This window comes from Bufo gargarizans, chromosome 2 (assembly GCF_014858855.1).
Source record: "Bufo gargarizans isolate SCDJY-AF-19 chromosome 2, ASM1485885v1, whole genome shotgun sequence".
NCBI lineage: Eukaryota > Metazoa > Chordata > Amphibia > Anura > Bufonidae > Bufo > Bufo gargarizans.
In genome coordinates, this window is record NC_058081.1 from 206,045,712 (window position 1) to 206,189,890 (window position 144,179).

Genomic DNA, 144,179 nt, shown 5'->3' on the forward strand with positions numbered 1-144,179 from the left:
AATAAAAATGTATAGTTTTATTAAAACAAAATTCCAAGTTAATTTTATTAATTAAGAGAATGCTTTTCAAAGGAAATAAATAGTGAAAATTAAATTACCGCATCCATAACAACCTGCACTACACAATTGTTTGGTCATTAAGGCTCTAAAACAGGCTAGTCACTAAGGGGTTAATTATCTGTTTATACATATGCCTTAAAGGAGTGTGCCAATTTCTAAAGTTATCCCCCATGAATACGATAGGGATATCAATATGATCAGTGCGTCTCATTCCTCCAAATGAGTTGAGCGCCAGATTGCATATATGAGTGAAGCGCCAGGTTGCATATATGAGTGGAGAGCCAGGTTGCATATATGAGTGGAGCACCAGGTTGCATATATGAGTGGAGAGCCAGGTTGCATATATGAGTGGAGCGCCAGGTTGCATATATGAGTGGAGCGCCAGGTTGCATATATGAGTGGAGCGCCAGGTTGCATATATGAGTGGAGAGCCAGGTTGCATATATGAGTGGAGCACCAGGTTGTATATATGAGTGGAGCACTAGGTTGTATATATGAGTGGAGCGCCAGGTTGCATATATGAGTGGAGCGCCAGGTTGCATATATGAGTGGAGCGCAGTTTCTAATAAAGTACAGTGTCTAATAAAGTACAGTGTCCAATAAAGTGCAGTGTCCAATAAAGTGCAGTGTCTAATAAAGTGCAGTGTCCAATAAAGTGCAGTTTCCAATAAAGTGTAATGTCTAATAAAGTAGTGTCTAATAAAGTACAGTGTCCAATGAAGTGCAGTGTCCAATAAAGTGTAATGTCTAATAAAGTAGTGTCTAATAAAGTACAGTGTCCAATGAAGTGCAGTGTCCAATAAAGTGTAATGTCTAATAAAGTAGTGTCTAATAAAGTACAGTGTCCAATAAAGTACAGTGTCCAATAAAGTGCAGTGTCCAATAAAGTGCAGTGTCCAATAAAGTGTAATGTCTAATAAAGTAGTGTCTAATAAAGTACAGTGTCCAATAAAGTGCAGTGTCCAATAAAGTGTAGTGTCTAATAAAGTACAGTGTCTAATAAAGTACAGTGTCTAATAAAGTGCAGTGTCCAATAAAGTGTAATGTCTAATAAAGTAGTGTCTGATAAAGTAGTGTCCAATAAAGTACAGTGTCCAATAAAGTGCAGTGTCCAATAAAGTGCAGTGTCCAATAAAGTGTAATGTCTAATAAAGTAGTGTCTAATAAAGTACAGTGTCCAATAAAGTGCAGTGTCCAATAAAGTGCAGTGTCCAATAAAGTGTAATGTCTAATAAAGTAGTGTCTAATAAAGTACAGTGTCCAATAAAGTGCAGTGTCCAATAAAGTACAGTGTCCAATAAAGTGTAATGTCTAATAAAGTACAGTGTCTAATAAAGTGCAGAGTCCAATAAAGTGCCGTGTCTAGTATTAAAATTCCAATACTTATCGCTGATGAGAGGACACCTCTCATATAGGGAGAGGAAAATAAGCATGCCCAAACGCTGAGCTTTGTTGCAGGAGACCATGCCCCTTCTTCAGCATGTGTTTCACAGTATATGTCTGGACGTTCTCCAGCCATATTTTCTCAGTTTTTGGATTAATGTAATTATATTTGAAAAGTTAAATGAAAGTTATCCGGGTCTTTTTAGATATCTTAAAACTGCTGCCTCATGCATTTTTATGGTATAAGTTGATATTATCACAGTTTAAGGGAAGATACACCTTTTTAGAGAATACTTGCCAAATTCTCTAGAGTTTTTCTTATCAGATTCTTTTTGCAGGTATCAATCAGGCTAAGCAATGTATGTGTCACCTACTTCATTGCCCGTAATAAATGCCTACGTTCATGCACATTAAGCTGTGAACTGACATCAGCAAAGCTTTCCGAATTCCTTCCAAGCCAAATGCAAACGTGCCCTTTAACAGAAAGTCTGAAGACTTTGGACAGTTTGGATCTTCACAGCCGCACTGTAACCTTAAAACATGACATACGCTGGTAGGAAATATTGCAGCATATTCCACATAAACAGGGGTTTACAGAAAATACTTGAACCAACACAGGGGTAAAGACATGCAATCATTACTCATTGTCACACAGAGGCATCAGGGGCATGCAGGATTTTGGAGGATGGGGGAGTTCATTGCCTTAAATATATGAATACACATGGACATCTACACAGGTGCTATAAAGTGTCAGTCACCTCATAAATAATGCTGCCATGTATATAAACCCATACTGTCCCATAATGACGCACATATATACAATATAAGTACATTCACATGCACATAAGTGTGCACACAGTGATACATTTACATATACTGTATATATTTACTGTTACATGTGCACACATATTCACAAACACATGTTATATGCACGCCATGCATACACACCTCTCTGCTGTATTTCCTTCTAGGAGACAGTGGGGACATTTATCAATAATGGCATAATTTAACCCAAATTTACCCCCTATTTCTCTCGATTTGACCCCAATAGCACAACATTTTTTTTTTTAAAACAGAAATGTGCCATTTTAGCCAACCCTGCCAGACCACACTTGCAACATTTCCTGTGGTAAATTGTGACTTTTTTGTTATTGTTTTGTTTTAGTTGAATGCCAATTTACTGACAAAACCCTGTTGTTTAGCTAATTTATATTAGATAAAAATAAATTACTCCTGTTTTAATACTTACCTATCACTTGTTACCACGACGAGTTGTTTTTTTCTTCACAAATGCGACTTTTTGATAAAAAGACGCACCTTTCTGCCATAAATGTGACTTTTCACACACACACACCACCACATAAGCTGGCTTAATTGCCCACAACAATTGGAGCCATTTCTGCCGATAAGAGGATGATAAATGAGGCGTAATAAATGCCAATTTGATAGCCCCGTCTACTTTGACATTACTAACTCATTTCTAGCACGGTGCATACTTTATGGTGAAAATTCTGGAGAAAACATTTGATATACTTGGTGCAAATCAAAATACCATACTTATTGGAACATTTTATGCCATAATTCTGGCACAACATGTTTAGTAATTTTCCCCCGTATGAAGAGCAATTACATGTTCTCTACTTGCGTAGTTTTCATTTTGTTATTCAGTTAGAAGTGATGGTGTGTTTTTGAATAGATCCGTGCTGCCTCCTCCTTTCTAACCTGACTGTAGACTGTATATAATGCTCTAGTGCAATGTTCCCCTTTCACCAACATATGGCAGACAGTGTAAAATACTACTGCCAGAGTAGAGGAAAGCCCTGCGGAGAGGAGAGCATAGGAAGCATTTAACAGGAGTAAGGGCACAAAGGTTTAGTTTTAAACCTGTATTCCCCTAGTGTACGCCCTGAACTGAATGCAACATATTTATATATGCATACGCAACCCTCATTAAAGCTTATATAATATCTGCATGCAGAGTTGGTGAGAGAAATATAGTCTCCCTGTGGTTGAACTAGCAGCTCGCCACTATTGCTTGCACTAGCCTAGAAGTAGGAGATCCCTGTTTCTGGGAAGACTTTGCATGCATTTCTGTTGCATAGTTTGTGCTACCTCATAGCATTATATTAACCTTGATATTTTTATACATGGTTTTGTTGCTTTTATTTATATTTTTCATTTAGTAACATAGTACATAAGGCCGAAAAAAGACATTTGCCCATCCTGTTCGGCTTGTCATCCTACAAGTTGATCCAGAGGAAGGCAAAAAAAAAAAAAAAACTGTGAGGTAGAAGCCATTTTCCCCACTTTAGGGGAATAAAAAATTCCTTCCCGACTTCAATCAGGCAATCAGAATAACTCCCTGGATCAATGACCCCTCTCTAGTAGCTATAGCCTGTAATATTATTGCACTCCAGAAATACATCCAGGCCCCTCTTGAAGTCCTTTATTGTACTCACCATCACCACCTCCTCAGGCAGAGAGTTCCATAGTCTCACTGCTCTTACCGTAAAGAATCCTCTTCTATGTTTGAGTACAAACCTTCTTTCCTCCAGACGCAGAGGATGTCCCCTCGTCACAGTCACAGTCCTGGGGATAAATAGATGATGGGATAGATCTCTGTACTGACCCCTGATATATTTATACATAGTAATTAGATCTCCCCTCAGTTGTCTTTTTTCTAAAGTGAATAACCCTAATTTTGATAATCTTTCAGGGTACTGTAGTTGCCCCATTCCAGTTATTACTTTAGTTGCCCTCCTCTGGACCCTCTCCAGCTCTGCTATGTCTGCCTTGTTCACAGGAGCCCAGAACTGTACACAGTACTCCATGTGTGGTCTGACTAGCGATTTGTAAAGTGGTAGGACTATGTTCTTATCACGGGCATCTATGCCCCTTCTGATGCAACCCATTATCTTATTGGCCTTGGCAGCAGCTGCCTGACACTGGTTTTTGCAGCTTAGTTTGCTGTTTATTAAAATTCCTAGATCCTTTTCCATGTCAGTGTTTTACCATTTAGTATGTACGGGTGACTTTCATTATTCCTTCCCATGTGCATAACTTTACATTTATCAGTGTTAAACCTCATCTGCCACTTATCTGCCCAAGCCTCCAATCTACCCAGATCCCTCTTTAACAGTATACTATCCTCTTCAGTGTAAATTACTTTACACAGTTTAGTGTCATCTGCGAAAATTGATATTTTACTATGCAAGCCTTCTACAAGATCATTAATAAATATATTGAAGAGAATAGGGCCCAATACTGACCCCTGAGGTACTCCACTAGTGACAGTGACCCAATCTGAGTGTGTACCGTTAATAACCACCCTCTGTTTTCTATCACTCAGCCAGTTACTTACCCACATACAGACATTTTCTCCCAGGCCGAGCATTCTCATTTTATATACTAACCTTTTATGAGGTACAGTGTCAAATGCTTTGGAGAAGTCCAGATATATGACATCCATTGATTCACCGCTGTCAAGTCTAGAACTAGTTTAGTTTACATTTTTTTCATTTAATTTTTAAACACAGTTTTGTTGGTTGATAACTTTTCTGTCCATCAGTTTTTTTACACAGTAGATTGTAGTCTTATCATATAATCGTAATTCTTATTATAACTTAATGACTTGAGAGTACATATGAGCAAATTTCTAGAAATTCACTTCAGGTCTGGTTCTAACGGGTCAGTCCAAAGGTATTTGTCTCGGGTACAGATAGAGTAAAAGAAAAAAAGAAAAGAAAATATGCTTATTTGCACCTGTTAATTGTAGAAAATTAGCAAAAGGTTTTGGAAAGGAAAAGGTACAAATACACAATATTTGCGGCAAAATATACATTGCCAGTGAGGCTTGAAAATATGCTTATTTGTACACCTAGGCACTGACTGTAGAAACTTTGCAACAGGCTTTTGGAAAGAAAAAGAAGCAATGGCACAATGTCTGTAAAAAAATATACACTGATGGTGGAAAATATGATTACACTTACGTATTTAATGTAGAAAATTTGGGAAAAAAGATGCAATTAGGAAATGTCTGTGGCAAAATATATCCTGGCGGTGGCACTGGAAAATATTTTTATTTCTACATTTATTAATTGTAGAAACTTTGCAATAGGTCTCTGCTTGGCACCTTATATAGTACCTAATATACCAGTCAATATCCTTCTTCCTGATTGATTGTTAGGTTGAGTGCAAGACATTATGGACAAGCCTTTGGGCCAGGGTCCCACCCAGTGTCATGTGATGCTCCATCTTCATCTCGCCCTGCCCTGTTTCTGAATATGATATGGAAAATTTGTAGCACAGTTTTGCTTGATTTGTCTAACTGAATCGACAAAAGTGTGCCTTCATTTGGAAGAAAAAATGTGGGGGAATTTGTAACTAATCCAATTTGTTTAGAATCAATTCGCTCATTTCTACTTGAGAGAGCAGAAGAAACTGTGCTTAGTCGTTTACAAGACAAACCTTTCTGTCCAAAGAATACAAAGAATCCAGCATTAGTACTATATAAATATAGTGCCTTGATTGTATATCAGATTACTGCTATCCCTCTGTGTCCAATTTCATACAGATCCAGATATATAAAGATTTATGCAGATGATTACATATTTGTCCTATTACGTTTGAATCCAACAGCAAAGTCATATAATGTTCCTTTTCTTTTTAAAAAAAACAATTGCTTTTAGAAGATAATATATCCATAGTATAGTGTAGTATAAAGGTACTATATAGTCGTAGACTAGAAGTACAGACCAGCAAGTACTCAAAATGCCATTGTGTAGGGCCTGTGAACACTGCAAAACTGTGAGATGCTTTTATAGTGGCACTTCTTTTCAGCATTTGCACATACTGGATATTTGTATTGTATGAACTGTACTCTGTCAGCATTGGTTATTTAGATATTATTGCTCATGTCACTGCAAAATGCAGCATACTGTACTGTAAATGTTCACAAAAAAAGACAATACCATTTAGAGACAAACAAAACTAAGTATCACTAAGGGCTGATTCACACAACCTGTGAAACACTGCCCATGTGTTGGCCACATCTTCTAGACAGACCACAGCTCCCCTGACCCAAACTGACTGTATCATAGAGATTTATGTTGCAGTCAGTTCCCATCAGATCGTGGGTCAATTGTACAGTCCTCACATCATCATGTGAGTACAATACATTATACCCACGATCACAGAGAAACTGATATCTCTACAATGCAGTCAGTTCGGGTCAGGAGACCAGTGGTTGGTCCATGAGATGTGGCCAACACATGGGCCTTGTTTCCCAGGTTTCACAGGTTGTGTGAATCAGCTCTAAGTCTAAGGCTGCCCATACACAATGCAGCCACGGCAGCAGGATCCACATGTGGTTCAACCCAAATTGCTGGGCTTCACCAGTAATTGTTGGCCAGCACCTGTACATGCTTTTTGTTTCAAATGGCATGTGCAGTCATGGCCTGGCAAGTGCAGGTGCAGCCCAAAAATTAGCTGTGTGCCACATGCAGATTTCTCTACAGCACCGAATCGTGTATGGCCAGCCTTGCTGTACCTATGCTGCAAGTGATACAGAGACACAGATGACACATGATTATAGACTGTCACGGAAGGTGTACAGAAAACTAGAAGACACAAAATGAAGATCCGACTGACTGGATCCAAAACTAAGGAACAAAAGGGAGAGCCCTGCAACAGACCTGGCTCTCTCCCTAACTGCTCAGCCTATGCGAAAATCTCAATGGTAGATGATCGCATATCCTCGTACCTCGACTGTATAACACCTGAACACCCTATAATAGTGAGGGGACACGACCACCGGCTCCCTACACTTGATACGGAGGCAGTCAGGGTCACCTGGGATCGAGCAAATAGGAAAACACAAAACTTATCTGTAGAAGACTCAGTAGTAGCATCAGCATGCACACACTCCAGGAAGTAATATAAACCGCAAAGTGATGCAGTATGGGAAGGGATTTAAAGGGATGCAATCAGTGCAACTACATGACAGCTGAGAGAGGCTAACGAGATGAGAAAATGAAAGCAAAACAAAAGGAACCTCAAGGAGGAGGTTCTGAAGGACGTCTGTCAGAGCTTCTCAGATGTCTGGTGGTGACATAGACGCTATGGGGATAATTAATAATTTCCTCAACATTAGTTTTCTGACATTAAAAAAGTCACAAACACCATGTTTGCAACGTTTTAATGCTACTTGAGACAAATTTTGTTGCAATCGCCATCTCTCTGCTGCCCTTGCCACTTTCCTGAAAAGAAGGCATAGTCAGGGTAGGGTCAGTGAGCCCAGAATATTTATCTTCTTTTGCACCAGTTTTCCGCCTCATCATAAATTAGACATAGTCTATGGATGCACACAGGGATATAGTGATGGACAAACATTGGCCGGGATGATTCGCGAACGAGCGTTAGCGGCGGGCCCCATTCACTTTAATGGCAGGCGAACCTGAAAAACCTCCAGGTCATATTTGCAGCCAGCAAACACTTACTAGAAGTACAAAAATAGTCCCAACAACATGGACAGTGATATACCACAGGGGGATCATTAGCAAAAATTCCCACAAAAAAAATGTATTTTAATCAGAGGTCATTTTTTATGCATCTTAAAGGGAAACTCTAAAAAAATGTCCCCTTTTTTTTCTACTATGGAACTGAATGGTGAACGGACGCCACTGTACAGCATCAGTCTGAGGCATCTGTTAACACATACATTTTTAGTATTCATTACATGGATGGCAAAAATAGGATGTGAACCCAGCCCTAGTGTCAGAATAGGCACCAGTACACAGCCAGGGACCCCCCCCCCCTCTATTTTAGTTGTACTTTTTTTTCTGTATGAAAAGGCTGTGGTGCTTCGTAAGCGCCAAAATCTCTTCCTAGGCAATATGACATCGTTCACATGGTCTATGTGCAGCTCTGTCCCATCTGAGTGATTGGCTCTGAGCTGTAATACCAAGCACAGTGCTATCAAATGGACAGCGCTGTGCTTGATAATGAGCAAAGAGGCTACGGCGCTCACTTTAACATCGCGGTCTCCTTAAACAGATGATTGGTGGGGGTGTCAGGAGTCGGACCCCCACCATCTCATAACTCTCAGAGTACAGATTTCATAGATGTTACCTGCAGTTCTATGTAACACCCCACATAACACAGTGAACTATTGTGTTATGTGGGGTGCTACATAGGACTTCATGGAACATCGACTAACTTATCTGTACACAGAAAGTTATCACTGTTATCTGGGCTGTAACATAGGACTGCAGGTGACAAATTAAAATTTTAGTTGCCAAATTAAAATACATACGATTATGATAAGAAAAGACTTGGAGGAGAAGATGAGACGCAGGTCACAGCAGTGAGCCAGCTCTACATATAGGAGAATACAGCACCACATACCTCTTACATCCAGTGACATCTCCTGTCATGTAGATCTTTTCTTTCCTCTTCTCCTCCGTTAGACGCAGACCGCCATGACTAATTCTTTCAGCCCTATCTCGTCTCTACAGAGTTTATTACACAGACATATTAGAGTTCTCATAATTGGGGTCATTTATCAAACTGGTGTAAAGTAGAACTGGCTTAGGTGCCCATAGCAACCAATCAGATTCCACCTTTCATATATAGCACCTGTAACGGATCTCCTGGCACCCCGACTGGGTACCTTCGTTGATGGATGCTCCTAGTTCTTCCTGAGGGCTCCAAGCACTCCGCTCGACACCATAACCACCACAGGAATAGGGAACAGGAACAGCTCTTACAAGAGCTAGGGATTATAGCCAGGGGAGTATACAGCGTATATCAATCCCCACATACATGAGACAAGGCTCTATGTTGAAGGTAAAACAGGAACTCTTTAATGGATTATTTTTCAGCCTTTTACGCAGGTCTCCTAGCAAGGAACACTCCCCCTAGGGACCTTGTAGAAGACTGTGACAGTTTTTTTATATTAGCCAATCACATGCATTTACAGTATTGAAACCTTCCCAGCAATTGTACACAAAACCCTCTTCCCTCTGTCTGTAACGCAATCAACAAAATACAATGGGCATTGTTTTTGATGCTATCAATAAAATACAATTACCAAAACACAATAGGCTCTGCCTGTGATACAATTACCAAACATAATGGGCTAACTTAATCAGTCACAGGCAGAAAACACACATTTTTCCCAAAACACAGAAAACACCTCAAAACCCCACATATCCCCATAATGTATACATCCATGGATAGCTCTGGTCTGGGTGAACAACATATCCAAAAATCACCCAGATACAAGCAGGGGTTCCCGAATTCCATGGAAGTCACATTTGGCCAACTGCAAGCATGGCTTTCCTGCCCAAAATGGTTCCCCAGATTTAGGCTGTCTTCTTCTTCAAAGTTAGTACATGGGCCATAATCCTGAGGCAAGAGGCTGGCAAACAGGCCCCTCCAAAACCCAGTGGCGAGGTTATTTCGCCACAGCACCCCTCAATCAGTATTTGGCAGAAACTGGTATATATCACCCCTCAATCAGTATTTGGCGGAAACAGGTATATAGCACCCCTCAATCAGGATTTTGCCGGATAAGGTATATGGCACCCCTCAATCAGGATTTGGCGGAAGCAGGTATATCACAGCCCTCAATCAGTATTTGGTGGGAGAAGGTATATAGCAATAGCACCCCTCAATCAGTATTTAGTAGAAGAAAGTATATGGCACCCCTCAATCAATATTTGGCGGAAACAGGCATTAAGCACCCCTCAATCAGTATTTGGTGGAAACAGGTATATGGCACCCCTCAATCAGTATTTTGCGGAAGCAGGTGTATCGCAGCCCTCTATCAGCATTTGGTCGAAGAAGGAGTATAGCAATAGCACCCCTCAATCAGTATTTTGTGGAAGAAGGTATATAGCACTCCTCAATCAGCATTTTGATGGAAACTGGTATATAGCACCCATCAATCAGTATTTGACAGAAACAGGTATATAACACCCCTCAATCAGTATTTGGTGGAAACAGGTATATGGCACCCCTCAGTCAGTATTTTGTGGAAGCAGGTGTATCGCAGCCCTCAATCAGTATTTGGTGGAAGCAGGTATATAGCAATACCACCCCTCAATCAGTATTTTGTGGAAGAAGGTATATAGCACCCCTCAATCAGTATTTGGCGGAAACAGGTATATAGCACCCCTCAATCAGTATTTTGTGGAAACAGGTATATGGCAACCCTCAATCATTATTTGTCAGAAACAGGTATATGGCACCCCTCAATCAGTATTTGGTGGAAGCAGGTGTATCGCAGCCCTCAAACAGTATTTGGTGGAAGAAAGTATATAGCAATAGCACCCCTCAATCAGTATTTTGTGGAAGAAGTATCGCAGCAGAACCGCACACAACGGCTGCACAATACAAATACACCATAAAACAATTTCTATGTTAGAAAGTATAAGTATATCACACCCTCTATATCAGACCTATCAATAGCACACCTATACCAGTCCTTTTGTGGTTCTATTAGCTAGCGTTTGGTTTCCCTAACTGTCCCTTCTTCAAAATGCAACCTCTCCCTACACTGGCAAAACACATAATGTAAAATGGCTGCCAGATCAGGTTCTGTTATAGGGTTGGGGGTGTGTCCATCTGCTGACACACCTTGACGGATGTGTCAAAGTTCGTCACTATGCAAAAAAAATTGCGCTTGTGAATATTGCCATATGTTCACCCGTTCGGCGAATTGCGAACGAGCGAAGTTCACCGCGAAATGACCGCAGGACGAACCGCAAGGCCATCTCTTCACAGGGATATCATAAACCAGTGTAAAACGCAGGTCTATGATAAATCTCCCCCGATGCGTAAGTATGAACTTCTTAATCTGGGACTTTGTCTCGATCAGCCAGCCATCTGAGCTGATATTGTAAAAAAAGTACAGAAATGCTAATTATTAGTACTTGTCGTACTTGTCGTTAGTCAAAATTTAAATCATTAACGAGCAAGCATTACAAATAAATTAAAATCGCATTTAAGTCCTTAAGTCAGATGGATTTATAGGAAAATCTCAGCTTCTGCCTCATTAAAGTAAGATATATACTGAATCATAAGATGATTTATGGAGTATAGTGTTCCAGTTAGAGAATTGAAATGGAAAGAAGGAATTCAATCTCTTGCCTTGTATGACAAAATCAGTTTCTTAAGCCTTTGCTTTAGTCTCTGCATGGTTTCATCCACACAGAAGAGGCCACACAGGCACTACAAAAGAGAGATCACATACGATTAGTCACATATATGGTGATTCCTGATCTTCTATCTAGCACCAGTCTGTGGGCAAGTCAAATATTTAGCAGAGTTTCAAGTGAAGACGTTAAATGCTCACATAAGTGGGGGAGCAGAAAAACGGTCAGTCAAACAGCCTTGTGGATTTTGATGTATTAATAAAAATCTTAAGTTGGGCAGAGAAATCATCTCATTTGTATTATGTAGTAGACAGCCAAGGTCAGTTGTATTTAAATCAACTTTTAAATGCAATGGTCAGTATAATTTTTGTACAAGGGACACCCTTAAAGGACTTTTCCTTCTAAAACATGTATGCTATACCCATTGGATATCTAGTCCATATGACAGAAATATATATATAGTTTGTTTAAGGAAAAATAGACTCTGACATATATTTCTCCTAGCAAAAACGTAGCCTAATCTTGTCTTGACAAAGTCAATCAGACAATGAATAAGACAGCCAATATAATATATGACATTCTGAAAGTAGCTGTTCCCTAATATACAGTTACATAATATTACCTGGCCATATAGCAGAGAAACCAGTAGAATGCATAGTTTCTAGTCAAAAAAGATACATTGTTTAAAAAGTCTGCAGAATGGAAACAAAGATGGAATCACAGCTGATATACAGCATGTAAGTATGTACAGGGTGAATTGCATAAGGCATAGTGAGAAAATAGAATAGCAAACATTATAGAGATGTCATTTCGACATCTGTCTGAAAGAAGTCATAGAGGAAATGCAATGAAAATTGTTTAGCATGGAGAACAACATAGGCTCCAAAGATCCTAGGCTGAGGCTATGCTGAGACTCTTTTAACCACTACTGATTGATTTTTTACTATTAATTGACAGCTACAAAATATTATGGAACTCATTAGCCCAGAGTTACTAATCCTGTTTAATTGGTAGACAGAATAAACTTAGGGGCATAACTATTAAGTTTTAGACGCCAGTCTTAATAAACCCCTAAGCTGGCGGTGGTTCTGCCAAAGTTATGTGGAGGCACCAGTCTCTTCATAACTGCCTCTTCCTTGCTGTTTACCTTTAGACCATTTTCTACGCCTAAGGCCTAGTTCACACGAACCTATGGCTTTTATAGTTTTTTGCGGATACGTTGTTCCGTTTTTGAGTTCCGTTGTGTTTCCGTTTCCTTTTCGTTTTTCCGTTCCATTTTTCCGTAGGCCTTGTACAGTATACAGTAATTACATAGAAAAAATTGGGCTGGGCATAACATTTTCAATAGATGGTTCAGCAAAAACAGAACGGATACGGAAGACATACGGATCCATTTCCGTATATGTTTAGTTTTTTTTGCGGACCCATTGACTTGAATGAAGCCACGGAACGTGATTTGCTGGCAATAATAGGACATGTTCTATCTTTCAACGGAACGGAAAAACAAAAATACGGAAACGGAAAGCTTACAGAACACATTCAGTTTTTAATGCGGAACCATTGAAATAAATGGTTCCGTATACGGAACACAATAAAAACAGCCCGTACACTCGGAAAAAAAAAACGTTTGTGTGAACTAGGCCTAAAACAGATGTATAAAATGGTAAATAGCAGCCCTTCCCCACCCACACTAAGCATTGTGCTGCAATCTACGCCTGAAATCCACCTAATTTAGGCGTATTTCAGATTAATAAATGACCCCCTTAGTCTTTAAAATGTGCCAAAATTATCATAATGGTTGATGCAGGATGAAAAATCTAGTCCATCTTTAGACTCTCTAGTCAAGCTCATACCACCTTTTTGTTGGCTTAGTTTATTTTAAAAATGTTTGCTGCATGCTCTGAAATTATGTCAATAAGCCCTACAAATTTGTGTCAATGCACCAGAAAGTTGTCCCAACAACCAGTGCACCAAAAACCTTTCTCAATGTGCGAAAACAGGGTCCCAATGTGGCAAAGTTCTGTCCACCAAAAACTTTAGACCAATTCTATGTTGGTCTAATCTGCGGCACTTATATGCACCAGAATTGTGGGTTTCAGCTTTGTAAATATATCTTAAAGTTAGACAAAATCTGACCATGCCCACATTTTCATTTATAACCAGGAAATTCCGAGGAGGTCATAAAAAATAAAATTATTTTTAGCGCATCTGAATAACAAATATGTCTAAAATGAGATGGGCCAAACTTTTGATGCGAACAACACCACAAAAATCTCACTCTTAGCATAGAAAATATGGGCCAATGTATTCCTTTGGCATTAAGTTGTAGCTTTAAGAAGTGTCACATTCTATTGGTACAAAATCAGTCCAGTCCTTAGAGCAATAATACAGTCAGGTGCTCAACAATGAAAGGTAATGCAGGGGAATACACAGATCTCAAAGGGCCCCATAGCAAAACTTAGAATGATAGCCTAGCACCTAGTTTCCAATGTACATGTGTCAATCACTCCCAGGCAATGAAGAACACGCACAATGCTCCAGATTTCTGGCATATTTATGCCATTTTTGGCCTCACCCACTTTATCTGACTTCTATGGTGGAAAAAGTAGAACAGGTGCTTAAAATATAGGGAACTCATTCTAATCACCATATTTCTCATATTTACACAAGAAAACTGGCAAAATACACTGAAAAAATCTTCAGCTTCTCTTCAATCACAAAACTAGCTAGCTGCCTTCAGCCACCACTAGGGGGAGCTCAGTAAATAGTTATTAATATAACTACCATGAAAGCTGTAATAATCTCTTTGAATTGAGCTCCTTCTAGTGACAGCTGTGTGAAAATAGAGTGTTTTCACATGGGGAAGAGAAGAGTAAGATCTTTGTGGGTCCCCCTCCCCCGTGCCCCATAGCAGTGCCATGGTCTGCCTCTATGGCAAGTATACCCCTGTTAGTAAGTGTCAACAATCATATGCAAGTCAGTATGTACATGTTTGGCTCAGCTTCATAAAGATAAAGCTGTAAACTGTGGCTACAACTTAGCCACAGTGATTACAGGAAGTTGGAGGTAGTCTGAGACACACTTCCTGTTTCACCATTGGTTCAGTTTGCTGCTCTCTCCCTCCCCTCTGCATCCATAGATCTTGTATTCTGTAGGAATACAAGTCAGAGTGCCTGAACAACTTATATATTTTACAGAAAGGACAGAAGGATTATAAATTACAATGACATGGATTACCAGGTAGCTGTTGCACTTATACTGAGGCAAATAGGCTTTTCATAAGCGGGTATGGAGGGTTACATTAAATAAAATGCTTTATTCTGATGTGTTGAAAGTTAGCTATGGAGGATGTCACATTACAATCGTTTTCAGTTATCAATCTGATATAATACTGTATTTATACAATCAAAACCATACCCAACCACCAAAAGTAGGTGAGTGGTATTTGGTATTCATAAATATATCAGAAGTAATAAATACAGAATGGAAATAGAAGTAATGCATAAAGTAAGCAAACTGAATTATTATACTGATGAGAAAGCTGAAAGGAAAGCTTGTTTGGCTGGCGGCCCATGAGTGCTGCTGATCTGCTGTCCCGGGCAGGCACCGGCATGGCACCACTCTCCCTGTGTGTATTGGGACTAATGCTTAGTGAATTTTATTTTCAGCATTGCTACTGTTAATCCTTTCCTTTTGGTTTCTGTCCAGCTACTAAGGTACTTATCAGCCTCCCTATTTATTGGTTCTGTGGATCCACCCACTTACTTGAGCTTTAAGGTTTTCTAGTCTTTAGTAACCAGCAAATTTGTGATCTGTCCAACTATTCCTGTACTGTACCTTGCCTGTCTACTGATTCTGATCCTTGCTGCCTAGTACCCTGACCTTGGAACTGCTACCTGGACTATGCAGGTACTCAGCCTGGCCTGACCTTGAAATTGCTATCTGGAATATACACATACTCAGACTGCCTTGACCTTGGACTGTGTTCAGACTATGCCTTTTTCCTGAATCCTTGATTCTTCGCATAGGTATCTCTGATCCCTGTGGGTCAGCTGTCAACTGCACCAGTACTACTCAGGAGGTAGCAGCTTGTTTGGTTAACTACAGTAAAGTCCATATCCCTGTATAGGGTTTAAAGGGTGAATACTAGGGAATGGCCAGGATAAAGCTGGTCACTGAAATAACTTGAAACTGACAAAAGTAATAAATAAAAAATTACTGAACATTAGCATGAAAAATCAGACATTGCTTTTGAATTGTGGTTCAACAGGATAATAAAAAACAAACAAAAACGAATGAAACTGGACTGGACATAAATTATGGTACTCCTAGAAAAGATTGAAAATAATATGACCATAGGGATATGTTAAACTAAGGTGTTAGCAATTTTTTTTTCCAGATTGTCTCTGCAGGGTTTTCAATGGAAGGATTTCTCTAATTACTCTAACTAAAAACCTTCACTATTATTTATTCATTTTTTGTAATTACTAAATATATTATAATTTTGCTAATATCCTATGACATGTACTATATGTTGTATCTGTCTATCATTACAATGTACATGGGAAGAATACTAACCAGAGAAAATCCTCCTGTTAATAATAGTGGGCTCTGTAGCTCACTGATTAGAACGTCAGTCTCTTATACAGAATTTCCTGGGTTTGAGACCTGGCACTAACAATTTAAATATAGTGACAGAATAACATTTAAATATACAGGGGTATCCTCAAGCAATGTCAGAATGCTAGCAGTGTTTGGGGATACCTTTATATTTGGACAAGCCATATATATGGTGTCAAAATGGGAGTACCAGAGCATGGACTTTTAAAATCCCAACCGCACAGGGCAGTGGCCTGTGTCTGTGTTAAAGACGGTGGCCCACTGCCTAGTAGAAGGCAGTCAGCCCACCAGCCAATTTGTCCCTGAATGATATTAAGAACACGGAAATGTGCATCCACAAAAAAAATAAAAGACTGGTCAACCGGGACTGCAGGGGGATAACTTGCGAGTTGACGGTGTACCGAGGAATAATAACTGTTAGTTCTTTACTCACAGTTTTGACGGTTTTGGTGCAAAATGTAAAATGATGAGAGTGGTTGTAGTATGGAGATGGAAGACTGAGGCAGGGTTCAAATCCAACTAAGAACTTTACTGTAAGCAGGGTCCTGACAGCAATTTACATCCAGATATAAACAGTCTCTCATGTATATGGAAGTTGAATGCTGTAAATCCCTTATAACAGCCTTATATGTGTTCCTGTATCAGGCTATGGTAGGAGGTTGTGTACTCACTGGTATTTAGTTCTTTGCCTTGTTCTAATCTCAGTAAATGGTGGTTTATGTCCTTATCTTCTACACACAAGTTATGCAACAGATGGCCTGTGGGGATGGGGGTCTATAAAGAAAAAACATACATTATTTTAAAAATGGTGGATGTTTTCTTTACCTCTCTAACTGGGCCAAAGACAACAAGGAGTATTTCTAGGAAAGAACTAGCTTTAGAAAATATTCATATACAGTACAGACCAAAAGTTTGGACACACCTTCTCATTCAAAGAGTTTTCTTTATTTTCATGACTATGAAAATTGTAGATTCACACTGAAGGCATCAAGACTATGAATTAACACATGTGGAATTATATACATAACAAAAAAGTGTGAAACAACTGAAAATATGTCATATCCTAGGTTCTTCAAAGTAGCCACCTTTTGCTTTGATTACTGCTTTGCACACTCTTGGCATTCTCTTGATGAGCTTCAAGAGGTAGTCACCTGAAATGGTTTTCACTTCACAGGTGTGCCCTGTCAGGTTTAATAAGTGGGATATCTTGCCTTATAAATGGAGTTGGGACCATCAGTTGCGTTGTGGAGAAGTCAGGTGGATACACAGCTGATAGTCCTACTGAATAGACTTCTAGAATTTGTATTATGGCAAGAAAAATGCAGCTAAGTAAAGAAAAACGAGTGGCCATTATTACTTTAAGAAATGAAGGTCAGTCAGTCCGAAAAATTGGGAAAACTTTGAAAGTGTCCCCAAGTGCAGTCACAAAAACCATCAAGCGCTACAAAGAAACTGGCTCACATGCGGACCGTCCCAGGAAAGGAAGAACAAGAGTCACCTCTGCTGCAGAGGATAAGTTCATCCGAGTCACCAGCCTCAGAAATCGCAGGTTAACAGCAGCTCAGATTAGAGACCAGGTCAATGCCACACAGAGTTCTAGCAGCAGACACATCTCTAGAACAACTGTTAAGAGGAGACTGTGTGAATCAGGCCTTCATGGTAGAATATCTGCTAGGAAACCACTGCAAAGGACAGGCAACAAGCAGAAGAGACTCGTTTGGGCTAAAGAACACAAGGAATGGACATTAGACCAGTGGAAATCTGTGCTTTGGTCTGATGAGTCCAAATTTGAGATCTTTGGTTCCAACCACCGTGTCTTTGTGCGACACAGAAAAGGTGAACAGATGGACTCTACATGCCTGGTTCCCACCGTGAAGCATGGAGGAGGAGGTGTGATGGTGTGAGGGTGCTTTGCTGGTGACACTGTTGGGGATTTATTCAAAACTGAAGGCATACTGAACCAGCATGGCTACCACAGCATCTTGCAGCGGCATGCTATTCCATCCGGTTTGCGTTTAGTTGGACCATCATTTATTTTTCAACAGGACAATGACCCCAAACACACCTCCAGGCTCTGTAAGGGCTATTTGACCATGAAGGAGAGTGATGGGGTGCTGCGCCAGATGACCTTGCCTCCACAGTCACCGGACCTGAACCCAATCGAGATGGTTTGGGGTGAGCTGGACTGCAGAGTGAAGGCAAAAGGGCCAACAAGTGCTAAACATCTCTGGGAACTCCTTCAAGACTGTTGGAAGACCATTTCAGGTGACTACCTCTTGAAGCTCCTCAAGAGAATGCCAAGAGTGTGCAAAACAGTAATCAAAGCAAAAGGTGGCTACTTTGAAGAACCTAGAATATGACATATTTTCAGTCGTTTCAAACCTTTTTGTTATGTATATAATTCCACATGTGTTAATTCATAGTTTTGATGCCTTCAGTGTGAATCTACAATTTTCATAGTCATGAAAATAAAGAAAACTCTTTGAATGAGAAGGTGTGTCCAAACTTTTGGTCTTTACTGCAGATAGATGTACATCTTGGTTTTCAACCATTTGGGTGCCTGCCATTTGGACTACAACTTCTTCCTTCAATGTTTTAGATGCCAGTTGTAGCTGTAACACCTTACTCACAAGTGGCTTTGTGTTAAAATACAAAAAAAGTGCTTACACTTTTATCACAGTTATTGATAGTTTATGATTTGAAGGCACTGTACTTGGGGTTAAATGTTAGTGAATTGCAATATGCACACAGCAAATTTGTTCACATGGCGTTATAAGGCTGTATAACCAAAGCGTGGTTACCCTTTTGCTTGGCAGTGTATGTAGCATATGATACTTTGACCTATGACACAAGTGTATTTAATCATCACTCCGGTAATTATACAATAGCTCCTATATATCATTATTATTGATTTCCGATTTCCCCTGCGGACAGTAAAATTATCTGCGCCACATCTCCTGTTTAAAGTGTGCGCATCTCTAAAATTTCAGTGACATCCAGTGCACTTTTTCCGTAGATGGTGTCCGCTGCAAACAGTTAAATTATTTGCGCCACATCTCCTGTTTCAAGTGTGCGCATCCAAGCATGGGATTCTGCCGGTTCCCTCCTGTTCTCGGGATACGGTTGTTAAAATTACAGCCGGATCGGAGAACCGTGTTGCTGGTTGAATCCCGATCTGGAGCTCGTCAGCAGCGGCAGTAGGTCCGGGGGAGATGAGTTATTCAGGTTAAGTCTTTACCTTTCGATTTTTGTTTGGGTTATGTGTGTTGCTTTTCCCAATTGTTTGTATTAGGCCTGTAGAAGACTCCTGTTCGTTCTTCCTTTTGGAGGCACAAGTAGTCTCGTCTCTGCCATTAGTACCAGGGTCCTATAGGGCTAGATAGGACTCTAGGTATTCCTGCGTATGAACTCACATTCCTTTGGGGTCTGTTCATACTGGTAGTCTGTCAGAATTTTGGTTAGTCTTTTCACTAGGAGGTGTCCATCTTCCTTCCCTAGTTCTTAGGCCGGATCCCCTGTTCCCCCCTTCCCTCCTATGCTCGGTGTGGTGTTTCCCTCCCACACCGAAATGTAACATTATAAACTGCCAAAACCTTCATTTTTTGTTTGTTTGTGTGCAGCAATGGATCCTGTTGCTGCACTGTCTTTGGAGGTAGCTGACCGCATGACCGTATTGCAAATGCAGAGATCACAGGCTGTTGGTTCTGGTGGTAGTGGTCGAGACCATGCCTATCTGAAGCATAAAATTGCCCTTCCAGACAGATTATCTGGGGGACGTGATAATTTCATTTTGTTTAGGGAGGCATGCAAACTATATTTTAGGCCATGTCCACACTCATCTGGGGATGAGAAACAGTGAGTCGGTGTGGTTGTTTCCTTGCTTAAGGGAGATGCGCAGTCATGGGCTTTTTCTCTGCCGACCGAATCACAGTCTCTCCGGTCAGTAGATTAATTTTTTTTCGAAGCTTTGGGTCTTATCTATGATGATCCGGATTGGACCTCTCTAGCCGAAACCAAGCTGTGCGGCCTTCGTCAGGGTGATCGTCATGGTTCCTTAGGCTTTTTAAAAGTTGGGTAGTATGTGTGTGTAGTGTATATATGGTGTATTTATGTATGTGTACCATGTATATGGTGTATTTATGTGTATGTGTGTGGCATAAATATGGTGTATGTACAGGTGAAACTCGAAAAATTAGAATATCGTGCAAAGTTCATTTATTTCAGTAATGCAACTTAAAAGGTGAAACTAACATATGAGATAGACTCATTACATGCAAAGCGAGATGTTTCAAGCTTTTATTTCTTATAATTTGGATGATTATGGCTTACAGCTTATGAAACCCCAAAGTCTTAATTTTAAAGTATGTACCCTTTGTTCAGGGGGTATGGATTAATTAGCTGACTAGAGTGTGACACTTTGAGCCTAGAATATTGAACCTTTTCACAAAATTCAAATTTTAAGCTGCATTAATGCAATTCCTTTTAATTTGCATGACTGAAATAAATGGACTTTTGCACGATATTCTAATTTTTTGAGTTCCACCTGTATATGTAAACATGTGTCATGACGACGCATGTCCGCAGTTAAGTAGGAAACCTATTGGGAAAACTTTGTATCCCACCCCTGTGCGCATCCCTAAAATATCAGTGACCTCCAGTACACTTTTTCCGTAGACGGTGTCCCCTGCGGACAGTTAAATTTTCTGCGCCACATCTCCTGTTTAAAGTGTGCGCATCCCTTAAATATTAGTGACATCCAGTGCAGTTTTTCCATAGACGGTGTCCACTGCGGACAGTTAAATTATCCATGCCATATCTCCTGTTTAAATTGTGCGCATCCCTAAAATATCAGTGACATCCAGTGCACTTTTTACATAGACAGTGTCCCGTGAGGACAGTTAAATTATCCCCGCCACATCTCCTGTTTAAAGTGTGCGCATCCCTAAAATATCTGTGACATCCAGTACAATTTTTCCGTAAACACTGTGAACTGTGACATTACCTGTGGTACCTGTCCTGTAAAACGTTTCCTCATCACAAATACCTTTGTAAATTTTTTTGCATATACACTTCCAAATCCGACGCTACTGTACGTATGAACTACTTTTGAAGCATATATCACATTTAAAATGAAGAAGGTGAGCAGTAAGGGATGGGGAAGTTGCCATGAAGCTGATGATGCACGCAGAGGCCGTGGCCCTGGGCGCAGAGAAACAGTGCCTGCTGCCAGAGCACAAGAAAAACAATCATCCAAGATACCTAGCTTCATGTCCCAGTTTGCAGGGCGGCACAGGACACCACTCTTGAAGTCAGACCAGTTCGACCAGGTGGTCGGTTGGATTGAAGCAGATAATGCTTCCAGTCGGTTAAGCACCACCCTGTCTTCCATCAAATCCAGTCTCAGTAGCCAGAAATCTGGTCAACATAATCCTCACCCTGATCCTCCCACCATTTACAGTCTGGCCAAAAATTCAGAGGACCTTATTTCATCGCAATTACTTGATTTGGCCATCTCGCCAAGCACGCTTGAAGAGGGACATGAGATCTTGTGCCATGATTCCCAACTAGCGATGGCCTTGCGGTTTGCCCAGCGGTCGGTTCGCGGCAAACTTTGCTCGTTCACGATTCGCCGAACATTCGAACATATGGCGATATTCGAGCCCGCCATGTTCTTTTACATTGTGAAGAACTTTGACCCATGACTAGAGTTGAGCGGACACCTGGATGTTCGGGTTCGACAAGTTCGGCCGAACTTGAAAAAAAAAGTTTGGGTTCGGGACCCAAACTTGACCCCAAACCCCATTGAAGTCAATGGGGACCCGAACTTTTGGGCACTAAAATAGCTCTAAAATAGTCCTGGAAAGGGCTAGAGGGCTGCAAAAGGCATCAAAACGTGCTTAAGAGCATGACAACTGTTCTGCAAACAAATGTGGATAGGGAAATGACTTAAAATAACATAAAATACTGAAAATAAAAAAAAAACAATCTGGATCTAGGAGTAGGAGGTTGAGGAGGCGGTGGATAGGTGGATGTGGCGGTGTAGGTTGACGTGGCGGTGTAGGTTGAAGTGGCAGTGAAGGAGGAATAGGTAGCCAACCAGGGGCGTCGCTAGGTTAAAACATTCGGGGCCTGGGCCCCGGATGTTTTGTCCCATGCCCCGAATGTCCTGCCTGCCTGCTAGATGCAACTGTATTGCCGTACACAGAACGGCAAATACAATTGAATCTTATACTGGAACAGGCGAAGGACCTTTGGTGACATCACAGGTCATGTGATCAGCAAAACAGGCTGTGATAGGATGACCTGGATGATGTCACCATCCAGGTCATCCTATCACAGCCTGTTTTGCTGATCACATGGCCTGTGATGTCACCAAAGGTCCTTCGCCTCTTCCTAGTTCAGGATTGGACCGGAGTCAAGAGGAGACGGAGCCTAATGGTGATGTCTGTACAGGCGAGGTAAGTGAAGGGAGAGGCAGAGAAATGCTGGGAGTTGTAGTTATTTAACTGGGATGTATTTTAGGGCTGAAGGGAGGGATGTTATTGACATGGAACTGTGTGCTTGAGGTGGCTGGGGGAGGGAGGGATGTTATTTACATGGGACTGTATGTTGAAAGTGGATGGTGGGGGGGAATGATGTTTATGTACATGGGACTTAGTCCAGCTGTTGCAAAACTACAACTCCCAGCATGCCTGGACAGCCTTTGGCTGTGCGGGCATGCTGGGAGTTGTAGTTTTGCAACAGCTGGAGGCACACTGGTTGGGAAACACTTTAGGCTACGTTCACACTTGCGTTTGGTGATCCGCTTGTGAGATCCGTTTCAGGTCTCTCACAAGCAGCCCCAAATGCATCAGTTTAACCCCAATGCATTCTGAATGGATGCGGATCCATTCAGAATGCATTCGTTCGGCTCCGTGCGGTCCCCCGTTCCATTTTGGAGGCGGACCTCAAAATGCTGCAAGCAGCGTTTTTTGTGTCCGCATGGCCTTGCGGAGCCAAACGCATCCGTCCTGACAATGTAAGTCAATAGGGACGGATCCCTTTGCATTGACACAAAATGGTGCAATTGTAAACGGATCCGTCCCCCATTGACTTTTAATGTAAGTCAGGACGGATCCGTATTGGGACTTAGAAATTAAAATCTAATACAAACGAATTGCTCCTGAACGGATGCATTCGTTTGTATTATATCGGTGCGGATCCGTCCTGTACAAGTACATGACAGATCCGCACGAACGCAAGTGTGAAAGTAGCCTTAGGGGGTGATGTTTACATGGGATTGTGCGTTGGAGGCGGCTGGGGAAGAGGTGATGTTATTTACATGGGACTGTAAAATCCAGGGGACATTATAGGCGTTCTTATTACTACTGGGGGCTCTATAGGAGGGTCTTGTAGATCTGCCTTATTTCTACTAAGCGCACTATGGGGGCCTTATTACTACTGTGGGGTCTGTAGGGAGCTTTATTGCCACTGGGGGAACAATAGGGGGCCTTATTTCTACTAGGGACTCTGTGAGGGTATTATTAATATGGGAGGGCTCTTCTAATAATGGGGGCAGTGTTACTAATGAGCGCATTCTAGAAGGGAATTACTATTGGTGGGACTATGAGGAGCACTATTACTATGGGGGGCAGTAATGTTTCTTTAGGATAGTATTTGGGGGTATGAGGGGGGGGGGGGGGTTGAGGTTTTGGCATAGCAAGCAGCAGGATAACACTGTGGGGACTCCAGTTGGGGGATAATGATAGAAAGTGAGGAAGCTAAGATGTCTGTGTGTCACACTCTGCAGAGACGAGGCGGCTGAGAGAAGTTGTCCAGACCGAGAAGATGATGACAGAGAGGAGACGTCACCTGGAGGCCCTGGATGTGACAGGTAAGTGCCGCTGTATAGCAAGTACAGCATAGTGCGGGGGGGCATATTTATTGGGGCTTGTGCCCCGGATCTTTTGAGACCCTAGCAACGCCCCTATAGCCAACACTGATTTGTGTTCTTTTTTATTTTTAAATTGGGTTATTCCCAAAATATTCGGACATATAACAAAATAAAACAAAGAATAAGTGCACTTGAGTACAAGAATGGATGGTTGAGGCTGGAATGGTATGATAAATGTCTATTCTGCACAAGGTACGGACAAGTCCTGTGGGATCCATGCCTGGTTCATTTTAATAAGCGTAAGCTTTTCCACATTGGCTGCGGCCTGTGATAATGCTCTCTGCCGTGCTAAACACATGTTCACACTATACACTGGCTGCAGGGCAGGTCAGCACCTCCAAGGCTGACAAAGCTTTTCCACATTTTGCCCATGCTAACCCTGCCTTCTCAGGTGCTGGCGCTGACACAGCTGCGTTGGCAACCTCTTCCTCCTCCTCTGCCTTCGCCTTGTGCTTCCACTGTGCCCCCGCTGTCAGGTGGGAATGCTATCATCAGCGATCAGTAACAGATGTTTTCACTAAATTTAGTTCCCTGTCAGCAATGCAGAGCAGGGGTTCATTCACGGCAAAAGGGGGTTCATGTCACCCAGCAATAGAACAGAGGATTTTGAGAGATTTAGGCCCCTGTCACCCAGGCACAGCAGGGGTTCATTCACGGCAAAAGGGGGTTCTTGTCACCCAGCAATAGAACAGAGGATTTTGAGAGATTTAGGCCCTTGTCACCCAGGCACAGCAGGGGTTCATTCACGGCAAAAATGGGTTCATGTCACCCAGCAATAGAACCGAGGATTTTGAGAGATTTAGGCCCCTGTCACCCAGGCACAGCAGGGGTTTATTCACGACAAAAGGGGGTTCATGTCACCCAGCAATAGAACAGAGGATTTTGAGAGATTTAGGCCCCTGTCACCGAGGCACAGCAGGGGTTCATTCACGGCAAAAGGGGGTTCATGTCACCCAGCAATAGAACAGAGGATTTTGAGAGATTTAGGCCCCTGTCACCCAGGCACAGCAGGGGTTTGTATACGCCAAAAATGGTAAAATGTCACCCGACAATTGAAAATAAGAATTATTTCAATTTAGGGCACTAAAATTGGCACTTTTTTGCATTAAAATGGCACTAAAATAGTCCTTGAAAAGGCTAGAGGGATATAAAAGGCAGTAAAATGTGCGTAAGAGCATGGCAACTGCTCTGCAAACAAATGTGGATAGGGAAATAACTTATCACTTTCTGTTTTAAAAGCAGAGAAATTAAAATTTAGAAAATTGTGAATTACGATAATTAATGAAATATATTGACTCAAATTTAGCACTGTCATGAAGTACAATTTGTCACAAGAAAACAATCTCAGAATGGCTTGGATAAGTAAAAGCGTTCCAAAGTTATTACCACATAAAATGACACATGCAAAATTAAGCCTGGTCAGGAAGGGGATAAATGGCCCAAATGTGAAGTGGTTAAATTATTGCAGTCTATGTGAGAAGTGGTCAGAAGATCGCATGTTTAAGTGGTTTTTCATAATATATAAAAAATATATTCACATATCTCACATTTTTGTAAATATTCTATTATATCTTTTCATTGGACAACACTGACCATATGACATAAATGGCTGTGTGTTAAGTTATTTTGAGGGCAGACCATATTTTACAAGCTTTTCACTGATTACTTTACATTGTATCAAAGTGTCATATCTTCAGTGTTGTCCCATGAAAAGACAGAATAAAATGTTTACAAAAATATGAGGGGTGTACTCACTTTTGTGAAATACTATATATGTACACCATATTTTTTTCTTTATACCAAAAGTGTGGCAAAAATGTCAGTACGTCTTATAAAGTAAGTACTAGTGAGCACTTCCATTATTGAAGCACTCACTAGTATGCAGTAGACACAAGGAGCGGTGAGTGTAGAGCTGCTAGTGCTTGCTGGGCTCATTGCTGCCTGGTCTTCCTCAGGGCTCTGCGCTGCATTGTTCTGACTGCAGCATTAGGACATAGTGTGCACACTCTAATCTGGTGCTACATGCAGTCAAATCACAATGCAGTACTGGCCTGGAGAAGACCAGGCAATGTGACCACAGGAGAGACTGCTGGATATGCAGAATAGCGGTGGAGCAGGAGAGGTAAGTTCATTTATTTATTTTAACTCTGATGGGAGATTGAAATAAGAGGTTGACATGGAGGTCTGATCTGAGCATCTGATATGGGGGTCTGATATGAGGATCTGATATAGAGATCTGATCTGAGGATCTGATATGGAGATATGATCTGAGGATCAAATATGGGGGTCTGATCTGAAGATCTGATATGGGGGTCTAATCTGAAGTCTGATATGGTCGTCTGATCTTAGATCTGATATGGGGGTCTGATCAGAGGTTTGAAATGGCGGTATGATCTGATGAATTTTTATTTTTTTTCCCTTGTTTCAAACCTAGGTGCATGTTATCATCAGGTGCCTCTTATAAAGTGAAAAATATGTTAAATTCTAATGACACCGTTTCCCCATATAAAAAATTATAATTTATAAATAAAGAAAGAAAAAAATAAAGATAATTGGTATACCCAATTTTCCAAAATCCCTGTGCTAGTAAAATATAAAGGTATTTATACCATACGGTGAATGGCGTAACAGAAAAGAATCAAAATGGCTGATTCAACATATTTTTGTTACTTCACCTCCCATGTCACTTCACTTCATTATCAAAAAGTCATATACACTCAGGTCGCCCCACAAAAAATGAGCATTCATACAGCTCCATAGAAAAATATGAAAAATGTATGGGGGGGGTCAGAATATTTCAATGCAAAAAAAATAAAAGTATTAAAACAGGAGATCAAACTTTTTAAGGTTTGTCTTTAGCCAAAAAATTGTGATTAAATGCCCTGAGAAATAGGGGTAGACATTTTTCCAGTGTAGCCCTGTGAGCTGGCCCACTCTAGCCACTGTATATTTTGACACATTCTTACTCCACCTTTTTTCCTTCCTTATGCACTCCTTTGGTCTTTGAAAGATAAATGTAAGGCTACTTTCACACTCACGTTTGGTGCGGATCCGTCACGGATCTACATAAACACATCCGTTCAGATAATACTACCGCATGCATCCGTTCAGAATGGATCCATTTGTATTATCTTTAACATATTATCTTTAACTTAAACGGATCCGTCTTGAACACAATTTATAGTCAATGGGGGACGGATCCGTTTTCTATTGTGCCATTTTGTGTCAGTGAAAACGGATCCGTCCACATTGACTTAGATTGTGTGCCAGGATGGATCCGTTTGGCTCAGTTTTGTCAGATGGACAAGCAGTATTTTGGTGTCCGCCTCCAAAGCGGAATGGAGGCGGAACAGAGGCAAACTGATGCATTCTGAACTGATCCTTATCCATTAGGAATGCATTAAAGGGGTTGTCCAGGTTCAGAGCTGAACCTGGACAGCCCTCCATTTTCACCCAGGCAGCCCCCCTGACATGAGCATCGGAGCAGTTCATGCTCCGATGCTCTCCTTTGCCCTGCGCTAAATTGCGCAGGGCAAAGGCATTTTTCTGAGTTCCGGTGAAGTACCGGGCTCTCTATGGGGCTGACAGGAACCCCGGTGACGTCACCGGCACTGATGGGCGGTACCAGTAAAACGGCTAGGGCAGAGCTAAAGCCCGCCCCTCAGAGCCGGTGACGTCACCGAACACACCGCTGGGCGGAAGTTACCGCCCAGCAGTGTGTTATTGAAAACACAAGAGCCCGTGCCCTTCACGATCTAGCGCAGGGCACGGGAGCGCATCGGAGCATGAGATGCTCCGATGCTAGGCTCAGGGGGGCTGCCGGGGGGAAAATAAGGGTATGTCCGGGTTCAGCTCTGAACCTGGACAACCCCTTTAAGGTTAAAACTGATCCGTTTTGGACCGCTTGTGAGAGCCCTGAACGGATCTCACAAACGGAAACCAAAGCGCCAGTGTGAAAGTAGCCTAATTTGGACTAGCCTGAAAGAACATTTAAAACCATGCTTTATTCAAATCTAAAAAATGTAGGGCTCAGCTGTCCACTAGCAATTCTCCCTGACGCAGGCACTAGACAGGGGGGACAGAAGATAGTGGAGCGGTAGACAGATAGCGAAATTGTATTTTCACTACTGCTAATAACCTCTCACTAGCTATTGAAATTAAACCAAATTTCCCTGTCTGGATACAACGTGTCAAAAATATTGTCGTGCTTCTTATGACATTACAGAAAGCAGGCTAACGCATTTCTACACCATAAAATGTCCAGATGGTGGATCATTACAGGTGTAAAAGGCTTGCTTAGGTGCATAGACACAGCACTGTTAATGCGCCAACAGAGTATCGCACAGCAACATGTAAAGCATGCTATCTGGTCTTATCAACCCATTCACTACTCTAGACCACCAAGGATGTTAGCATTAATAGCTTAGCTTCTCTGCAGCGACCCTTTCCTCATAATCAGCTGCAATCTGCTGGGTATATGGGCCAAGAGAAATCCTTGAACCAATGGATATTTCTTTTTAGCCCTCTGCTGAACTTAGCAAAGGTAGTAAAATGATATAGATTGATTCTTTTCCTATGCTGTGTTAAGGGATATCAATGGAATATAGTGGCGTTCCCATCTAGCCAGGGTGAAGAGCTTTCTAGAGGCAGGGGCGTAGCTAAGGCTCATGGGCCCTGATGCAAGAGTTCAGCTAGGCCACCCTTCCCTCACTGCTTTGTGACCAGGGAAGCACATAGCCTTCATGCTACCTGAGGAAAAAGTTGAAAAGGCACCCCCCCCATGCCAAGTTCTTGACTTAACTCCTTCCATCCAGCCAGAGGTGTAACTTGACCAGCATGAACTTTCTATAATACCAGTGTCTTCTTATGTACCACAAGTGTCTTTGGGCCCCCTCGTGCTCCTGGGCCCGGTAGTGACTGCTACCTCTGCATCTCCTATAGCTATACCCCTGCCTGTGAGCCCATATACTTCAACAGACACAAGGTAATGATTTAGTTCTCTTAGTTCTTAACCGTAATAGGATATCTGTCCTCAGTGTGCGTCTACCCTCTAATTTTCAGTGTCCACCCCCGTTGAGAACTCAACAGCAGCTTAGTTTCCCAAGTCTCTAATACTACTAAATACATATGCCTGATGCAAGATCCCCCAAGCTATGAAGCATTGACCACTTTATCAATATTTGTATAAAATACCCCCATTAGACTTTGGTGATAGCTTACTGCTTATCATGAAATAGCATTAAGAGATTATTTAAGTGTTGACAGGTTGTTGTGAGTTAGAAAATCAATAGGAAAACTGCTGCCTTTTATAATTAGTCATCCTGCTTGGGTGAGTGTGCATTCCCATCATTAGTATGGAAAACATGTATCTTAAACCCTACAGAGTATTCTGAAATGGATGCACTGTCTGGATGCTTTTCAAGACTATAGACGGCTACAATTCCACTTACTGTTTATTGTACTCAGTTTTTATTTTGCAGATGAATTCTGATTAAGTTTTGAATATAAATGTATCAGAAAATCTACACACAGCAATGAAAGACACGGAAAGTTAAGTCTGTGCAGAATGAATTTAGTTTTAAGGTTTCTTTCTATTCTATCAGGTACATATGCATAATTTATAAACTGCAAAAGCAAAAGGTATCACATAAAAAGTTAATACTTTTAAATTTAGTTAACACTAAAAACCTAATGAGATTAGTTATGGGTATATTGTTGGAGGTACAACAAAAAATAATATGCAATAGAAGTATACAGTTTTAGTAATTACATTCAGGCATAAGGGATTATTCCCCAAGCAGCCGATATTGGAGAGTTATTGGGATTGTAAAGTAAGAGGTCTATTTAAATGGAGACATTATATTAGCTTTTCCATCCTTATTTAAATGCACCCTCCATTTCATGCACTATTGAAGAAGCAACGGAGAAGGAATTTGAGACTAAGATGAATAGATCTATTTATAAAGGATTTAAACTAGTCATCTTAAAGGGGTTGTCCGACCAAGGAGCTGACCAACAATACTATTGGAACCTGTGCCAAATTTAAAAAAAACACACACACTTTGCTGCAGTACCGCAGTTCCCAAGCCACAGCCTTGGTCCAGGTCTCTTTGGGCCCATGCCTGACTAGAACTGGTTTGGTCTCATGACTGCTATGTCCAAGCACTGGCCTCAATGATCACGTGAACTAGAACAGCAAGTCACTAGCATGTTACTAGCAGTGAGATGAAATTCTACCATTTGTGACTGCTGTTTGCAGTGACTAGTCGCAGCTGTCACAGGACCAAAAAACTCCTGGTCCTCCAGAGACCCCAAGTGGCTGGGAACAGGGCAACGATATGGGAATAGTGGGACTGCAAGCAAATGAGTGCTAGTCATCAAGCACACAAGTATATTATGGCTCTATACAACTTCCACCTTCACAGACTTCTATTGGATCCTACTGTACTTCTATATGCCTAGATTTTGTATGAAATTTCATACAGAAACCAAGAGAAAAAGAATTGTGGTACGCACAGATGCTATATTATGTGCTTGTGCAAACTCGTTTTACTCGTTTATTAAAGTTTAACAATTCAGGTACGGTACATAGTTATGCAATCAGAAGCAGATAGATAACAAAGGACTTGCTGCAGGACAAGACAAATGAACAGTTATCATACTTAATGATGTACATATTCATGACTGAGATTTAGATCCAGGAGTCAACTGTAATGAAGACATAAGTTTAGATAGCATGAGTCTCTTCTTCATTATAGAGTGATGTATTACCCAGATATCCCTACGGTGTGCATATGAATGTTGGTCAATGTCAAGGAGGATGAGCGCCAATCACCCCATACTCTCTGAAATTTTTGTGGGCAGCCCCTATTCTTAAAGACTATATTTTCCATGGGGACAATTTGATTTACTAAGGACTTCCATTTTCCCAAGATAGGCGGTCTGTCTGCCATCCATCTGATCGCTACAGCTTTCCTGGCTAAAAACAGAGTTTCACCCAGGAATATTCCATTATTCCTAGAATACACATCTTAGTGCAGATTGGTACCGGAGTTGGAACCATAGTTGATAGAACCTCTGTGACCTCTCTCCAAAAACAATGCAGATACCTACACTCCCACATCATGTGCCAAAAATCTGCATTGTCCTGTGAACATCTATGACATCTGCTATGAGGAATCCTTGCCATTTTATACAGCCTAGTAGGAGTAAGATAGCTTCTATCGAGTATAAACAACTGTATTAATCTGTTATTTGTTGAGGGGGAGACTCTCGCAGAGGCCTCTAAAGCCTCTATTCATTCCTATGCTGTCAAGCTTGCTATAGAATTTCTCCAATTGTTTTCAATAGCCAAAGTGTTCATATTCATTTGGTTACCCCGAAGATGTGTACGTAAAGCTGAAATAATACCTTTTGGACCTTGCATGTTTAAAATACCTATAAGTGGGTATGTCGAGATGGCGCGTTTTGTGTTCCGAAATTGTGCCTGAATGGCATGTCTCACCTGAAGGTATCTGAAAAAGACGCTTCGTGGCACTTAAAATGTCTGTTGTATTTGAGTGAATGAGCGCAAAACTCCCTTAAGATACAGATCTCTCAAGGTGAGTATTCCATGTTCCCTCCAGGCACCAGCTCCTTCATGCGTTTGTAAATGTGGAAACATGCGGTTATCCCATAATGGAATTACATTAGCAAAGTCGTTATAATTCTGAAACTTTGATGCCTTCCATACCTGGTGTGCCAACCTGTGTAATTGAAGAGCACGTCTAGGAAATAAGTGTATGCCTTATAATACTGTCCATAGGGACGACAATTATAAATACTCCAGATAATATTCAGCATTCGGGAGTTCTGCTTGTGATGTCCAGGCGGACAAATATTTCAACTGGCCTGCTAGGAAGTACAGAAAGAAGTCAGGCAAAGCTGCACCTCCTTGCTGTGTCATCCTCTGCAGTGTGCTCGGAGCGAGTTTTCTTCTAGCTTTACCCCACACAAAGGTCGCCACCATGGCATGAAGGCAGTCAAAAAAACTACGAGGGACTGGAATACTGGTGTTCGCTAATAAATATAAGCCTTTGGGTAATAAAATCATTTTAATAAGATTCAGTCTACCCATGATTGATAAAGGAAGGTTTTCCACGTTTTAAATTTGTCAGTGAAAAGGGATTCCAATGGTGCTATATTTTTAATAAATGACATGAGGGGATCTCTGGTAATAACTATGCCCAAATATTTGAAGTGATCTACTACGGGGAGGTTATGGTATGTTGATGGCCACATATGAGACCAGAGAGGCATTATTACAGATTTAGTCCAATTTATATGGCGCCCCGAGAAATACCCAAAATGTTCTATTAGTAGCGTTGTTTAAATCCGGCGTTCAATTCCAACACCGGAACTGCCCACCGGATCCGGAAAAACGTGTGAAAACGGATTACATTTGAATCCTGATCAGGATTTTGATCACAGTGAAAAAATGCATTGGAAAAAAAGGATCAGCCATTTATGGACTTTAACTTTTTATTCACATTTTTCGGGCTTAACATGCAAAAGCCGGATCCAGTTTGACTGAACACACAGCGCTGGATCCGGCGTTAATGCAAGTCAATGGGAAAAAGGCCTGATCCGGCGTTCAGTCAAAGTGTTCAGGATTTTGGGCCGGAGGTAAAAATACAACATGCTACGGTTTTCTGAAAAGCCTGATCAGTCAAAAAGACTGAACTGAAGACATCCTGATGCATCCTGAACAGATTACACTCCATTCAAAATGCATTAGGATAAAACTGATCAGTTCTTTTCCGGATTTGAGCCCCTAGGACGGAACTCAGCGCCGGAAAAGAAAAACGCTAGTGTGAAAGTACCCTAACATAGTACATAAGGCCGAAAAAAGACATTTGTCCATCCAGTTCGGCCTGTCATCCTGCAAGTTGATCCAGAGGAATAAAAAATTCCTTCCTGACTCCAATCAGGCAATCAGAATAACTCCCGGGATGAACGACCCCTCTCTAGTAGCTATAGCCTGTAATATTATTATACACCAGAAATACATCCAGGCCCCTCTTGAATTCCTTTATTGTACTCACCACCACCACCTCCTCAGGCAAAGAGTTCCATAGTCTCACTGCTCTTACCGTAAAGAATCCTTTTCTATGTTTGTGTACAAACCTTCTTTCCTCCAGACACAGAGGATGTCCACTCGTCAGTCACAGTCCTGGGGATAAATAGATGATGGGATAGATCTCTGTACTGACCCCTGATATATTTATACATATTAATTAGATCTCCCCTCAGTTGTCTTTTTTCTAAAGTGAATAACCCTAATTTTGATAATCTTTCAGGGTACTGTAGTTGCCCCATTCCAGTTATTACTTTAGTTGCCCTCCTCTGGACCTTCTCCAGCTCTGCTATGTCTGCCTTATTTACAGGAGCCCAGAACTGTACACAGTACTCCATGTGTGGTCTGACTAGCGATTTGTAAAGTGGTAGGACTATGTTCTTATGACGGGCATCTATGCCCCTTCTGATGCAACCCATTATCTTATTGGCCTTGGCAGCAGCTGCCTGACACTGGTTTTTGCAGCTTAGTTTGCTGTTTATTAAAATTCCTAGATCCTTTTCCATGTCAGTGTTACCGAGTGTTTTACCATTTAGTATGTACGGGTGACTTGCATTATTCCTTCCCATGTGCATAACTTTACATTTATCAGTGTTAAACCTCATCTGCCACTTATCTGCCCAAGCCTCCAATCTATCCAGAACCCTCTGTAGTAGTGTACTGTCCTCTTCAGTGTAAATTACTTTACACAGTTTAGTGTAATCTGCGAAAAATTGATACTTTACTATGCAAGCCTTCTACAAGATCATTAATAAATATATTGAAGAGAATAGGGCCCAATACTGACCCCTGAGGTACTCCACTAGTGACAGTCACCCAATCTGAGTTTGTACCATTAATAACCACCCTCTGTTTTCTATCACTCAGCCAGTTACTTACCCACATACAGACATTTCCTCCCAGTCCGAGCATTCTCATTTTATATACTAACCTTTTATATGGTACAGTGTCAAATGCTTTGGAGAAGTCCAGATATACGACATCCATTAATTCGCCGCTGTCAAGTCTAGAACTTACCTCCTCATAGAAACTGATTAAATTAGTTTGGCATGACCGATCCCTCACGAAGCCATGCTGATATGGCGTTATTTGCCTTTTTCTGTTGAGATGCTCTAAGATAGCATCTCTTAGAAAACCTTCAAACAGTTTACCCACAACAGATGTTAAACTTACCAGCCTATAGTTTCCAGGCTCTGTTTTTGGACCCTTTTTGAATATTGGCACCACATTTGCCATGCGCCAATCCTGTGGGACATTCCCTGTCAGTATAGAGTCCGCAAATATTAGAAATAAGGGTCTGGCTATGATATTACTTAATTCCATTAGGATACGGGGGTGTATGCCATCCGGTCCTGGCGATTTGTCTATTTTAATCTTTTTAAGTCGCTGATGTACTTCTTCCTGGGTCAGACAGGACACTTTTAATGGGGACTTTATTTTTACATTCTGCATGTCATCTGACAGTTTATTTTCCTCAGTGAATACATTGGAGAAAAAAATATTTAACAGCTTTGCTTTCTCCTCGTCGCTCTCTGCGACTCCCCCTCATTACTCTTTAAAGGGCCGACACCTTCAGATTTATACTTTTTAACATTTATATAATTGAAGAACATTTTAGGGTTAGTTTTACTCTCTTTGGCAATTAATCTCTCAGTCTCTAGTTTGTTTTTTACATGTTCTATTTTTTTCCTTAGTTTTTCAGTGCTTCCGTGCCACACTCCTGTTTTAGTAATTTATATGCTTTCTTTTTGTAATTTATTGCTTTTTTTTACAGTTCTATTTATCCACATTGGTTTCTTTTTGTTCCTTAACCTTTTATTCCCATACTGTATGTACCTCTCACAATGAGATTTTAGGATGTTTTTAAAGATATCCTATTTTGTGGCTGTATTTTTATTTTTGAGGACTTTGTCCTAGTTAGTTAGGCCTATGGCCTCTCTTAGTTGGCTAAATTTAGCTTTTTTGAAGTTTGGTATTTTTGTTCCTCCCTGTAGAAATGCTCTTTTGAATGATAATTGGAAGGTTATTACTTTATTGTCCATATTTCCCAGGTGTCCCCCAACCTGCACGTCTGTTGTTCTGTCAGACCTATTGGTTAATACTAATTCCAGCATGGCCGTTCCTCTAGTCAGATCCTGAACCAGTTGGGAGAGGTAATTTTCTTTGGTTATTGCCAAGAACCTGTTTCCCTTATGAGATATACCGTACAAGTTTCAGTTTCCCAGTCTATATCTGGGTAGTTGAAGTCCCCCATAATAACCACCTCATTATGATTTGCCGCCTCGTCTATCTCGTTTAGTAGTAGATTTTCTGTGGACTCTCATATTTTAGGTGGTTTATAGTAAACTCCTATTAGTAATTTATTGTTGTTTTAAGCTCCATGTATCTCTACCCACAGTGACTACACATGTTCATGTCCCTCACTTATATCTTTACGGAGTGTGGGCTTTAGACAAGACTTCACATAAAGGCAAACCCCTCCCCCTCTCCGGTTTTGACGATCCTTTCTAAACAGACTGTAACCCTGTACATTAACTGCCCAGTCATAGCTATCATCCAGCCATGTCTCAGTTATTCCCACTATGTCATAGTTCTCCTCATACATCCCTAATTCCAGCTCCCCAGTATACATACATTTGAGAGGTTTATGTATATTTTTTACCCTACATCTTTCCTTTCGAACTGTTTTATCCCTCCTTCCATTTCTCCCCCAGTCCCGCTACATTGCCCCCGGTCTCTATCTGCCCTATCTTCCCCTCCTATAATGTAATTTCCCTCCCCATCAGTCCCTAGTTTAAACACTCCTCCAACCTTCTAGCCATCTTTCTCCCCAGCACAGCTGCCCTTTCCCCATTGAGGTGCAGCCCGTCCCTACGATAGAGCCTGTAGCCGATAGAAAAGTTGGCCCAGTTCTCCAGGAACCCAAACACCTCCTTCCTACACCAGTTCTTGAGCGACTTGTTAATCTCCTTAATCTCACGCTGCCTTTCTCGCGTGGCTCGTGGTACAGGCAGTATTTTGGAAAATACTACCTTTGAGGTCATTGCCCTAAGCTTTTGACCTAAATCCCTGAAATCATTTTTAAGGACTCTCCACCTACCTCTAACTTTGTTATTGGTTCCGATATGGACCATGACCGCTGGATCTTCTCCAGCCCCTCCCAGTAATCTGTCAACCCGATCCGAAATGTGTCAAACTCTAGCACCAGGAAGACAGCACACTGTTCGGCGATCATGGTCGTTGTGACAGATTTCCCTATCTGTTCCCTTAATAATGGAGTCTCCCACTACCAGCACCTGTCTGGCCTGCCCTGCTCTCCTGGTTCCCTGCTTACTGGAGCTGACATTCCTCTGACTGGCAGAGGAAGTGTCCGGCTGCAGCAGTGCCATCCCTGGACTGACATCCCCTCATCTGCCAAACGTGCAAACTTGTTGGGGTGTGTAAGATCAGGGCTAGCCTTCCTGGCACTCTTCCCTCTACCCTGCTTTCTAACTGTTACCCAGCTAGCTATGCCGCTTTCCTCAGCCTCCTCTCTGTCATCCTCCCCCTCATCTACCCCAAAGAGTGCTTGCTCTGTGAGAAGCAAACTCTTTTGCAAATTGTCAATGCCTCTCAGTGTTTCAACTTGCCCGTTTAGAGACTCGATTTGCGATTCCAAAAGGGTAATTTGCTCACATCTTGAACAAAAATATACACCCTCGAATGGCAGTTGCAGGACTGCATACATCATGCAAGAAGTGCATTGGACTGCGTTGTCAATTGTGCAACACATACTAAATGGGGATTGCAAAAGTAAAAAAGCAAAACAGTAAATATGATTTAGAATTAGACCCTGTCTGCTGTAGTTGAAGGACTACCTAGAATTAAGCCAACAACACACAAGGAAATTATATCCAACCTTAGTTTACAACTCCTCGTCTTAAAGTCCTTTTTTAACTCCACTTAATAAGAAGCCCACTTAGTAGAGCAAGCCTCAGGAAGAGCTAGCTCTGGGAGAGTTCAGTGGTTCAATTTATAGCACCTGGTTGCCCAGGCCACTCCCCTTAATCAGGCAGAGAAAGAAAAAAGAAAAAAAAAGAAAAAAGAAAAAAAGAGAAGAGTAATCTCTGCATTATCAATAAATAATATCTAGTCATCCGTGTAAAAACCTACTCTGTCCTCTCTCCCTCCTATTGCGATTCCTCTAACCACAGTCTTGGTGTAACCTGAGAGCAAGATGTTCTATTGCTACTGCAAATAATAAAGGCGAGAGAGGACACCCCTGCCTCATGCCTCTATATAAAATTGGAAGGAGTCTGATTGGGTGCCACTGATTAATATATTTGCTCTTATACAGTATGTGGATCCATTTAATACATTTCGGGCCGAAACGGAAGCTTTATAATGCTCCTAAAAGGTATGGTCATTCCACAGAATCAAAGGCTTTAGCCGTGTCTAATGATGCCAGAGCCCATTGCTTATTCTCAGCATCTCCAATCTGTGCTATGATATGCTTGTCTGATGTTATTAGATGTTGATCTTCCCAGAATAAAACCGGTTTGGTCTCCATGCACTATAGTTGGGATAACTTTATTTAATCTACTAGCTAATAGCCTGGTAAGTATTTTATAGTCTAAATTCAACAGGGAGATTGGCCTATATGATCCACACTCTAATGGAGTTTTGTCAGGTTTCAGTATCATACAATGACTCTGGCAGTTGTTCCCTCTGCTGAGCTGCCTTGTACATTTTATGTAGTTGGGGACCTAGTATATCTACATATTTAGAGTGTACCTCCAGCAGGATACTGTCCGGGCCAGGTGCCTTCCCGGGGGTCAGATGTGTAAGAGCTCTCAGCCTCTTTACAGCTGATACTCAGTTCTACCTCTTTCGCTGTGAGTCTCTTTTTTAATATATGATATGGAGGACCTTAGGCAATCGGATTTTCGCTAACACAGAGGCGTGATCTGAGACTCTCTGCGGGCTGTGCCATATGTCCTCCAAATGCGGACACACATAGGCATTACCCAGGATGTAGTCAATTCTGGACAATTCCCCCCTAGCTGGGGTAAAGCAGGTGTATTCTGTCTGCAGGGGATGTCTCTCCCGCCACATGTCAATCCAACCCAGCTTAACAGAGTCTAGAAAGGATGGTGTTAGAGGAAAGCAAAACTCCATCATGTGTACCATTCTGGAATCTGTTGAGTCTGTTATTCATTACCATATTAAAATCTCCCATGCTTATCAATCTAATATTGGGGTACTGCGCCACAAATCCCGCCATAGCATGTAGTACCGCAGTATTAGCGGGAGGGGGATTATATATGTTTATCACTATATAGGGAACACAATTGATAAAGGCATATATAAAAATGTTTCGGCCTTCAGGATCTATTACTGTTTGTTGCACTTCCCATCTGAGACATTGATGTACCAATAGGGCTACCCCCCTAGAATACGAGTTCCCGTATGCATTAACAGACCATTGGACCTGGGACCATTGGGTTTCTGAATCCTCCCTCCAGTTTCATGTGTCTCCTGTAGTTCCACTATATGTGGGTTATGTTGACGGATGTGGGAGAACACCGCTATTCTCTTTCTGGGGCCCCCTAATCCTCTCACATTCCAGGTCATAACTTTTAGAGCTGCCATAGTTGTAGCTGTAGATACCTCCCAAAATGACTTCCATCCTTAAAATCTGAGCAGAGTCCCTTGTCATCTCTCTCCTTATATCCACTTATCCACAACTGTAGGCCAATAGAGATAACAAACCGTATCTTGTCGAAAGAAAATATTGTATAAAACAACATACATAACATATATAACCAAAACCAAATAGTCTGGATGGAAAACACTCCATCTTGCTTCATGGCTATATGGGCAGGGACCTGTATAGTTTAACTAGTTGGACTTCCTATGCAGGTATCCTCCCGTGTTCCCATTGCTCATTAAAGTGTGGCGACGAACAATTACCACCAGGCAGGAGGTTATTGCAGTCAGTTGCAGCCAAGCAATAACCGCAGTTTGCGGCAGCAACGATAAAAGTAGATACAGCTACAGCTGACACTGTATCAGAACGAGGGGACGGGCCAGGCATAATGAAAAAAATTCATAAAAATTTAACGAAACAAGATAGGAGCTTTCATAAAAATCAGTGTTTTAGAGGACTAGAGGGGGTAATATACAATTTTCCAGAACCAAAGTTTTTGAAACACTCGGCGAATCCAAAATGAACCGAATCCTGGAAGATTTGCTCATCTCCAGTAACAGGCATACAGCATGAACAGTGATTTAATAAGCCAATAAGTCTCAGACATTGCAATTGTCCCACTATATTAAGATATCTATGGATTATTGTTATTTCTACACTGTCCCCTTTGCAATTGCCTCCTTTTCATGCTGTTACTCTCCATCATTTCTAATAATCCACATTGATTACTTACTGCACCTTACCTCTGAATGGAGTTGGGCCTTCTAAGTGGCCCCTATAGCATGCTAACCTGGTACCTAAATGGCAAGTTAATACGAGTATACTGTTGAATATTAGACAGGCAGGGCATAATAGGTAGTTTGCTATGTCAGGTCTAGGAGCCTTCACAAGAACCCAGGCAGCCATAGCAACTGATTAGAACACTGCGATTTTGACACAGGGGCTGTGATTGGAGCACAGAGGGAGCCTCTTCTTCTGTTTTTCCGATCCCATATGGTGGGCACTATTGCCTGGGGAACCTGAGGGACTAAATGTCTGGGACTGGAGTTATCTCCAATCCTGGTTGTTGTGGCCATATGTTAGCTGTGCTACATACCCAGGACGCATCGCATATAGAGGGGGATCAGCTTGTGACCATCCATTCCTCATGCACCTTGGACCTGCAGGGATGTCTGCATCCGTGAATCGGTTAAGGATTTTTGTAGTCCCCGATTGTTTACAGCAAACACCCAGTTTGCACAGAGTCTCCACAGGAAAAAAAATAAAACACTTTTGAAAATGAAGCCAGTGCAGCAATTGCCACAGGTCGAAGTTCTCACACTCTTAATGCTCAGGGAAAGCTGCTCTTACTGTGTGTCCAGGAATTCGGAGAAGTCAATCACTCTCTATGATGTCCATGTGCTCTACCACTGGCTTTTGTCATCGGTTGTTGTCCTGACATAACCCATTTTAGATACTACATCCTTCTCTTCTTGAGGGTCTTGGCTGTGGCGGTATATTGTTTGCAGTTGTCTGGCTTGTGTTTTATTTCTGCTGAAAGGTTTCTCTAAATATCAGGACTGCTAAAATAAAGAGACTTGTGATGACCAAGTTTTTCTTTTTTTTATAATGTATTTTGACACCAACGTTATCTATCATGTCAGGCAGTTAGTGGTAAAGTTTTAGTTTTAAGTAATGGTAACTGCTATCTCAGACTGCTAGCAATAGCACTAGATTTTCTGTACACCTGGTTTTAATGGAGAACAGACATGAAATATTACTATGGTGCCTAGTACATAGGGACAGCTGGATGGCTTGCTGCTGGGAACTTCAGCCAAGGAATAGCATTACATTTATCAAAAAAAATATCTGTGTGATCCAAATGGATTTTCTCTGGTCTGATAAATGCAGCCTTTGTGCTTGCCATAAGATGCGCACATCGGAACTATGGGTTATACTGTGCACAGCATACAATCCTATTACTGCAGTGCTAAGAAAATATCCATACAGTTTCCATATGAAATCGAATATGACAGTATGGGAGAATTATGTTTTGCATTAACAACTTTATGACCAGTTTTCCATTTTGCATTTTTATTTTTTTACTCTTTGCCTTCCCCGATCCGTAACTTTTTTTTCCCATACACATAGTCATATGAGGGCTTGTCTTTTGCAGTGGAAATGAAAAGCAAAATGCAATAGGTTCCTTTTTTATAGTGTTCCCTGTGCGGTAAAACTGACCTGTTGCCTTCATTCTCAGTACGACACAACAGTGATACCATATTTATATAGTTTTTCTTGTTTTTCAATACCTAAAAAAAAAAATATATTAATTATTACTTTCTTTTCATTATCATATACTGACGCCCATAAAATCTTTCTATATTTAAGTCTATGGAGCTGTGTGGAGGTTGATTTTCGTGCAGGGTGATCTGTAGTTTTACTGATACCACCAGGCTTGGACTGGCCTACAGGGGAACCTGTGAATCCCCCTATCTGCTACACAAGTAGCACATGGCACAACATACTGACTGCACTACATACAGTGTAAAGCATCTTAACCAGTCTATGCAATAGCTGTAGATAGCTGTACAGTGTGCCCCCATAGTTTATTTTACTGGAGAGTCGTAGGCACCTCAGTCGATCATTGGATACAATTTTGAGGTGTATACTGTATGTAGAATGGAGTAGCTGTATGGAGAGCAAGAGGCTGCCATATCAACCGAACAGCTCCCTCGATTTTGGCAAAAGAGGAGGGGTTTGGGCCCTGGGAGCACAGGGCTCCTAAGGCTTGAGCTCTCGATGCAATGTTCACAATTGAAATCTGTATCTTAAGCATTAAATGTTCATTATCGGCATTATCTCCGATCACTGACATTTTCTCCAGGTAATTGCTATAAAAACAGCAGAAAGCCAGGGGTTATGATGCCCACTCAGCTTCTGAACAGATGCAATCTTTAAAGTTCCAACTTTGTATGGCGTAGTTTAGGAAGTGGTTTAATAGTAAAGTAAACCATTAAGACCTATATATATATATATATATATATATATATATATATATATATATATATTAATAATGTGGGCTCAGAAATAAATCTACAATCAATAGATTAAAGGGAATCTGTCACTACTTTGATGCTGCTAGGTTCTAACAGTTCCAGCACACACCAATGAGTCCTGATATTCATGAGCTCATGGTTGTCCTCACCCTGAATCAGCATCAGGTGGGCCGGAAGAGCGAGGAGCTTAGATTTTAGCAAATTAAAAGGGTTATCCAATTTCTGAAACAGCCTCCCCATGTGCCTGGCCCCTCACAGGTAATATACTTACCCTGCTCTACGTTCCCGACGCAGCTCCTGGTCCACTCACTGCCGCTTCTCCCCCTGTGCGAATAAAAGCATCCAGTGTCGGGGGGGGGGGGATCAGCCAATGGCAGGCGGGGATGGGGACTTGCCTCCCTAGCATCACCCATGATGCTAGGGAGGCTCGTCCCCGTCCTCGTCTGCCATTGGCTGATCCCCCACCCCTACACAGGATGTTTTCATCTGAGTACAGGGAGAAGCAGCAGCTGCGGTATGGGGACCAGGAGCGGCGCCAGGAGTGGGGAGCGGGGTAAGTATATTACCTGTGAGGGGCCCGGCCAGGGGTGTTGCTAGGGTCTCAAATATGTCCCCCCCCGCACTTTGCTGTACTTGCTATACAGCTGCACTTACTTGTCACATCCAGGGCCTCCAGGTGACGTCTCCTCTCTCTCATCATCTTCTCCACTCGGTCTGGACAACTTCTCTCAGCCGCCTCGTCTCTGCAGAGTGTGACACACAGACATCTTAGCTTCCTCCCATTCTATCTTTATCCCCCAACTGGAGTCCCCACAGTGTTATCCTGCCGCTTGCTGTGCCCCCCCCAGGGATGTAGCTATAGGGGGTGCAGAGGTAGCAGTCGCTACAGGGCCCAGGAGCCTGAAGGGGCCCAAAGACACTTGTGCTGCATGAGAAGACACACAATGAACTGAGGGAAGGGGGGCCCAAGCTGAACTCTTGCACCGGGGCCCATGAGCCTTTAGTTACGCCCCTGCCCCCCCAATACTATCCTGAAGAAACATTACTGCCCCCCACAATAATAGTGCTCCTCATAGTCCCACCAATAGTAATTCCCTTCTAGAATGCCCACATAAGTAACACTGCCCCAACCGTGATAATTTTCCTTAACCATGCCCCCATTGTCACGGCTGAGGATGGGGGAAATCCTCAGCCGTGCGATGATGTAAGATGTCCGGTCGCTACTAGGCCAGGACCACAGAATTAGGGAGCTGGTCACCTCCTAATGCGTCCCTAACGCTGACCCTGTCTCCTGTCTGCATGAGCCGACCTTGATGGTAGGAGGGCTCATACGCTGGAACCTTATAGTCCCTACAAGCCCTTAAGTCGGCCCTGAACTAGAGACAGAGTAAGACAACCCACTCCTCCTAGACACGGAGGAGCAGGAGTCTCACTGGCCAAGCAGCATGAAGAAAGGGAACATAAACAGGTCTATGGATAAGACAGGTGAACCCACACAGTTCCACACCTACCTGTCTCAGCCTAGCTGACTGGATCCCTGTGCTGGCATGCTGAAGATCACCACGCATCCACACACAGGGACCCAGATCCATAGCTGCACTAAAACACAAGGAAAGATGGGACATCAACAACACATCAAAGGAAATAAACTTATGACCGGAAGGGTGGCCCTTACAAGAAGGATGGAATCCACAGGAGGCTGCCTCAGCCAAGCATGACTGAAAGCAACCTACTGAGCTGTGCTCCAGACACAGGCTTTATAGGGCAAAGTGGCCACACCCACCGGTCAACCACACCCAGTGACACAACACACACACTGGGAAGGAAGTTAACCCTTCCAGCACACAGAAGGGAAAATACACATACAGGGGAAGTGACCAACCTGATCACCCTGTGGCTGTTGCCGCTGGCAACGACATGGGTGGCAGCCATCCTGGGAGACAGCCCGAAGACCGAGACACTGCCACCACATGTACATAATACCAAACGTTGCCACGGGCAGCCACAGCGAAAGGACGATGTCCGTGCGCACCAAACAACAACAAGTGCACACCAGACATACAAACAAAGTGCATCCACACACGCACACAACTCCCCGGGAACCGCACACATAGCTGTTGTCCGCGGCAACCGCACTGAGGCCAACTACAATATGCCTCAGCTGCGGTTGAAACAACAACCACAACCGCGGGCAACTGTATGCGTGTCATGGAACCATGAACCAGACGTACAACAAGAGATAAGTGGAAATAAGAAGGCTTTATTGAAAATAAAGCTGTAAGGCAAAGTCCAAACGGATGGCTAAACCGAAGCAGGGTCTTGCGAAGCCAGAGGTCAGGAACCAGAAGGGTAGTCAGACGAAGCCTGGATCAGGAACCAGCAGGGTAGTCAGACGAAGCCTGGATCAGGAACCAGCAGGGTAGTCAGACGAAGCCAGGATCAGGAACCAGAAGCAGCAGCAGTCTTAGAAGCATGTGAACACAGGAGGACCAAGCAAGGAACTGAAGCCACAGACCTCCTATATATATGAGCTAGGCATCCAGCTCCTCCCAGTGGGAAGGAGAAGCCGCAGGGTGGGAGGCTACAAGAAACCCAGAAACCAAGATGGCCGCCAGCGCATGTCAAACGAAGGAGAACAGCAAGAAGGTAAGACCATGACAGTACCTCCCCCTCAAGGGCCCCTCCTCCGCGGAGTAAAGAACGGTTTCTGAGGGAAGCGTGCGTGGAAGGCTCGGAGCAAGGCAGGAGCATGGACATCTGCGGAGGGAACCCAGGAACGCTCCTCTGGACCATAACCACGCCAATGGACCAAAAACTGCACCCGACCGCGGACCAGGCGTGAGTCCAGGATATTGCTCACCTCATACTCCTCACGATTGCCCACTTGGACCGGACGAGGCCGAGGAACCGAGGAAGTGAAACGATTACACACCAGTGGCTTCAACAGGGAGACATGAAACACGTTGGAGATCCGCATGCCAGGAGGAAGCGCAAGGGTATAGGCTACCGGGTTTACCCTGCGAAGCACTCGGAAGGGACCAACAAAGCGAGGCGCCAGCTTGGGAGTGGGCACTCGAAGGTTGAGGTTGCGGGTGGACAACCATACGCGGTCTCCGACCTGGTAGGAAGGAGCGGGCGCTCGTCTGCGATCAGCCTGGAGTCTCTGGCGCTGCGCAGAGACCTCAAGGGACCTCTGGATCTGTACCCAAGAAGCACGTAGGACGGAAAGGTGATCCTCCACAGCCGGAATATCCTGGGGAGAGAATACCTCCGGTAACACGGCAGGTTGGAACCCATAATTGGCCATGAAGGGAGACGTCCCAGAGGAAGAGTTCACCGCCGTGTTCCTGGCAAACTCAGCCCAAGGCAGGAGGTCAACCCAATTGTCTTGGTGATCGGAGACATAGCAACGAAGGAATTGCTCCAAGGCCTGATTGGATCGTTCTGCGGCCCCATTGGACTGAGGGTGGTAGGCCGAGGAGAAAGAGAGATGAATCCCCAACTGGGAGCAAAAGGCGCGCCAGAACCTGGACACAAACTGACTCCCCCGATCCGACACAATCTCCTTGGGCAAACCGTGCAACCGGAAGACCTCCCTGGCAAAAATCGAGGCCAACTCTTGTGCAGAGGGTAACTTCTTGAGAGGAACACAGTGGCACATTTTGGAAAACCGATCCACAATCATGAGAATGACCGTATGGCCTTGGGATGCAGGGAGGTCCACAATGAAATCCATCCCCAGGTGTGACCATGGACGCTCCCCGGTGGCTATGGGTTGCAAAAGGCCCAACGGAAGGTGCCGAGGGGACTTACTCTGGGCACAAACGGAGCATGCCGCTACGTATGCGGCGATGTCGGAACGTAGAGAAGGCCACCAGAACAGACGTGAAACAGCCCAGGACAGCTGATTCTTTCCAGGATGCCCCGCGGCCTTGGAGTTATGATAGGTTCGCAACAACCGAGTGCGCAACTCCTCAGGCACAAAACATCTGCCGTTGGGTCTCCCAGAGGGAGCACCAGATTGAGCCGCCAAAATCTGCTCACCCAGGGGAGAGGTCAGGCTGGTGCGAATGGCGGCCAGGATCTGATTCGGAGGTATGACCGAAGTCGGAATCGACTCCTCCCCGGACAGCTCGGAGTACTGCCGTGATAAGGCATCCGCTCTGATGTTCTTGGAACCGGGTAGGTAGGAGACCACGTAATTAAAACGTGACAAGAACAGAGCCCATCTGGCCTGACGTGGTGTCAATCTCTTGGCCTCAGAGAGGTAGGTCAGATTCTCGTGGTCTGTCAGGATGAGAACCGGAACCACCGAGCCCTCGAGCAAGTGCCTCCATTCTTTAAGGGCCTGCACGATGGCCAATAGCTCCCTGTCACCAATCTGATAGTTGCACTCCGCGGAAGACAGTTTCCGGGAGTAAAACCCACAAGGAAGCAGAGGACCCTCTGGTGTTCTACGCTGAGACAGAAGGGCGCCTACTCCCGTCTCAGACGCGTCCACCTCGAGGACAAAAGGCAACCCAGGGTTTGGATGCGACAGAATCGGAGCCGACACAAAGACGGACTTTAGAGCCTCAAAAGCTCAGATGGCCTCGAGCGGCCAGACCTGGGGATTACTGCCCTTCCTGGTCAGATCCGTGAGAGGCTTGGCTAGCATGGAAAAGTCCCTGATGAACTTCCGATAATAATTGGCGAAGCCCAAAAAGCGCTGCAAGCACGAAGACCACTGGGCTGGGGCCACTGTAAGACAGCCGAAACCTTCTCAGGATCCATGGAGAACCCCTCAGCGGAAATGATGTAACCTAAGAAGGTTACCTGGGATCAGTGAAATTCGCATTTCTCAAGCTTACCGAACAGCTTGTTCTCTCGTAACCGTTGCAACACTCGTCTGACATCCAGAATGTGGGCCTCCATGGATTCAGAATATACCAAGATGTCATCCAAATAGACCACCACACACTGCTGCAACAGGTCACGGAAAACATCATTGATGAATTCCTGGAAGACTGCGGGCGCATTGCACAACCCAAAGGGCATAACCAAGGATTCATAATGACCGGTCCTGGTGTTAAACGCGGTCTTCCACTCATCGCCCGCCTTGATCCTTACCAGGTTATATGCCGCCCTCAGGTCGAGTTTGGTAAAGACCGTGGCCCCTTTGAGGCGATCGAACAGCTCGGAAATCAAGGGTATCGGGTAAGCGTTCTTGATCGTGATGCGATCAAGAACGCCGGGGACGAGGATTTGCGAATGTGTCCGCGTGAAAGCGCCTCCCTCACGTACTCCTCCATGGCCTCATTCTCCGCTACCGACAGTGGATAGACTTTGCCACGAGGAGGAACGGCACCAGATTGTAACTCTATGGCACAATCGTATGGGCGGTGCGGAGGTAGGGCAACCGCACGCACCTTATCGAATACATCCCGGTACTCCTCATATTCAGGAGGCAACAGAGAGTCCGAGGAAGTACACAGCAACTTGACAGGCCCATGGATGCAACTAGCCCCACACTGCGGTGACCACGAGAGGATCTCGGCCGATCTCCAATCGAAAGTCGGATTATGCTTCTGGAGCCAGGGGTACCCCAAGACCACCGAGTAGTGTGGAGACGAAATAACCTGGAGACAGACCGACTCTCTGTGCACGGCACCAATGGCCATCCCCACTGGAAGGGTCTCCTGAGTCACGTGTGGCGGCAGAAGGGGTCTGCCGTCTATCGCCTCAAGAGCCAGTGGGGAACCTCGAGGCTGCAGAGGAATGGAATTGGCGGCAGCGAACACACTATCAATGAACAAACCACCAGCACCAGAGTCCACCAACGCCTGGGTCGTCACCGAGCCCCCGACCCAGGAGAGGACAACAGTAATCAGTGGTTTGTCAACACAGGAAACCGGGGACGAGGAGACTCCACCCAAGATCTGCCCCCGACAGGATCTCAGGTGCGAGCGTTTCCCGGACGGTTCGGGCATGCCAACCGAAAATGCCCACCGAGACCACAGTACATGCATCGGCCCTCGCGTCTCCGGAGTACCCTCTCCCCCTCGGACAGGCGAGCAAACCCCAGCTGCATGGGTTCACCCCCAGACAAGTCATCCCCAGGAGGCGTGGGAGGAGAGGGAGGCACGGGTGGGACAGCAAACGTAGGCGCCAATCTGTTAGAAGACCTCCGCAGGCTCTCCTTAAAGGAAGGTCTCTCCCTGAGTCTGGTGTCAATCAAAATCAGGAAAGAAATAAGAGACTCGAGCTCCACTGGTAGGTCCTTAGCTGCAACCTCATCCTTCAAGGCATCCGAGAGACCATGAGAGAAAGCAGCGACCAGAGCCTCGTTATTCCAGCCCACCTCTGCTGCCAGGGTACGAAACTCAATGGCGTATTCAGCTACCGATCGTGAACCCTGTCTGATGGACATAAGGAGCTTCGCAGCAGAGGCAGCACGAGCCGGCACATCGAATACCTTCCGAAGAGAAGCAACAAAACCGGAAAACTCGGCAACCACCGGATTGTTGTTCTCCCATAAAGGGCTGGCCCAGGCCAAGGCCTTGTCCGAGAGCAGCGAGATCAAGAAGCCCACCTTTGATCTCTCAGTAGGAAAGGCATGTGGCAGCAACTCGAAATAAATGCCCACCTGGTTAAGGAAACCTCGGCACTGAGTTGGCTCTCCCCCAAAGCGCTGTGGAAGGGGGGCAGAACCGGTCATACCCCGAAACACCGCAGGCGCAGCAACAGGTGTCGGGGTAGACTCTGGCGCAACAACCGGAGCGGCAGTAGGAGCGGGCCCAGGAGCGACAACCGACCCATCGGCAACGGAAGCTAAATGAGCCGTGCGTTCAAGCAGGGTTTGCAACGCCACAGCGAACCGACCCAACAGGTGATCCTGCTGATCAAGTCTGGCAACCAGCGTAGGTAGCGAGGATGGCCCTGTACCGTCAGAATTCATGGCTTGGTCCTAATGTCATGGAACCATGAACCAGACGTACAACAAGAGATAAGTGGAAATAAGAAGGCTTTATTGAAAATAAAGCTGTAAGGCAAAGTCCAAACGGATGGCTAAACCGAAGCAGGGTCTTGCGAAGCCAGAGGTCAGGAACCAGAAGGGTAGTCAGACGAAGCCTGGATCAGGAACCAGCAGGGTAGTCAGACGAAGCCTGGATCAGGAACCAGCAGGGTAGTCAGACGAAGCCAGGATCAGGAACCAGAACCAGCAGCAGTCTTAGAAGCATGTGAACACAGGAGGACCAAGCAAGGAACTGAAGCCACAGACCTCCTATATATATGAGCTAGGCATCCAGCTCCTCCCAGTGGGAAGGAGAAGCCGCAGGGTGGGAGGCTACAAGAAACCCAGAAACCAAGATGGCCGCCAGCGCATGTCAAACGAAGGAGAACAGCAAGAAGGTAAGACCATGACAATGCGGCTCCCAAGGAGTCACGACCATACCCGTGGCCGTGACACTCCCTCCCCTCAAACCCCCCCCCAACCGAAAAGGGAAGCTGGTGGGACCAAACAACAGGGAGGGGGGGGGGAGGGGCAATGCCTGATAACCACCAGTGTCTCCCTCCAGAGCTGCCGCCAACAAACCTGGACCGTACACAACAGTCCCAGGTCGCCAGCCAACAAAGCAGACCGGAAGAGAGAACACTGGAGGCACTGCCAGACAGATGCCCGTATCTCCCCCCAGAACTGCCGCCAACAGACCTGGACCGTACACAACAGTCCCAGGTCGCCAGCCAACAAAGCAGTCTGGAGGAGGAACACTGGACACCGCGTCCAACTCAGGAGGACGTTCCTACTCCAGGTCGCTGCCAGCAGACACTCCCCAACCAGCACACCTGCCGGAACACCAAAGGAATGCTGCCAGCAGACGACCAGAGATAGGAACCCTGAGAGGGACGAGGGGTCACCAACACGGACACGGTTAGCAAGGTGGCGGGGAAAAGCCACCAACCGCGCCGTTAACGGTGAACCCCATAACGCTCTCCCTCCGGAGAACGCGCATGTGTTCCCCAAACGGCAGGCCATACATGCTGCACCCTCTTCCGAAGGTGTGCACACCGCACACCAAACAACACCACGTGCAAGATAAAATCAGGGGGACACCAAGCGAGGCAACGGTGAAGGGAAGGCGAGGAAACGCCACTCACTGCGCTGTCAGAGGCGAAACCCCCAGACCTCCAAGCAAGGAGCCTTTCCAGTCATACTTGGCTGAGGCAGCCTCCTGTGGATTCCATCCTTCTTGTAAGGGCCACCCTTCCGGTCATAAGTTTATTTCCTTTGATGTGTTGTTGATGTCCCATCTTTCCTTGTGTTTTAGTGCAGCTATGGATCTGGGTCCCTGTGTGTGGATGCGTGGTGATCTTCAGCATGCCAGCACAGGGATCCAGTCAGCTAGGCTGAGACAGGTAGGTGTGGAACTGTGTGGGTTCACCTGTCTTATCCATAGACCTGTTTATGTTCCCTTTCTTCATGCTGCTTGGCCAGTGAGACTCCTGCTCCTCCGTGTCTAGGAGGAGTGGGTTGTCTTACTCTGTCTCTAGTTCAGGGCCGACTTAAGGGCTTGTAGGGACTATAAGGTTCCAGCGTATGAGCCCTCCTACCATCAAGGTCGGCTCATGCAGACAGGAGACAGGGTCAGCGTTAGGGACGCATTAGGAGGTGACCAGCTCCCTAATTCTGTGGTCCTGGCCTAGTAGCGACCGGACATCTTACATCATCGCACGGCTGAGGATTTCCCCCATCCTCAGCCGTGACAGTATGACCGGAAGGGTGGCCCTTACAAGAAGGATGGAATCCACAGGAGGCTGCCTCAGCCAAGCATGACTGAAAGCAACCTACTGAGCTGTGCTCCAGACACAGGCTTTATAGGGCAAAGTGGCCACACCCACCGGTCAACCACACCCAGTGACACAACACACACACTGGGAAGGAAGTTAACCCTTCCAGCACACAGAAGGGAAAATACACATACAGGGGAAGTGACCAACCTGATCACCCTGTGGCTGTTGCCGCTGGCAACGACATGGGTGGCAGCCGTCCTGGGAGACAGCCTGAAGACCGAGACACTGCCACCACATGTACATAATACCAAACGTTGCCACGGGCAGCCACAGTGAAAGGACGATGTCCGTGCGCACCAAACAACAAGTGCACACCAGACATACAAACAAAGTGCATCCACACACGCACACAACTCCCCGGGAACCGCACACATAGCTGTTGTCCGCGGCAACCGCACTGAGGCCAACTACAATATGCCTCAGCTGCGGTTGAAACAACAACCACAACCGCGGGCAACTGTATGCGGCTCCCAAGGAGTCACGACCATACCCGTGACACCCATTAGTAGAAGAGCCCTCCCATATTAATAATACCCTCACAGAGTCCCCAGTAGAAATAAGGCCCCCTATTGTTCCCCCAGTGGTAATAAAGCTCCCTACAGACCCCTCAGTAGTAATAAGGCCCCCATAGTGCACTTAGTAGAAATAGGGCGGATTTATAAGACCCTCCTATAGAGCCCCCAGTAGTAATAAGACCGCCTATAATGTCCCCTGGATTTGCAGTGCCCCCTGCAGTTATAATCCTCCCTCCACCACACAGTCCCATGTAAATAACATCACCTCCTCCCCAGCCGCCTCCAACGCACAATCCCATGTAAACCTCACCCCCTAAGACTACTTTCACACTTGCGTTCATGCAGATCTGTCCTGTACTTGTACAGGACGGATCCACACCGATAATACAAACAAATGCATCCGTTCAGGACTGATTCGTTTGTATTAGATTTGAATTTCTAAGTCCCAATATGGATCCATCCTGACTTACATTGAAAGTCAATGGGGGACGGATCCGTTTACAATTGCACCATTTTGTGTCAATGCAAAGGGATCCGTCCTCATTGACTTACATTGTAAGTCAAGACGTATCCGTTTGGCTCCGCAAGGCCATGCGGACACAAAAATGCTGCTTGCAGCATTTGGGGTCCGCCTCCAAAATGGAACGGGGGGCCGTACGGAGCCGAACGAATGCATTCTGAATGGATCCGCATCCATTCAGAATGCATTGGGGGTTAAACTGATGCATTTGGGGCTGCTTGTGAGAGCCTTGAAACGGATCTCACAAGCGGATCCCCAAACGCAAGTGTGTACGCAGCATAAGCATTAAGTCCCATGTACATAAACATCATTCCCCCACCATCCACTTTCAACATACAGTGCCATGTAAATAACATCACTCCCTCCCCCAGCCACCTCAAGCACACAGTTCCATGACAATAACATCCCTCCCTTCAGCCCTAACATACATCCCAGTTAAATAACTTTAAGGCCAGCATTGCTCTGCCTCTCCCTTCACTTACCTCTCCTCATGTACAGACATCACCATTAGGCTCCTTCTCCTCTTCACTCCGGTCCAATCCTGCACTGGTCACATGATGGTGACATCATCCAGGTCATCCTATCACAGCCTGTTTTGCCGATCACATGACCTGTGATGTCACAACAGGTCCTTCAGCTCTTCCCAGTGTATTAGATTTAATTGTATTGCCGTTCTGTGTACAGCAATACAGTTGTATCTAGCAGGCAGGCAGGACATTCGGGGCATGGGACAAAACATCAAGGGCCCAGGCCCGAATGTTTTAACCTAGCGACGCCCCTGTGCCCGGCACATGGGGGGGCTGTTTTAGAAATTATATCACCACATCGGCCGGAGTGATGACGGAATCTCGCGCCTCAAGTAAGATGGAGGTTGCCGGCCCTTTGCGAGCAAATGGATGCGGTAAGTTTGTTTTAATTTTTTTTATGTTTTAATGTTAATTTCACACTGTTTTCACACTCAGATGCTGCGATCATGTATGAACGCGGCATCTGAGGGGTACAATGATGGTGGGGCGGCGCTATCACAGCTCCCTGTCATTGCATCCACTAAGTGGCAGATGAGGTTTAACACTGACAAATGTAAAGTTATGCACATGGGAAGGAATAATGCAAGTCACCTGTACATACTAAATGGTAAAACACTCATAGAAAAGGATCTAGGAATTTTAATAAACAGCAAACTAAGCTGCAAAAACCAGTGTCAGGCAGCTGCAGCCAAGGCCAATAAGATAATGGGTTGCATCAAAAGGGGCATAGATGCCAGTGATGACAAAATAGTCCTACCACTTTACAAATCACTAGTCAGACTACACATGGAGTACTGTGTACAGTTCTGGGCTCCTGTAAACAAGGCAGACATAGCAGAGCTGGAGAGGGTCCAGAGGAGGCCAACTAAAGTAATAACTGGAATGGGAGGACTACAGTACCCTGAAAGATTATCAACATTAGGGTTATTCACTTTAGAAAAAAGACGACTGAGGGGAGATCTAATTACTATGTATAAATATATCAGGGGACAGTACAGAGATCTATCCCATCATCTATTCATTCCCAGGACTGTGACTGTGATGAGAGGACATCCTCTGCGTCTGGAGGAAAGAAGGTTTGTGCACAAACATAGAAGAGGATTCTTTACGGTAAGAGCAGTGAGACTATGGAACTCTCTGCCTGAGGAGGTGGTGATGGTGAGTACAATAAAGGAATTCAAGAGGGGCCTGGATGTATTTCTGGAGCGTAATAATATTACAGGCTATAGCTACTAGAGAGGGGTCGTTCATCCAGGGAGTTATCTGATTGCCTGATTGGAGTCGGGAAGGAATTTTTATTCCCCTAAAGTGGGAAAAATTGGCTTCTACCTCACAGTTTTTTATTTTTTTGCCTTCCTCTGGATCAACTTGCAGGATGACAAGCCGAACTGGATGGACAAATGCCTTTTTTCGGCCTTATGTACTATGTTACTATGTTACTTACAAAAATATGTGCTATGTGACTGTAAGTAATTCTAACTGTAGCCATCTTAATTGAAGATTCTGCACAAAATCTCTTGCGGTGCATGATGACTTCATCACGCTGGCCATACTTTACAGCGCACAAGATTTTGCATGGGATCTTCAATCAAGATGGCCATGGCGGCCTCTTCATGCACAAATTTTTACTGCAATTTCAGGGGAAATTTATTTGTTACCACGAGGCACAAGGAAATTTCCTGATTAATTAAATATTCCCTGAAATTCGTATCGAAGTCCATTTCCGATACTTCAGTAATTAGGGGCCTTGTTGCAGATTTTGAAAGGGGGCCTAGGAGGAACTACACGTTAGACCTTTCCATACTTGTGCTGGGAACATGACCGATCAATGTGCTATACGTAAGCACAAACACTGTAAGGGCTCTTTCACACGAGCCGATGCCATGCGGGTAATCTGCTGCAGGAAGGAAAGCCAAGCCCTGCTCCGGACAGCAGAGACACAAAGCATTAGCACGATTAATAATGCTCCGTGCCTCTCTGTGATCTTTTTGCTACAAAATCACAGTGAGATAAAGATGTTACCATGATTTTGTAGTAAAAAGGTCACAGAGAGGCAACGGAGCATCATCAATCATGTTAATGCTCCGTGTCTCTGCTGTCCGGAACGGGGCTTGGTACTCTTTCACGCAGCAGATTACCCACACGCAATCTGCTCGTGTTAAAGAGCCCTAAGTGACTGGCACAGGAAAAGAATGAACCACAACTGACACAAATATTTTGAGTGGTACCTTGGATTAAGAGCTGATGCCCATCGGAACCTCACAGCAAGGAAATTATGATTAATCCACTGTGGAGTCCATACACATCCCACTACTTATCTTGAAAATGTAGTTGTTAATGAGAATCTTACAAATTTGTATATTTTGCCTTTTAAAATAAAAAAATGATGAAATGTTGAGGATTCCATTCTCTGGACTGTCAACCTTCTCATGATTCAAGTGGGTCCAGCACTTTCTGGAGTGACAAGACATCTTGGCTACTGATCATATCTTTGAAAAATTCTGGGACACTACTTGCATCACAGCTGTATCCTGATTGGCTGAATTTATACTATGGCACTATACAAGCAACGTGATGGATATTCTTCAGCTATAGAAATATCTGGCCCATGGGAAGGGTACAATAGATCGCATGTGAAAAATATTGAATTATGACAAAGGGGAGATGGGTCTGGGAAAGGAACCCTTTCCAAACATAATTCATAGCTATAAAGGAACACAGGCTGGCTTTTATATAAGACAATTGCTTCTAGATTGAAAACTAGTAGGCTGAAATAATTCACACTTTGTTCTGATTATGAGCATATTGAAGGAGAATAAAAATTTGGAGAATAAATGTGACAATGTTAATCTAAAGATACTTGAGATGTCAGGGCTTTGTGACCTTATTAAAGCTTCTGAGGAACAGATGTGAATCAGATCCACGTTCTTTATTCCCTGGAAAAGGTTCTTTGGCTTCATAAGAAGTGCTGCAAGCTTTTATTGTTATTACAGTGTATCTGACACATATACAAATGATTGTAGCTTCAAGGAACTATTATGGCTGTATCTGCCATAAATAAGTAGTGCCCCCAATTGCATTATTAATGTATGACAAATTCCAGCCATAGAAATGCACCATATTCGCTTTATTATATAGATGCCCCTGAGCAGATTTGAAAACAACAGTGTTGTGCTTCTCCATGCTCTGTACCCTATATGTGTATAATAACTGTGACATTTTAATTATAGGGCACTTTGATGTGTCTAATTCTAGCACTGTGTATTATAGCTTCTTACCAGCTTTTCAGCTAATTAGAATGGATTCAATTAAGTTACTGTATATGAGTTCCATACATGGCATCATATTAAAGTTCCATTGTGAATAATATAACTATAATTGGGTTGGATTTGTTTCAATTGAATTCCTAATCTGTTTTTAGCTACGGTATGCTTTTTGATACAATTGTCCGGTCTCTATGAATTTTTCTAAACACTGTTAACCACTGCCTACATGGATTTTCTGAACACATAAAACTAACTCACCAGCGATATTCTAGTATTTGTTTAATCCCAGGTCAGTGGCCCACATACATTTAACCCTTTCATCATGGCCACCTGGGTCATATGATCTCATTTTAGCCTCCACATGAGTGCGTCCCTGTGTGGCTGATTGCCTATGAACTGCATCGCCTATTAAATCGCCTTCTGGTAGCTATCAGACACCTCATCTCACCACCAATTTCCACATTTCTTTTCTCTGTATCCAATGAGGTAAGGTTGTGGCCACAGCACTTTCAGGTGGCTTTTGTGGGTGCACATCCCCAGGTTTGTCTCCCTTCACATGGAGACCCATACCCACTTCTATGTTTATGGTAGGAGACAGAACACCAATGGAGGTTTTTGAATAATTGCGTATTTTATTTAATTCAATTAAATTTACTTAAACACCAGTGGTATACAATACACATCAGTGCAACGTTTCAGGCCCTTTTATTACGATGCTCGGCTATACCGTATGTGCATGGCTGATGTGCTGCCATTCAAACATTGTGGGTGAGTAAAAGGGTTTTACTTGGGAAACACAGCAACCATTATTTTTATTGCAATGGCTGCGCGATTCTCAGGGAAAGATGAAAAGAAAAATATTGAAAAATCATGTTATAAATAAACTCTTAAATTACTTTCATTATTTATAATGGCTTGTTTAGTCTAGGGGACAGAGAAGAAGTTTAAATGACGTCTCTCAGATGTATTAGCATAAAATCTGTCCTTCTCGTCACACTGCAGAAAGCACAGAGCCCTATGTAGTGACCAGGAACAGGTTCGCTGACGCCACTTTAATGCAGTGGCAGGGTCAGGTGGATAATATTCTGTATTTGTCATGACGCCAATTGCAGCGTGCGCAGGGTACTATCCCAGGGCCCTACCAAGGTGTTATAAAGCACGTCCCAGACTAGGAATGTCAGAGTGGTGTAATGGCCTATAACAGTAATGGCTAACCTTGGCACTCCAGCTGTGGTAAAACTACGACTCCCAGCATGCTCCATTTATTTCTATAGAGTTCTGAGAGCAGCCAAGCAAGGGGGCAATCTTGGGAGTTGTCATTTTACAACAGCTGGAGTGCCAAGGTTAGCCATCACTGGCCTATAATGTCTCTGTAGGATACGGATAATAGTGTCACGGTGTCTCCTACCTGGGTACGGCCGGACTACTGGCTCCTGGCTCTCTTGCAATAAATTTGAGTGTAGTGATAATAGGAGTAGTAGAGGAATTTTGCAGAAGAAATGATGTCCAGTTCAAATGTTTCTTTACTTGAAATAACTTCCATCCAACCGGTATACAGTTTTGGCCTCTTGGTCCCAGCAGGTTTTGGCAATCATTAGAAGGAATCAGTACTTCTGCTTTAAATGTGGAGCTTGCAGGATAAAACATCTGCTTTGTAGCTCTGTAATTGTGGCAGGATTAGCTTCTGCACTTATCTGGTACCTTATGCTGTGTGGGGACAGAATAGCTGTGGAGGAATTGGCTTCTCCTAGGACTCTAGACTTATCTCACAGATGCTTTCTTCCTGGAACTCTGGAGTTTGTCTGTAGTTTCTGCTTTCCTCATCCAGCAGAGCTGAAGGTGCTTAGACTGGGTATATGGCCAAGTCTCAGCCGAGACTAGGTCCTTGCTGTCCTCCATATGCAGGAGAGCTCCATAAACACACACCCTACCCCTAGCAGGAGGTGGGCTACACTCTCTGTAACTTCCTTCTCCACCCATGCTGCAGGATGTGGGACCAGCCCACTTCTCCACACAGGGGGGAGCTAAGCTGGAATAATCAATATCAGCTCAAATACACTAAACTGTACTTGCCAGTGGATGCTGCCACCTACTGGTAACCAGGCAAATTACATGAACAATTGCATTTAACATGGCTTTGTATGCACATTTGTAGAGGACATAATTTAAATTACATCAGATGACAGAATAAAGGCTCCTAGGAAATAGTAGAGGGGTAAAGGAGTGTAGTAACACAACTCTACAGTGCTACACCTATATAATATCTGCTGGTATCAGCACTGTGAAGCCATATATTATGTGCAGATGACAGCTGAGATACTGCTCCGCTGTGTCCCTGTGCTTCTGAAAGGAGTTTCCTCATCCTGTACTCGCAGGCTGAAGCATTTTCTAATGATGCTCCTCTCCCACAGCAGCTCATCTCGTCCTCATTCCTGCCTTACATAAATCATAAAAAATAGACTAGATGAACTATGCCAGAGATGGCCAACCTTAGGCTCTCCAGATGTTACAAAACTACAACTCCCAGCATGCCCAGACTGCAAACAGCTATCAGCCTACAGCAGGGCATGGTGGGAATTGTAGTTTTACAACAGCTGGAGAGCCACAGGTTGGCCATGCCTGAACTATGCCTTAATAAACACTAAAATGTAATGCAGCATCATCGGTGCAGCTTTTACTTTGAACTTTATGAACATTCTTATAGCAAAGACAGGCTACAAACAGAGCTACTGTATAAGATGGATTTCACACTGAATGGAACTGAGTATCCTATATTGCATGACAATACAAACAGGCTTCAGAAGGCAACATTTTTTTTTATAAAATACAATTGTACAAATATTTTTTTAATCCCATAATTCAGATAAGGATTTCTATTCATCCCAGTGCAAGTGAGTATACATAGAAATATCCAAAGGCTCAATCCAGGATTAGGAAAATTGATCTGCTGTTTTTCAAGAAAATGCAAATATTCATAGGCATAGTCAAGTTTATGGAGATGAGCTGCAATTCCAAACAAATGGAAAAGAAAAGCCTTTCTAATCCTTGACAACCCCTTTAAAAGCAAAAGACAACGTTTTTTTTTTTAAACAAATCCTTGTGTTCAAAATCATATTACAACGTTTTCAGTTAATTATGTAAATCACTCCAATATCAACTACAGCAGTATCGGTCAATGTAGGGAATACCTCCACACAAATTAGCTAGAGTTAAAATCAGGGGTGGAAGTTAAAATGTAAACTTTACTAATACCTCTAAAATGATGGAGGACTAATGTCCTACATAACACAAAAACCACTAGCAGTTGAGAAGAAATAGAAGTCCACACCTAATCAGTACCAGGCCATTTTGCCTTAGGGTACAGCCACACGGAGCAGCCGTGCTGCGGTGAAGAACCGCACGGACAATTAACCTGCAGATGCCTTTCATTTAATAATGAAGACCGCACTGTATAGTTGGTCTTTATGGTTAATAGCCATTCAGCACCTTTGATGCATCTTTAAACAGGTATACCCACTTCTCCAACCAGAGCGCTCTCCTGCTCTACAGGTGGGAGCCCTTCTTTTGCCATCTGCTTTTCTTCCTTTTCCACATCAGATATGGAGAACAAGAAGGATGATTTGGAAGAAGTAAAACCAGCAAAAGATGAGGATGGTCATCATTACGACCTGACCCCTCTAAGTGGTGCAGACTGGATGGTATTGGTTGGCACACTGGCAACTAAATAATAAAGGCTTCTGTCTTATTGGAATAAATAACATATCTTAGGCTACTTTCACACTTGCGTTCGGGGTTCCGCTTGTGAGTTCCGTTTGAAGGCTCTCACAAGCGGCCCCGAATGGATCCGTACATCCCCAATGCATTCTGAGTGGATAAGGATCCGCTCAGAATGCATCAGTATGGCTCCGTTTCACCTCCGTTCTGCTCAGGAGGTGGACACCCAAACGTTGCTTGCAGCGTTTTGGTGTCCGCCTGGCCGCGTAGAGCCAAACGGATCCGTCCAGACTTACAGTGTAGGTCAATAGGTAAGGATCCGTTTGACGTTGACACAATATGGTGCAATTTCAAATGGATCCGTCCCCCATTGACTTTCAATGCAAAGTCAGGACGGATCCTGTCCGTCCAATTAGACTTAGATTTTTTTCAGAAATATAATGCAGGCGGATCCGCACTGAACGGATACCATTGTTTGCATTAGAGGTGCGGATCCGTCTGTGCAGATACCAGACGGATCCGCTGCAAGTGTGAAAGTAGCCTTAGTTTACAGCTGATGTAGGAAAAAGCAAATGTTGTAACAAATAGATAAAGCAGACGCATAATAAGTCTCTCTGCACTCTCCCTGTAGTCTCCCTACAATCTCCCTGCACTATCCCTCTCTAATATTCTTAAAGGGGTATTCCGGTTACACAAAGTAGTATCTATGTTACAGAGTTTTACCATTTAAATGGCTCACTAATATAATGTTATTACCAATTTTGCAGTCGTTATCTGTAATGAAAATACCTTTTTTGAGCAGCCAGCCTTTTGTTTCAAAGTTTTCCATCGATACAACCTGTAGTTTTCTATTTAGCATGGTTGAGCATGCAGTTATTCTCTGCCAAGCTTACTTCCTCATAAGCAAGATGAGCATTTGCCTTCAAGTAAAGCGCATAGACATTAGGGTATGTAAGTCCTGCCCACTAGTGATGAACGAACATTGGCCGGGACAGTTCACGAACGCGCGAACGTGATCAAATGTTCGCGAACCACAAGTTTGCGGCCGGCCCCATTCACTTTAATGGCAGGCGAACCTGAAAAACCATTAGCTTATATGTGCAGCTATCAAATACTTTGTAGAAGTGTACAAATAGTCCCACAACATGGACAGTGACATACTAGAGGGGGGTCAATAAAAAAATTCCAACAAAAAATATTTATCTTAATCAGGGGACATTTTAATGCATCTTAAAGGGAAATTCTCTAGAATAGAGGTCTAAATGTGTATAGGCTCAATAAAGCACTCCAGGGACGTCATCAGGAACGCATTTAACTGGTCACGATAACCTTAAGATTTAGGGATCAGGCCCGAGTAGGGACAGGTATCCGGACGGGGTCGCCACTGTTGGGGCGGTGATGAAACTAGCCCCCTTCCCCATGAATAGAGCATATTAGGGCACAGAGCTCCATCATCTATACAGACCCCAATGACTACCCTGGCTATCCATTAGACCTACATCTGATGTGATCTGGATTCGCCTCCCTTGAAACCTCTCCTGGTCCCATCATACGTATTGGTCTGGTAAGACTGCTCGCACCTTTAGGTGGAGCAGGATTATTTTTTATCTAACAGTGTTGGGGTACCAGGCTTGGACCACCTACTTTTTTAGAATATTACATCACAGTGGTGTGTTTTATCTCTATATTTAAGTAAAAGTTATGTTTTAGATACTGACACTTTCCCCGTAGGGGCTTTTCTACTGTTGGAGCCTAGAATTTTTTTATTCTAGGCCACAGGAGTACGGACCTTAAAAATGAGGCATTCACCTGACATAAAAGAAATTCTGATTATGTGGCTCGAGGAAGTACATTATGCGGTCAATGGATAACATTTTTACTGTAGGCCACTGTATTACGGGCCTCAAACATTAGGCATTTACATGACAGAAAAGATCAAGTGATTATGTGGCCAGAGGTATATTACACGGTCAATGGATATCAATTTTACTGCAGGCCAGTACAAATACAGGTCAAATGCATATGTTTAAAAGAACAAAAAACATAAAATTGGAACGAAATCCCCCCTCTTGAAAAAAAAACTAATGATAATAGTTGAAATTAGATAACACATGGTTGTCACTTGTGTTGAATTCCTCCGAGGCCGCAACAATTATTCATTCAGCGTACATAAAAGAACAAGTAAGTATGTGGCTGGAGGTAGATTACACAGTCATTGGATATCAATTTTCCAGCAGGCCAGTGTACTACAGGCCCCAAAAATTATGCATCCAGCGTACATAAAAGAACAAGTAAGTATGTGGCTGCAGGTATTTTGCACGGTCATTGGATATCAATTTTCCAGCAGGCCAGTGTACTACAGGCCCACAAAAATATGCATTCAGCGTACATAAAAGATCAAGTAAGTGGCTGGAGGTAGATTACACGATCATTGGATATCAATTTTCCAGCAGGCCAGTGTACTACAGGCCCCAAAAATTATGCATTCAGCGTACATAAAAGAACAAGTAAGTATGCGGCTGAAGGTAGATTACACAGTGATTGGATATCAATTTTGCAGCAGGCCAGTGTACTACAGGCCCCAAAAATTATGCATTCAGTGTGCATAAAAGAACAAGTAAGTAAGTGGCTGAAGGTGGATTACATGGTCATTGGATATCAATTTTCCAGCAGGCCAGTGTACTACAGGCCCCAAAAATTATGTATTCAGTGTACATAAAAGAACAAGTATGTGGCTGGGGGTCTATTAGATGGTCAAAGGATATCAATTTTACTGAAGGTCAGTACAATTATAGGTTAACTACATCTGTTTTAAACAACCAAAAATATAAAATTGGATTAAAAACATGGTTAATGAAATCCCCCTCTAGAATAAACCCCTAATAATAATAGTTGAAACACGTGGTTGTCACAGGTGTTAAATTCCTCCCAGGCCCAAAACATTAGGCATTCAACATGTCACACACACAGGGGGTGGGGAATTGACCACTGAGCTCAACCCGCACCCCTGTCCCTGCCTACTTGCCTCGCAAGTCCTAGTGACAAGGGACAACTGGTCGACAAACCCCCAGCTAGGATAAGTGCAGGGAAGACAGACAATACATGCAACAGAGTAATCAAACAAGCCAAGTCAGAAACCAAGAGAGCAGCACGGTACTGGAGCATCGTCAGGAGAAGCCGAAGTCAGAACCAGGAAGAAATGCCAAAACCAAGGGATGAAACGGACGGGTAATCAGAAGACAAGTAGGACCAACATGCCAGGTAAGTAATATCGCAGGAAGGACCTCAATAACAGGCAATCTGTGGCCAGCAGATTGCCTGTTTAAATAGGGCGCTAGTGGAGTCATGTGACTTGGCCAGTGTCACATGACTCCTGAGTTCCAATACAGCCAAGTGCCAAGTGATCAGCTCGTCACTCAGCCCCAGTGTGGTCACCATGGGAACGGGCGGTGCCGGGTGCGCTGATGACGTGAGTGTGCCTCGGCCGTCCCCGCCTCCTGGAACTACGCACAGAGCGCACCGTGACAGTACCCCCACCCCTCCACGTGGGGCCACTGGACCCAAGGCCCCAGGCGACAGGTTCTCAGGATGTTCCACATTCAATTTCTTAACAAGTATAGAGGCATCAACATCCTTAGCTGGTACTCAGGACCTTTCCTTCAGTCCATAGCCTTTACAGTGCACCAGGTACTGTAAAGAGTTACAGACTCTCCTAACATCCAAGATCTGGGAAACCACAAACTCCTCGGATTAAGCAGTACCGGCGGCGGAGCAGATTGTGAAGGAACAACAAGGGCAATATGTTTTTTAAACAGAGATTTGTGGAAGACGTCATGGATGTAGAAATATTTGGGCAGCTTCAACCTAAAAGATATTGGATTAATTACCTCCGTAATCTCGTACGGAACTATAAAGTGAGGTGCAAACTTTTTGGAGGCCAGCTTAAGAGGCACATTTTTAGAAGATAGCCACACCTTCTCCCCAACTTGAAAATCCATCCTCTTAAAAAGTTTTTTGATTTTTTTGAGCTTTTTCTAGGTTCGACTGAACCCGAGCCCAAACTGTGCACAGTTCTGACGAGACCTTATCCGCCTCGGGTTAGACGAGGAGAAAAATGACCCAGAATGAAAACGAGGATGGAAACCGTAATTACAAAAGAATGGGGAGACAAGAGCGAAGAAATTCACATGGTTGTTTATAGCAAATTCTGCCAAAGGAAAGTACTTAACCCATAATCGTTGATCATCGGAGACGTATGACCTGAGAAACTGCTCCACAGACTGATTAAGTTGTTTCGTGTGCCTGTTACTCTCAGGATGATAGGCAGATGAGAAAGACAATGAGATTTAGCACCTCTGACAGAAGGCTCTCCAAAATCTAGACACAAACTGGACACCCCTATCAGATACAATGTTCTCGGGAATACCGTGCAAATGTACAATTTGTTCTACAAACACAGAGGCCAGAGTCTTAGCATTAGGAAGCTTATCAAGAGGAACAAAACGTACCATCTTACTGAACCTATCGACCACTACCGAAACCACAGTTTTACCCTCTGCAGGTGGCAGGTCAGTGAGGAAATCCATAGAAATATAAGACCAGGGTCTACTGGGAATAGGTAGGGGTCGCAACTCACCAGCAGGGAGAGTTCTAGGGGTTTTAGACTTGGCACACACCTCGCAGGCCAACATATGGGACTTGACATCCTTGAATAGGGGGGGCCACCAGTAAGACCTTGATATCAGCTCTTTAGTACTCTCGATACCAGGATGTCCACACAAAACAGAATCATGACAGAACCCCTCAACGGGACTGAGACAATTAGTGTCGGAAGGCAAGGAAAAAGCCAAATCCTGGGGGTCCCCCTGTAAACGGGAGATAACTATACCAACTCGTTGGCTCTCAGAGCCGTATGACAAGGGGCATAATCTGAAATAAAGCTTACAGTTTTCTTTGAAAGAAATAAACTTTTTACGGTCACCAGAAAATGGGTCTGGAAGCTTAATCTGGGGTTCCATATCATGACTAGATGAATGCGTAGTAGAGGCACTCTGTCCTGACTCATGTAAATTGAGTTTTTCCCCCAATTTCTGAACCATCTGAGTAAAATTAGAAACATGCTCTGTCAGGGTAACCAAAGGATTCATGGTAACACTGGGAATTTGGGCCTGTTATTCTGTCACACACACAGGGGGTGGGGAAGTGACCACTGAGCTCAACCCATGCCCTTGTCCCTGCCTACTTGCTTCGCAAGTCCTAGTGACAAGGGACAACTGGTCGACAAACCCTCAGGTAGGATAAGTGCAGAGAAGACAGACAATACATGCAACAGAGTAATCAAACAAGCAGGGTCAGAAACCAAGAAACAACCTGAACTTAGTCGTACAGCGATTCGTTGCCAAATAACCCGGGCTCCAAGACGTCTTGCGGCAGGCCAGAAAAATCTCTGGCCATTTTAGAAGATCTTACACGCCCATGGCTCACCTTGCTTATGTTCAGCTGCGACACCACCTGCCCGTCAGATGTCTGATTTGTGACAGCCCGAAGCGCTGGTACTTTACTTTGTATATGCTTGATAGGCTGCATTCTGCTGTTGTGGGCGCTGGCAGAGGAATTTCCACCCACAGAGAAACAGTTGCGGGTACCAATCCTACCGCGCATGCAAGAAGTGGGAGGTTTGAAGATGTGTTAGTCACTTCGGATATGAGATCATTCTTGCAGCCAACCCATCGACAGCCGCCCTCAGGATCCAGCCTCAGGGAACGCCTAGACCGACAGGTGTCTGACTACATCGGGTTAACGGCCGATGTGGACACTCTGAGAAGCGAGGAACCCCTGGACTACTGGGTGTGCAGACTTGACCTATGGCCAGAGCTAGCACAATTTGCTATGCTACTCTTCGCTTGCACCTGGTCGAGTGTCCTGTCTGAAAGGACGTTCAGCGCAGCAGGGGGGATCGTGACCGATAAGTGCACTCCCCTAGCTCATGACAGTGTGGACTACCTCACATTTCTAAAAATGAATGAGGCATGGATCTCGGAGGAACACTTGTTATGACCACGTTTAATTGAATTTCCTCATGCCAGCCCACACATATCCGCCACAACACAGAACAAAGTATGGTCCCAGTCTTATGTAAATACAGCGGCAAAAAAGGCCTTTTCTATCCAGTAAATGCCTAATGTTTGGGGCCTCTACTCCACTGACCTGCATTAAAATTGTTATCCAATGACCATCTAATATACCTCCAGCCACATAATCACTTGATCTTTTCTGTACGGTGAATGCCTAATCGTTGTGGCTTTGGAGGAATTCAACACTTGTGACGACTACGTGTTTTCAAATTTCACCTATTATCATTTGGGGTTTATTCAAGAGAAAGGATTTTGTTAGCCATGTTTTTAATCCAATTTTATATTTTTAGTTATTTTAAACATATGCATTTGACATGTATTTGTACTGGCCTACAGTAAAATTGTTATCCAATGACCGTCTAATATACCTCCATCCACATTCAATAGATTTTTTCTGTCCGGTGAATGCCTAATGTTTGAGTCCTATACTCAACTGACCTGCAGTAAAATTGATATCCAATGACCGTCTAATATACCTCCAGCCACATAATCAATTACTCTTTTCTGTATGATGAATGCATAATTTCTGGGGCATGTAATATACAGATGTAGCAGGGTTAGCACTCAAACTCTTAACTCAAATTTCTTAACTCATCATGATATCTTGAGACAAAAGCCATTGAAAAGCAATTGAAAGTATTTGATTAACACATTTAGTTTAGATAACACGTCTCATAAATCATGAGTGTTAACTCTACTACATTCATAACTGGAAAACAGTAAAATTGTTATACGGTGACCGGCTAATCTACCTCTAGCCACATAATCACTTGTTCTTTTCTGTACGGTGAATGTCTAATGTTTGGGTCCTATACTTCACTGTCCTGCAGTAAAATTGTTATCCAATGACCGTCTAATATACCTCCAGCCACATAATCACTTGATATTTTCTGTCTGGTAAATGCCTAAGGTTTGGGGCCTATATTCCACTGGCCTGCAGTAAAATTGTTATCCAATGACCGCCTAATATTCCTCCAGCCACATAATCACTTGATCTTTTCTGTCCGGTAAATGCTTAAAGGAGTTGGCCACCATAAATATAAAAAACAATAAAGTGCCCCAGACATTAACTAAAGCCAAGAGGAATTTGTATCATGACAGATGTACTGTATATATATAATTTTTCTACTGCATTCGGCATAGCATGCTCCCATTAATGAGAGGCTGTGTGGGTGGAGCAGCTGCAAAGTGAAAGTAAAAATCCCAGCATGCATCACAGCAAAGCGTCTACAGGGGAGCAGTCACATGACATCTTTGCCTACTTGTGATCTCTGCAAAAAAGGTTCTGTTACCATAATATAACCTCATGCATCCGTCATAAACGGATCCATTTGTATTAGGTCTTCTATAACCCTAACGGATCCATCTTGAACACCATTGAAAGTGAATGGGGGACGGATCCGTTTTCTATTGTGCCAGAGAAAAAGGATCCGTCCCTATTGACTTACATAATTGTGTGCCAGGATGGATCCGTTTGGCTCAGTTTCATCAGGCGGACAGCGTTTTGGTGTCCGCCTCCAAAGCGGAATGGTGACTGATCGGAGGCAAACTGATGCATTCTGAGTGGATCCTTTTCCATTCAGAATGCATTAGGGCAAAACTGATCTATTTTCGACATACCTCCCCCGTACCAGGACCGCCACTGAAATCTGGGACTGTCCTGCCAGATACTGGACGAAGGTATGGCTTTAGGCCTCATGCACATGACCATAGCCTACCTGTGCCTGTATTGTGGCCAGCGAACAGGGGGTCTGCAATATACAGCCACCAGCCGTGTGCGCACCGTATCAAGTGATGGGTCTGAAATCCGAAAGATACTGTGTGGTCTGGAATGGAAGCACAGATCGGAAACCTATGGAGTGCATCCATGGGTTTTCTGTCCATGCCTCCGCACTGCGAAAAAGTACTGTCGGATGTAGATTGCAGACCCCATTTAAATGAATGGGTTCATGTCTACAGACAGTGCAATGTATACACACACACACATGTGTAAATATATGTATATAAATATGTATATATACATATGTGTATGTATATTCATATATATATATATATATATATATATATATAAATATATATATTTATATGTACACATACTTAGGCTCCATTCACACATCCGCAATTCCATTCCGCATTTTGCGGAACGGAATTGCGGACCCATACATTTCTACCGGAAATGCGGACCCTGAAAAAAATAGAACATGTCCTATTCTTGTCTGCAATAGCGGAAATGTGCGGTCCGCAAAACACACGCGGATGTGTGAATGGACCCTTATATAGTAAAGGAGACCACGGCACTCGTTTTTCGTATATAAGAAAAAATATATTTTTATATTTTCATTATTTTCATTTCATGATATTTATATCTTATTTCATCATTTCATCATTCATAATTTCATTGTTTGTTAGCATCCAGGAATGCAAAGACTTGGCCAACGTTTAACGTTTTGGTCCTTGTATGGGACCTTGATCACGGCCTTTGTCCAGGCTGCATGTTGCCTGCTTGAGGATGCGATGAATGGACCCTTAGACATAAATACATACACACACATACACACATATATACATATATATACAGATACGGTCAGTGCCCATACATTGCGGACCGCAATGTATATCCACATATAAATATATTAAACACATGTGTTATATTTTGTGTATAAATAAATATGTGTATATATATATATATATATATATATATATATACACACACACACACGTGTGTGTATATATATATAAAGCAAAACAACAGCACTCTCATTAGATGAAAATAGAAAAAAGATTATTCACCCATGTGGATGCGATGTTTATATATATATATATATATATATATATATATATATATATGTATATATATATAATCCAAAAAGCAGGCACCACTCCAAGGTAAAGGTGTGTGTGTGTGTATATATATATATATATATATATACACACACACACGAAATCATAGTTCCTGGCTAGATGTCCTGCTTTCCCTGTTGGTTGCAGGGGGCATGGCCTAACGGAACGGAGGGCGTGGCTTAGCGGGTCGGCTGTGTGGTGATAGTGCAGGGGGGGATGGGGATTGACTAAGTAGCTTCTGCAATAGGGACTCAGAAGGTTTTTATCACAGCCAGCTTCTGACAGGAATCAGCTGTTTGTAGAGAGGGAACAAGCAGCTGATTCCTGTCACAGTTGGAGCGGGCAGCAGGGAGCCGACCACTGACAGGAGCAGACTGCACATGTGCATGGACGAGCTTCCTCTCAAGCTCCTCCATGTCGCGTGCAGCAATGGACGAACTAAGCTGAAAGGTAGAGCAGGACTAAGGGGGCGTGGCTTATAACTGAAAGAGAAGCAGGCAGGTGTGTTTGTTAGAAATACTTTCTGAGGCTAAACAAAGGACAGGCAGACAGTCTTTCAGGTCTTACTGACCTCTGCTCAGTAACTGCACGAGCACTTAACTGAACTTTATTGAACAACTGACAAACAGGAAGTTACACAAACTGCCATCTAGTGACCATACAATATACTAGGCATATAGCAATGACATACAGTGGTTGTTGCTTATACAATACAAACCTTGTATGCTAACAGTGTTTAATGAAGTATATTAGGAACTTCATTTTTTCCCTGCCTGCCACACAGTAGTGGAGAGTATTTAAAGAGTGGCCAACCCCTTTAATGTATGAGGCCTCTACTCCACTGGCCTGCAGTAAAATTGTTATCCAATGAACATCTAATATACCTCCAGCCACATTATCACTTGATCTTTTCTGTCCAGTGAATGCCTAATGTTTGGGGCCTGTACTCCACTGGCCTACAGTAAAATTGTTATTCACTGACCACCTAATACACCTCCAGCCACATAATCACTTGTTCTTTTCTGAACGGTGAATGCCTAATGTTTGGGGCCTGTACTTCGGTGGCCTGCAGTAAAATTGATATCCATTGACCGTCTAATATACCTCTAGCCACATAATCACTTGATGTTTTCTGTTGGGTGAATGCCTAATGTTTGGGGCCTCTAATCTAACTGGCCAACAGTAAAATTGTTATATGGCGACCTCTTAATGCACCTCCAGCCACATAATCACTTGTTCTTTTCTGTATGGTGAATGCCTAATGTTTGGGTCCTATACTCCATTGGCCTGCAGTAAAATTGTTATCCAATGACTGTTTAATATACCTCCAGCCACATAATCACTTAAAGTTTTCTGTTCGGTGAATGCCTAATGTTTGGGGCCTGTACTCCACTGGCCTGCAGTAAAATTGATATCCATTAACCTTCTAATATATTTCCAGCCACATAATCACTTGATCTTTACTGTATGGTGAATGCATAATTTTTGAGGCCTGTAATTTAACTGGCAAACAGTAAAATTGTTATACGGTGACCGCCTAATCTACCTTCAGCCACATAATCACTTGATCTTTTCTGTCTGGTGAAGGCCTAATATTTTGGGCTTATACTCCACTGGCCTGCAGTAAAAGTGATATCAATTGACCGTCTAATATACCTCCAGCCACATAATCACTTGATCTTTACTGTACGGTGAATGCATAATTTTTGGGGCCTCTAATCTAACTGGCCAACAGTAAAATTGTTATGCTCTGACTGCCTAATGCACCTCCAGCCATATAATCACTTGTTATTTTCTGTATAGTGAATGTAAAATTTTGAGGCCTGTACTTCACTGGCCTGCAGTAAAATTGTTGTCCAATGACCATCTAATATACCTCCAGCCACATTATCACTTGATGTTTTTTGTCCGGTGAATGCCTATGGTTTGGGGCCTGTACTCCAAAGGCCTACAGTAAAATTTACATCCATTGACCGTCTAATATTCCTCCAGCCACATAATCACTTGATCTTTACTGTACGGTGAATGCATAATTTTTTGGGCCTCTAATCTAACTGGCCAACAGTAAAATTGTTATATGGTGAACGCCTAATGAACCTCCAGCCACATAATCACTTGCTCTCTTTTTTTACGGCGAATACTTAATATTTGAAGCCTATATTCCACTGGCCTGCAGTAAAATTGGTATCCAAAGACTGTCTGATATTCCTCCAGCCACATAATCGCTTGATCTTTTCTGTCCGGTAAATGCCTAATGTTTGGGGCCTGTACACCACTGGCCTGCAGTAAAATTGTTATTCACTGACCGCATAATGTACATTGAGCCACATAATCACAATTTCTTTTATTTCAGGTTTATCCCTAATTTTTAGGGCCCGTACTCCCGTGGCCTAAATTATATTTTTTTTAGGCTCTAGCAGGGCACATTTTTGAGAATTTCCCTTTAAGATGCACAAAATGGCCCATGATTAAAATATATATTTTTTGTGGACATTTTTGTCATTGATCCCCTTCTAGTATGTCACTGTCCATGTTGTAGGACTATTGGTGCACTTCTAGTAAGTATTTGGTGTCTGCAAATATGATCTGAAGGTTTTCAGGTTCGCCTGCCATTAAAGTGAATGGGGCCTGCCGCGAACTTGCGCTTTGTGAACATTTGATTGCGTTCGCGAATCGTCCCTGCCGATGTTCGTTCATCACTATTCATAAGTATAAAAAACAAAAATTGCTCCTGCACCTAAAAGCAATGTGCTGTAATTTTAACCACTTCAGTACCGAGCCTCTTTTCACCTTAAATCCGAGGCCAATTTAGCAAATTTGACATTTGTCACTTTATGTGTTAATAACTTTGGAACGCTTGTACTTATCCAAGCCATTATGAGATTTTTTTTCTTGTGACACATTGTACTTCATGACAGTCGTAAATTTGAGGCGATATATTTCACCTTTATTTTCAATTTTCAAAATGTTTATTTTTCAACTTTTAAAACAGATAGTAGTAATTCCTCATAAAATAGTTATCAATCAACATTCCCCATATGTTTTCTTTTTCTGGCATCGTTTTGTAAATGTCATTTTATTTTTTTAGGACGTTAGAAGCCTTAGAAATTTAGAAGCCATTTTTCAATTTTTCAACAAAATTTTCAAAACCATTTTTTTAAGCACCAATTCAGTGTAAAGTGATTTTGAGGGGCTTATGTGATGGAAACCACACATAAATGACCCCATTTTAGAAACTATACCCCTCAAATTATTCTAAACTGATTTTACAAACTTTGTTAACCCTTGAGGTGTTCCACAAGAATTAAAGGAAAATGGAGGTGAAATTTAAAAATTTCACTTTTGATAGATTTTTTATGTTAATCAATTTTTTCTTGCACCACAGCAAGGGTTAACAGCAAAGTAATATTACTATGATTCTGCAGTTCACATAAATACCCTATATTTGGTGGTAAACTTCCCTATGGGCACGTGGCAGTGGTCAGAAGGAAAGGAGCACCATATGGATTTTAAAGGCATATTTTGCTAGACTGGCTTTTAGGCACCATTTTGTATTTAAAGAGACCCTGACGTACCCCTACAGTGGAAATCCTCAAAAAGTGACCCCATTTTGGAAACTACACCACTTAACCTCTTAAGGACACATGACTTATCGGTACGGCATTTTGTCCTGGTACTTAAGGACACATGACGTACCGGTACTTCATGTATAGTTATGATCATCGCCACCCAGCGGGCGGTGATCGGAACCTGGTGCCTGCTCAAATCATTGAGCAGGCACCTTGGCTAAATGCGCCGGGGGGTCCTGTGACCCCCCCATGTCGGCGATCGCAGCAAACTGCAGGTCAATTCAGATCTGCAGTTTGCTGCGGGTTCGGAAGTTTCTGATCCCCGCGGTCACATCAGAAACTTCAAATAAGGTTTATTTTAATGTTTAACCCCCTGCTGCCCTCTTTGTTATCTGCCGGCGGGTGCAGCGGGGGGGGGGGGTTCAGGGAGTGCGGCAGGGATGGCGGGCGGTTGTTGGGGGTTGGGCAGGCATGCGGTCATCCGCCCGCCCTCTCTCTCATTATAGCCGAGCGGTTTGTAGAGTGTCAGCACATTGCTGACACTCTGCTTGAAACGCCTGACATCTGTGCTGGCACAGATGCCATGTGTTTAACCCCTTCCATGCCGCGGTCCGTAGGGACCGCTGTATGGAAAAGGTTAAGAGGGAGGGAGCTCCCTCCCTTTCCCATCGGGGGCTGCTGTGCCTTTTCACCCCCCAATGGGAGAGGGAGGGGGCCCCCCTCCCTCCTCATCACCCACGGCTCTGCTGTGGTGGCAAATGATGGTTACCATGGCAACTGGACGCATTCTCAGGCGTCCGGCTGTCCATGGGACTGATCAGAGGCTGTCCATGGTGCTGATTAGACTTCTGCTAAAGGCAGAAGTCTAATCAGACTTTGTAAAGTGAAAATACAGTACAGTACACTATATGGTGTACTGTACTGTATTATACAGACATCAGACCCACTGGATCTTCAAGAACCAAGTGGGTCTGGGTCATAAATAAGTTAAAAAAAAGTGAAAAAAAGCAAAACAACACATTTATCACTGATTAAAAATGAAAATAAAAAATAAAATTCCCTACACATGTTTGATATCACCGCGTCCGTAACGACCTGATTTATAAAATGCTTATGTTACTTTACCCGCACGGTGAACGCCATAAAAAATAAAAAAACTTTGATAAAATGGAAATTTTGCCCACCTTACTTTCCAAAAAAAGTGATAAAAAAAATTGTATGTACGCCAAAATAGTACCAATCAAACCGTCACCTCTTCCCGCAAAAAATTAGACCCTACCTAAGATAATCACCCAAAAACAAAAAAAAATATGTCTCTCAGAATATGGAGACACTAAAACATGATTGTTTATGTTTCAAAAATGAAATAATTGTGTAAAACTTACATAATAAAAAAAGCATACATATTAGGTATCGCTGCATCCGTAATAACCTGCTCTATAAAAATATCACATAACCTAACCCCTCAGGTGAATACCGTAAAAATAAAAATCTATTTTTTTGTAACCTTACATCACAAAAAGTGTAATAGAAAGTGATCAAAAAGTCATACGCACCCCCAAATAATGCCAATCAAACCGTCATCTCATCCCGCAAAAATCATACCCTACCCAAGATATTTGCCCAAAAACTGAAAAAACTATGGATCTCAGACTATGGAGACACTAAAACATGATTTTTTTTTGTTTCAAAAATGAAATCATTGTGTAAAACTTACATAAAAAAAAAAAAAGGATACATATTAGGTATCGCCGCGTCCGTGACAACCTGCTCTAAAAAAAAAAAAACATGATCTAACCTGTGAGTTGAATGTTTAAAATAACAAAAAATAAAAACGGTGCCAAAACAGCTATTTCTTGTTACCTTGCCTTACAAAAAGTGTAATATAGAGCAACCAAAAATCTTATGTACCCTAAACTAGTGCCATCAATATGGCCACCCTATCCCGTAGTTTCTAAAATGGGGTCACTTTTTTGGAGTTTCTACTCTAGGGGTGCATCAGGGGGGCTTCAAATGGAACATGGTGTCAAAAAACCGGTCCAGCAAAATCTGCCTACCAAAACCGTATGGCATTCCTTTCCTTCTGCACCCTGCCGTGTGCCCGTACAGCGGTTTATGACCACATATGGGGTGCTTCTGTAAACTACAGAATCAGAGCTATAAATATTGAGTTTTGTTTGGCTTTTAACCCTTGCTTTGTAACTGAAAAAAAAAAATTTAAAATGGAAAATCTGCCAAAAAAGTGAAATTTTGAAATTGTATCTCTATTTTCCATTAAATCTTGTGGAACACCTAAAGGGTTAACAAAGTTTGTAAAATCAGTTTTTAATACCTTGAGGGGTGTAGTTTCTTAAATGGGTCACTTTTATGGAGTTTATACTCTAGGGGTGCATCAGGGGGCTTCAAATAGGACATGGTGTCAAAAAAAACAGTCCAGCAAAATCTGCCTTCCAAAAACCATACGGCGCACCTTTCCCTCTACGCCCTACTGTGTGCCCGTACAGTAGTTTACGGCCACATATGGGGTGTTCCTGCAAACTACAGAATTGGGGAAATAAATGTAGCATTTTGTTTGGCTGTTAACCCTTGCTTTGTTACTGGAAAAAAATTATTAAAATGGAAAATTTGCCATTAACTCTTATGGAACACCTAAAGGGTTAACAACGTTTGTAAAATCAGTTTTGAATACCTTGAGGGGTGTAGTTTCTAGGGGTGTAGTTTCAGTTTTGGGTAGTTTCTATTAAGTAAGCCTCACAAAGTGACTTCAGACCTGAACTGGTCCCTAAAAAGTGGGTTTTTGAAAATTTCTGAAAAATTTCAAGATTTGCTTCTAAACTTCTAAGCCTTGTAAAATCCCCCAAAAATAAAATATCATTCCCAAATTGATCCAAACATGAAGTAGACATATGGGGAATGTAAAGTAATAACTATTTTTGTAGATATTACTATGTATTATAGAAGTAGAGAAATTAAAACTTGGAAATTTTCTATTTTTTTACAAATTTGTGGTAAATGTGGTAATTTTTTTTAACTTCATTTTACCAGTGTCATGAAGTACAATATGTGATGAAAAAACAATCTCAGAATGGCCTGGATAAGTCAAAGTTATCACCACTTAAAGTGACAGTGGTCAGATTTGCAAAAAATGGCCTGGTCCTTAAGGTGAAATATGGCTGTGTCCTAAAGGGGTTAAACAATATATTAAGGGGGGTACTGAGCAATTTTACCTCCTAAGCATTTTACAGAATTGTTCACTTGGTATTAGACTATTTGTGAGGCAAGGTGACCATAAAAGGGCTGTTTTGGCACTTTATATTTTTTTTTACTTGTTCACCTGACGGGGTGGATCATGTGATTGTTTTATATAGAACTGGTCGATACGGACGCAGCGATACCTAATATGTCTACTTTTCTCTTATTCCCATTTTTGTTTACAATTTTTTTAACTTTATTTTGGAAAAAAGAACACTTTTTTAGTTTGAAACTTGAAACGTAATTTTTTTTAAAACTTTCTTTTTATTACCTCTTTGGGGGGTCTGATCTCCTTTACAATACTTCTGTATTGTAATGCATTGGCTGTATGTGTAATACGGCACTGGGATTTGTGACCCTGTTTCCAGCTCTGTACTTGTATGGCGCTGGTATCCTATGGCTTAAGGATTTCTGTGAAGCAGTGCTGCATCCTAGATAAACGTGATATGTGAACAGCTGTACAATGCCTGACTGTAAGACAATACCAACTCACCCGTTTCTGTCAATAATTATAAAACCTGATTTTTCTACCTAGTAATTCAATCTGTCTAACTAAATATACACTTATCAACATAGAAATTGCAATACAAAGGGGGCAAATTATGAAACAGAAATACACTTATATTAGGTGTATTTCTGAAACAGATTGCAGTGCAAAGGTCATTTGTGCCGCATTTTGTGGCTTTTCCCCTCTCAAGCTAGGTCCCCAGGTGGGCGTGGCATGAGTGGGTAGGGGAAGGGCAGACAGGTCCATATCATTTACCAGTTTTTACACCTGTTTCAGGTGTAAGAAAATGGGAAGCTGTCTTACATTTAGAAGCAGCGCTAGATCAGACAAAGCTATGTAGAGGCCGGCGCCTAAAATGCTGATCTTAATAAAGGAAGGAAAAGTTGTGGAATTATGGAAATCACAGGATTGATAGACATGCTTATGATATGCAAATAATAAAAAAATTTAAACATAATATTCGCAACATCTCAATCTATTCAGTATCGAATATGAGTACCATAGGCAGAACTACACTTACATGCCTTGGCATTCTATTAATGAGGTTAATAATGTTCTGCGATACTGAATGCACTTAGGCACAAACATCATCAAGATCTGCTGCTGGCACCTCATTGCAATTCCTGACCAATGATATCACAGATGTGCTCCATTGGAGACATGTACAGCCATACTGCAGGTTGTAGCACATTAAGGCCATGCAGACCCCTCATAGCAGCAGGAGAAAGAAGTCGGCACTGTTCAACATTGCTTATCCCGGTGGTTGGAAGAATAATGAACTGGAATGACAGCAACAATTGGGAACCTTCGCAAAGATGGATTCTCTGATTAGAAGAATGGCACATTGTGATCTATTCTGTATTGCAAGTGAAATTGGATGTCACAACCCCAGCCTAGGGAAGCAAATAGTGTCTACATAACCATTAGAAGGCGTTTGCAAGACATTGGGCTACGAGTCAGACAAATGCTCTTCAGCCAAATTGTTGCATCTAGAATAAATTCCAACAAAAGGACATGCTGTCTCCATATTTCTTTTTGTATATATGGATTATCCGACCAGCAAGACTTGCACCCACCACACATTTGAAGTAGGAGTACTGTCCGCTTCTCTTTTCTCAAGCATTGTTTTGTGCGATTCATCAGAAGTGAATTACCAAAACTTTGAATTCCTTTGGAAGAAGAATTTTTGTGAAATTTGTGACTCCTTTAGAATACTGTAGTTCAGATTCATTTGGAATCAATTTGCTTATCTCCAGTGCCTCTTTTTAAAACTTTCTGTTAGTAACTATGTTCTGCAACTACACTCTTACAGGTGATTTGAAATCACTTCCTTGTTTATGCAAAATCATAGTTGGTTTAGTAATACCTACATCATCTTACTTTGCAAGTTTTTTCTCTAATTGTATAGTTTATTGCTTCTCACAGCCTCGTCCCTCCTCCCATCGTATGTGTGATTTCACGCTGGAGGCAACTGGGAGTTGTTGGCTGTGTGTCGGACTCTATGCCCCAATCCGTAATTGCTCATATGGCATAGATAGGTTAGCGTTAGGTCCCGTGCCACTTTGAGAGAACTTGACGGGGGTACACAGGCTCCAGCATGTTCTTTATTTAGGAATATATTGGTGAAAGTCAAATTTTTATATCAGTGTGAGGGTTTAGCCATAATATTGTCAATTGCATTTTCCATTGTAGTGCACCATTTTTTTTATTTTGAAATGTCTTCTTTATATAGCCAATTAAATCCAAACATTTGGTTCCCCTGTGTAGGATGTTTATGTGGTACATGTGGTCAGCTGCTGGCATCCTCCATTGTATGCATTTTTGATGGGGATTGCTGTTAGCAACGGATCACATGTGCAGGATTTGCTCCCACGATTATATATGCACAACATATGCCTTTTATGACCATGTTATTTAGTTATTTTGTTTGTTTATTGTTTCCCATGAATATATAAAAAACAATAAAAAGAACTTTAAAAAAAAAATTGTAATATCTACATAATCAATTACATTGTAATGGTTCTATTTAGTAAGTATTAGGTGTTATTAATACCTTAGTGACCACCGATAAGTGTTTTTACAGCGGTCACTAATGGGCCTCAGGCTGGGCAATGTCGCCCGCCGCATGTAAAGTGCTGACAGAGGGACCGGACTACCTCTGTCTCCCATCGGCACCCCGCAAATGCGATTGCCCAGACCAGCCTTGAGTAATTTCCAGCCTCTCTGGCACAGCCTGCTGGTCAATGCCAGAATAGCATTGCCATTAAAATGCAATGCACTATAGGGATAGTCCATTGCATTTTAAAAGCAATCAAAATAATGTATGTTATAGTCCCCTTGCGGTACTATTAAGTTGTAAAAAAAAGAAAAAAAACACATTTATTAAATAAAAAAATTCCATTTAAAAAATGCTTTTTTAACATTGAAAATACTCTTTACCATTGAAAAAATAAAATCTCCCCCGTGTGTTTGGTATTGCTGTGTCCATAACAACCCAGATTACATAAATATCACATAAATTATACCCCACGGTGAACACTGTAAAAAAAAATTATAATAAAATAAATTACAGAATTGCTAATTTTTTTCTTAGTTGCCACGAAAACAACTTGATAACAAGTGATCAAAATGATTCCAATGAATAATGCAAGTCATCCCGCAAAAATAAAGCCCTCACACACCTCCATACAAAGAAATATAAAAAAAAGTTCTGGGTATTGGGAAGCGGCAATGCAAAAACATCTTTTTCCTTTTAGAAAAAGGGGTTTTATTGCAAAAAAGTTATGAAACGTAAAAATAAGATGTATTTGGTAGCACTGTAATCGTACTGACCCAGAGAATAAAGATATTATGTTATTTATACGAAAAATGAACGCCGTAAAATTTATAATGTAAAAACGCAGTGGAAGAATTGCTGTTTTTCCCATATTCCTCCCAGAAAGAGCTAATAAAAGTTAATCAGAAAGGTGTGTGCACCACAAAATGGTGCCATTAAAAAGTACAACTTTTTCCGCAAACAACAAGCCGTCATACAGCTATATAGACGGAAAAATAAAAAAAGTTATAGCTCTTGGAATGCGACGATGAAAAAAGAAAGAAAAATGCTTGGTCAGTAAGACCCAAAACAGGCTGGTACAGGGGTACAGGGGAATCCCCCGGGGGGCCCCTGGGCAAAGTGGGCACCTAGTCTCCCACCTCCTGCACAAGTGGCATATAACACAGTAGACTTAATGCACTACATACATATATTTAATGTACAGCACCTCCACCAGCCTATGTTCATATAAAAAAACTTGTTAGATTATTTATTATATTTGAATGTATCCGTACGGTGGGCCCCAAAATAAATTTTACTGGTGGGCCCTAGGAACCACGGTCCGACACTGCTGGTCACTAAGGGGTTAGGAGTAAATTATTGTTAATGTGGGAGCCTAAAGCTAAACTAGTGCTACCAGATCACATTCTTTTTGTACCTGCATGTTCGAGAACTATGGAAACACACAGTAGAGCATCTTATATGGAGGACAGGAATGCTAGGGTAGCTAGGTGAGATGCTCTTCTGATCTTAACCTACTTTATTAGACTGTGGATCAAAAGAAACAGAGCTCAGTGATTTATAATGGCTGAAACAGAATAAGTGATGCACGCACAGAAATGAACTGGGAAATAAAGGAATACGCTAAAAATAATAAACCGCTCAGCCACGCTTGTAGAATGACATAAACCTTGTACCAAACCTTTTAAACAAAGGAAGGTGGAACACAAAAGAACTTGCTTGATATGAAATGCCAAGCAGAATATACTTTATTCAGACTGCTCAGTGTACCCTGAAGTAAATAATTATTTGGAGGTTTAAGAACTCTTACCTCTATGATTTACCATCTATTTATGATTTCCTGTATAATACCTATGTGGGCCTCCCGTTTCACATAATTTTTTCATAGAGAGCTTTGTATAAGGATAATAAATTGAAGCTGGACCCATTTCACTGTAATTTAAGCTACAGCTGACCAGATTATCTCTTGAGTGAAATGTCATTCTGTAAGAGTTTACACAAAAGAACCTTGATGGCTCGCCAAATGGAGGGCACATGTACGCTCCTGCGTTAGCTTGCCTGCCAGATATTATTGGCATGTTTAGATCAGCATGGGGCACTCTTTGTGAGTGGGACTACTGAATAATCACTTCTTTTATACAGTAAATTTATAAATGGTTATTTATTAGGTGTTGTTAGAGGACTTAATAACAAGGTTGTGCTTCTTTTGTTCACATTAGTGGTTAGTAGAGTCAAAGAGGAATTACAGGTGTGGCCCTTTTTATGTAGCTTATTATGTTCATTATTTTTGCGGAAGTCTAACTCCAATTAGAGAGGCATTAAATGTCCCATGCCTGTATTATTATTATGATCAGTATTGGTGTATGACAGTGGGTGCATTTTGACTGTAGGGTTATGGTCAAGTGGGGGTTAAGCTTCTGGGAAAGAGGATGCATGCTATTGCTGTGATTGTATGAACTGTTCTCACTTCATGAAAATATGTTGTGTGGGCTGGGCCTCCTTTGAACAGTCATATCTTTACATATCTTGACCGATTACCATGTCTTTTCTGCATAGCTTAGCTAGGTGTGTGTGTGTATATATATATATATATATATATATATACGGATGTAGCAGGGTTAACACAAATGCTTTATGAGACATGTTATCTAAACTAAATGCGTTAAGCAATTGCTTTTCAATGGCTTTTGTTTCAAGATAACGTAATGAGTTAAGAAATGTGAGTTAACCACTTAAGGACCACAGGCTTATACCCCCCTAGTGACCAGGCCCTTTTTTACAAATCGGCACTCCACAACTTTAGCGGTTTATTGCTCGGTCATGCAACTTACCACCCAAATTAATTTTACCTCCTTTTCTTCTCACTAATAGAGCTTTCATTTGGTGGTATTTCATTGCTGCTGACATTTTTACTTTCTTTGTTATTAATCGAAATTTAATGATTTTTTTGCAAAAAAATGACATTTTTCACTTTCAGTTGTAAAATTTAGCAAAAAAAAACGACATCCATATATAAATTTTGCGCTAAATTTATTGTTCTACATGTCTTTGATAAAAAAAAAATGTTTGGGTAAAAAAAAAAAATGGTTTGGGTAAAAGTTATAGCGTTTACAAACTATGGTACAAAAATGTGAATTTCCGCTTTTTGAAGCAGCTCTGACTTTCTGAGCACCTGTCATGTTTCCTGAGGTTCTACAATGCCCAAACAGTAGAAAAACCCCACAAATGACCCCATTTCGGAAAGTAGACACCCTAAGGTATTCGCTGATGGGCATAGTGAGTTCATAGAACTTTTTATTTCTTGTCAAAAGTTAGCGGAAAATGATGATTTATTATTATTTTTATTTTTTTCTTACAAAGTCTCATATTCCACTAACTTGTGACAAAAAATAAAAACTTCCATGAACTCACTATGCCCATCACGAAATACCTTGGGGTGTCTTCTTTCCAAAATGGGGTCACTTGTGGGGTAGTTATACTGCCCTGGCATTCTAGGGGCCCTAATGTGTGGTTAGTAGTTTGAAATCAAAATGTGTAAAAAATGGCCTGTGAAATCCGAGAGGTCCTCTTTGGAATGTGGGCCCCTTTGCCCACCTAGGCGGCAAAAAAGTGACACACATCTGGTATCGCCGTACTCAGGAGAAGTTGGGGAATGTGTTTTGGCGTGTCATTTTACATATACCCATGCTGGGTGAGAGAAATATCTTGGCAAAAGACAACTTTTCCCATTTTTTTATACACAGTTGGCATTTGACCAAGATATTTCTCTCACCCAGCATGGGTATATGTAAAATGACACCCCAAAACACATTGCCCAACTTCTCCTGAGTACGGCGATACCAGATGTGTGACACTTTTTTGCAGCCAAGGTGGGCAAAGGGGCCCACATTCCAAAGAGCACCTTTAGGATTTCACCGGCCATTTTTTACAGATTTTGATTTCAAACTACTAACCATGGGGGGTGACGCCTATTGGCGTTAGTGTGACCTGGGAGAGCCGCCGCGATGACGCCTTTCGGCGTTAGCGTGGCGGCAAGCGGTTAAGAGTCTGTGTGTTACCCCTGCTACATCTGTCTATAATGTATAACTCTCATGATGATTTACTCTGCAATGAAAAGTATAGGGCAGGGGTGGACTGGAAATTCAAAATGGAAAAAAAATTAACTTCACACTGTCTAAATTGGCCACCACAATTAGGAAGGGTCAGAATATGTCAGCCGCAGTCACATTGGTGATCGGTGGAACAAATGCAAATATAACGCTTTTAGACAATAGGACAGAGCTCCTCAACCCTTATATGCAGTTGTATAGTCAAATATGGGGAACCATTATTTTAAGGCTTTAATTTTAAAGCTCTAAAGTGATATATATATATATATATATATATATACATCCATAAAAAAGGTTAGGCAGCACTCCTCACATGCAGAGCTGATTATATGGTGCCCGCGGTAGTCCCTCGATCTAGGACGGATGAATAATAAAGAAAATCCGCAGGACTCCTTAAAGTAAAAAATGTGCAGTTTATTCACACATGTCAAAAAATAGACAACGTTTCGGCTCTCTCGCAGAACCTTTCTCAAGTCAATATACACACAGTACAGAGGACAGACAGGAAAACAGATATTGATTTTTGTAATATAGACGTATGGATATATATATATATATATATATATATATATATATATATTTACAGTACAGACCAAAAGTTTGGACACCTTCTCATTCAAAGAGTTTTCTTTATTTTCATGACTATGAAAATAGTAGATTCACACTGAAGGCATCAAAACTATGAATTAACACCTGACTTCTCCACAACGCAACTGATGGTCCCAACCCCATTTATAAGGCAAGAAATCCCACTTATTAAACCTGACAGGGCATACCTGTGAAGTGAAAACCATTTCAGGTGACTACCTCTTGAAGCTCATCAAGAGAATGCCAAGAGTGTGCAAAGCAGTAATCAAAGCAAAAGGTGGCTACTTTGAAGAACCTAGAATATGACATATTTTCAGTTGTTTCACACTTTTTTGTTATGTATATAATTCCACATGTGTTAATTCATAGTTTTGATGCCTTCAGTGTGAATCTACAATTTTCATAGTCATGAAAATAAAGAAAACTCTTTGAATGAGAAGGTGTGTCCAAACTTTTGGTCTGCACTGTATATGTTGGTAAGGCTGATTTAGTCAGCCTGCATTTGTGGGAGGGGCAGAGGCTCTTCATATATAAGCCACACCCTCACTCACAGGCGTGTGTTTTCAGGTGCCCCACCCTCCCTCCCTTATCTTCTCATTTCCACAGGGTATGCCCACTTATAGGCCCACCCACGATAATGGCTTAGGGCACACAACAAGCCATTCAGTCAGGTCAGCTAAGACACGCCTAGCTGGGTTAGGTTGTTCCCGTTGTTTCTCTCCCTAGGGTTCTTCGGATATCTCTTGGCCGTAGCCATGACCACAAATATATATATATATATATATGTCCATACTATTATTACAAAAATCAATATCTGTTTGCCTGTCTGTCCTCTGTAGGCATCCAAACGTCTGAACTGTTGAACACAATTTGGCACATAGATACATCAAATGTCCGGGAAGGTTTTAGACTAGATCTCAGCTCTCTAGGACATATCATTCTTGAGATATTCCCCAAAAAATGCAAATATGACACCATCACATGACATGTATTAGCCAATAGAGGCTCACAGGTCTTTCACTCATATCCCAACTGCATGGTCATATAACCCTTATTAGCCAATAGAAGCTGGAAGAAGCTTGACACTTACACAGTTTTAAACCAGGTTTCCATACCAACCATTTTTCTTCAGTGTTATAGGTCACTTTTAAGGGTGGTGTTGTGGAGGTCACTGTTAAGGGCATGGGTCACTGTAGGGATCACTGTAGAGGTCACTGTTAAGGTGGCAGGGTGCTGTGGAGGTCACTGTTAAGGAGGGGAAGGTGACTGTTAAGGGGATGGGACACTGTGGAGGTCCCTTTTATGGGAGCGTGGGTACTGTTAAAGAGGCAGGGTGCTGTGGAGGTCACTGTTAAGGGAATTGAGGCACTGTAGAGGTCACTGTTAAGGGGGTGGGGTGCTGTGGAGGTCACTTATAGGGGGATTAATGTCTAAATGGTGCCTTACAGGGGGTGATCAATGACAGGGGGGTGATCAGGGAATCTATATGGGGTGATCACCCCCCTGTCATTGATCACACCCCTGTCATTGATCACCCCCCTGTAAGGCTCCATTCAGACGTCCGTATGATTTTTTACGGATCCACGGATACATGGATCGGATCCGCAAAACACATGCGGACGTCTGAATGGAGCCTTACAGGGGGGTGATCAATGACAGAGGGGTGATCACCCATATAGACTCCCTGATCACCTTCGTCATTGATCACCCCCCTGTAAGGCTCCATTCAGACGTCCGTATGATTTTTTACGGATCCACGGATACATGGATCGGATCCGCAAAACACATGCGGACGTCTGAATGGAGCCTTACAGAGGGGTGATCAATGACAGAGGGGTGATCATCCATATAGACTCCCTGATCACCTCCGTCATTGATCACCCCCCTGTAAGGCTCCATTCAGACGTCCGTATGATTTTTTACGGATCCACGGATACATGGATCGGATCCGCAAAACACATGCGGACGTCTGAATGGAGCCTTACAGGGGGGTGATCAATGACAGAGGGGTGATCACCCATATAGACTCCCTGATCACCTCCGTCATTGATCACCCCCCTGTAAGGTTCCATTCAGACGTCCGTTTGATTTTTTACGGATCCACTGATACATGGATCGGATCCGCAAAACACATGCGGACGTCTGAATGGAGCCTTACAGGGGGGTGATCAATGACGGAGGTGATCAGGGAGTCTATATGGGTGATCACCCCTCTGTCATTGATCACCCCCCTGTAAGGCTCCATTCAGACGTCCGCATGTGTTTTGCGGATCCGATCCAAGTATCCGTGGATCCGTAAAAAATCATACGGACGTCTGAATGGAGCCTTACAGGGGGGTGATCAATGACAGGGGGTGATCAGGGAGTGTATATGGGGTGATCACCCCCCTGTCACTGATCACCCCCCTGTAAGGCTCCATTCAGACGTCTGTATGCGTTTTGCGGATCCGATCCATGTATCCGTGGATCCGTAAAAATCATACGGACGTCTGAATGGAGCCTTACAGGGGGGTGATCAATGACGGAGGTGATCAGGGAGTCTATATGGGTGATCACTCCTCTGTCATTGATCACCCCCCTGTAAGGCTCCATTCAGACGTCCGCATGTGTTTTGCGGATCCGATCCATGTATCAGTGGATCCGTAAAAATCATACGGACGTCTGAATGGAGCCTTACAGGGGGGTAATCAATGACAGGGAAGTGATCAGGAAGTCTATATGCGTGATCACCCCCTTGTCATTGATCACCCCCCTGTAAGGCTCCATTCAGACGTCCGTATGCGTTTTGCGGATCCGATCCATGTATCCGTGGATCCGTAAAAATCATACGGACCTCTGAATGGAGCCTTACAGGGGGGTGATCAATGACAGGGGGGTGATCAGGGAGTCTATATGGGCTGATCAGTGGTTTATAAAGGGTTAATAAGTGACAGGGGGGGTGTAGTGTAGTGTAGTGGTGTTTGGTGCTACTTTAGTGAGCTGCCTGAGTCCTCTGGTGGTCGATCCTAACAAAAGGGACCACCAGAGGACCAGGTAGCAGGTATATTAGACGCTGTTATCAAAACAGCGTCTAATATACCTGTTAGGGGTTAAAAAAATCACATCTCCAGCCTGCCAGCGAGCGATCGCTGCTGGCAGGCTGGAGATCCACTCGCTTACCTTCCGTTCCTGTGAGCGCGCGCGCCTGCGTGCGCGCGTTCACAGGAAATCTCGGCTCACGCGAGATGACGCCTATTGGCGTTAGTGTGACCTGGGAGAGCCGCCGCGATGATGCCTTTCGGCGTTAGCGTGGCGGCAAGCGGTTAAGAGTCTGTGTGTTACCCCTGCTACATCTGTCTATAATGTATAACTCTCATGATGATTTACTCTGCAATGAAAAGTATAGGGCAGGGGTGGACTGGAAATTCAAAATGGAAAAAAAATTAACTTCACACTGTCTAAATTGGCCACCACAATTAGGAAGGGTCAGAATATGTCAGCCGCAGTCACATTGGTGATCGGTGGAACAAATGCAAATATAACGCTTTTAGACGATAGGACAGAGCTCCTCAACCCTTATATGCAGTTGTATAGTCAAATATGGGGAACCATTATTTTAAGGCTTTAATTTTAAAGCTCTTAAGTGATATATATATATATATATATATATACATCCATAAAAAAGGTTAGGCAGCACTCCTCACATGCAGAGCTGATTATATGGTGCCCGCGGTAGTCCCTCGATCTAGGACGGATGAATAATAAAGAAAATCCGCAGGACTCCTTAAAGTAAAAAATGTGCAGTTTATTCACACATGTCAAAAAATAGACAACGTTTCGGCTCTCTCGCAGAACCTTTCTCAAGTCAATATACACACAGTACAGAGGACAGACAGGAAAACAGATATTGATTTTTGTAATATAGACGTATGGATATATATATATATATTTACAGTACAGACCAAAAGTTTGGACACACCTTCTCATTCAAAGAGTTTTCTTTATTTTCATGACTATGAAAATAGTAGATTCACACTGAAGGCATCAAAACTATGAATTAACACCTGACTTCTCCACAACGCAACTGATGGTCCCAACCCCATTTATAAGGCAAGAAATCCCACTTATTAAACCTGACAGGGCATACCTGTGAAGTGAAAACCATTTCAGGTGACTACCTCTTGAAGCTCATCAAGAGAATGCCAAGAGTGTGCAAAGCAGTAATCAAAGCAAAAGGTGGCTACTTTGAAGAACCTAGAATATGACATATTTTCAGTTGTTTCACACTTTTTTGTTATGTATATAATTCCACATGTGTTAATTCATAGTTTTGATGCCTTCAGTGTGAATCTACAATTTTCATAGTCATGAAAATAAAGAAAACTCTTTGAATGAGAAGGTGTGTCCAAACTTTTGGTCTGCACTGTATATGTTGGTAAGGCTGATTTAGTCAGCCTGCATTTGTGGGAGGGGCAGAGGCTCTTCATATATAAGCCACACCCTCACTCACAGGCGTGTGTTTTCAGGTGCCCCACCCTCCCTCCCTTATCTTCTCATTTCCACAGGGTATGCCCACTTATAGGCCCACCCACGATAATGGCTTAGGGCACACAACAAGCCATTCAGTCAGGTCAGCTAAGACACGCCTAGCTGGGTTAGGTTGTTCCCGTTGTTTCTCTCCCTAGGGTTCTTCGGATATCTCTTGGCCGTAGCCATGACCACAAATATATATATATATATATATATGTCCATACTATTATTACAAAAATCAATATCTGTTTGCCTGTCTGTCCTCTGTAGGCATCCAAACGTCTGAACTGTTGAACACAATTTGGCACATAGATACATCAAATGTCCGGGAAGGTTTTAGACTAGATCTCAGCTCTCTAGGACATATCATTCTTGAGATATTCCCCAAAAAATGCAAATATGACACCATCACATGACATGTATTAGCCAATAGAGGCTCACAGGTCTTTCACTCATATCCCAACTGCATGGTCATATAACCCTTATTAGCCAATAGAAGCTGGAAGAAGCTTGACACTTACACAGTTTTAAACCAGGTTTCCATACCAACCATTTTTCTTCAGTGTTATAGGTCACTTTTAAGGGTGGTGTTGTGGAGGTCACTGTTAAGGGCATGGGTCACTGTAGGGGTCACTGTAGAGGTCACTGTTAAGGTGGCAGGGTGCTGTGGAGGTCACTGTTAAGGAGGGGAAGGTGACTGTTAAGGGGATGGGACACTGTGGAGGTCCCTTTTATGGGAGCGTGGGTACTGTTAAAGAGGCAGGGTGCTGTGGAGGTCACTGTTAAGGGAATTGAGGCACTGTAGAGGTCACTGTTAAGGGGGTGGGGTGCTGTGGAGGTCACTTATAGGGGGCTTAGGTGATGTTAGGTCATTGTTATGGGAGTGGGACATTGTGAAAGTCACTGCTAAGGGGTGGGGTGCTGTAGAGGTCACTGTTAAGGCAGAGGGGCACTGTGGAGGTGACCCATGAGGGGGTGGGGCACTGTGAAAGTCACTTTTAGGCCCCTTTCACATGGGCGAGAATTCCACGTGGGTTCAATGCGTGAGGTGAACGCATTGCACCTGCACTAAATCCGGACCCATTCACTTCAATGGGGTTGTGTACATGAGCAGTGATTTTAACGCATCACTTGTGCTCTATATTGTGCTTTTTTCACGCAATGCAGGCCCCATAGAAGTGAATGGGGCTGCGTGAAAATCGCAAGCATCCGAAAGCAAGTGCGGATGCGGTGTGATTTTCACGGATAGTTGCTAGGAGACGATCGGGGTGGGGACACGATCTTTATTATTTTCGCTTATAACATGGTTATAAGGAAAAATAATAGCATTCTTAATACAGAGTGCTAAGTAGCCCGGCTCGTCTTCTTTCTTCTTCTTTGAGGACCTGAGAGAAAAGGACCTTTGGTGACGTTACTGCGCTCATGACATGGTCCATCACCATGTGATGAGCGCAGTGACATCACCAAAGGTCCTTTTCTCCCAGGTTCTCAAAGAAGAAGAAAGAAGACTTACGGGGCTGTGCGAACAAGAGGAAGAGGTGAAATTTTTATTTTTATTTTTTAACCCCTTCATCCCTAATTTACTTGGTATTCTGTATTAAAAATGCTATTAATTTACCTTATAACCATGTTATAAGAGAAAATAATAAAATCTACACAACACACATCCCAAATCCAAACTTCTGTGAAGAAATCCGGGTTCGGGTCTGGGTATCAAACAAGCCGATTATTCTCACGCGCGTGCAAAAAGCATTAAAACACTTTGCACTTGCGCAGAAAAGTCAAGCATTTTCCCGCAACGCACCAGCATCTTGTCTGGCCCTCACATGCAACGCCTGTGTGAAAAAGGTCTTAAGGTGGCTGGGTGCTGTGAAGGTAGCTTTTAAGTTGGCCCTGCCTGCACTGTGGAGGTCACTGTTAAGGGGATGGGACCCTGTGGAGGTCACCGTCAAGAAGGCAGGGGCACCACGGAGGTCACTACTAGCGATTTCCTACAAAAAAAATGGCATGGATTGACATCCTTGGCCCCTATAGAACAAATCTAACAAACACACAAACAGACCAACATTTGATACCGACAGTGTCGAGTACTTTTTCTGGTAATATATCTAGTTCGAGAGTTAGACAAGGATCACTGTAAATATACATTAGTGATGAACAAAGTTTTGTAAAATTAGATTTGGCTGCTTTGCTAAATTTTACAAGAAAATTTGCTTTGTAATGAATTACTTCATCGCAAAGTGCATTTCTCTGTAAGTAGTGGGGTGCAATGACAGGAAAAGGCGATTGCGCTGCCCCCTGTCATTGTACCCCTTAGGTTCATCGCTGATGGAGTTTAATATTAAAGTGTATAATAAAAAAATATATAAAATCACACTTACCTCATCCATTTGATCGTGAAGAACTGCCCGCCGCCATCTTGATTGAAGATCCAGTGCGAAATCTCGCGCAGCCCGTGATGACATCACCACGTTGGCTGTCGTGGTGACATCATACATCACAGCGCACAGGATGTTGCGTGGGATATTCACGCTCAAACGGATGAGGCAAGTATGATTCGTTATTATGCAGCACGAGGACATTCAGCTTCTCTGCGATTCAAATTTTCCCTGAAATTCGGATCGGACTTTGATTCGCTCAACATTAGTGCACATAGTGCCCTATACTAAGATATGGAACATTATAGTTGTATACCCAGTGCACTATATATGTAGGGTTACATGCACTGTAGTGCATGTGTTATATGCCCCTGCATACCTCAATGCAATGAGTTATTACACTCGTTGATAAAAAAAACATGGCATGTAGTTGTGTCTCAGGTGGATATGTACTGTAAATGATTACAGGTGTTTTCTGTTTAGACAGCAGTGGGTTGATTTATCAAACTGTTGTTAAGTAGACCTGAGTTGCCCATAACAACCAATCAGATTCCACCTTCCATTTTCCAAAGGAGCTGTCAAAAATAAAAGTTGTAATCTGATTGGTTGCTATGGGCAACTAAGCCAGTACTACTTTACTCGAATTTGATAAATGACCCCATAGGTCTTGCCACAAGAGGGTTTGCTTTTCCCTCTGCCCTATAAAAAGGCTCACAGAGGCTACTTTTGGTTAGTGTACTTTGGTGACTGATAGGCATGCCTCCCCAATGCACTCAAAGACATTTAGCCCAGTTTTTCACCTTTTTGACAAATTGCCTACCAGCTAGGCTGTTCTGACCTAGCCATTGGGAGATTTTGAGAGCAGTTACAGTAGTTAAATGAGGGAATGCACACGTGGCGAACAGGGTCCAGATGGCCCAGACAGAACACTAGTAGACACGACCTTTTGATCCTCTGAAAAGCACAAGAAGCTCCCACAGTTTCGTTGTTCACTATCCAGGCACAGGTTGGACCCCCATTACACACCACAGTCTCTGCCTGGATCATTTCCAGGTGCTTAACAGAAGGAAATTTGGTGTCAGAGCATCAACTATATGTCCTACCATTGAAAGCCAGCCACCATCACCTTCATTTGCAGTGATTTTGTAAGCGAGAAACCTGGACTGCTAGCACCAGAACTGTATCATCTTTAGCAATAGATCCAGATTCTGATGCAGGACATCAAGTGGCCCTCTCTGTTGCCTCTTGTGGCAGGGCTTCCAACTGGCATTTCTCATTAAATCCTGCCAACATGCAGCAAGGGTTTCCCAGGACTGTCTCTGGCAGATTGCAGCACTTCCTTGCCTGGTCACCAGATTTACAGCCAATCGAACACTTATGGGACCAGCTGCGATCAGCTTCGATAACCTACGAGCATGCAGGATCTACAAGTCAAGTGCAATCTGTGAACAAAAGTGCCGAAGGATGCCATACGGAAACTGTATGCCTCCATGCCCAACAGCATCTGATATTGTATCCAGCAGGGGACTCTTTTCTATTGTACAGTTTTCTCCAATAAACATATCCTTTCGCTCTAATATTGTAATCACTTACATATATCATCATTACATTCACACTCTTTCTTGGTGTGTTATTTTTTTTTTGTCAGTGAGTATATATCATATTACCAGACAGAGGATGCATCTTGTATAGGGATGAGTGAACCCGAACTGCAAAGTTCGGGTTCACACTAAACTTTGCAAGTTTGTGTCCCGGACCCGAACCCGAACTTTTCACTGAAGTCCAGGTTCGGTTTCGGGGTGATTTTATTATTTTCTGTCATAACATAGTTATAGCGGAAAATAATAGCATTCTTTATGGCGTTGTCGCAAGTCCTTCATCTTCATTCAGCAGGACCTGCCAAAGGACCTGCAATGACATCACCACGTTTTTTTTTACCTCTAAATGGCCACATTCTTTTGCATTCTGTCTTAAGAATGCTATTATTTTCCGCTATGACTATGTTATAATGGAAAATAATAAGTGAAGTTTGGATCACCACTGATTTAAATAGGGTTCAGGTTCAGGGTCAAGTTCGGGTCAAGTTTGGCAGAAACCCTGCGAACCCAAACTTCTACGGGTTCACTCATCCCTAATCTTGTATGTAGACTATGCTAATTTTTATTACAATTGTATATAATTAATATAAGTTGTGTGAAGATGAGAAACAGCACTTCAGTGATACTCAGGTCTGGACTGTTGAGCTCCTGAATAGTTTTTGGAAGCAGATGCCCTCATGATGCCATAACCTGATTGGCCCACCAGGATTTTTCCCTAAAGAGTCAATGGCCAAGTCACCCCTTGTGTAAAGTGAGTGTTTTAACTTTGTAGATAGGAATAGATTAATTGAGTGATAGAAAGATTATTAAGGGTTAAGAAGTTATTTCTTAGCAAAGAATAAATATTTTTATTCTCCCCAATTATTTTCTATTCATCTTCTCTACAACTGAAATTGTAAGTAGCTTTTAATGCACCAAAAGTTAAGTCTCTATTAGTCAAGTTACATTAGATCAGGACCTTATTTGCCATTAGGCGCTGGAGATGCAGTGTCCAGGGAGCTGCATTGCTGGGGGCAGCACCACCAAGGTAATAACTTTTGTTTTGTGTTTTATTATTATTTATTTTTTACACTACCTCTGTGCCTGCTTGACTTTATGCAAAAATTGTGACATAGTGGAAAAAATGATAAGCAACTTAGCAGGGCAAATTCAGTCTTAGGGTCCATTCACACGTCCTGTTTTTTTTCATCCTGAAAAACGGTCCGTTTTTTGCGGATCCGTTGTTCCTGAAAATGTTTCCGTATGTCATCCGTATGTCATCCGTTTTTTGCGGATCCGCAAAAAACGGAAACATGTATACATTTCAATAATCAAATAAAGTTGTTTGGATTTCTTTGAAAAAAAATTGAAAAAATAAAATAAAATAAAAAATTTGTTATGTGTTTCCAGGAACGGAATCCGCAAAAAACGGATGACATACGGAATGACATCCGAATGTCATCCGTTTTTTGCGGATCCATTGACTTTGTATTGTACCAGGATCCGATTTTTCAGGACAAGAATAGGACATGTTTTATATTTAAACGGACATGCGGAACGGAACAACGGAAACGGACAGCACACATTGTGCTGTCCGTTTTTTTTCCAGGACCCATTGAAAATGAATGGGTCCAGATCTGGTCCTGATCTGTTCCTGAAAAAACGGAACAGATCAGGAAAGAAAAAACGGACGTGTGAATGGACCCTTATCGCCTTGGGCATCATGAACTATATATACTGCCCTGCAGTCAATTTGTTTACTAATCTCTGACAAGTCTACTGCACAAAATTACTGCTGGTGATCACAGTTGCTGACCTCTCCATATTCCATGCTCCTGGGATGAAATGTACAACAGGCAATAGTTATGGCATATTCTTACAGACATTGTAAGGGCACAGCCTGGGGTGAACCACCAATAAGGCTAGGTCAAGCTACTGCCTCAGGCAACAAGACCTAGAGACAAGTGGGGCAGTGGCAGGGATGTGGAAATATCTCTCTATATTAAACTGTATCATAGTATTCCTTAGGCTACTTTCACACTTGCGGTAGCCTTTTCCAGAAGGCTATTTAGGCGGGTGAACAACCTGCCGGATCCGTACTACTGCAAGTCCACCGTGCCGCTGAAAGTCTGCTCCGGCTCCAATGACCAAGCATGCCGAGAGGCGGCCGGACAAAAACCACAGCAAGCTGTCGTTTTATCCTGGCCGGAGCGGACTTCCCACAGCACGGTGGACTTGCGGTAGCACATATCCGGCAGGCTGAACAGTGTGTAAGTAGCCTTAAACAGTAGGGCTGGAGGGGTTGGGCGTTGTTTAAATTTTCGCCTCAGGCAGCAGAAAGGCTAGGTTCACCCCCGGGTACAGCCACCTGCTCAAGTTTCTGGATGCAGCTTTGACAACCAAATTTAGATGATAAAAAAAGAGAAAATGTAAAGGATAAAAGAGTATGCATAAACCTTAAGTTGGACATTCCCTTTAATATAAAAAGCACAATGATTCTTCTGTAAATAAATGTTGACTAGTGAACCATATAAATACTGTAAAATAGTTGGACAAACAGAGGTTTGTTGTGTTTTATTTATTCACTTAAGTGACAGATCTGTCTTTTTCATTGCTTTAAAAAGATATATGTTTTGTTTGAACTTGGTCTTATAGCTGGAGGCACTGTAATATTGATGCATTGGTGAAAAGTGGGGTTGCAAGCGACAATAATTTTAAATTGCATCTAGTTCTCAGCATGAAGTAATGTCACATTTTAATCTATGAAGAACAGGTTAGCAAAGGTTTGCGAGAACAAATTACTGCCTGTATAGTTAAATTATTACTTCACACTGCTTATTCTTTAAATAATAAAATTATTATTTTGTTTTGATTGCATGTAGAATGTGGATTGTAGTTTTGGCAGGATATTGAGAATGATGTGTTGTATGAGAAATGACACACAACATTTTACTTAAGCAATAATGCTATCTATACCAGATTGGTACGGCAGAAAAATAAAGGGTTTTCCTGTCTCCACTTGATTTGCCAAAAATAATAAAGAGGTATAGATTCCATCTTTATTCACTAGGGATATAGAAAGTGGTGAGCAACTGAAACACAAAGTTACATAATTTTATAGTTGTAATGTTGAAAAAAAGACATGTAGTAGGGCCATCAAGTCCAACCTATAATCTCACCATGTTGATCCAAGAGAAGACATAAACCAGATCACATGTATGCTCATCCCTATCCAACAGTGAGTGATTTTTGGGTAGCCATGTGTCTGTGGGTAGCAGTTTTTTTATGTCAAATGGAAAGCTGAAAAATAAGGAGTTCATATACTGTTTTTGCTAGTGTCTACACTCAAGATCAAAGCTATATATCCCCTATATTTGAGTCCATTGTTGCCATTAACATGTGCACCATTTAAATGGTGACTATATGCTTCAAAGTCCTCCTTTCTAGTGCATTAACACTGCCTCTTCTGATAATACTTTATATAGTCTTCCCTTTATTTGCTGCTTGTGCCTTATTCATGCCACAGAGGCTGCCATGCTGATAAGCAGAAGCAAATTACATTTATGTACACCAAAACATTCACAAAAAGTACAGAATGTGACATTTGTCAATTACATTTTAATTAAACTTCTCTTGTAGAATTTTTTAAATGAATGTCTTACAAGTCTGTCATCCATAGCCTAGTATCTAAGACAAAATGTGACGATAGGATAGCACTACTGACTGAATTTTCAGCTGTGGTGGTGCCTGTAGCATTGGGTCCCAGTCCTTGGGTCCTCGTAAATGCCAATAATAGGTAATAAGGCCACAGCACTCCAAGGATCTTTTATTACACCTAAGTCAGCCAAGTTTCGACCTTGCGGTCTTTATCAAGCTCATATGATAACAACACCACAGTGAACATTTAAATACCACCCCAAGGCCTCACATTGGTTACAACGTAGCCCCCTGTTCCACAATCATTGATTAACATCCTTATGCAACTGCTAATTATATTCAAGCATTCACACATGTGCATACCGTGTCCCATGCTGCAGGAACCTCCGCTGGACTTCCATATTCAGAGTTTCCCTACAGCGGATTTTAAACGATTATTTGGCCGTTGGCATCCCTCTGCTCTCTCTGCTCATGTGCCCTGACGTCATTTCTCTCTTCCGCCTTTTAACCAGCACTTCTTCCAGGTCCATTCATTCTGCCGTCATCAAGGTGAACTTCCGATCATGTGACCTGGTCATCTGATCGCATCTCATTGTGATGTTATGCGTCACGTGCTATCCTCCGATCACCTGACCTTCGGTTACCCAGTTACTTGACGCCAGATAATTATAAAAGCTAACTCTCGTAATTTCCTTCAACCTCATATATATCTCGGATAGGGGAGCAGTGCGGTCATTTAGTTGTCATTAATTTAATTAGGAGGCTTTTATGTGGTTTCATTATGGAGTAAATCGCACTGTGCTATTTCCAGGCTGTATGACAGGTGGTCCACCATTCATCATTTAACTGGTACATAGATCTCATATTCCGAGGGGTCAGCCCCAGATCAAGGAATCATCCAGTCCTATATTACCATTTATTCTTGGGGGACTCCAGAAATTAGGAGGCTACAATCCATTAACTGGATGGAGCCCTCCTTTTCAATTTGTCCCTCCTGATCTTTGTGGACATACCTGTATCTCATATATCCAGCTCTACCACCATATCACCTCCATTTAGTATTGTAAGATTAATAAATTTTATCCTTGGATGCCATCACCAATGAATCCCCCACAATTTTAAATGCCTCCATCATTCCTTATAGTTATATCCGTCTACATAGTATATACCAGGGTGGCCGCATGTCCCCCACAGAAGGCACCCCCAGTGGTCAATGTTCGCAATCAATAGGTTCTTCAGGGATCCCCCATCTGAAACCCCCTTCTTCTACTCTATAGTCCAAATTCGGTCTTCCCACAGCATGTACACGGTTGCCCCTAAAAAGTGGGGAAAAAAATGGGTTAATAATAGTTAAAAAACACGGCTATTAATTGGGCACTTAAACTTAAGTTATTATGACACACATCCGGCTCTGGGTTAAGAAAAGAGAACCCACCTTGAATTCCCTATTGAGACCTTTAGGTTCCATGGTATGTAATTCGTAGATCCATCTTAATTCCTTCCTTTTTAATAATTTTTCCCTATCTCCTCCTCTCCTAAGTACAGGGACACTATCAATAATTCTGTATCTTAATTGTGAGACACTATGTCGATGTCTCCAAAAATGCTCTGGTACAGGTAACTCTACTTCATCCCCACAATCCTGGTTTTGATGATTCTCTTTCTTAGTAACTTTCGATTGTATATCTATGCTGGTTAATTCTATTATTGCAAGGCTGCTTCGTCTCCCCAATATAGAGGAGGCCACACAGGCATTGCAAACTATAGATGACAAAATCTGAGTTACATGTATAATACCCTTTGATATTATATTTTTTCTGGTTCTTGGGTGGCAGAAGGAGTCTCCCCTGATTAGGCTGCCACAATTGCAGCAGCCCAAGCACGGGTAACATCCCCTTCTCCCATCCAGTTTCTTCTTTGTTTTTACATCAGCCAATGTCAGGTTATTACTCTTTTATAAGACATTAGTGGAGGAGACTGGAACTCCTCTACTCTTCGAAACGATTGAGCCAGAATATGTCAGTTGTGTCTCAGTATTTAACGCTTGTATTGGACTGTCACAAATGCAGCAAAGGCCGCAAAGGTACATTATGGAAAAAAAATATGATTTTTTCACCCACCGTTAAACAGATGGATTTACTGATTCTATTTCACTATCAGATTTGCAGTGCAGGCCGCAAAGGTACTTTATGGGGAAAAAAAACATGATTTTTTTCACCCACAATTAAACAGATGTATTTAACTGATTTTCTTTCACTATCACAAATGCAGTGCAGGGCGCAAATGTATTTGTCCCAACAGAATCTAACAGATGGATTTACTCGGATTGTACAGAATTTTTTTGGGTATATGTCACCCCCCTGGGTCCCTTAACTCACAGACGGATTCCCTATATTATTTTCCCTTCCCATGGCACATATGCAGTGCAGGTACACTCATAAAATGGGTATATGTTGCCCGTTGAACTAAAAGAATAGGGTTAAATTATTGTCCCTGGCACATATACTGTGCTGGTGCACTGAACTTGCTCAAAATGGCCACCGACGCCCACCTAACTAACAGACGGATAAAACTTATTTTTTGTGTCCATGGGCTCAGGGCAGGGTACAAAAATGTTGCATTGCACCCACAAAACAAAATCGCTGTAGATCGCTGAGTTAATAACAACAAGTTGTGATGTGCTATCAGATAGATTCTGTCCTATTCTCTCCCTCACAGCAGCAGCAGCAGCATCCTATCCATACACTAGTAAAAGCAGAGTGATGTGCGGCGCTACGTGACTCCTGCTTATATAGAGGCTGGGTCACATGCTGCACTGGCCAATCACAGCCATGCCATTAATAGGCATGGCTGTGATGGCTTCTAAGGGCATACGAGTTAAACGCTTGTTGATTGGCTGCCCTGCAGCCTTTTAAAAAGCACCATTAAATCACCGAACCCGAACTTTTACTGAAATGTTCGGGTTCGGGTCCAAAAATTCTAAAGTTTGGTACGAACCTGAACTTTACAGTTCAGGTTCGCTTAAGCCTAATTTTAACCTTTAGCATTTATCAAAACTTGCATTCTCCCATAGACAGATATTAGTGTCTCAATTGCTTTTTTAGTTTCTGTATAAAACAGCCAAGAAGGCACAGGGGCACTTATCAATGAAATCATTGATTGTATTAATTAATAGCTTCCCTGCAGGAAACTTATGAAGCTCACAGGCTGGCCTTGCTAACAAGCCTTTGCACAGCCTGAGAGAAGGCTAACAAGGATCGCTGAATACAGGGGGGAGATCAAAGCAAGTACTAATTGGCTAGAGATCCAGGCTGCTCCTGATTTGCTGAATTGAGTTAACTTTATTCATAAAAAATAATATTTACTTTTGGCTGCAAAGAGTGAGATTATATAACTAATAAGCCAGGAATTCACACAACTAATACCCACTGCTCAAATGTTTTTTTCCCCACTTAATTTGGAACATTTTACCAATATTTTTATCATTTAATTCCTGAACCTGGATAATAATTGTATTATGTTTAGAGTTGAGCGAACACCTGGATGTTCGGGTTCGAGAAGTTCGGCCGAACATCCCGGAAATGTTCGGGTTCGGGATCCGAACCCGATCCGAACTTCGTCCCGAACCCGAACCCCATTGAAGTCAATGGGGACCCGAACTTTTCGGCACTAAAACGGCTGTAAAACAGCCCAGGAAAGGGCTAGAGGGCTGCAAAAGGCAGCAACATGTAGGTAAATCCCCTGCAAACAAATGTGGATAGGGAAATTAATTAAAATAAAAATTAAATAAATAAAAATTAACCAAAATCAATTGGAGAGAGGTTCCATAGCAGAGAATCTGGCTTCCCGTCACCCACCACTGGAACAGTCCATTCTCAGATATTTAGGCCCCGGCACCCAGGCAGAGGAGAGAGGTCCCGTAACAGACAATCTGGCTTCATGTCAGCAGAGAATCAGTCTTCATGTCATAGCAGAGAATCAGGCTTCACGTCACCCACCACTGTAAGAGTCCATTTTCATAAATTTAGGCCCAGCACCCAGGCAGAGGAGAGAGGTCCCGTAACAGAGGATCTGGCTTCATGTCAGCAGAGAATCAGTCTGCATGTCATAGCAGAGAATCAGGCTTCACGTCAGCCACCACTGCAACAGTCCATTGTCATAAATTTAGGCCCAGCACCCAGGCAGAGGAGAGAGGTCCCGTAACAGACGATCTGGCTTCATGTCAGCAGAGAATCAGTCTGCATGTCATAGCAGAGAATGAGGCTTCACGTCACCCACCACTGCAACAGTCCATTGGCATATATTTAGGCCTAGCACACAGGCAGAGCAGAGAGGTCCCGTAACAGACAATCTGGCTTCATGACAGCAGAGAATCAGTCTGCATGTCATAGCAGAGAATGAGGCTTCACGTCACCCACCACTGCAACAGTCCATTGGCATATATTTAGGCCTAGCACACAGGCAGAGCAGAGAGGTCCCGTAACAGACAATCTGGCTTCATGTCAGCAGAGAATCAGTCTGCATGTCATAGCAGAGAATGAGGCTTCACGTCACCCACCACTGCAACAGTCCATTGGCATATATTTAGGCCTAGCACACAGGCAGAGCAAAGAGGTCCCGTAACAGACAATCTGGCTTCATGACAGCAGAGAATCAGTCTGCATGTCATAGCAGAGAATGAGGCTTCACGTCACCCACCACTGCAACAGTCCATTGGCATATATTTAGGCCTAGCACACAGGCAGAGCAGAGAGGTCCCGTAACAGACAATCTGGCTTCATGTCAGCAGAGAATCAGTCTGCATGTCATAGCAGAGAATGAGGCTTCACGTCACCCACCACTGCAACAGTCCATTGGCATATATTTAGGCCTAGCACACAGGCAGAGCAGAGAGGTCCCGTAACAGACAATCTGGCTTCATGTCAGCAGAGAATTAGTCTGCATGTCATAGCAGAGAATCAGGCTTCATGTCAGCCACCACTGCAACAGTCCATTGGCATATATTTAGGCCTAGCACACAGGCAGAGGAGAGGTTCATTCAACTTTGGGTAGCCTCGCAATATAATGGTAAAATGAAAATAAAAATAGGATTGAATGAGGAAGTGCCCTGGAGTCCAATAATATATGGTTATGGGGAGGTAGTTAATGTCTAATCTGGACAAGGGACGGACAGGTCCTGTGGGATCCATGCCTGGTTCATTTTTATGAACGTCAGCTTGTCCACATTGGCTGTAGACAGGCGGCTGCGTTTGTCTGTAATGACGCCCCCTGCCGTGCTGAATACACGTTCAGACAAAACGCTGGCTGCCGGGCAGGCCAGCACCTCCAAGGCATAAAAGGCTAGCTCTGGCCACGTGGACAATTTAGAGACCCAGAAGTTGAATGGGGCCGAACCATCAGTCAGTACGTGGAGGGGTGTGCACACGTACTGTTCCACCATGTTAGTGAAATGTTGCCTCCTGCTAACACGTTGCGTATCAGGTGGTGGTGCAGTTAGCTGTGGCGTGTTGACAAAAGTTTTCCACATCTCTGCCATGCTAACCCTGCCCTCAGAGGAGCTGGCCGTGACACAGCTGCCTTGGCGACCTCTTGCTCCTCCTCTGCCTTGGCCTTGGGCTTCCACTTGTTCCCCTGTGACATTTGGGAATGCTCTCAGTAGCGCGTCTACCAACGTGCGCTTGTACTCGCGCATCTTCCTATCACGCTCCAGTGCAGGAAGTAAGGTGGGCACATTGTCTTTGTAGCGTGGATCCAGCAGGGTGGCAACCCAGTAGTCCGCACAGGTTAAAATGTGGGCAACTCTGCTGTCGTTGCGCAGGCACTGCAGCATGTAGTCGCTCATGTGTGCCAGGCTGCCCAGGGGTAAGGACAAGCTGTCCTCTGTGGGAGGCGTATCGTCATCGTCCTGCCTTTCCCCCCAGCCACGCACCAGTGATGGACCCGAGCTGCGTTGGGTGCCACCCCGCTGTGACCATGCTTCATCCTCATCCTCCTCCACCTCCTCCTCATCCTCGTCCTCCTCGTCCTCCAGTAGTGGGCCCTGGCTGGCCACATTTGTACCTGGCCTCTGCTGTTGCCAAAAACCTCCCTCTGAGTCACTTCGAAGAGACTGGCCTGAAAGTGCTAAAAATGACCCCTCTTCCTCCTCCTCCTCCTCCTCCTCCTGGGCCACCTCCTCTTCCATCATCGCCCTAAGTGTTTTCTCAAGGAGACATAGAAGTGGTATTGTAACGCTGATAACGGTGTCATCGCCACTGGCCATGTTGGTGGAGTACTCGAAACAGCGCAACAGGGCACACAGGTCTCGCATGGAGGCCCAGTCATTGGTGGTGAAGTGGTGCTGTTCTGTAGTGCGACTGACCCGTGCGTGCTGCAGCTGAAACTCCACTATGGCCTGCTGCTGCTCGCACAGTCTGTCCAGCATGTGCAAGGTGGAGTTCCACCTGGTGGGCACGTCGCATATGAGGCGGTGAGCGGGAAGGCCGAAGTTACGCTGTAGCGCAGACAGGCGAGCAGCAGCAGGATGTGAACGCCGGAAGCGCGAACAGACGGCCCGCACTTTATGCAGCAGCTCTGACATGTCGGGGTAGTTGTGAATGAACTTCTGCACCACCAAATTCAGCACATGCGCCAAGCAAGGGATGTGCGTCAAATTGGCTAGTCCCAGAGCTGCAACGAGATTTCGCCCATTATCACACACCACCAGGCCGGGCTTGAGGCTCACCGGCAGCAACCACTCGTCGGTCTGTTGTTCAATACCCCGCCACAACTCCTGTGCGGTGTGGGGCCTGTCCCCCAAACATATGAGTTTCAGAATGGCCTGCTGACGTTTACCCCGGGCTGTGCTGAAGTTGGTGGTGAAGGTGTGTGGCTGACTGGATGAGCAGGTGGAAGAAGAGGAGGAGGAAGCCGAGAAGGAGGAGGTGGCAACAGGAGGCAAAGAATGTTGCCCTGCGATCCTTGGCGGCGGAAGGACGTGCGCCAAACAGCTCTCCGCCTGGGGCCCAGCTGCCACTACATTTACCCAGTGTGCAGTTAGGGAGATATAGCGTCCCTGGCCGTGCTTACTGGTCCACGTATCTGTGGTTAGGTGGACCTTGCCACAGATGGCGTTGCGCAGTGCACACTTGATTTTATCGGATACTTGGTTGTGCAGGGAAGGCACGGCTCTCTTGGAGAAGTAGTGCCGGCTGGGAACAACATACTGTGGGACAGCAAGCGACATGAGCTGTTTGAAGCTGTCTGTGTCCACCAGCCTAAATGACAGCATTTCATAGGCCAGTAGTTTAGAAATGCTGGCATTCAGGGCCAGGGATCGAGGGTGGCTAGGTGGGAATTTACGCTTTCTATCAAATGTTTGTGAGATGGAGAGCTGAACGCTGGCGTGTGACATGGTTGAGACGCTTGGTGACGGAGGTGGTGGTGGTGGTGTTGGTGGTACATCCCCTGTTTGCTGGGCGGCAGGTGCCAACGTTCCTCCAGAGGCGGAGGAAGAGGCCGAGGCGGCAGCAGCAGAATAGGCCGAGGCGGCAGCAGCAGAAGAGGTAGCAGGGGGAGCCTGAGTGACTTCCTTGGTTTTAAGGTGTTTACTCCACTGCAGTTCATGCTTTGCATGCAGGTGCCTGGTCATGCAGGTTGTGCTCAGGTTCAGAACGTTAATGCCTCGCTTCAGGCTCTGATGGCACAGCGTGCAAACCACTCGGGTCTTGTCGTCAGCACATTGTTTGAAGAAGTGCCATGCCAGGGAACTCCTTGAAGCTGCCTTTGGGGTGCTCGGTCCCAGATGGCGGCGGTCAGTAGCAGGCGGAGTCTCTTGGCGGCGGGTGTTCTGCTTTTGCCCACTGCTCCCTCTTTTGCTACGCTGTTGGCTCGGTCTCACCACTGCCTCTTCCTCCGAACTGTGAAAGTCAGTGGCACGACCTTCATTCCATGTGGGGTCTAGGACCTCATCGTCCCCTGCATCGTCTTCCACCCAGTCTTGATCCCTGACCTCCTGTTCAGTCTGCACACTGCAGAAAGACGCAGCAGTTGGCACCTGTGTTTCGTCATCATCAGAGACATGCTGAGGTGGTATTCCCATGTCCTCATCATCAGGAAACATAAGTGGTTGTGCGTCAGTGCATTCTATGTCTTTCACCGCTGGGGAAGGGCTAGGTGGATGCCCTTGGGAAACCCTGCCAGCGGAGTCTTCAAACAGCATAAGAGACTGCTGCATAACTTGAGGCTGAGACAGTTTCCCTGGTATGCATGGGGGTGATGTGACAGACTGATGGGGTTGGTTTTCAGGCGCCATCTGTGCGCTTTCTGCAGAAGACTGGGTGGGAGATAATGTGAACGTGCTGGATCCACTGTCGGCCACCCAATTGACTAATGCCTGTACCTGCTCAGGCCTTACCATCCTTAGAACGGCATTGGGCCCCACCATATATCGCTGTAAATTCTGGCGGCTACTGGGACCTGAGGTAGTTGGTACACTAGGACGTGTGGATGTGGCAGAACGGCCACGTCCTCTCCCAGCACCAGAGGGTCCACTAACACCACCACGACCATGTCCACGTCCGCGTCCCTTACTAGATGTTTTTCTCATTGTTATGGTTCACCACAACAACAAATATATTATTTGGCCCAATGTATTGTATTCAAATTCAGCGGGATATAAATTTGAGGCCTAGTATTTAGGCGCTGGGTGACCGGTATGGATTTAGTGACAGAATTAGACTTGGAAATGCACAGAAGCGTGTGTGTGTGAAGTTATTCTGAATGACCCAATGTGCACCTTGAATATTATATACCCTTTTAGGGATAGATTTCAAATAGCTCTGATATAGCAGAAACCACTAAATTATGAAATTGTTAAATTGGGAATTGTATTTAAACACAGAACAAAAAATGTGCTTTGACGGACACTAAATAACTTTCCCAGCCACAACAGGACAGCGTTAACGAGAGATTTAGCAGGATATAAATTTGAGGCCTAGTATTTAGGCGCTGGGTGACAGGTATGGGTTTAGTGACAGAATTAGACTTGGAAATACACAGTAGCGGGTGTGTGTGAAGTTATTCTGAATGACCCAATGTGCACCTTGAATATTATATACCCTTTTAGGGATAGATTTCAAATAGCTCTGATATAGCAGAAACCACTAAATTATGAAATTGTTAAATTGGGAATTGTATTTAAACCCAGAACAAAAAATGTGCTTTGACGGACACTAAATAACTTTCCCAGCCACAACAGGACAGCGTTAACGAGAGATTTAGCAGGATATAAATTTGAGGCCTAGTATTTAGGCGCTGGGTGACAGGTATGGGTTTAGTGACAGAATTAGACTTGGAAATACACAGTAGCGGGTGTGTGTGAAGTTATTCTGAATGACCCAATGTGCACCTTGAATATTATATACCCTTTTAGGGATAGATTTCAAATAGCTCTGATATAGCAGGAACCACTAAATTATGAAATTGCTAAATTGGGAATTGTACTTCAACCCAGAACAAAAAATGTGCTTTGACGGACACTAAATAACTTTCCCAGCCACAACAGGACAGCGGTAACGAGAGATTTAGCGGGATATAAATTTGAGGCCTAGTATTTAGGCGCTGGGTGACCGGTATGGATTTAGTGACAGAATTAGACTGGGATATGGCCAAAAAATAACCACACTATTGGTGGTTAAATGCACTTGGTGACGGGCGCAGCTTGCCCCTGATTTAGTATATGGCCAAAAAATGAACAGACTATTGCTGGTTAAATGCACTTGGTGTCACAGCTTGACGCACCACACTACTGAGGGTTAAATGCACTTGGTGACGGGCGCAGCTTGCCCCTGATGTAGTATATGGCCAAAAAATGAACAGACTATTGCTGGTTAAATGCACTTGGTGTGACAGCTTCACCCTGATGTAGGCTTTAGCCAAAAAACAACCACACCATTGAGGGTTAAATGCACTTGGTGACAGGCGCAGCTTGCCCCTGATTTAGTATATGGCCAAAAAAATGAACAGACTATTGCTGGTTAAATGCACTTGGTGTGACAGCTTCACCCTGATGTAGGCTTTAGCCAAAAAACAACCACACCATTGAGGGTTAAATGCACTTGGTCGCAGCTTGGATGCACTTGGTCGCAGCACCGCACAAGACACAAAATGGCCGCCGATCACCCCAGAAAAAAGTGACTGACAAACGGTCTGGGCAGCCTAAAAACAGTGAGTGAGCATTTGAATTTCAGCAGCTCAATGATGCACAGCTGCAGATCGATCGATTAATCAAGTGAAGTCCTTTGGAGGAGTTAATCTGCCTAATCTCGCCCTACTGTCGCATCCGCAACCTCTCCCTACGCTAATCAGAGCAGAGTGACGGGCGGCGCTATGTGACTCCAGCTTAAATAGAGGCTGGGTCACATGGTGCTCTGGCCAATCACAGCCATGCCAATAGTAGGCATGGCTGTGACGGCCTCTTGGGGCAAGTAGTATGACGCTTGTTGATTGGCTGCTTTGCAGCCTTTCAAAAAGCGCCAAGAAAGCGTCACAAAAGCGCCAAGAAAGCGACGAACACCGAACCCGAACCCGGACTTTTACGAAAATGTCCAGGTTCGGGTCCGTGTCACGGACACCCCAAAATTCGGTACGAACCCGAACTATACAGTTCGAGTTCGCTCATCCCTAATTATGTTACATCTTTATAATTATTACGGTATCGACTGTAGCCATAACTGAAGTACGCTAACGTATTCAAGTGAAGGTGTTCACATGCAGTATTTGTTTAAAATTTGTAATAAATTATGTCAATTAAAGGGGTTTTCCCATATTTTAAAAGGAGTGGCGTTTTCTTAGGATAAGTCATCAATATTAGATTGCCAGAGGTCCTAAATCCCTTACTCCCCTGATCAGATTCCCTGCAGCAGCTGCATTATCTCTGGGGCCATTCATTCACATAAGAACTACAGCTCTGTTCATTTCTGCAGTGGATAAAGTTGGTTACTGCAGTGAAATAGAGCAGTATTGCAGTAACTAGATCTGCCCACTATAGAAATTGACAGAGCTGTGTAGTAATGATGCTGACTTCCCGCGCCAGAGCTACTGCAGCTGCTGCAGAACAGTTGACCAGTGGAGATGCAGGGTGCCAGACGCTGCCAATCAGATACTGATGGCCAATTCTGAAGGTAGGCCATCATTATTTACTATTAACCCCTTAACCCACCATGCTGTAAATATATGGCATGGCAAGATGAACATTAGTGCACCATAATATATATTTACGGCATGAAGATGGCAGTGGATCAGCGAGTGTCAGCTGTAACATGCAGCTAACACCATGCTACAACAGCCGAGATCAGTGCTAGCACCAGTTCAAGGATGCTTAATTGGTCAGTAGTGACTGCAGCATCTAAGCGGTTTACAGGGGGAGCTGTCACTGTACCACTCAGATGCCGCGTTCATACATGATTGCGGCATCTGAGTGTAAAATTACCGCTTCCATTTGCTCGCAATGGGCCGGCCGCCGCCATCTTGCTTGAAGATCTTGGCTGGAATCCTGTGCGGTGCGAGATTACGTTATCACACAGGCTGGCATGGTGACGTTTGATGTCATCACGCCAGCCGGCATGATAATGTAATCTCACGCCGCACAGGATTTTGGCCAAGATCTTCAAGCAAGATGGAGGCTCGTCGCGAGCATATGGAGGAGGTAAGTTTGAATTTATTTAGTTTTTTATACTATTTCAGGTTAAATCGATTCGCTGACATGGAGCACGAGAAAATTCAGAAAATTTATCCTGAAATTCAGATCGAATTCCACTTCGTGGGATTCAATTCTGTCACGGACGGGGGTTCCACTCACGCCTCTGCCCCTACCTACTTGCACGATCCGTCCTAGGTAACGGGGCGCAACTGGACAGCAGTCCCTAACTTAAGTAAGTGCAGAGGAAAACAAGAGACAGGACAAACAGAACACAACGCAAGTCAAACTAGTCAATGTCAAATACCAGGAAGTCAAATCAGTACAAGGGAGCAACAAGAGCGAGTCCAAACACAAGCCGGAAGTCAGTACCAGGAGATTGCGACAAACAGGGATTGAGCAGATGCTAGGTCTTGAGCAGGATTCAGGAACACAATGCCAGGAATACAGGAGCGTATGAAGACCTTAATCACAGGCAATCTGTGGCCAGCAGGCTGCCTGTTTAAATAGGCCTGGCTGGTGAGTGTCTGCTCATTCGCATATTATAAAAGTTATTTTTTCTCAATAACGGTGGCACGCAGTGAGATGGCACTAATATAGTTATGTTCAGCTGACATTAGTACATCGCTAATGTCAGCCAGTTTAATAATCATTTTCCTGCTGACAGAAACCATTTAACAAGCTCTGCCTCTAATACCACCATATGTAAAGAAGCTATCCTATAAGTCTCAACCTTTTGAACAGGCCTTGACACATGACTTGGATAATAATTAAGCCAGCATCTCACAAATTATAAGAAACACCTGCTGAGTCAAAACCATCACTACATATTCAACTGAACTCCTTGGGTGAGGGTACAGTTTCAAATATGGGTTTATTTCTTGGGGTTTTCACTGTACTGGTACCTCTGGGGTGTTGCAAGTTTGACATGGCACCCAAACCCATTCAAATAAAATCTGGGTTCCAAAAGTGCTTCCTCCCTTCTGAGCTTTGCTGTGCGCCCAAAAGGCAGATTACAACGATAGACAGGGTATTGTCATACTTGGAAGAAATGATGTGACAATTTGGCATTCTGTTTCTCCTGTTATCCATTGTAAAAATGAAGAAAAATAATAATAATAAAATAAATGAGCTTAAATTACATATTATTGTTAACATATAACTTTTGATTTTGATGTCCAAGTCCTAATAAATTCTATAAAACACTGGGGTTTAAAATGCTCACTGCATGCTCATATTTTTTCCTTGAGAGATGTAGTTTATAAAACGGGACATTTTTGGGGTGTTTTTTATGTTTAGAACATCAAAACCACTGCAACCTGAAATTTTAACTATACAACTTCCTCAAAATTCACAAGGTGCTTCTTCAATTATGAAGCTGATATTTTAGTCAAGTAATACTATAGGGCCATGAATGGTATATTTCTAAAAACTGGAGAATGAGGGTGATAAATGTGCAGTATTAGGGTCCATTCAGACGTCCGTTTTTTCTTTCCTGATCTGTTCAGTTTTTTGCGGAACAGATCAGGACCAGATCAGGACCCATTCATTTTCAATGGGTCCTGGAAAAAATCGGACAGCACAATGTGTGCTGTCCGTTTCCGTTGTTCCGTTCCGCATGTCCGTTTAAATATAAAACATGTCCTATTATGTTCCTGAAAAATCGGATCCTGGTACAATGCAAAGTCAATGGTTCCGCAAAAAAAGGAAGACATTCGGATGTCATTCCGAATGTCTTACGTTTTTTGCGGAATCCGTTCCTGGAAACACATAGCAAATATATATATTTTTTTATTTTTTTATTTTTTTATATTTTTTTTCAAAGAAATCCAAACAACTTTATTTGATTATTGAAATGTATACATGTTTCCGTTTTTTGCGGATCCGCAAAAAACGGATGACATACGGATGACATACGGAAACATTTTCAGGAACAACGGATCCGCAAAAAACGGACCGAAATTCGGATTATAGAAAAATACTGACGTGTGAATGTAGCCTTAGTTCTATTTTTATCACCTGTTGTGTTAAAAAAATTATTAGAATTGAAAATCTGCAAGAAAAAAACAACAACCCTGTTTAAACTTAAACTACCTTTTTCATGAATTCCTGTGAAACACTTTTAAAAGGGTTCAGTTTTTTTTTTTCTTAAAGGGGGCTATTTGTGGGGTGTTTCTAATATATAGGCCTCTCAAAGCCATTTCAAACCTGACCAGATCCTCCACCTACAGAACTGTGTAGGGGGCAGGGACTCACTACACACTACGTCTGGCACTTGCAATTACTACACATTGGTGAGTGTTTCTGTAAGGCTGCTCAGCCATGATGACATATCATAAGCAGGATCACATCATTACCATCTATTGTCGAGCAGTATAGTGTGTAGTGGGGATCTGTCCCTTTATTTCCCAAAGCAACTCCGCAAGTGGTGGTAACCAGGCAAGTTGGACAAGTTGCTGCTGGTAGTCACTATAAAACTATAAATCATTGCCAGAGAACCCTTTTAAGGGGTTAAAGTACTGTAAAACCTCTTTAAATAGTAGCATTTATTAATCTTTATTAATTATTTTAAACAAATATTATTGCATGTGTATGCCTTCACTTAGATATAATACAGTGCATTGCAGTTATTGCTAGAAACGATGCAAGGAACACACTGAGATTTTGCATGTACAGTATGTATACAAGAAATAATCAGAGCTTTATTTTACTTTTGTCTGAAGTAGTTGTGCACACAACAGATGCAGAAAAGACCAGGGCGTAATGCTTGGATCTGAAATCTTAAAGGGGTTTTCCGGGATTCTTATATTGATGACCTATCCGCAGGACTGGCACCCCTGCCAATCAGCTGGTTGAAGAGAAGGCTCCTTGTGAGCACAGCCTTCCCTTCATTGTTTACCTGCTCTTAGGTGTAATTACAAACCATCCCATGGGACAGTTTGTTCTTATTGAAGTGTATAGAAACAACCTGTCCCATAGTAGTGAATGGGGGTGCTCATTCTAGAATGTGTGTGACTCTTTGATCACTTGTACATTTTTTGGGGGTACCTCGTTAAGCAACAAAAAAGCTGAAAATTGGCCAAAATTGGCCATTTGGATTCTTTTCAGGTTATGGTGTTCACTGTATGGGATAAATGCAGTTATATTTTAATAGTTCAGGCATTTTTAGATATGGCGGTTCATATGATCATTATTTTTTATTGTTTATTTTTATGTTTATCATGGGAAAATTGGGTGATTTCAATTATAAACTTTTAACATTTAAAAAAAAGTTTTGTTTTTATTTATTTTTTTAAGTACCCCAGGGGACCTGAACATGCAATCATTAGACTGATTCTACTTTCCACTATTGTGATTTATTACGGTAATATACTGTATGGTACAGTAATGAGGGTGTCACGACCTATCGCTGACCCTGTTGTGGGTGGGGTCAGAAGTTCACAGCGGGTGGCTACTCCCTCAGTTTCTCAAGAGATCCCTCCATTACCTAGTGGTGAGAATGGATTCCGGTCCAGGTTTATCATGCTTAGGTTTGCAATCCTTTTTGTCCCGTTTAGGAATCTGTAGCTTTTCCTTTCAGCTGTTTTCTGTCACTCCCAGCTACTATATATTTTCCCTTTCTGCTTCCCTTGTTGCCAGATATAGACCTTCTTTCCAGATCTTCTATTCTGACCTCTGGTGGAGTTGGAGTTGCTGTGGAGCCGTTGGAACTGGAGCTGTTGGATCTTCTGTTCACTCCTGTTGTTGTCTCCCTTCGGGGATTGTTTGTGGTGTTTGTGTTGTTTGTCCTTTCCCTGTTGTTACCCTAGGTGTCAGTGGTGAGGACTAGTGCTCCCATCGCCCTCCTATTCACTACCTAGGGCTTCTTTCAGGGTAAGCCAGGGACGAGGCACATGATCAGCGTACGGGTTAGCAGCCCGTCTAGGGATGTCAGGGATACCAGGTGCCAGTGCTAGGTGAGTTAGGGGTCACCACTCCTCCGTCTTCCTAGTGGTAGGGTACTCCCCTTCCCTCCCCTCTGCACTGCACGTCTGTTACCTGCCTAATCAGGTGTAGTATTTAAATTCAGTATAGTTCAATACAGCACTCCAGCCTATTACCACCAACTTGACTGACCTTATTAAGGGGAAGCTGCCTCAGATGAAGTGGTCATAATTGGCCACGGCATCAGAGGGGAGAAATGTCTGCAATCGGCTACCCCCAGGTGTCTGCTATGTGAAATAGCAGGCATCCAGTGGCTATAGCTCCTGCTCTGGAATGGGCCCCATATTTAAAGAGACGACATCCACTGTACATGTGCGGTGCATGTTGTCAATGAGTTAACGTCTTAAATAGCAAACACTTGTACCATGGCTACATACCCTAGAAGCAGTTGTCTGCTGCCTTACATTCCCCTTCAAATAGGGCCAGACAGGGACTTTCGCGCTGGCATTTTCAAGCAGGCACACCCCTTAATGTGTAGTTAATGTAAATTATGTTTGTGCGCCCCATTCCAATTCAACCTCCTACTTCCGCTCCAGTGCTAATGCCATATTTGAATGGATATTACATTCAGTACTACCAAACATACAGGAGCATAACTTTAATGTTACATCCAGTGATGTCTCCTCCAATATATTTTCTCATTTTCTCCATTAGGAGCAAACCGCCATGGTGACATCTTTCAGCCATGTCCTGTCTCTACAGAGTTTGCCACACTGGAATCTTAAATCCCTCACTTTTCAATCTTAATCCCTCCTGCTGATCCAAAAGTATTATCCTGATGCCACCGTTAATACTGTGCCTGCTGTGTACCCAAATGGTTCCAAATACTACACTTAAAAAATAAAAATACCATACAGATAGACCCCTACAAACTTATGGTGCCTCCCAAAAAAGTCCCACCAATTATAATTCTCTCCCAGAATGCCCTGGTCACTAATAGTGATAATGCTCCCCAATAGTGCCTTAATTAATAGTAATACCCCCATATTATGTTGAATATTAATAATGCCCTCACAGAACCCCCGGTAGTAATAAAGCTCTCAAAAGTGCCCCCAGTATTAATAAGGCCCCTTCATAAATCCGCTTGTAGAACCCCCAGTAATAATAAGGCCCCACTATAGTGCCCCCGTGTTTATAATGCCTTCTGTAGTGCCCACATAGTTATAATGCTCCCCTATAGTGATCCAATAGTTATAATGTCCCCCTGTGGAGCCCTCAGTACTTATAATATCCCCTGTAGTGCCCCCGCTAATTATAATGCTCTGTATATTGGGCCGATACTTATAATGTCCCCCTGTAGTGCTCCAGTATAGTGTCCCTTGCAGTGCCCCCAGTAGTTATAATATCCCCACCGTACTGCCCCAGTACTTTTAATGTCCCCCTGTAGTGACCCTCAACAAAAAGCAACACTGCCAACTTTTAGTATCATATGTATTTCAATTCATTGTCATAATATATCCTACAATCCAGAACTTGCAACATACATCTTAAAACCAATAATCCACAGTCCATAGAAAGTGCATAGACAAAAGTGCTGGGCTATTGCTATGTAAATATCAGTTCAGATGCGGTGCAGGCTGGCACAGTAGTGATAATGGGAGATTTTAACTATCCAAACATAGAATGAGAACATGGCTCTGCCTCTGCTGCAAAACCGAGAAAATCTCTCAGCTTTTTGCAGGCTAATTTAATGGGCCAGTTTGTAGACGAGCCTAATAGATGCAATGCTCTTCTGGATCTAGTAATTTCTAACAATGCAGAGCTTGTGAGAAATGTCACTGTCCATGAAAACTTTGGTAACCGTGACCACAATATTATATTCCAACTAAACTGTAAAAAAACAAACTCGGGTCGGTAGGGCAAAAGCACTTAATTTCAAAAAAGCGAATTTCCCAGGGTTGAGCGCTGCACTTCAGGACATAGACTGTGTGCAACTATTGTCAATTAAGGACACTTATGCTTAATGGGAGTGCTTTAAATCCACTTTGTATATTGTTAAATACATTCCTAGAGGTAACAAGTACAAGCATTTAAAATGAAACCCCACATGGCTTACAAATAATGTAAAAAGGGCAATAAATTACAAAAAGAGGGCCTTTAACAAATCTGAGGGGTCATCTGTAGCCTTTAAAAGTATAAAGAGCTAAATAAATTATGCAAGGGGGTAATAAAATCACCGAAAATACACAATGAAATACAGGTTGCCAAAGAAAGTAAGAACAACTCCAAAACATTCTTTAACCCCCATAGGGACGCATGACGTACCGGTACAGCATGTTTCCCGAGTCCTTAAGAACCCATGACGTACCGGTACGTCATCGGTGATGCGATGTCAGCCGTTTAACCCTTTCCATACCGCGGTCCGTACGGACCGCTGTATGGAAAAGGTTAATAGCTCAGGGAGCACCCTCCCTCTCCCATCGGGGGGCTGCTGTTCCTTTGCAGCCCCCCGATGGAGAGGGAGAGAGCCCCCAGACAGCCCCGTCCTTACCATTCCCCGTCTGCGCAGTTGTGGCTATAACTGAGCAGACGTGTAAGGTTCCCATAGCAACAGGACGCCTTCTCAGGCATCCTGCTGTCCATGGTGCTGAACAGATCTGTGCTAAAGGCATAGATCTGTTCAGACAAAGTGTAAGTAAAATACAGTACAGTACCCTATATAGTGTACTGTACTGTATTATACAGACATCAGATCCACTGGATCTTCAAGAACCAAGTGGGTCTGGGTCAAAAAAATGTTAAAAAAAGTGAAAAAAGTTAAGATAAAAAAAACACATTTATCACTGAATAAAAAATAAATAAATAATGATACACTACACATATTAGGTATCGCCGCGTCTGTAACGACCTGATCTATAAAACGGTCATGTTACTTTCCCCGCACGGTGAACGCCATAAAAAAAAAAAAAAAAAAAACTATCCCGCAAAAATCATACCCTACCCAAGATAATCACCCAAAAACTGAAAAAACTGAAAAAACTATGGCTCTTAGACTATGGAAACACTAAAACATGATTTTTTTTGTTTCAAAAATGAAATCATTGTGTAAAACTTAAATAAATGAAAAAAGTATACATATTAGGTATCGACACATCCGTATTGACCGGCTCTATAAAAATATCACATGACTTAACCCCTTAGGTGACCACCGTAAAAAAATAAAAATAAAAACGGTGTAAAAAAAGCAATTTTTTTTCATCTTACGTCATAAAAAGTGTAATAGCAAGCGATCAAAAAGTCATATGCACCCCAAAATAGTGCCAATCAAACCGTCATAATCGCCCAAAAACTGAAAAACAATGGCTCTTAGACTATGGAGACACTAAAACATTTTTTTTGTTTTAAAAATGAAATCATTGTGTAAAACTTACATAAATAAAAATAAATTTATACATATTAGGTATCGCCGCGTCCATGACAACCTGCTCTATAAAATTACAACATGATCTAACCTGTCAGATGAATGTTGTAAATAGCAAAAAAAAAGAAAACGTGCCAAAAAAGCTATTTCTTGTTACCTTGCCGCACAAAAAGTGTAATATATAGCAAAAATCATATGTACCCTAAACTAGTACCAAAAAAAATGCCACCCTATCCCGTACTTTCTAAAATGGGTTCACTTTTTGGGAGTTTCTAATCTAGAGGTGCATCAGGGGGGCTTCAAATGGGACATGGTGTCAAAAAAACCAGTCCAGCAAAATCTGCCTTCCAAAAACCATATGGCATTCCTTTCCTTCTGCGCCCTGCCATGTGCCCGTACAGCAGTTTACGACCACATATGGGATGTTTCTGTAAACTACAGAATCAGGGCCATAAATAATGAGTTTTGTTTGGCTGTTAACCCTTGCTTTGTAACTGGAAAAAAAATGTTAAAATGGAAAATCTGCCAAAAAAGTGAAATTTTAAAATTGCATCTCTATTTTCCATTAAATCTTGTGCAACACCTAAAGGGTTAACAAAGTTTGTAAAATCAGTTTTGAATACCTTGAGGGGGGTAGTTTCTTAGATGGGGTCACTTTTATGGAGTTTCTACTCTAGGGGTGCATCAGGGGGGCTTCAAATGGGACATGGTGTCAAAAAACAAGTCCAGCAAAATCTGGCTTCCAAAAACCATATGGCTCACCTTTCCCTCTACGCCCTACTGTGTGCCCGTACAGTAGTTTACGGCCACATATGGGGTGTTTCTGTAAACGACTGAGTCAGGGAAATAAAGATACAGTCTTGTTTGGCTGTTAACCCTTGCTTTGTTAGTGGAAAAAATGGGTTAAAATGGAAAATTAGGCAAAAAAATGAAATTCTCAAATTTCATCCCCATTTGCCAATAACTCTTGTGCAACACCTAAAGGGTTAACGAAGTTTGTAAAATCAGTTTTGAATACCTTGAGGGGTGTAGTTTATAGAATGGGGTAATTTGGGCGGTTTCTATCATGTAAGCTTCACAAAGTGACTTCAGACCTGTAGTGGTCCCTAAAAATTGGGTTTTTGTAAATTTCTGAAAAATTTCACGATTTGCTTCTAAACTTCTAAGCCTTGTAACATCCCCAAAAAATAAAATATCATTCCCAAAATAATTCAAACATGAAGTAGACATATGGGGGATGTAAAGTCATCACAATTTTTGGGGGTATTACTATGTATTACAGAAGTAGAGAAACTGATACTTTGAAATTTGCAAATTTTTCAAAATATTTGGTTATTGCGAATATCGGTGCTTCGAGAATTCGCGAACATTTAGAATATAGTGATATGCTTTTGTCTTGTGGGCCAACGAGAAGGCTGCAATATCTTTGACTTTAGAAGTAATGTTGATTGCGAATTTTCGTAATGCAAATTATCGTAATGCAAATTTTTGTAATGAGATTTAAAGAGATCTTGAAAACTCAGGTCCGATGGCATATTCTAACCCCCAGGCATTCCCATGGTGACGGGGACGCTTGTCGGGGAGGAGTATGCCAAAGTAGAACAACTGTACAGTTAATAAAAAAAAGACGAATATTCAAAAAAACAAAAATATTAGTTTTTTTGAATATTCGTAATATTCGAAAACAAGAATATATAGCAATATAGCAAATATTTGAAAACAAAAAAAAAGAATGTAGAGCAATTTAGCTAATATAGTGGTATAATTTTTTTTTTTATAGTTGTCATTTTTTTCCAATCTGGACTTCAGATGAGAAAAAAATTACAACTATTAGACAAATAAGATTATAGCACTATATTAGCTAAATTGCTCTATATTATTTTATTTTTTTTCGAATATTCGCTATATTGCTATATATAATTTTTTTTGAATATTCTTAATATAATAAAACAAGAATATATAGCAATATAGCAAATTATAATATTACAATAATTAGCATTATGGAAAATTTTCATTATCAAAATTCACATTGCGAAAATTTGCAATCAACACTACTCCTAAAGTCAAAGATATTGCAGCCTTCTCATTGGCCCACAAGCTAGAAGCAGGGAGGGATCATGTGTACTGATAAAAAAATCTCGAATATTCGCTATATTGCTATATATTCTTATAGCAGGAAGTGCAACATATTTATACTCAATTTGTGAATGGAATGATGGGAAAATGGTCCAACATAAGTCCTGGCACAGAGTAGTAGCAGTGAAAGTAAAAAATACATATGTTTATCAGCACTTGGATCCCCCCTGCCCGTAAGACTGCCCTTCCTACTCCAGCACTTCCACCTCCCTGAGTGGCTTAAGATTCGGCATTGCTGCTACACTCAACCGTTTACATTTGTATTTATTTCCATGTTGAATGTTTACATGAAAATGTTATGTTTTTATTGTATAGATGCATTTTTATATAAAACGCACTAAAAACGCATATACATTTTTTGCTTTCACTGCAAGTACTTCGTGGCGACTTATGTTGGACCATTTTCCCATCATTCCATTCACAAATTGAGTATAAATATGTTGCACTTCCTGCCTGCTAAATACCTCTACTAAAGAAGGGGAGGAACCCTGAAACGCGTATGGTTGGTTTGGCCGGAGTAGCAAGCAGTATATCCAATGGATTTTACCTCATGCTGTTTATTTTAATTGTTTGCAACAGCCATCCATTGCTGACTCAGGAGCAAAAGTAGTTCTCCATCTAACAATCTATCTGGAGATGCGGAACTAAGCAACGTATCCCTTCTAGTACACGATCTTCCGATCACGTGGACATACCTCCGGTCACATGAACCAACGCCAAGTCACGTAGGGCGCCGCATTGTGACCGCGAGACCACACGTGACGCCGTAGTGGGTCTGGCGGTGGAGAGAGAGGAGACACTTGGTAATTACTAACGTGGTGGTAAGGTTTGATACCTACAGTGCGATCAAGGCACCTGACTACTGGCTAACAATCCGGTGGTAATGTATGACACTAACCGCATTCACTTCTGATATTATTTACTTGAAATACGGACATATCTTTGCTACAGATTCGTTCTATAAGGTATATATCAAGGGTGACACGCTCCTAAGAGGCACATTTCTGCTTTCCATCTAAAGAGCCAACCTTATCTGTATACAGCGCCGCCTGACCAGGTAGCACATCTTATATTTTGCTCCATAGGGACTCAATAGCCTTCCACCTAGGGACCTAAATGACTATCTATGGAGCCACAGCTTTGATTCACCACTGCGTAAAATTACATGGATGTGCTGCAATTCATTTGATGTATCTATACCTTTGACTACCTTCCAATCACTTATATGCAATTTTTATGTATTTATATGCCATTTATTTATTTCATTTTATTGGTGGTTATTAAATGTTTTATGTTTCACATATTTTTCTGTCCAGGGCTCCCTGATATTTGAGTGCCCCTTTATTATTTATAATTACAAATCTATGGAAGATGTTAATAAGTTACAAGCTGACTTGGACAAACTTACTGTTTGGGCCTCCATTTGGCAAATGAGGGTTACTAGTTGAGAAGGATCTGGGTGTATTAGTAGATCATAGACTAAATAGCAGCATGCAATGCCAGTCAGCTTCATCTAAGGCCAGCAGAATTTTGTCTGATATTAAAAGAGGTATGGACTCGCGGGACAGGGATGTAATATTCCCACTATACAAAGCATTGGTATGGCCTCACCTGGAATACCCATTTCAGTTCTGGGAACCAGTACATAAAAAGGATGCCCTGGTATTAGAGAAAGTGCAAAAGAGAGCAACTAAACTCATAAAGGGCCTGGAAGATCTTAGCTATGAGCAAAAATTTTCACAAACTGCATTTGTTTAGCCTTGAAAAAAGGGGGGACATGAACATGTACAAATATATAAACGGACTATATAAAAATATCAAGAGAGGCTATTCTGCGTTATACCAAATAAAAAAACAAGGGGCCACTCCCTACGCCTGGAGAAAAAAAGATTCAGTCATAAAAAGCAACAAGCATTCTTTACAGTAAGGGCTGTGAATCTCTGGAATAGCCGGTGGAGCTGGAGCAGGATTACAGGTTGAACTTGATGGACTTTTGTATTTTTCCAATCGTAACAGCTATGTAACTTTCAGTGGCGTACCCAGGGGGGGAGGTCTGCCCCTGGTGTCGGCACTCAGGGGGTGCCAGAACTTAGAAGCAATGAGCCCTTCCATCAATATAGATGGAAGTGTTCATTGCTGGAGAACAGGGAGCTGCGGTCCTGTCACTCAGCTCCCTGCGCTATGTCTCTCCCGCACTAAATGGTGAAGCAGGAAGACTTCTCCCCGCTCCACTATTCAGCCTGCAGGCACAGATCTTGCTGCCGGCCTGTGTGGGCGGAACCTGAAGCCCAGAAATCTATATAAGCTCTGCCCACACAGTGCTGCAGAGCGATCTGTGTCTATAGGGGAGAGAGGATTGTGAGCTTCAGGAACGGGACAAGGTGAGTAGGTACTGTGTTTTTTATTTATTTATCAGATGGAATGCAATGGGCATTAAAACTATGAAGTGGGCACAATGGGCATTATTACTATGAAGAGGGCCCAATGGGCATTACTACTATTAAGGGGGAACAATGGGCATTACTACTATGAAGGGGCACAATTGGCATTACTACTATGAGGGGAGCACAGGTTGCATTACTATTGGGGCACTGAGTGGGTATTATTCCTATGAAGCGGTACAGAGGGCATTATTACTGGTATGTGGGCACAGCGAGGGCATAACTTCTCTGAAGGGGCACAGAGAGGGCATTATAACTGTGAAGGGGGCACAGATAGGGCATTACTACTTTGAAATGGGCACAGAGAGGGCATAACTACTGTGGGGGAGGCACAAAGAGAGCATTAAAACTTTGAAGGTGGCACAATGAAGGCATAGCTACCTTGAAGGGGCACAATATGGGCATAACTACCATGAGAGGGCACATAACTGGACAAAACTACTGAGAAGGTTTTACAATGAGGGCAGAAAATTTTGTATTGGTGGAGGGTCCCAGACAAAGGACCCGCCCCGGGTGCCAAACACCCTAGGCACGCCACTGGTAACTATGTAACCTGCGCTGCCTAGTGCCGTAGCCTATGTGAGTGAACTGCATGGCCAGAAATCATTGGTTCCAAAGCCCTGCTGCAATATTTAACTGTATTGCCGTTCTGATGCTGATTATACAGTTGTGCTATGGCCAAAGCCCCAAATGTTTTAGCATAGCCTGTGTCAATCCACTCTGACACAACCCCAGCTAACATTTGATAAAATTGCAAGATGGGCAGTCCAGCCCTGCCTTGAAATGCAGCTAAGAAAGTCTCTGCCTATCCAGATGGAATAGGATAAAACGAGGTAGGCCGCAGTCTTTTCAGGATGATATGTAAGGTCAGCACTGTTCACCTGTGTACAGTGTATACTATAGCCACAGTACATAAAGTGCTGTATGGATGTGTGCATGGAGAGAACCACAAATCTCCATATAGCATGTTCCCAAGTACTCAAATTGGCAATCATATTGCAGTGGAGTCAGGGCCGGTTTTATAGTAAATGTGGCCCTGGGCAAAATCGAAAGTGGAGAACCAGATCTTGTAATAATGCACTAACAACACATTTACATTTTGTTGATTCTGTCCCTCCCTCACAGATTTACACCCTATGAAGCTCCTCACACAGATCTGCACCCCTACGCCACATGTCCCCTCCTCTTACAGGAATGAGTTACCCTCCCTCATAAAAAGCTATACTGTAGCAACAGAGCAGGTCGTCATTCAACATGTACCCCAGGACTACACTGCACACAACTAGATGCCCCTCACATGGCCGCCTGCAGGCACATACAATCCCTCTCTCTCAAAGTACCTGGACAAGCTCCAGTGTCCACGCATAAAGAAAGCTCTTTCCTATACACATTTGGTCACGGCGGATGTTTACGACATCCGCCGTATATGTACAGTGCATGTCGGGTCTTTAAAGATGGTGCCCACTCTGGAAAGGAGCAGTGGCCATAGCAGCCAGGTGCCTGCTGTTTCATACAGCAGGCACCAATGGCCACTGTCCACGATCTGCGGTAAGGCTGACCGTGGACATTTAACCACTCAATCAAATGTCTCCATGGCATCTGAGAGTGTGAAAAAACTGAAGCATAGGCTTTCTGTTCAGATCAGCCTGTACTAGGCTTCCAGGCTCATTATTAGTATATCCCAGTTCAGGTTGCTAGGTGGCAGTACTGAACTGTGATATAGTGATTTCTATACAGAATAATGGAGCAATTTCTATTATTCTGTATAAGTTGCAATCTAATGATTGCAAGTTATAGTCCATTTGGGGACCTAACAAAAAGTAAAAAAAAAAATATATATATAAAAATTTGAATCACCCCCTTTCCTCAAAATAAAAATAAACAAAAAAATATTGGGCATTGCCGCATGCGAAAATGTCTGTACTATTAAAATATAAAAAAGTCAGCCCATATGGTAAATGAAGTAACAAAAAAAATATTAAAAAGGCCAATTCAACGTTTTTCATCACTTTATCTCCCAAGAAAATTAAATAAAAAGTGATCAAGTTCTACACACCCTTAATTGGCATTGTCAAAAAGGACACACCTCAGTAGACATAACTATAAAAAAGTTATGGGGGTCAGAATATAGCAATTAAAAGAAAAAATATTTTTTTCCAAAGTGAGTCCTGAATGAGGCTGATTATGATTCACTGAATGGGCTTTTATAAGTTCTGAGTGGGGGTGCTGTTAGGGTTGCCACTAGTGTTGAGCGAGCATGCTCGGCCGAATATCAGTTCGGCTCGAGCATCTCTATGGTCAGCACATGGCGGTACTCGGCCAAGTACCGCATGTGCTCGAGTGCAATCTTCAAGTCTCCTCCCTGCACGTTTCGCAGCTGCTAAGCAGACAATAAATGTGCAGGTATGTACTGCCCTCACTGTAATGCCAGTAGCCATGTTGGCTACTGGCATTACAGAGGTTGGCTGCCCGGAACACGTCTTCGGGAGAGCTGAGCATAGGAAGGGACAAAGAGTGTAGGGAGTGTAATCGAATATTATAAGTGTACAAAAATGTTTCAGAGACCCAAAAGTCCTTGCAAGGACTATTGTGTGTGACAGCAGCAATATGTGTTTGTAACACAGCCTGCACTAAATTGATCAGTGTTAGGAGGAGCTGTGAATAGGAAGGGACAGACAGTGTAGGTAGATTTTTATACAAAAAACATTTTAGAGACCCAAAAGTCCTTTTAAGGACTATTGTGTGTGACAGCAGCAATATATAATTTTATATATACCGTGTAATAGGCCTCTGCGAACAGTTAAATTATCCGTGCCACATCTTCTTTTTAAAGTGTGTGCATCCCTAAAATATCATTGACATCCAGTGCACTTTATCCGTAGGCGGTGTCCCCTGCGAAGAGTTTAATTATCCGCACCACATCTTCTGTTTAAAGTGTGCGCACTCTTAAAATATCTGTGACATCCAGTGCAGTTTTTCTGTATATGGTATTCTCTGCGGACAGTTAAATTATCCGCGCCACATCCGCTGTGTAAAGTTTGCGCATTCCTAAAATATCAGTGACATCCAGTGCATTTTATTCCTTAGATGGTGTCTTCTGCGGACAGTTAAATTATCCGCGCCACATCTCCTGTTTAAAATGTGGGCATCCATAAAATATCAGTGACATCCAGTGCACTTTTTTTGTAGACGGTGTCCCCTGCGGATAGTTAAATTATCCGCACCACATCTCCTGTTTAAGGTGTGCGCTTCCCTAAAATATCAGTGAATTTCAGTGCAATTTTCCTTAGATGGTGTCCTCTGTGGACAGTTAAATTATCCATGCCACATCTTCTGTGTAAAGTGTGCGCATCCCTAAAATATCAGTGACTTCCAGTGCAGTTTTTCCGTAGACGGTATCCGCTGTGGACAGTTAAATAAAGAAAATTTCAGTGACATAAAATTTTATTTTTCAATAGACTGTGTCCTCTTCTGACAGTGACCTTACCAGGCCCAAATCTGCTGTGTAACGTGTGTGCTTAATTTTTTTTTCTGTCACATAAAATTTCCTTTTTGAATAGACGATGTCCTCTTCTGATAGTGACCTGACCAGGATGACATCTGCTTTGTAATGTGTGCACTTAAAATTTTTTTATTTGACATAAAATTATAATTTTCAATAGACAGTGTCCGCTTCTGACAGTCGGGAGTGGGTAATTTGCATGCCCCCCGCTTGCCTTCCTTGGATGTGGCAGCCGTTTCTCAGGCTCCCTCTCCAGAATCGAACACTGATTCCCCGTTACCCGTGGTCACCATGTTAGGCACATAAAAGAACATTGAAAGTTGATAGTGCAGACATCCAAATCCATCGACTTCACGGGGACCTGTGATTATGCAGAAGTTATCTAGAGTCAACAAAGCGGCAGCAGGCCCTCGCCCATAATGTTTGCGATGGTCAGCTCACCTGCAGGCCCTCAACCATAATTTTTTTTTGATGATCAGCTATGCAGCAGGCACTCTCCCATAAATGTCTGGTCAACACAATCCTCACTGCCAGGGATCACATAACTAATTAGCACGGAGGAGTCTCGTTGCTTATCGGAATTAACAAGACTAATAGCTCCACCAACTCAGAACGGCCATGCACCACCACCCACAAAATCGAGAAAGAGCTATCAATCTGTCAATCGTTTCTGTGTCCAGGCTGGGTGAGGTTTGCCGTATTGAGTCAAATTAAGCCACAGGCTCCACTCCTGGTGGTATCCTTCCGTAAATTAGTTTAAGTTTCAGCTTTGCAACCATACACCCTCAGGAACCCAAAGACTTTGGTTTCCCAGAAGCTGCTCGGTGGGTCATGGGTATAACACTGCAGGATCGGCTGTCGGATCGTCTTCGTACCTTCAACTTTCAGTAAAATTTCGGGTTTGGGTTCGGTGTTTGGCGATTTCTTAGCGCTTTTTGAAAGGCTACAGAGCAGCCAATCAACAAGCGTTTAACTGTGTGAGCTTAGAAGCCATCATGCCTGCTTTAATACCTTTATGCATTCTCCATGTAATAACAGTTCTGGAGCATCTATTCTTATGGCTCTTTGTTGTGCCAATCCTTTATTATTTCTACTAGAATTTATGAATGAGATGCTAGCAGTCTGCGGTAAGGGTACAGAGACGTGTTAACAAGTTGGGTGTGTGTACCTGCACAGTCTGAAAATGGGAGCACTCATTGGATAGAGAGAGTCTGTGCAGGTACACCTCCAACTGGTTATCTAATAAACAGCAAACTAAGCTGCAAAAAACAGTGTCAGGCAGCTGCTGCCAAGGCCAATAAGATAATGGGTTGCATCAAAAGGGGCATAGATGCCCGTGATGAGAACATAGTCCTACCGCTTTACAAATCATTAGTCAGACCACACATGGAGTACTGTGTACAGTTCTGGGCTCCTGTAAACAAGGCAGACATAGCAGAGCTGGAGAGGGTCCAGAGGAGGGCAACTAAAGTAATAACTGGAATAGGGCAACTACAGTACCCTGAAAGGGCCTGGATGTATTTCTAGAGTGCAATAATATTACAGGATATAGCTACTAGAGAGGGGTCGTTGATCCAGGGAGTTATTCTGATTGCCTGATTGGAGTCAGGAAGGAATTTTTTTATTCCCTAAAGTGGGGAAAATTGGCTTCTTCCTCACAGTTTTTTTTCCCCCCTCTGGATCAACTTGCAGGATGACAGGTCGAACTGGATGGACAAATGTCTTTTTTTGGCCTTATGTACTATGTTGCTATGTTACCCTCTGTCCCCCTACTGCAGACTGCTAACAATTCATTCATAACTTCTAGTAGAAATAACAGAGGAATAATATAGCCATAATAGATTCTTCAGAATTGTTATTATATGGGGAATGCATTAAGCTATTAAAACAGGCATGTCAGTTGACAGGTCCTTTTTAATGTAAAGGGTTGGTAGTTTAAATCCTGGCAGAAGCATTTAAAAAAATAGAAGCTAAATAAGACTTAAATACACAGGGTATCCCCAAGCATACTGTCAATGCTTTGGGATACCCCTTTCATATGTATAGCACTGACTCTTTATATGGATACGGCCATATATGGAGTTAGAGCAGGGACTCCCAGAAGCACTGACTCCATATATGGACATAGAGTAGGGACTCCCAAACCATATATGGAGTAAGAGCAGGGACTCCTCAGCTAGGAACAGTAACATTGCTGGAGTTAGTAACACTGCCGAGTCCCAACTCTTCAGTAGTCTGCTGCCCTGATGTTCAGCAACACTGAAGCAGGGGGAGCTGGGAAATTGCCCACCGTGCCCCCCCTCCCTAATGCCGACCATGAGTGGAGTATATGCAAGGGAAGAGCCCTATATTTTTTTACCACGTTTCGTACCTATAGTTATAGTGAGGCATCTTATTTGACATTAGCCTGACCACACTTTGAAATAAAGGAATGGACCTAAGGAGTAGTATCCACAGCCATAAAATAATATATGCAATGTTAATTGCTGAGATATGTAATAATATTTTAAATCAGAGAAACAAACCATATGTTCATTACTCAAACCCTACAGGATTTTTGTCTTCTATCTTCTTTTTTTCAGCATTCAACAGTATTGCCAAGCTATCTATTGCAGCTCACCAGCTTAAAAAAGTGTAATCAACTAAAGTCCTAAACATTGCTATATGTGTATACTTGTGTGCATTCCTGTCGGATTACAAAAATAATAAAATAAACATTAAACACATTTAATATTGTATCAATTCAACCATATCACTGGCAATTCTGTCTTACAATTAACATTTTGATCATGTCAAAAATTGTTAGTTTGTAGTCAAATAGTGAGAAAAAGCTGATTTTCAAAGTTTACAGAATTAAGTTCTGAGCTCCTTGCATTACTCGGCTTTGTGTGTTACTATTCCTGACTGATTCAGACATGTTTTCCCACTTATGGTTTCCTAATTTGGCAACTTGCAGTTTTAGAAATACTTGTCATGTTTGAATGTCTCAAGTAACTCTATCAGCAATCTCTATAGTTCCTTCACTAATTCTCTGTAATTCCACTCATATTCATTTTATGTACAACCCTAACATTTAATGTCAATATACTTCCTGTAATTCAAATTCTTTTTATTTTAGTTTCTGGGTATTATATTCTATTATAATACTCTTTTATGAGTCTCTTCAATTGCTTCCACTTGCTCTTTATATTTCTTAGTTTTCATTTAGCACTGTATCTGTTAAATGTTTAATATCTACAATTCTACATACCTCTTATTTTGATTTAATTTAAATTAATTTACTTGTTGACCATCTGCAGTTATTTTAATTCCTATTCATACTGACGTCAATCAATAAACAAATCTTTCACTCAATTCCTCTGTGGATATCACAGTTGACATTTCAAGTGATTAGAGATAACCTCATATCAAATTAGGCAAACTTATCAACAATTAACATTTATTTCTAAGCCTAAACTTAAAGGGCTTGTGCAACCAGGACAAACTGATGACCCATCGTAAAGCCTACTTTCACACTCGCGTTTTGTGTGGATCCGTCATGGATGGATCGTTCAGATAATACCACCGTCTGCATCCGTTCAGAACGGATCTGTTTGTATTATCTTTAACATAGCCAAGACGGATCCGCCTTGAACACCATTGAAAGTCAATGGAGCAATGGAGGACGGATCCATTTTCTATTGTGCCAGATTGTGTCACAGAAAACGGATCTGCCCCCCTTTTGGATCAGTTTCATCAGACGGACACCAAAACGCTGCAAGCAGCATTTTGATGTCCGTCTCCAAAGCGGAATGGAGACTGAACTGATGCAAACTGATGCATTCTGAGCAGATCCTTTTCCATTCAGAATGCATTAGAATGCAAACTGGTCCGTTTTGGACCGCTTGTGAGAGCCCTGAATAGATCTCGCAAACAGAAAGCCCAAACACGAGTGTGAAAGTAGCCTAAGATAGGTCATCAATATCTGATTGGTGGGGTCTGTCTCTCGGCATCCTCTCAGATCAGCTGTTTGAAGAGGAGGTGGTGCTTGTGCGAGCACTATTTCCTCTTCAAGATTACACTGTGCTTCATCTTGGAAGTTTGGATGGCGCAATTACAAGTACTTGTTCCAGTCACTTGAATGGACCAGCACTAATAATTAAACTATACTGCTGCAAGAGAGAGACAATGTCTAGTGTAATCTTGAAGAGAAAGTAAGTATTCGTGTGAGTACCACCTCCTCTTCAAAGAGCCAATCTGCACTGAGGATAGGTCATTAATATGTACTGGGTGCACAACTCTTTTAATATATGCATAGCCATAAAACTAGCCATTTCAGCCAATTATTCAGTCTGAATCTTCTACAGTCGTGGCCAAAAGTTTTGAGAATTACATAAATATTGGAAATTGGAAAATTTGCTGCTTAAGTTTTTATAAAAGTAATTTGCATATACTCCAGAATGTTATGAATAGTTATCAGTTGAATTGCATAGTCCTTCTTTGCCATGAAAATTAACTTAATCCCCAAAAAAACTTTCCACTGCATTTCATTGCTGTCATTAAAGGACCTGCTGAGATCATTTCAGTAATCGTCTTGTTAACTCAGGTGAGAATGTTGACGAGCACAAGGCTGGAGATCATTAAGTCAGGCTGATTGGATTAAAATGGCAGACTTGACCTGTTAAAAGGAGGGTGATGCTTGAAATCATAGTTCTTCCATTGTTAACCATGGTGACCTGCAAAGAAACGTGTGCTGCCATCATTGCATTGCATAAAAATGGCTTCACAGGCAAGGATATTGTGGCTACTAAGATTCCACCTCAATCAACAATTTATAGGATCATCAAGAACTTCAAGGAAAGAGGTTCAATTGTTGTTAAGAAGGCTTCAGGGCGACCAAGAAAGTCCAGCAAGCGCCAGGATAGTCTCCTAAAGAGGATTCAGCTGCGGGATCGGAGTGCCACCAGTGCAGAGCTTGCTCAGGAATGGCAGCAGGCAGGTGTGAGCGCATCTGCACGCACAGTGAGGCGAAGACTTTTGGAAGATGGCCTGGTGTCAAGAAGGGCAGCAAAGAATCCACTTCTCTCCAAAAAAAACATCAGGGACAGATTGATCTTTTGCAGAAAATATGGTGAATGGACTGCTGAGGACTGGGACAAAGTCATAGTCTCCAATGAAGCCTCTTTCCGATTGTTTGAGGCATCAGGAAAAAGGCTTGTCCGGAGAAGAAAAGGTGAGCGCTACCATCAGTCCTGTGTCATGCCAACAGTAAAGCATCCTGAGACCATTTATGTGTGGGGTTGCTTCTCATCCAAGGGAGTGGGCTCACTCACAATTTTGCCCAAAAACACAGCCATGAATAAAGAATGGTACCAAAACACCCTCCAACAGCAACTTCTTCCAACAATCTAACAACAGTTTGGTGAAGAACAATGCGTTTTCCAGCACGATGGAGCACCGTGCCATAAGGCAAAAGTGATAACTAAGTGGCTCGGGGGCCAAAACGTTGACAATTTTGATCCATGGCCTGGAAACTCCCCAGATCTTAATCCCATTGAGAACTTGTGGTCAATCCTCAAGAGGCGGGTGGACAAACAAAAACCCACTAATTCTGACAAACTCTAAGAAGTGATTATGAAAGAATGGGTTGCTATCAGTCAGGAATTGGCCCAGAAGTTGATTGAGAGCATGCCCAGTCGAATTGTAGAGGTCCTGAAAAAGAAGGGCCAACACTGCAAATACTGACTCTTTGCATAAATGTCATGTAATTGTCGATAAAAGCCTTTAAAACGTATGAAGTGCATGTAATTATATTTCACTACATCACAGAAACAACTGAAACAAAGATCTGAAAGCAGTTTAGCAGCAAACTTTGTGAAAACTAATATTTGTGTCATTCTCAAAACTTTTGGCCACGACTATATATTATGGAATATTGCATGCTGTTGTTTCTGCATCTCTACTAGCCAGGATAATTTTCACATAAAATCTCAATGATCAAATATCTGAATATCACCCACCTATATATTTTTGAACATTTGTGCCTAGGACATTGTATGCTACTTAGCCCCTTTATGACATTTTTCTTCACTGCATATCCTATCCCTAAGTCCATGGACTTCATAACAGGCAGACTGGAACATTGGGCAGAACTGGCCCAGTATGCTATCTAGCATGTCTTCTTTCTTGCCCAGCCTCCAGTGTCATCTTGGAGAGGGTTTTTAGTGCTGCAGGGGGAGTGGTAATCCCCAAACAGATCAAGTTGTTCTCCACCAATATCCAAAACATCACTTTTATAAGAATGAACCAAGTCTGGACTCAGGAGTATTTTCACAAACCTCTATTTGAGGCCGTGGAATAGGTCAGGCCTCGCTGACAGTGCCCCATCTTGCAACTCCTGCTGTCTGCCTTATTTACTATTCAATAGCAAGTGGTGTCATAAGAAAGGACAATTTGCACTCATAGTGCTATGCAAACATAAAAGTAAAAAAGTTATGGCTTCAGGAAGGTAGGGAGTAAAAATGAAAATGTAAAAAATGAAAATGTAAAAAATGAAAAAATTGCAGGGTTTTGAATGGGTTAAGATACAAAGGCTCAAGCTATCTTTCTGAATCTTGAAATGGCTATTCTTATTTCTATAATTTTCAAACAGTAGAATTCCTGGAATGTAGTGGGTTCAAATAGCAAGCTCATCATAGACTGTATGCTATCCTAATGTTTGCCAATAACTATTTCCTGTACCTCTTGGATTCCCCAAGGGGAAGTGTGGGGTTAGAAAGGCAGCTACTTGATAGAACAGCTTCTCTTTAAAAAGGTTGTTTTTTTTTAATACTTTTTCTCTGTCCGTTCTCTGATCGTGCCAACTTTGCCAACATGTCCTTATGGAGATGTCCTAGCACAATTACTTTTGGCACTATTGTTTTTAGGAGTTATGTGAAACTTTGAGACCATAAACTTGATTTTATTACATTACACCGAGGCTCCTATTGCTATCTCTTTCTTTACTGAACAAACAATAGAATCAAAGAAAAACCATAACACGTAACAATGGTGATAAGACCCTCCCACATAAGACCAGTATAATATACCTTGTTTGTCCAGATTCCTCCTCTTTCTTTGCTGCTGACCACTCAGATAAGTACTCACTGTGGTCTTTGTTTCAGAGATAATTGAGAATATTGCCTATATCTTTTATATATATATGTCTTTTTAGGGCTGTTATATATATATATATATAGATGTCTTATTAGGGCTGCCCCCCCCCCCTTGCCTCTATGTCTATGTGGTAGATATTACTTGCTGCGTTTCATACCCTCTTACCATCCTCCTTTCCTCTTTTCACCTCCTTGTGCTTGATAGATATTGCCCATTACCTGCCTTTGGCTCCTCTGCTCTCTCCCCTCTGCGCTCGGCGACGGAAGTCTCGCGATTTTGGCTGCCACTTCCCCTTCTTCTTCTCCTTCTCTGATCGAGATCTCCTTCTTCCCGCCTTCTCGCGCCGTTCATAATCGTGCAGAATTTCGGACTCACCTCTGTCTGTTTCTTCCTCTCAGTGCCGGACAAAATCTTGTGGGATTTCGGGCGCATTTTCAGACAGCTCCGGCTCCCTGCGCTTGTCTTTGCCTTGGTCACCCCCTCAGCACTCTCCTGCATTTTTCTATCAGTTAAGCCTGGGTATTTCTACTGTTGCACCTAGATAGGATACATTTTATAACCTGTCCCTATTTCAGCTTTCTATTAACAGACATTATCATGTGTGAGGATAGCCTCCCTATAAATCACCCTGTTCCTGAGGACATGGAGGAGACCCCTCATGCCCAAGAGTCAGATACCACAGCCAATGAAGCACAGGCTCTGGCAATCCAGCGCTCTGTTACTGTAGCTATCCATGCTGCTATGGGCTTCATGTCCTCAGCCATCTCTCAGTCTATTTCAGAGGCCCTCATGGCACATCCATCATCCTCCAAGCCATATAGCTGCCCAAGACCGCTGAGCTCACGGGCAGCTAACGCTGAGCTTTTAGCCTCCAGAACTAATAAGATTGGTGTGATCCCTTCCACCCAAGATGGCAGGCTACGTTCGCGCAAAAGAGCCTATGCCCGCCAGGCAGAAAAGGCGAGGCCATAGAAATGCGCCAGAGCGCAATATGACATGGATTCTGAGTCAGAACTCGGATCTGAGGAGGAGGCGCAGCCAAAGTCCATGGATAGTTCAGAGCAGGAGGACCTGGAACTTGTAGACGTGGACCCCCCTGTGCCATATTCGGTTTCAGCCACCCCCCCTATTACCTCTACTAAGGTTCCTTCGGAAATCTCATCTGCTGTATTGGATCCCTCTGGAGAGCCTCTTTTCGACCCGGATGCACTCCACCATCCAAGGTCCGCGGAGTGGCTCCCTTCAGACCACATCGCCAGATACCTAGAGGCCCGGGTCCGTCAGCCCCTTAGTAAGGAGGCTAGAAACAAATTGAGAGCTGAATGTTCTATAGCCTCCATTTTCTCACATTGCTTTTCGAAGATGGAAAGGCATATCGTACTATCAATGTGTTTCGTTCAGCCATTTCTTCCTCTCACCAGGGATTTGACGGGTGCCCTGCAGGACAATACCCTCTGGTATGCCGACTTCTTAGGGGCTCCCGTCTTTCTTGTCCTCCCATACCCCGGTTCACCTCTACCTGGGATGTGTCTTAGGTACATACTTGTTCTCTTCTTGGCCATCTAACACGGACCTTTCCTTGCAACAACTTTCGGCAAAGTTGGTTTCCTTATTCTGTTTAATTTCTTGCAAAAGAGTCTTGGATGTCCGGGCCTTGGACCACGACGCTCAATGTGGTCTTCAATATTACACGTCGCACCAAGACCAACATCCGGTCCGTGTCTTATCCAAGTTTCCCGGATGTTCCGGCCCTCTGCCCAGTCGCCTGTCTGAGGGAATATGAGTCTCGTACCGCTCTGCATCGCTCTTCAGCGTGCCCTCAGCTTTTTCTGTCCTACCGCCGTCCCTTTTATCCTGTCACCAGCGTCACTCTGGCACGATGGGTGAAGTGGATTATGTCCTCGGCAGGTGTAAACACTTCATTTTTTAATGCGCACTCCACGATAGGAGCTTCTTCGACTTCCATGGCAGTTGCAGGTGCGAGATTGGAGGACATTATGAAACTAGCGGATTGGTCGCGGGTCTCTACGTTTCGTGAGTTTTATTTTCGTCCTCCTGTTCATGTGTTTTCCTCGGTGGTAAGCAGTGTTCCCTGCAAGCTGCGCGGGCGCGCGGCCGCGCAGCTTCCTTTATGCCTCCGCTCAGGACCTCTGCCGGTCCGCTCACCACTGCTGCCTGGAATTTATGTAAGGGGCTCGGGGCCTCTCTGTGCAATTTATTTTTATAACGCCCACAGTGCGATTGGCCGGCTGTGCTAAAGTCCCAGTGCGCACATTAAGTAACCCATTCCCACCTACCCATACCCTCTCGGATGCTGCACCAGCACCACCAGCTGTGACAGCGCGAGACCCGGCACTGACGTCACAACACAGGTCTTGCAGGATCACGCGGGATGACTGAATGGCGCGGCGCCGGAGAGGGTATGACGGCCGGGATTGTTCTGACAGATAAGCAGAGAAAAGTAGGTATATTTATTTATGTATGCACACACCCCGGCTTCATGGGGGGAGGCACACCGCAGTTAAATTCAGAAAAGGGAGCCTACGCCAGTCATATGAGGGGAGGCCCACTGGCAGCAAATCCTTCATTATTATGAAATATATACAGAGATGGAGAGAGGGGCAAAATAATGAAATATATACAGAGAGGTGCAGTGTAGGGACACTGTGTAGGGGTTATACTGTTTATTGTACAGCATGGCACAGGGGTTATATTGTCCGGCATGGTGTAACCTCCATACATTTTCTGTACAGTATGCTGTACATTATAATACCTGCACCATGCCGTACAATATACAGTATAGTTCATACACCGTGCCGTACAATATACAGTATAGTTCATACACTGTGCTGTACAATATACAGTATAGTTCATACACCGCGCCGTACAATATACAGTATAGTTCATACACCGTGCTGTACAATATAAAGTATAGTTCATACACCGCGCCGTACAATATACAGTATAGATCAGATACCATGCTGTACAATATACAGTATACCACCTACACTGTGGGGTTATTGTGTACGGTATATTGTACGGCATGGTTTATGGATTATAATGTATATTATACGTCATGGTGTATGGATTATACGGTATATTGTACAGCACGGTGTATGAATTATACTGTTCATTATCATGAGTAAGGACCAGCACGTAAATGTCCGAAATGCATAGATTTGACTGCCCTGCATATGTGGAAGTTTTAATACCGCTGTGAATAAAGGATTCCCTGCTATCAAGAGCTGGATTTTATCTCTTTTCTTCCTGAACTATACTGTATATTGTACGGCACAGTGTATGAACTATACTGTATATTGTACGGCACGGTGTATGAACTATACTGTATATTGTACAGCACAGTGTATGAACTATACTGTATATTGTACAGCACAGTGTATGAACTATACTGTATATTGTACAGCACGGTGTATGAACTATACTGTATATTGTACAGCACGGTGTATGAACTATACTGTATATTGTACAGCACGGTGTATGAACTATACTGTATATTGTACAGCACGGTGTATGAACTATACTGTATATTGTACGGCACGGTGTATGAACTATACTGTATATTGTACGGCGCGGTGTATGAACTATACTGTATATTGTACGGCGCGGTGTATGAACTATACTGTATATTGTACGGCGCGGTGTATGAACTATACTGTATATTGTACGGCGCGGTGCAGGGGTTACACTATATGCTCTTTGATGTGACACTTATCTTAGGTTTTCCTAGCGCCCACTTTTGATGGCGCTGTGCCCAGCTCTGAGCCGACCCCGCTCAGCAGCTGCCAAGTCTTAGAGGGAACACTGGTGGTAAGTCAGCTTTAAACTCGCAATAGGAGCCTCCGTGTCATGTAATAAAATTGCATGATTTTCCTAAATTATGACGTAAAGTCATTATTTTATTAAAGACACGGAGGTGAGTATTGCCCCTCCCTTTTGGCTTTCCCCCCCCTTTTTCCTGTTATGGTCTATTTATTATTCCTTATCGATTCTCTCCATGCCTATGGTCTTATTTGCAATTGGTTATGCCTGTATATGCACTTTACAAGACTGCTGCCTTATCCGCATTCCTCGCAGTACCGATTACCTGTTCTTCTCTTTGTTTTTCTTTCATAGGATGAAAATTACAAGCAGATATGACCTGTAGTCGGTGGTTGTGTTGTTCTTCTCCAGCTCTGTTCTTCGTTTGGACGACTTATGTTCCGTTCTTCTTACATAACAGATTCTTCTTCTTCGGCTAGAGTGTTGTTGCCAGACGTTCAGCGTTTACAAAGGACAGTCATTGTCAAAGAAAGAGGAGGACTCTGGACAAACAAGGACTATTATACTGGTCTTATGTGGGAGGGTCTTATCACCATGGTTACTTGTTATGGGTTTTCTTTGTTGCTATTGGTTGTTCAGTAAAGAAAGAGATAGCAATACTCGCCTCCGTGTCTTTAATAAAATCATGACTTTACATCATAATTTAGGAAAATCATGCAATGATTGTTCAGGGAGTGAACTTTAATACACTGAATTATTATCAATATCTAATAAGGGGAATGCAAATATAAAAGCATACTGCAGTGAAAGCAGAATTACAGATAAGACAAACAGTTTTCCATACTTCATATAACATCATAGATGAAATAAATGTAGCCCTTAGTTACTTTATTGACTTTTGCCCAATACATAGTGGCTAAATTCACACTCCAGTCAAAACTGATACGCTGTCTTGTTCTTAGGGCAGGGTCTTAGAGGGCAGTACATAGCTCAAGGATTCTTTCTTTGATGTTCTTTAAATTCGAGTGTCATGCCCCACTCATTCTGGCCCTGCAGAAGTAATAGCACAGTGTATCAGTTTTGCCTAGAATGTTCCTTTAGTCATAAAAGATCAGTGCTGTGTTATTATGTTTCTGTACTTGGGTACTGCACTACATACAAAGCTCTGCTTTCATCCAGCAAATAGTCACTAGACTTGTAATACTTGCTCTAAAAGATTTAGACTACAAACATTTGCTTGGAGTAAAAGATTTTTGATAGCACTACAGCTTAGGGCTCATGCACAAGGATCCGCAAAAAATACGGATGATGTCCGTGTGCATTCCATATTTTGCGGAACGGAACAGCTAGACCCTAATAGAACAGTCCTATCCTTGTCCTTAATGTGGACAATAATAGAACATGTTCTATTTTTTTGCGGAACGGAAATACAGACATACGGAAACGGAATGCACATGGAGTTACTTCCATTTTTTTTTGCTGACCCATTGAAAAGAATGGTTCCACATACGGTCCACAAAAAAACACGGAATGGACACATAAAGAAAATACGTTTGTGTGGATGAGCCTTTACAGTCATTAACACAAAGGCCCCTTGCAGACGAGCGTGTCCGTATGCGTTGCCTCTGCGCTCAGGGAAAATCGTGCGAGTGCATACGAAATTTCAGTCAGTTTTGACTGCGATTGCGTTGCTCAGATTTTTCCGAGCGAGTGCAATGCGTTTTGCACACGCGTGAGAAAAAAATTATTGTGGTACCCAGACCCGAACCCTGACTTCTTCACTGAAGTTCGGGTTTGGGATCGGTGTTCTGTAGATTGTATTATTTTCCCTTATAACATGGTTATAAGGGAAAATAATAGCATTCTTAATACAGAATGCTTACTAAAATGGCCAGCATCCTCTTCTTTGTTCTTCTTTCAGGACCTGCCAAAGGACCTTTGATGACGTAATCGCGCTCACTATGTGGTGAGCGCAGTGATGTCAGCGCAGGTCCTGCTGAATGAAGATAGAATCTTCTATCTTCATTCAGCAGGACCTGCGCTGACGTCACCGCGATCACCACGTGATTACGTCATCAAAGGTCCTTTGGCAGGTCCTAAAAGAAGAAGAAAGAAGACATGGCGGCTGCGCGAACAAGCGGATGAGGTGAGTTAATTTATTTATATTTTTTAACCCCTCATGCCACATTTTTGTAAGCATTCTGTATTAAGAATGCTATTATTTTCCCTTAACCATGTTATAAGGGAAAATAATACAGTAAATTGACTTTATAGGAGTTGCTCATCCCTATCATCTCCTAGCAACCATGCGTGAAAATAGCACCGCATCCACACTTGCTTGCGGATGCTTGCGATTTTCACGCATCCCCATTGATTTCTATGGGGCCTGCGTTGCGTAAAAACGCTGACTATAGAACATGCTGCAAGTGATGCATGAAAATCAACGCTCATCTGAACAGCGAATAGGTCCAGATTCAGTGCGGGTGCAATGCGGTCACCTCACGCATTGCACCTGCATGGAATTCTTGCCCGTGTGAAAGGGGCCTTACTGTAAGATGTCCTCTGGTTTTGCGAAATTGAAAAGTTTTCTTGAATCTCAAGCTCAGAAAACCCAAGCAACCTTATGCTTTAATATTTCAAGAAGCTGTCAAATCTTCTCAGCTGGGAAAGGATGCAAGACGGTGCTATGTCCTCGGTCCTCTGAGCCATAGCACTCATCCACCATGCTGAGCTTGGACTTTTGGAAGAGCCAGACTAGTACAACCAACCTAAACAGCTGTGTGCAAGTGATTTTCTGCAGTGTGGCACAGCATGTACTGTAGAACTGGGAATCACCTTTTTTCAAGAATGCTTAGTGGGTCTGTATATTCAGCAATGTGTAACATGGAAGTTCATCTGTGCAGTTATCATTCATGTTAGGTTTTGTTCTGCTCTGGTGTGCCGGAAATACTCTTCTTTCTGCTGCCTGAATGAAATCACTCCATTTCAGCATGGAATATATTGAATGATTGCGCACAGACATTTATTCATTTTTTTGTTTTGCACTTGCTGTTTATTTTTCCATTGACAGCCTTTTCCTACAATAAATATTACATGCTTGAGTCTACATTACTTGCACACATCCATTTACTGATAAATTGTGCTTGCTTGCATGCCATTAGGAATTAAATATCAACATTGTGAAGGAATTGTGCAATGCCCTTTAGACGTTAAAAAAAGTCAGCAGTTTCCAGAATAAAAAAATAAAAAAACATGCTGTAGCTTTGTAAATTCTACCCGAATTCATAATAAGATGATATGTGCTCGTTTACATAGAAATTACCGATCCTGGTGATAAACATAATTTCCATGAATATGTAATCGGAATTCTGTCCAATTTGCATATACTCTGGCAGTAGTTGAGATATTTTACTGTTCTTCAAAACATCAATATCATTCTGTCAATGGCAAAAAACTAGTGACAATAATGGCTGGCTATAAAGACGATTTCTGGGAACCGAATGAGTGACCTTTAAGAACTCTGTAATTTCAACTACTGGGAATATAATCTCATACAAGCTGTATATATATATATATATCTGTAATGTGACATAGCAAGGGGTTTTGTTTGGGAAGGCAGGTATTTTCCTCCCAACATAGGCGGCTGGGCTGATTTCCAGCCAGGTGACATCAAATACCGGACAGGAGTTTATGTGCCTGACCGGATTTTGGCAGCACCTGGCTGTCCTTTATAAATAGGCAGCTGGGCTCAGAATCAAGGTTTCTGTCTTGGGATCTGAGGCATGTACTAGAGGGCTGAGAGACACATGCAGGGAAACAGGCCCCCTAAAGCCTGTTGTGGACGCGGAAAGAACCTGCTAACAAGGTCATTTTTGTGCATTGAACTTTCCTGTGTGTGAACGAACACTAAGGTCCCTTTCACACGAGCGTGATTTCCGCGCGGGTGCAATGCGTGACGTGAACGCATTGCACCTGCACTGAATCCTGACCCATTCATTTCAATGGGGCTGTGTACATGAGCATTGTTTTTCACGCATCAGAATATCGCAGCATGTTCTATATTCTGCGTTTTTCATGCAGCCCTGGCTCCATAGAAGTGAATGAGGCTGCGTGAATAACGCATTGCATCCACAAGCAAGTGCGGGTGCGATGCGTTTTTCACTGATGGTTGCTAAGAGATGTTGTTTGTAAACATTCCGTTTTTTATCACGCTCGTGAAAAACGCATCAAAACGCATTGCACCCACGCGGAAACAACTGAACAACTGAACGCAATCGCAGACAAAACTGACTGAACTTGCTTGCAAAATAGTGCGAGTTTCACTGAACGCACCCTGAACGCACCCGGCCCCAATCCGCAACGCCCGTGTGAAACCAGCCTAAGACTATCAATGTTGATTTGTTCTTTTTCTCATGTGTGAATAAACATTGAAGTTTTGTTTTACAAACTGTTTCTTTTGCCTCTGTTCTGCGTCCTCTTACTCTGCCTACCAGAGCGAATCCTCACAATATATATACAGACGTGGACAAAATTGTTGGTACCCTTTGGTCAATGAAAGAAAAAGTCACAATGGTCACAGAAATAACTTTAATCTGACAAAAGTAATAATAAATTAAAATTCTATAAATGTTAACCAATGAAAGTCAGACATTGTTTTTCAACCATGCTTCAACAGAATTATGTAAAAAAATAAACTCATGAAACAGGCATGGACAAAAATGATGGTACCCCTAGAAAACACAGAACATAATGTGACCAAAGGGACATGTTAATTCAAGGTGTGTCCACTAATTAGCATCACAGGTGTCTACAACCTTGTAATCAGCCATTGGGCCTATATATATGGCTCCAGGTAATCACTGTGTTGTTTGGTGATATGGTGTGTACCACACTCGACATGGACCAGAGGAAGCAAAGGAAAGAGCTGTCTCAAGAGATCAGAAAGAAAATTATAGACAAGCATGTTAAAGGTAAAGGCTATAAGACCATCTCCAAGCAACTAGATGTTCCTGTGAGTACAGTTGCACATATTATTCATAAGTTTAAGATCCATGGGACTGTAGCCAACCTCCCTGGACGTGGCCGCAGGAGGAAAATTGATGACAAATCTAAGAGACGGATAATCCGAATGGTAACAAAAGAGCCTAGAAAGACTTCTAAAGAGATTCAAGGTGAACTTCATGCTCAAGGAACATCAGTGTCAGATCGCACCATCCGTCGTTGTTTGAGCCAAAGTGGACTACATGGGAGACGACCAAGGAGGACACCATTGTTGAAAACGAATCATAAAAAAGCAAGACTGGAATATGCCAAACTACATGTTGACAAGCCACAAAGCTTCTGGGAGAATGTCCTGTGGACAGATGAGACAAAAATCGAAGTTTTTGCCAAGGCACATCAGCTGTATGTTCACAGACGAAAAAATGAAGCATATCAAGAAAAGAACACTGTCCCTACTGTGAAACATGGAGGAGGCTCTGTTATGTTCTGGGGCTGCTTTGCTGCGTCTGGCACAGGGTGTCTTGAATCTGTGCAGGGTACAATGAAATCTCAAGACTATCAAGGAATTCTAGAGAGAAATGTACTAGCCAGTGTCAGAAAGCTTGGTCTCAGTCGCAGGTCATGGGTCTTGCAACAGGACAATGACCCAAAACACACCGCTAAAAACACCCAAGAATGGCTAAGAGGAAAAAATTGGACTATTCTAAAGTGGCCTTCTATGAGCCCTGACCTCAATCCTATTGAGCATCTTTGGAAGGAGCTGAAACATGCAGTCTGGAAAAGGCACCCTTCAAACCGGACACAACTGGAGCAGTTTGCTCATGAGGAGTGGGCCAAAATACCTGCTGAGAGGTGCAGATGTCTCATTGACAGTTACAGGAAGCGTTTGATTGCAGTGATTGCCTCAAAAGGTTGCGCAACAAAATATTAAGTTAGGGGTACCATCATTTTTGTCCATGCCTGTTTCATGAGTTTATTTTTTTACATAATTCTGTTGAAGCATGGTTGAAAAACAATGTCTGACTTTCATTGGTTAACATTTATAGAATTTTAATTTATTATTACTTTTGTCAGATTAAAGTTATTTCTGTGACCATTGTGACTTTTTCTTTCATTGACCAAAGGGTACCAACAATTTTGTCCACGTCTGTATATACACAGAGCAAAATTATAAACGCAACACTTTCGGTTTTGCTCCCATTTTGCATGAGCTGAACTCAAAAATCTGAAACATTTTCTACATACACAAAAGATCTGTCTAAATCTGTGTTAGTGAGAACTTCTCCTTTGCCGAAATAATCCATCCCACCTCACAGGTGTGGCATATCGAGGTGCTGATTAGACAGCATGAATATTGCACAGGTGTGCCTTAGACTGCCCACAATAAAAGACCACTCTGAAATGTGCAAAGTTTTGCCTTACTGGGTTTGGAAGGTGGGGGGTGGGGGGGTTTGAAAACCGATACCTGGTGTGGTCATTTGCCTCACACAGTGCAACACATCTCCGTCGCATAGAGTTGATCAAGGTTGTTGATTGTGGCCTGTGGAATGTTGGTCCACTTCTCTTCAATAGCTGTGAGAAGTTGCAGAATATTGGCAGGAACTGGAGCACGCTGCCGTATACGCCGATCCAGAGCATCCCAAACATGCTCAATTGGTAAAATGTCCGGTGAGTATGCATGCCATTAGAGATGACCTTGTGGTTCGCCTGGCGGTAGTATCGCAGCGAACTTTGCTCGTTCGCGATTCGCCGAACATATAGCGATATTCATACATGCCATATTTTTTTGCATAGCGCTGAACTTTGACCCATATTGACTCTAACAAATGGTCCTTGAGGACCTAACTACGTCTTTTCCATGTGCTGTTTTTTGATGAATTTAAACTTCACTTTTATTTATTTTATTTAAAACAAGTTTTACATATTTATCAAAATAGACATTATGACAGACTAAATTTCTCAGTGGTCCGCAGGCTGGCTTCCTCTCCTGATTTATAATCCCCTGCTGTTTATGTTTCTTCACAGCAGTATTTTAAATACTGTTAGTCTATAACGACTTCAGCCTCAGAGCGCTCTGGCTGACAGTCTATATATATCCTTGTATTTGACTAAAATTTACTCCTATTATGGAGCTCCCTGCCTGCCTACCACTGATTCTAAAAACACACACACACGAACACCTTGCATCCCCACATGTTTCATTGGAGACCCAGCGTCTTCAGGGGATAATGCAGGTGTGTGTGTGTTGGGAGCGGGTACCATCTTTTAACAGTTCGGTATCCAATGGCGTATGTGTCACAGCCTATCAGGCTGCTTATTCTGTGCTAAGTTTCTCACTCCTTCTTTAATCTACGGTTCTAACAGGATTACTTTATTTCAGGTTACCGCCTTCTGGCCGCGTCATGCCTGTATCATCTCGCTCTCTCGAAACACAGAGGAGTTCGCACATGCGCGCCAACTTAGAAAGAATTTTCTTCCTTACATCTGTACTGCGCATTATTTGTCACTTTGTCTCAAATCTCCCTTTTTCTCCATACTGAGCATGACTTGCCACTTAGTCTCAAGTCTCCCTTGTTTTTCCGTGCCGCGCAGACTTGTCACTTAGTTTCAACTCCCCCTTACGGGCGAACATATGGCGATATCCGCTGGCGCCATATTCTTTTACATTGTGAAGAACTTTGACCCATGACACATCCATCAGATGGGGCAGGACAGCCAATTGAGATGTTTCAACACATGGACATACCCCCTACCCTATAAATAAACCTGATCTGGCTGCCATTTTATATTCAGTTTTTTGCCAGTGCAGGGAGAGGTTGCTGTGTGGAGCAGGGACAGGCTGTTAGGGACACAAAACACTAGCTAATAGGGCCACAAAAGTCATTTTAAGGACTGGTATAGGTGTGCTATCAATAGGTGTGATATACTGAGGGGTGTGATATATTTATATTGTACTTTCTAACATAGAAAGTATATTATAGCGCATTTGTATTGTGCAGCAGTTGTGTGCGGTTCTGCTGAGATACCACAGCTATATAGAGAGACAAACGCTATTGGAATTGCATCTGGTGTGATATACCAGTTGCCCCCCCCCCCCTTCCCCCTTCCAAAAAAAGTGATTCAGGCAGGGGTGTGATATACCTACTATACAGAAGGACAAACGCTATTGAAATAACTAATTGCATCTGATGTGATATACCTGTTGCCACAAAATAACAGATTAAGGGGTTTGATATACCTGATTCCAGCAAATACTCATTAAGGGGTTCTATATACCTGCTTCCACAAATACTGCTCTTCTATAGGGACTTTGTCACAGGGTCATTTTAAAAATGACAGGCAGAGGAAGCGGCAGGCCATTCCGCAGGGGTAGTAGGGGTCGGGCAGGTGCACCAGGCCGGAGCCTAAGTGGGAAGTTGGAGAAGGTGCATGCAATTACATTACAGTACAAAGGATGCACCAGAGTTGGTTGAGTGTCTCACTCAGCCTTCCGCTTCTGCACCCTCCTCATCCTTTCTATCAGCACCCTCCTCACTCTCTGCTGTAAAATTGATATCCAATGACTGTCTAAAATACCTCCAGCCACATAATCACTTGTTCTTTTCTGTAAGTTAATTGAATAATCTTTGGGGCCTGTACTTCACTGGACTGAAGTAAAATTGTTTACAATGACCGTCTAATATACCTCCAGCCACATAATCACTTGATGTTTTCTGTCTGATTAATGAATAATTTTTGGGGCCTGTAATCTAACTGGCCAACAGTAAAATTGTTATACGATGACCGCCTAATATACTTCCAGCCACATAATCAATTGTTCTTTTCTGTACGGTGAATAAATTATTTTTGGGGCCTGTAGTCCACTGGCTTGCAGTAAAATTGATATCTCAAGACCATCTAATATCCATTGACCGTCTAATATACCTCCAGCCACATAATCACTTGATGTTTTATGTACGGTGAATGCATAATTTTTGGGGCCTGTAGTCTACTGGCCTGCAGTAAAATTGATATCCCATGACCATCTAATATACTTTCAGCCACATAATCACTTGATGTTTTCTGTCTGGTGAATGCCTAATGTTTGGGGCCTGTACTCCCGTGGCCAACAATAAAATTTTTCTAGCAATATGGGGCCTTGCATTATCATGCTGCAACATGAGGTGATGGTTGTGGATGAATGGCACAACAATGGGCCTCAGGATCTCGTTACGATATCTCTGTGCGTTCAAAATGCCATCAATTAAATGCACCTGTGTTCGTTGCCCATAAGATATGCCTGCCCAAACCATAACCCTATCCCCACCATGGGCCACGTAATCCACAATGATGCCACACACGCTGTCTGCCATCGGCCCTGAACAGTGAAAACTGTGACTCATCCGTGAACAGAACGCCTCTCCAGTGTGCCAGACGCCATTGAATGTGCAACACCAAACGATCAAAAAGGCCTATGCCCCCCAAAATAGTACCAATCTAACCATCACCTCATCCTGCAAAAAATGAGATCCTACCTAAGACAATCTCACAAAAAAAAATATATATATGGCTTTCAGACTATAGAGACACTAAAACATGATTTTTTTTGTTTCAAAAATGATATTATTCTGTAAAACTTAAATAAATAAATTAAAAAAGGGTACATATTAGGTATTGCCACGTCCGTAACAACCTGCTCTATAAAAATATCACATTATCTAAACCCTCAGGTGAACGCCATAAAAAAAATGTCACCTTGCATCACAAAAAGTGTACCAAGCGATCAAAAAGTCTTATGTACCCCAAAATTGTACCAATCAAACCATCATCTCATCCTGCAAAAAATGATCCTCTAACTAAGACAATCGCCCAAAAAATAAAAAAATTGGTCTCGGAAAATGGCAACACAAAAACAAGATTTTATTCTGTTCAAAAATAATTTCACTGCGTAAAACGTCACAAAAATAAAAATGATAGACATATTAGACACAGTGTGATTCTACGCTCTGGACTTGCAGGAGCGCACGGCATTATCATGAGTTATAATGCTATGTGTCTCTGCATGGCCTTTTTTCCACAGAATCAGTGACATAAAGATGTCAGTATGATTCTGTAGAAATAAGGTCAAGCAGAGGCACATAGCATTATAAATCATGATAATGCCCTGCGCTCCTGCAAGTCCAGAGCGGAGAATCACACTCACACACGGAGTGTGATTCCCGCAATGGACTCGCTCGTGTGAAACAGCCCTAAGCCTTCTAATGTCCTAAAAAAATGAAATAACATATACAAAATTATGCCAACATAAAGTAGACATATGGGGAATGTTAAGTATTAAATATTTTATGAGGTATCACTTTCTGTTTTAAAAGGAGAGAAAATGAAATTTAGAAAATTGTGAAATTTTCAGAATTTTTGGTAAATTTGGGATCTTTTCATAAATAAAGGTGAAATATATTAACTCAAATGTATTACTGTCATGGAGTACAATGTGTCCCGAGAAAACAATCTTAGTTATGTTATTAGTAAAGTTATTACCACATATAGTGACACATGTCAGATTAGCAAAAATTGGCCTGGAATTTAAGGTGAAAAGTGTCTTGGTACTGAAGGGGTTAAAGGAATTTAAAAGTAAATAGTAATTTCTGACCCCCAAAATATTATTTACCAAGTGTAAATCTCAAGAATCCATCCGTTGGCCATTAATGTGTGTGTATTCATTCACCTATGTCTATTCAACAGCTTTTATGGGTATCCTTTATACAATAAAATGTATATATCCTGTGCAACAATGTACATGATTTTCCTATGTTGTCCATCCTCCAGTGCTATACAGAGAAGTTAGATAAAATAGTAACATAATAACATAGGGGGAGATTTATCAAACTGGTGTAAAGTAGAACTGGCTTAGTTGCCCATAGCAACCGAATCAGATTCCTCATTTCATTTTTCACAGCTCCTTTGGAAAATAAAAGGTGGAATCTGATCGGTTGCTATGGGCAACTAAGGGTACTTTCACACTAGCTTTATTCTTTTCTGGCATTGAGTTCTGTCCTAGGGGCTCAATACCAGAAAAGAACTGGTCAGTTTTATCCTAATGCATTCTGAATGGAGAGCAATCCGCTCAGGATGCATCAGGATGTCTTCAGTTCTGTCTTTTTGACTTTTCAGGATAGAGATAATACTGCAGCATGCAACGGTTTTATCTCCGTCCAAAATTCCTATTGAAATGCTTGATGCCGGTTGCGGCCCTGAGTGAGATGGATCCGGCATTTCAATGCCTTTGTCATACGGATGAGGACAAATGCCATCAGTTTGCATACGTTTTGACGATTCCGGCAGGCAGTTCCGGCGACGGAACTGCCTGCCGAAATCCTCTGCCACAAGTGTGAAATTACCCTAAACCAGTTTGGTAAATCTCCCCCATAGTTTGTAAGGCTGAAAAAAGATATAGACCCATCAATTTCAGCCTGTCATCCTGCAAAGTTGATCCAGAAGGCAAGAAGGCAAATTAACCTCATGAGATAGAAGCCAATTTTCCTAATTTTGGGGAAAACTAATTCCTTCATTCATTTTTTGCAGGTTGAGTGCGGACTTATTCATTTTAATGGGGCTGCAAAAGTTGTGGACAGCACAC

General features: G+C 42.7%; 1 long non-coding RNA gene across 1 annotated transcript; it reads right to left on the reverse strand.

Moving 5' to 3' along the window:
- Window positions 1-16,817: 16,817 nt before the first annotated feature.
- LOC122929748 lies at window positions 16,818-95,081 on the reverse strand. Its single transcript, XR_006387995.1, has 3 exons — window positions 94,911-95,081; window positions 41,178-41,248; window positions 16,818-16,994 (listed from the first exon to the last, which is right to left on the reverse strand). It is a non-coding gene; the product is annotated as an uncharacterized LOC122929748 (long non-coding RNA).
- Window positions 95,082-144,179: the final 49,098 nt, after the last annotated feature.